Here is a 143,365-nt window from a genome sequence, read left to right on the forward strand (position 1 = left end):
CACCTGGAGATGCAGGCCACAAAACTTACTGCTGTGGATTAGAGAGTAGAGGACATGTAGATGGAGGAAGAAAAAGAGATCTACCTATATATATAAATGTATATGTATATGTATACATAGCTCTCTGTCTGTCTGTCTGTCTGTCTGTCTGTCTGTAGATATAAAACTTGTTCATTGTTGTGTTGTTTCCTGACTCACTTTCTGTTTCTCTGTATTTTAATGGGATATTTATCGCAGTTAGCACAATAAGAAAATTATAGTTCTTGACAAAGTAAAGGCCTTGTGAAAATGTGAAGATCCCAGAACATGTGACTATTAACCCTATGACCCCCAAATGAAGTGCTGCAGCCACAATTACCACATCTGTTGCTGTGCAAACTGCAGCACTGCACAAAATAAAAGGAATAGTTTAACATTTTGGGAGATCTGTCTAGTTGCTTTCTTGTTCATGTTAAGAAATAACAGAGGTGCTGTTAGGAGGAGTTTGTAGCCTTTTGACAGAGCCAGGCTAGCTGTTGCCTCCATTTCCAGTCTTTGTGCTAAGCTAAGCTAAGCTAAGTGCTGCTTGTTGTAGCAGCAGTAGATTGGTACTGATCGTCTCCTAAACCCATTTCTTGATATCAGTTTTAAAAAGTCAAAAGCTGTTTGAGGTAACTGTGACGCCTTCTCCAGCACACTGCAGTACTTCCGTTCAATGCTTACTGTGCGTTTCTGGATATCTGAGGATCTGTTTGATCCACGTCTCTGTTTGCCTCTGTGGTCTTGACTTCGGGTTCATGGCAGCGCAGCCTGAATGTGTTTGCACATGTTCCTTTGTAGTACGAGTGAACTGCTCTCAAACCATGATATCCTCTTTTCTCAACCCGTTGATACGTGTGTGTCTCCAGACGTAGACCCGCCGCTGTGGATATAGAGGTAGAAGACGCATCAGAAGGTGATAAGAGACCGCTGAGAACCCATGACCTCCTGTGGGAGGTAAAGTTACAGAGTTACAGACTGGTGCTGAGTTTAATCTGTTCGCAAAATCACGAGCTGTAAAGATATAATCTAATATCTTCCGTTTAACACTGGAAAATCACACAGCAGGGGTTTAGCTTTCTTCTGAAGGACTGACTCATGCTGCTACTGTTACTAGAAATGATTATATGTCTGACGGTTAATAAAGAAAAAAGCTGATCCCATTCACAGGCGCCGTGCAAGTCTGTTGTGTGAATGGAGGAGAGACCTGTGCTCGTGCAACTGTTAGCATTTAAAGTTGGGTGAATTAACCCTCCAGCCCCTCAGGCTGTATTCCTCCATAATTACATGGTTTCACATTTTCCCTTACTCATATTTAGCCATGTAATGGTTTACTCCTGCAAATATTTTGGTCCAGCTGGCGCTATAGTGTAACTGTAGACGGGGAACGCTGTAGTGCAGGGTGTTCTCATGAATGGACTGTGCAACATTTGACAGAAATCCAGGCAGACATAATAAAGTCAAAGAGAGGACATGTCAGAGACAGAGAGAAAAACATGTCACATTTAACAAGAAAGAGACATAGCAAATTTATTTTTGGGTGTTGACTTTTAAACAAACTCTTTTTCATTGTCGTCTTTGATGCAATGCAAGACTCTGATCGAGGGCTGTATTTCACAGTTTGGTTTATCCACTTTCCTCGTCTCCCTTCTCCCGTTTCCACACAATACCTTTTGATATCTTCAGGAGAAGGATGTCTAAACTTCATTTGTGCAGAAACACACAGTGACAATACAGCAAGAGTAAAATAGCAAGCTCTCTGTGGACGTCACACCCTTAATGCAGCACGTTTTCTGGCTCCATTGGTTTATTGTAGCTCCAGTGGACACTTTTCCACTTCTGTGTCATCTACAGTAGATTTATGGCTTTATGACTGTTAGATGTTTGTGCAATGTTTATTTTTTTGCTCATGAAAAAAAAGGATTGAAAATCTATTTGATTCTGCACAGAAGGAAGCTGTTACTGCTGATATTTCAGGACATTAAGCTCTTTCTCTTGATGAGCCGGACATCTACAGAGGTAGAAAGAATAGCGCACTGAGTTTCTCATTACCATAAACAGTAACCAAAGCTCTCTACCTTGTTATTTATCAGTGTGTTAACCCTTCCATTGCATTTATAAACTTTACAGTCCTGACCAGCAGCGCTTCACAGGCTCTCTCCCCTCAGGAACAACCGGTCAGTTTCGTGGTCCAGATCTAATGAGGCAGACATTATTGTTGGCCCGGAGACTCGTGTGTCGGTCTGACCCTTCGTGCCAAGATGCCAGTCTGAATCCTCTGCTGCTGCTTTCCATCTGACTGCCACTCTGGCTGCTCCACACCCGTGTGACGCCCACCTGTCCATCACTGTTTGTTTGCCTGTCTTCTGAGCTATCTGCTGGTGGGCCAAACCACACCACCATCTGCCCTCTGCCTGGCTCCTGTCCTCTGAGACATGGCTCATCAAAATGTTATTCCAGTGTAAACCTCAGCAGAACTACTGGAACCCCGGCGCTCTGGCACACTCCTGTATTGTCTCTGAGACGTGAGGAGGGAAAGTTTGAAGGAAACTCGACTGTAAGAGAGATTCCCTCCCCGGGAGTCCTGAAGGCTTCAGAGCGAGCGGGACGTCAGGTCAGATGGTCCAGATTCAACACGTGGTCGGACACCACAACCCCTTACACCACCTGCTGTGGCTGCAACGTTCATTACTGGTTCTTAGTTTGACCTGTTTGACATGTTTTTCACTCATAGCTGCTGCTTTTATTACATGTGTTTTTTACATCTTGCATTTTGTGACCCTTTATCTTTAACAAACTACATTTCCAACATCACTTTTCCTGTGCACATTTATGATATTGCTTCTGTGCTTTCTGAAGCTGCTTGTGCATAGCCAAACTCAGTATATGGTACACACACACACACACACACGCACACGCACACACACACACACGTAAAGTATGTGTGTATCTAGCATACCTGTGTCCATGCTCACACTTCAATTCACCCACTTAAAATAAGGTAAATCAATTAACATAAAGTAACAAAATTCACTGACTTTAGTGCATAAAAAAGTCAAATTTTCCAAGAATTAAAATGTCAACGTAAATGCACACTGTGGTCAGAGGGGACCCTCACAGATGACACTGTCTGGCCAGTATCACTCTGATTAACAATCTGATTAATCAGTGTAACCATAGTGCTGACAGAAAAGCTATATTCTATTCACTGAGGAACATCTCTGACCCTTTTTAACCTAAAACCTCTCCATCACCCTCTTTTCACACACTTCTTTTTTTGCAGTGTCTGTGCTCTTCTCCTCTCTCCACTCTTGTCTTTCTTTGAAAACAGCTTTCAATTTCCTGGGTAGCTGCCTTCAAAGGGAGCGGGCGGGGGGCAAGAGGCCGAGTAGGATGCCAGAGGCACAGTGACAGCTGGGAGGCAGGAGACTCCGAGAGCGAGATCAGAGGGTTCGAGTTTCTGCCCGCCACAGACACGCTGTCATTCTCTGAGCTCCTGCCCCTGCTGCTTTCATACACACACACACACACACACACACACACACACACACACACACAAGTATAGCTAATGGCAAACACAACTATGTGCAAAAATATACATACTGTTACACACACACGCAAGCATGTGCACTTACAAATGCATACACTCAGCATGGACACAGCACATACTGCATATATCTAACACACACATACTGTTAAACAACCATGTACGCTGTTTAACCAAGAGGCAGACACACACATGAAAACACACATGCAGAGTACAGAAAATAAGTGCATCTAAACATACAGTCAATTGTTCACATGGGGCAAAATTAACGTCACTGCAAGCTTTCCCAGAGGCACCTGCTCTTCATTCCAGCACCAGAGGTCTTCTGAGGCTGCAGCGCGTGTTGCAACACCAAGCTTTTATTCCCAGGTGATGATGTAAGTGTTGAGGGAAGAGCGAAAATAATCTTATTCAATTTACATAATGTGTTGACTTTGGAACTGATACCATTCTGCTGGAAGGAACGCGGGACCTTTTCATTGGCAGCCCTCTCGCTCAACACATTTTAGTGATTAATGCAGTCAAACCGACTTGAAACATCTGTCCTGCTTTCTCATCTAACTGTCTTTTGGCGCTGCAGTTGGCTCGGGCCTCGATATGGGTTTCAGCGTGTCTGCTGTGCGGTGGCTCGGTCGGCCTTTAAAGCCAGGCCAGGTAACGGCACTTTGGCATTTGTGATGTTGCCACAAGCTCACATCTATGAGGAGCTTTGAAGATGCTGGCGCCACAATACAACAGTGTCTCTTTACCTTTTAATCATACCTTTCTAGTGGCCTGGAGAGCGCACTGTAAAGGGAGACTAATTACCTCCTGATAGCATTGGGTAAAGTGATGCCAGGCTGTTTTGTTGCTGCCTGACGTGCGGCCTGGCAACCCCGTCCAACCCCTGGAGTAAAGTGACATCAGCAACCACAAAGCTCCCGTTTGCACATGAGCAGGGAGCGGGGATAAACAGAGAATCTGTTTGGAGAGGCTCAGTGATGCTTTCCTAAGTCTCACCTCAAAAACCAGAGTGTTGACTGCTCTCGTATTCCCAGTGCATCTTGCACTCTGAAGGAAAAATATGCAGGAGTGGCGAAGGAAAGCCTGAGATCGAGTATGAAAGAGAGAGTGGAAGAAAATGAGACAGTAGGGACTCCAGCAAGGGGGGAGGGAGAAAAAGGGGAGGGTGAGAGAGGGAGTGAGAGTGAGGGGGGAGAAGAAGGGGGAATGGTCTTTGTTAATCCCTCCACATCTGGCTTCTATTAGGATGTGGGGGCCGCTAAAATAATGTTTTTCACCCTACAAGCCTTTCTGTGCTATAAATTACCCACCAGCCACTGTGCCTTCCTGACTGAAACTCTTTCAGTGAGCCAGTTTTCGTTTCTCAGGCGGTCGACTCAAGCCCCCCCTTTCTAGCTCTTGTCCTCTCTGCTTTCTCCATTTCCAACCCCCCTCTTAGCGCCGGCGCAGTAAAATCAGGCCTTTCTTCCTGTCAGCCGTCCACACTTCCTGTCTGTACTCTCTTTAAAACGTTGTCGATCTCGTACGCTTGGACATCTTCCTCTCCTCTCTCACGACGGCACGGTGACTCATGTACGGGCGAACGCAGCAGCGTAAGGCTGTGTTTAGATCGATGATAGTTCAATGTCCATAAATGCAGCCTCTTGGCCATTTCAGTGCCACCGCAGTGTGTTCTGGCACAAAAAGCCCCATCTGTGACCTCAGCGCTCACGTGCCACTCTGTGATTTGGTCACATAGCTGTCCCAACCCAAACCTTTCACTGTGCTGAGTCTCCCAGGAACAACTGAAAGCACATGTCCACTTCTCTTCTTCTTCTCTGGACATATATTACATCCTCTGCCCTCGATGATGGCAGGCTGGAGCAGTCCTAGTAGTGTCGAGCTTGTAGAGGTAAAAGTAGTACGATCAGCACATTGATAAGGTTAATAGCTCAGCATCAGCTATTTGTGATGCATATCATATTACGCTTCATTACTGCTGTGGCTTTTAATGTAGGTGTAATGTATCACAGCACTCTCAGTCACCCGTGTGGATCTCTGCTGCAAAAAGCTAACGATGCTGTCGTGATTCAGTGTAGTCAGTTCTGTGTTAACGATCATCTATGTACTGAACACCTGATGAAGGCACGAGTGGATCCACGTTTGTAGTTCTGTCACTGGAAAACCTGGAAGAGCTTCTGGAAACATCAGATTTCTCTGGGCAAAATTTATCACTCTGGACAGACTTTGAGTCATAAAAATATTTCTGAAGATGCAACGGGTTATGTCGGGAACGCTATGTGAGTAATGTACGGAGTTCACTGATGCGGCTAATCCTAGCTCAGCTTTTGCAGCGGTGGCGTCAAACATAATCAAATGTGCATACCAGGGAGAATATCTTATATCTTGTAGTGTTTTGCATTGTGTTGATTCTGCTGCTGAGACATAGGAGCATGTTATTTCTGCCATGATAACTGCTCACAGTTGTACAACTCGGCCTCAAAGCAGTATGAACCGCTGCAGTGTCTCAGCATGTGACAAGCTGTCAAACTCTACTTCCTGGTTTTTATTGTGTTATATTTTATTTTCATTTTGAACATGGCTCGACGTCCAGATCCTACTTCAGCCAGACAAGTCTGATCCGTCAGAGGCTGATCATCACCAGGGGTTAAGCAGAGTTCAGAGTGCAGAGGTGCGTTAAAGTAGTGAGCTTGCATGTATGGAGCTGGAGACATGAGGTCTCATGGCCGGTGAGACGGCCAGGGCAGGGCCTTGTGGAGGAGGAGGAGGGAGGCTGGTGGAATGGGTGAAGGGCGGCAGGTCAGTGCCTCTTCACCAGTAACACCAATTAGATAAATAAGAGCTGACAGCCTGGAGGATGAAAGGGAGAGGATTGGCTAATGCGTGAATTCAAGTGGTAACGATGAACTGGTCGAACCTGATTTTATAGCCATTAGGCACCTGTTTTAGGAGGGCAGCTCGTCCCGTCAGGAGGCCGAGGCTTCCCCAGGTGATCCCCGATACCCGGGCACATCTGCTCTGAAACCAGAGCCACGCGGGCTGTAGCACCCTCCTGCTTTGATGACAGCCTGTCGCTAGAGAGATGCTTTGAAACCAAGTAGAGTAAACCTGAAATTCTGCACATTGTCAGTGGCTTGAACTCTTTTACTGATGATGATCTAATCACTAGACCTTAGGTTAGATTCAGGTGATGACCTGAAGTGTGGAAGATTTCTGGTCTGGTTCTCAGTTTGCACAGATCAAATCCAGATTAGACTTGAAAGAGCTCTCACCCTCTGAAGCTGGCACCTCACAGGTACTCTGTGGGGATCACCAAGAGAGAATAATGGAGGTTTCATATATCTATTAGGCATGATTTATGTGCTTTAATGTGGCGGCGTTTGGCGTGGTCAACTCAGCTTTCGATTGTTTGAAGTCATCCCGAGAAACAACAGGATCGTGTGAGCCTGGCGAGGGGAATGTACGGACGCATTTCAGCGCGGCGTAATTCAAGCTGGTCACGGCCTATCATCTGGATGGAGTGGATGTCATCCCTGTGCGGGTACCCATTGTATCAACGGGCCCTTTGCCACATACTTCGGTGTGCCCCCTGTCTCTTCTGTCTGTCTCTCCATTACTCCATCCCATAATTACCTTCTGCACTTCACTCAGTGAACCCAATCCTTCCTTTGCTTGTCTGCCAATTCCTCAGATGTTCAGAAAGAGCCATGTCATTAGCCTGCTGAGATGGGCTGGCCCGAGGATTGACTGTCTGGACCGTTCTTACAGAGCCGTCTGGTTCAGTCCCACAGTCTGCCCGTCTGTTTTCACAAATAAACTGCAACACTGGCCTTCAGAACAACTCGGGATCTTAAGGTCTGATTTATTATGCACGAGTTACATTTCTGTGGTCCGATTATCTCGCATTGGAAAACTGCTGTTGCTGTGTCTATCTGCTCGCACGACGCCTGCGTATCCTCAAGCTGTCAGAGTTTATCTCAGCTCAGAGCGAGAACGTCTAGATAAGAGATGGGTAACGAGATAGACAGTTTGAGCGCCGTCTCACCGGGCGAGGCCCACGAATTCCACCATGGGAATATCCCAATTCACCCAGTGGAAGGTAAGGAAAGAAAGGGCACAAACAACCTTTCAAAGAGCAATGTATATGTACGTCAACCGTGCTCAGGATACTAAAGCCCACATCATTTTTCTGTCATGATCCATGGGATTATTTGTATGGAGGTGGGGTGTGTGTGGGGGTATGAACAGGGGAGGCTATTCCTCCACGCAGGGGTCTAAGATATCAAAGCCAGAAGGCTGTGGGGAGGATGGAGAGGGTGGATGCAGCGGGAGGGTTTCGTGGTGGAGGGGGCTGGCTTTTGTTCCGACCCCTCCACCAGGATCCCCTGAAAAGATCACCGAGCAGGCCGATTTGACACGGCTCCGAGCTCTTCCCTGTGATTGGTTACGGCGGCCGAGCAGATGTTGGAGCTGCAGCAGGGGGTTCGGATGAGTCCAGCTCCTCGCTCTCACACCGCGGGATGATCTCAAAGCACCAGCAGCTTTCACACACAACCTGCTGAAGCAGGGGCCCATGGGCTCACAGCACACAAACCACTCGGGTGACCCTCAAAGACAGACGCACACTTAGCGCCGCTTCCTTCCATCAAAGATGAACATGCTTCCCCCTAAACTATGTTTGTCTGAAAAGTATTATGGGTGTTAACCGACCGTGTGCCAATCCACTTTAAGGTGCTATTGACAAACCAAACATCTTGTCATGGGGTCACAGCTTCATTCCACATTGATAGTAGGTTACAAAACGCACATGGAGCTGCTGCTCTCAATATGATCGCAGTTCATTTTCATTGAAATGACTGACATGCAGTATATAACATTCATCATAATTTCTACTGATTTGAGACAGTTCCTCTCTCGATAATGAAGAGGACACTGCTCTCAATTAGTCTGAACTCCTCACTTACAATATTTCTGTTGTTACAAGGCTCCTGCAAGCTGCTACTAACAGTTACTTGAACAGAAAATGAGCTAAAGCTTCTTCTGCTTGTTATCATTTAAGTTAAAAAGAATTGAGAGCTGCCAAAAACAAAACAGTTTATTTGCTTCCACAGAAGTGAAGGATTTCTTTCGCAGGGTGCTGGATGTATGCTGGACAAGTCACTGCTGAAGTCTCTCGGCACATTTACATCATCCAAACAAATTAGATGTGACGTACGTTCGCTTTAGAAACTTCTTAAGTCACATACAGAATAACAGAGATGTGATTTGATTCTACTCTTTTCATGTTCAGGTATTGCTAACTGCCCAAAGATAAAAGGAAAAGGATGCCTCGCGGCTAATATTCAGACCTAACCTCCCTTTGACTGAACTAATTAGTGTGATTAGTGTAGAGATTACTTGTCTGTGTGTCATTTGAGAGGCCGTCTTTCCCGTCCTGTAGCTCTGTAGCTCTTTATCCATATCTTTAGCTTCTCTGCTCCAGCAGATAAGAGTACATAGTAGTCTTGTGATGCAGTCTAACCCACTGAAGCCTCAGCTTGGAGACGCAATGAGTTCTGCAATTTGGGCAGGAATAGTAATTGCTCTGGTTTGCATCAACAGACTGATGCTCGCTGAAAGGTCTGGGTCCCACACAAACCCTCTCTGGCAGAGTTAAGAGGCAGATATGCTATCTGGAAAAATCTGCAGGCTGTGGAGCTGAAAACAGTTCCCATACTGTCCCTCCTCAGCTTGGCGAAAGCTGCAGAGTAAATGGCCATTTGGACCGTCTTCTGGTTTTCTCTTTCTCTTCCTGACATGTGTTTTTATACACAACAACAACAAACGCATACATAAATAAGGAAATATAAAAATGGGGACGTAGGCAAATAAGCAATGAAAACAAGACCTCCAACAATTCATTTTGTGATACAGTGACCCGAAAGAAGTCAAGCCGTAGGTTAAATCAGGACATGACTGATAAATCTCCACGAGGAACTTTTTATTTCTAATTTCTAATGGAAGAATATAGAGTTTTAGCTTCTGGTTTCGTCTTGCTGGGACTTGCATTTACAGATCTGGCAGGAGGTCATAAGTAAAAGTGTGCGTGTAAATGTACACGCAGTTCACACACAACACAAATCACACCATTTGGAAAGCCAACAGACGCTGTTTAAATGAGCATCTCCAGAGATTTATGGGTCAATTTAGAGCGCTGCATATTCTTATATAGAAACAAAACAGATGTAAGGCTATCATGATAGCAAAGGTTTTATTGACAATCAGGCCCCGCAAGCTGAAAACCTTTTGGCCCGAGCCTGGATAACTGCCACCAAAAATGAAGAGCAGCAGCGCAGTTTGGCAGGACATTTCTCATGACTCCAGTAGGTATGTTCATCAGAACCATACAGAGCAGACCCCAGGCCCTTGGAGCCGGGGCCAATGTTTAAGGTTCGTTTAAGATTATTCCAGTTGTTTCCAGCGTCATCAAAAATATCTGTGTGTTTTTTCCACATTGCGTAGCACGCTTTTGATTTTCCTGCAGTTCTGAATCATGCAGAGACAAGCAGCTAATGCTGAGTGACTTAAAGCAGGAGGCGCACACGGGAAGGAATTTCTGATTGATTGAAATAATGAACAGTTCAGTTTGTCAACCTTAAAGTCAAAGGGTCAAAGGGCAATGCTTCTCCGAGAACAGACAGGAGTCATCTTATCCACTAAAAATCAGCCAGCTGTGGCTCTGTTGCGTGTGCTAGTTCGCTCTCTTTGAAGCGCGGCGCTCCCGTAGGTATAGCATGGCGTGACTCGAGCCGAACAGGGTGAGGAGACCTACGAGGGGAGATGTTCTGGTTGTGGTTATCGGCGCGCTATGCTGGCATCCAGGCAGCACAGCATGTTGGAGAGATAACAGGCCTTCGGGAGGGAGAGCGGGGGAGAGAGAGTCAGACCATCCACCTTTTTAATACAATGTGACCAAGCCTACACCCATGTTGCGGACAATTGAAGTCTGAGCCAGTTATGCACATCTGTGCCTTATTTTATTGCTGTTCAATTTTGCTTTGGTATGCGTAGAGGGCAACAAACAAAGCACAGTTCCACCTTGTTCCTATATACCCGACTGAAACTTCCCTGCCTCCCCCTCTCTACCTTCCTCTCTCCCCCCGTGTGGAGACCCATTCGGATACACATAGCATGCATTACGGAGAATGCAAAGGTACAGATCTTATATTGAAGCAGCATTCCAGCGTAGCCCCCACAGGGTAGATGACAGGGTTTTACTTAAAAGAAAAAAGGCATGCAGGGGGAGACTTCAAGTCTGAAGAGGATATTAGAAAAATACATTGAAAAAGGTCCCCTCTGGCACTTTTTTTTTTCACTTTCAGGAACAATTTTATACCTTTCCTTCGGAGGGAAAAGTGTGTTCAGTGGAGAGGGGCAGGAGGAGGGAGGGATGCTGTTTTTTTTGTGTAGGTCTGAAGTGCAAAGGACGTAATGAAAACCAACTGGCAGGCCGTCACTATCTATCTATCCTGGTGCAGGAATGCATTGACATGAGAGGAAAAACAGGCCCTCTCCTAATCCAGTCAGGCCTGCGCTTCTCTTTTTCTTTCCTTCTTCCCTCTCTCTCTCTTTCTATTTCGTTTTCCAGATAGAAAACAGTTCTCAAACTGAGCTGCTTCCACGAACAGCGACATACAGTCAGACAGATGATGTATAGCTGACGTGTAGCTGCATTGATCTTATAAATGGACTCACAACAACATACAACTAATTTTCCTCCAAGCATCAAGAGCAAGACTTTCATTTTTATCGGTATGAACACAAAACTCCATAAAGATTTTATTTAATTTCATGTGTCTGATTTTTTACTTTGAAATATTAGATCCTGGTTATCTAAATGGGAGAAACTGATCAGATTCCAGAACATAAAATACAAACGAACCAGGTGGGATTTGTTTTCTTTGTGTGTTTGCCATGAAGAGATTCAGGACTACAGACTGACCCCTCAGTTATGTTACATCCCAGCTGGTTGCACAGTGAAAGGGTCTGTGGGTTGACTCTGAAGGTTGTCCTGCAGCGGGGGGTTCAGTCTGCAGGGTGATAACACTCTGAAGAGAGCTCTTTCACACCCACTCTGCTTCCTAATCCAGGCCGCGCCGCCCAAACCACCAAGCCCAATATTAGCTTTCCTGCAGCTGGTAGCGAAAATGAGCATGTCTGTTTGATTGCCTGTGTAGTGGCTCTGTCTACACTCTGATGCACATTTCATATTTGAAAAAGTTTCATTTACTCATTTTTGTTTTTATGTTATGTTTATGTTTTTAGGAACAGCAGACAAAAACACAAATATGTTCATTTTAAAGTGATACCAAACAGAGAAAAGCAGCAAAGATGCCGGAACAAGCAGGTTATGTCAAATATCAAGCATTTATTTTAAACGATCAAAAATATCACTGATTTCTGTCGATCAACTTGTCAATTAGTCACCTGATTACTCAAGGGAAACTACGGACAATGATTTGAGCTGGCCTTTTGTAATAATAATAAAACAATGCAAACTTAGAGCCCCAAGAAATGAGGAAAAACAAGTGAATTGCATTAGTGTGGCTATGACCTCAGTTTTTGTTGCTGCGTTGGAGCTTTTCTCCGTATGACTCAGCCTACAAAGACGCTTCACAGTGAACACCTTCTTTGAATTTCAATGTAAGAGGATTTATTTGTCAGGCTGATAGATAGAGAGACTGCTCGTCCATTAGCAGACGTCTATCAAAGTCGAGCAAACAAAGCCAAAATCCTCAGTGCTGCCGTGGTTCAGTGTGACAATTAAGATCTTAAACACTGTACAAACTCCAGTGACATGATGTCAACATCTGTTTGAGCAAAGCTGAAACTGGTGAAATTGTGATTATGAATGAGACGGGGCAGTTTTCATGCAGTCAGAGGAAGCACTGTGGAGCCTATTGTCGCTTTCCAACATTTATGACCGCTGCTCTGCAGTTAAACGTTTGTTAACACTCCATCTACCCTTTTCCTAATCATCAGTCATTAGTAAAGTCCAACAGGCTCCTCTCATTAACCAGCCGAGGCTGACAGGTAGAGAGAGCCTTTCATTCTCTCCACATTTATTACTGCCTGCTTTAATGAGCACTTAGGACCATCACCTCCATTCTGTGATTTATAGCATTTTTAGCAGAGATCAGAGGCCCCGGCCTGTTGTGCGCTCGTGAAGCCGGCAGCCTTTCCTGACACCCCAGGTCGGCCTGCACGCTGGGGAGACACAGCTGGGCCCAACATGGCGAGAGGTGTGAACTCCTCTGGCTTAATGAGCTGATGGGAGAGGCGGATTACAGAGGGGGTCAGAGGTGATGGGACCCGGGCCGCAGAGCCTGCTCTTAATATCCATGAGCCAGATTAAAACAGAAGAGATTAACTCCATCGATGTGCAGTCTCACAGAATTCCTCAAAACCAAAACGCTCATTCTAGGACAAGTTGACAAGTAACCTGTGTGTGTCCACCTCTGCAGAGTCAGTGTGTGTGTGTGTGTGTGTGTGTGTGTGTGTGTATACTACATAAAAAAGAAGGTGAACGATCAGTGCAGGACGCTGATGGATCGGATGGGATGGATGATGCTGATGATGCTGATCCTCTCACCTTCATGAGCAAAAAGCTAAATCATTTCTCCAGACAAACATGCAGCATAATCAACATCCTCTGCAGCCAACTGATTGCACCGTGGGTCCAAAAGGCAAGTATTTATCTCATCGTCTCCTAAATTTTCCTGCCTTGACAGCTGCCTAATAACAAACAGACCATACAGTAGCAGGCGAGTCTTTCATTAGAGTAAATATATGTGTGCAACCACAGCATAGTCAGTAGAGTTAGTGCAGTTGTGTGGCTATCAAAAGTTTGTATTACGCAGCACAAGTTGTTTGGAGATGTTGACTTGTTACTCGCTGTGCTCTACAGGACAGAACGAACGACGGATCATTTGGGTTGATGAACCTCAGCGGAGTTTCAACACACATTGGATCTAAAGCTCATTTCCAAGTGAGACCTGACGAGACAACAGCAGCACAGTGCAGTTATAAGAAGCCAAAGGCATCACACAGAGATCAGAATGACATGAAATTGAAAGAAGACAACAGAATGGTGCCACGAGTTTCCATTCACACTCATTTTTGCATAACGGCACCACTCCTATCTGTGTGATTAAATGGTTGTTGTGTGTTGAAAAGAGGAAAAAACGGACTTCTTCAAATGGCTTGTTTTTATAGAAGAGCACAGAGCAGAGCAGAAGGAGGCGGGCGGTCGGACCTCTGAGCTCACATGAAGCTTGTTTTGACAATCACGATGGGGGAAAGCGATTCTTCCAGAGGTCAGGGTCGTCTTAGCAATGCTGCTCTGCTGCCCTGACCTGTGGGTACATCTACCCATGAGCACCTGGGGGGAGATCAGTCATGTTCAGACTCAGGAGGCGTACCTGCATCACCATCAGCTGTCCCTCAGTCAGTCCTGATTCCTTCTCCCCCCGACGTCAAACAGTATCACAGAGCTGAACCTGAGCTGCCTCATTGTTCCCTAATGTGCCATCAATCCACCCTGAGTCTCTCCTTCAACCAATTTGTCCTGGCTGCTCAGTTTTCCTTCATAGCTGACACTCAAAACAAAACAAAACATGTCCTCTTGTCCTCTTTCTCATGTTCTCTCTAGAGTTAGAAGATAAGCATGATCATCAGGCCTGTTCTGCAGTGCTTCATTGTAGGTTATAAACCTGCAATTTTTCATGTGTGGATGCTCCAGATTCTCCATTTCACTGCGCTCCATTTCATTTTGAGTACACAGCTCTGCAGTGACCTCAGTCCATCAGGGCACAGAGGAGGAACGAGGGAGGAAGTCCGGCGAGCTCATGCTGGGCCCGGGCATTAACTGTGGGAGCACACAGGCCATGAAATATATGCCTCTTTAGAGAGAGCTTTTTATTCACCTTTAACTGGGCTGTAAACTGCCTTTCAGTGCTCTGATCAGGAGACCACAGGCACGGTGACACCAGCCTCATCAGCCCCTCCAGCGAGCGTTCACACCGCTGGACGAAACGGGATAAAGGAAGTAGCTTTGGGGTCGAGGGGACTTTTGTCCAGCAAGTGTACTTTGAAACAGGAGCCTCTTCAGACAGCTCTATCTGACTCCCACTTGCACTGTCTCTCCAGCTGTCCCGTGGGAGCTGCGATTTATGGAGCGGAGAGGGGAGCGCAGCCCGCGGGATGGAGCAGATTGTTCACGGATCTAGCTTGTCTCTCTGGCATGAGCGGGAGAGTTGGGTGAAATACATGACTTATAGGAGGAGGGAAAAAACAGATCATTATGAAGACATCAGTGTCCTCGCTTCACGTCTGCCCGAGACTTCCCGCAGCTCATCTCGTTTTGGGGGAAAGTCACTCCTCTGGGGTTCGATTGCACCCGCCAAATCTCTTGTGTCGTGTCACTGATTAGATAGCGGCCATCACTGCGATGTGGCTGGAGAGACAAAACATGCGTATGGCTACATGTAAAAACAAACAGACATAGGACAACGCAGACAGCGCACAGGCACACACACAAACATGCTCACACGCTTTCTGTGTTTACTCTTGGTACATTTTCCTGTGGCTCCACAGTGATTATCTGCTGATACTCTGCAGTGATTGTGCGCCCGGCCCCTGGTGGGGGCCGTGAGGCCCCACATCTGAAAAAGCGGAAGAGAGATAGATGGTATCTTCCTGCATGGTGTGTTTGACCAGTGCAATGCACAAACAAAAGTGATACTTCTTTGTTGGGAGCGACCAGCCAAAAAAAGAAAGGAAAGAAGAAGAAAATGAGGACAGGGGTCACACCCTGACAGTCTGTCCTCACATTTGGTTTGTCCAAATCTAATCTGCACCTCAAATCCCTGAAAACAAACAAGCATAATTGCACGGTGAAACATCCCCTCAAGGGTCGTACTGTAACACTCGAGTCCTCTGCTGATTCCGCTCTATTTGTGGATTATTTGAGCACCTGTGAGAATGCAAATAACCTCCAGAGGCCATAATAAGATAAGTTTAAACATCCAAACATTCTGGGCATGCGCTCTCCTCGAGGTTGACAAATGCACTCTGCAAAAGCTGCGTTCAGGAATGCATGCTGACAGCTTCATGGCCTTGTCTAAAACCGAGGCGGCATGACGGATGGTGTCCTTCTTGTCAGTGCCAGCTGGTAGATGTTTGTGTACTTGCGTATTGACATCTATATCCGTGTGTGTGTGTGTGTGTGTGTGTGTGTGTGTCCTTCACTCTGACCTCTTCTCAACAGATTTCTGATGCATTCCCCAGAGCTCAGCACATCCACGCATTTACGCTGGAAATATGTTTTGTCTGTTTGTTTTTCTCATCGACGCCCTGATGAAGACTGCATGAAGTTTAAAGTATGTTCTCCTTGCTGTTGAGAATATTTATGTTTAGTGAGCAGTTTTTCTGTCCTAAACAGCACCTTAAGGATAGATTCACATTTTTTAATTGTATCTGAAAACAATATTCAAATGTCCATATATTTAAAGGGTTATTGGTTTCGGTAATCTTTTCCCCTGCCCATGTCGGCCACATAGAAATCCCCTCTTAAACCGATAGCAGTTTAAGTGGAAGTCTTCCAAAGTTCTGGTCTTTTTGGCTTCGTATTTCTTTCTTTTGGCTGTTCTGAGAGTGACGGTGACACAAAGATAAAACTTTGCTCTAACTTTACAAGATGATTGTGATTTGTCTAAATCAGATTACTGAGGCCTCATATTTGCTTTTGGTGAATTTTGGATTATTTTTTTTGACACAGAATGAGTACCGTGGGTGAAATTGATGCCAGTACTGCAGCCAAACCCCCCGCAAAAAAAAAAAATATTCCCATATGCATATTATATATGTATGTGAGTATTGTTTTGACAGAGATTTGAAAAAAAAAAAAAAAAAATTATGGTCTGTTTAAAGATTAGGAGAAATAAACGTTGAAAATCTACCATTTAGCCTTATTGTAATTATTTTATTTCAAGTCGAATGTACTGGGTACAAACCCAAAAAGAACAAATCTCGACTTCTATATTCATAAGACTATGAATGATGCCCCATAATGCCCTGGATGCTTGCACTATAATGGCAAAAAGAGGAGCGCCACATGCACAGCTTGCATAACAAAACAATGAAGAGAGCTCATTGAAAAGTCAGTCTGGAAGTTACTTGGCAGAGAAAAAACGTGCTGAATGTGGAATCCAGGCTCAGTTTGTGTTATATGACCAGACGGTGTGCGAGTGAAAGAGAGTGTGGTGACCTGTAACAGCTCCATGACTCCAGTCTGGGGCTTTAAAATCCACACGCCGGGGTCCTGGATTGAACCCGCAGCAGACCTCACTTCAGTATAGACAAGGCAGCCCCAATGGGAAACTGATTGTTTATTTAACTACTGTTTTATGGAATACCTAGTGACAGGAAGTCCTTAAAACAGCAGCAGTTACTATTTATATAGTCCCTTTTTGGAGTAAACACACTCGCTCGCCCCTCCTCCCTCCAGCAGACACCCTGCCGTTGAGGAATGCACCCATTCACAAGCTGGTGGCCATCTTGGAAGCTTGCCTCTCACTTCCTGTTTCCATGGCTACACTCCAGTGCCACGGGAGATGATAAGCGCTAGCAGTCTCCGGTCCTAATCCTCTTCATCTAGCTCATTTTCTACATCACTTCATGCCATTCAAAGTCAGCTGCAGAAGCCAGTTCGCCACAACGAGCGTCACGTTTTTACGCACATAATCCCCGAAGTCAGGAGCAGAGACACACAGAGGAAAAATAAATGTGTGTCCGTTTGTTTGGTTTCACAGCTGGGAAACATTCAGTGTGAGGCTGATTGATTTGAGTGCAGACCAAGACTACCAGCGAGTACATATGAGCGTTAAGGTTATGCATGAGTCTGGTTTACACGTGTTTGTGTGCATCCATGGGGCAGCTGTATCCTGAGCTGCTCCTCCTGCTCTGCACCATAAATCACAGGGTCACCATGAGCCTGTGGGACCAGAGGAAACATCACTGTTAAACAAGAATGATATTTCACTTCAGCCTCTTCCTGCTCCTCTACTCCCCAGACACCCACTACAGCCGACTCCTGAACGCTTTATCATGACAGCTTCACATCACTGCTGATTCGGTTGTTGGGGGTGAAACCGGAACAACACGTCTGTGCGATTTGGGAGTCCGTTATAAATCTGCGCTGGGCTGAAGTGACGTAGGGCAGCACAGTTTTCATGGCTTCACATCATGAGAAGTTTTTAAAAAATGGACTGTTTGGATTGCTTTTCCTCTTTTAACGACGTAAACGGCTGCATCTTTTTCCACTGTGACAGAGAAAACTGCACACATCACTTTATATTTTATATTTTCTATACACTGTGCACCTCATCTGTTCACTCATACTTCTTACTTTTACTGCACTGCCATTTACTACCTGTTGCATATGTCACCTGTTTACATACCGTGTTGCACATGTTTTTATGGTTTCATAGAAATTACTTGCACTACCTGCACTAACCTCAACTGTTTATACTGCTTATACTTCATGCCACTTGCACTACTCATATGTATTTATATATTTTTTGGGATATTATGAGTATTTGCACTTCTGGATAGATGCTAAACTGCATTTCGTTGACTCTCTAACGATGACAATAAAGTTGAATTGAATCTAATCTAAATCCATATCTTAACATCAGCAAATCAGAGCTGCAAGTCCTACTTTTCTGTCTTTTTACATCAACCTATAATAATGTTTTCTTTTTCTCACATCGCTTAACGACCCTTACCCATTAAATATGACAAAGGGATCTAAAAGAGAGAAATAACAGGTCGTGATTTTGTGTTAAATTTTGGTTAAACTTTGTGTTTAGCTTTGCTCTCTCCATGGTGTGTTTAGTGTCATCCCTGTAGGCAAAGCAGTAGCTGTGAATGAATATATTATATTGCAGAGCTGCGGACACTGTAGGCAAAACAGCGAGTGAAAACTGGAGTCTGGACAGCTTTATGCCCTGTGCAGACAGTAAGCTTTAAAGATGGCCGGAGGATGCACAGGGTCAGCGCAGTGTCAGAGGGGATGCTCAGGACTGTTCTACATGGCGAAGCTCAGGGAGACGTGTGAATAAGTGAGATGTTACACACTGATGAAATTCCCAGAGAGCCTGCGATGGATAATGTGATCCCACCACAGTGATGCAGAAACCAGATGGAGACGGGTGCCTTCAGATTTCTCTTTCTTTCACACATCCCTGAGCACACACACACACAACCGCTCGCTATACCCGAAGAAACTGCACGCACACACACACCTGTCCAAGCCAGGAGATGTACAGCCCTCCAAGGGGAAATCCATTTACTCTGTGTTGTAAAACATTGTGATTTTTCTCACCCTTGTATATATATTTCTTCACCTGCACAAAGTTTTCCTTGTCTTACAAAAAATAGCAAATAAATGTCCTTAGCTTGGTTCATTTAGGGGAAAAAAATTGACTTTCTGTTACATCTTTCACTCCAAATTTTACCCACCACATCTGATTTCTAGCAAAGAACATAAAAGTGGGAGTCAGATCAGATTTTGCTGATGAACCGACAGCCCTGACCGGCTCGTACAGAGGGATGGCACTCCTGTTATCTCAAAGTGCCTTTTAATAGCACTGGGAGTGAGGGGTCCCTCAGGCCCCTGCTGACAGAGTCAACACAACCCAGGGCTGCTTTGCAGGTCATAAACACTCTGTTGACAGTGGTCGGAGGCTTATTATCCTCAGCAAGCTGGAAGTATCAACTGCAAACAATCCCAGCCTTCGGATTTAGAACACAAAGCCCTTGTTAACAAGTCTCCTGCCATTTCACCTCCTTTAAGCGCAATCGCACGAGAAATGTAAGTATTTTAATGCATAAAGTGTAAACCGCCATTTTTAAAGCGTCTGCATGATCATCAACAAGCGACCCTGTATTGGCTCAAAGTCTTCTAATCTACTGATATTTGATCACTGCTGATGTGATTAAGGAAACAAGCTTCATATCAGTTAAATGTGGGCCAGAGGTCACCGCTGCTTTGTGTGCTTAGTGTTTTTGCAGCTTCTGCTCGCAGTGAGCGGCTCGCTGAAGCCGCCGTGGCTCAACAGCGTGGAGCTGGCAGCTCCGCACAGATAAGTGAGTGTATGCCCCAGGGGGCCAGAGACAGCCGAACCCTCAGTGGATGAGAAGTGTCTGTGCTGTCAGCTTTGGTTCCCATCGCGGCCTCTCCTCCTCGGTCGGCCCTCCCGCCCCCACCGAGGTCCCCCCCACCGGCCCTTTGTGTGTGGACCCTGCTCCCTGTGGACTCGCCGCTCTCTGGCCTTTCACATGCGACTGTGTCCAATCACCCCGCTCACCCCCCTCTGAACCCAGAGCCTCCGTCTCCATCTCCAACCAGCTCCTGACCCTGAGAGAGAGACAGAAATGGTTGTCATTGACTTGAAGAAAATGAATGCGTTGTATTAAAGAGTGGGCGCACTGACTCACACTTCAGAAAGAGTTTATGTAACTTATTGACAGTTAATAAGTCATTTATTAACACTTTATAAAGCAGTAATAACATGTGGGTGTCTAGGACTGGATGCAAAAAATCAAGTAATCAATAAATTGTCCATCAAATCTACAGTTTAATAGTTAGTCCATTACTAGAAATGTGAATAGAAATGGCAATCTTATGAATATTTAAAGACCAATGTTATATTTATGACACTGTGTTCCAGCTTATAAAGCTTTTAGACTGAAGAACATCAGAAAGTGGTGCTGATAAGTGACCTGAGAGCATGAAGAGAAAAAAACTTTCATTCGTTCTTCACAGTGACAGAAACCTGGCACCCACAGACAACAAAAGAAGAAAAAAGACAGCAGGTCGATCCAACTCCTGTGAGTGAAAACAGTCGAGGCATCCATCCGTCATCGGTCCTGTCTCCACCACCTCCTCCACGTTGTTTTCCCTCTCCTCCTGTGTCAGAGGTTTGCTGGTTTGTTGGCTTTGGCCCTCGCTGCCTGAAGGCCCGCGCTGGGTCGACCCAGCCTCGGGAGGATTGGATCACACCTTCCATAGGAGTCAGCTGTCAGATGGTGAGCTGCACCTGCTGTCTGAAGCAGGGTGGGCCCGCCGCCGCCACCGCCCAGCCAACGCCGGAGCACATAATTACTGCCTCCGAGATTATTATGCTGTTTACTCATGCCCATACGCACAACAGATGACTGTTTCACACATACAGCTCCGTCTCCCCCGCCTCTCTGTGAAGGCGTTTCACCCAGCGATGAGGAAATAGCTGCAGCCAACCAACATTCAGCCCATCCAACCAACAGGTCTGATGCCAGAAATGACCCGTAGCTATTAGCTGTTCAAACATCCCCCTCCCACATAACTTTAATTCAATTCAATGGGCCCAGTGAGAGCTAAGGCACAGTGTATTGCACTGAATAAAGAGAAGTGCCTTTATGGCTTCGAGGCAGTGTCAGGTTTGAGGCACACAGTCCTGAGGAGAAGCAGATTTACTCACTGTTCATGGAGAATAAACAACACAAGCTTGTGTGGACACTCTGTTTTTATTCTGGTCTGGTTAATAAAAAAAAGGCTTTCTTCCAGCAAACAGAAAAATAACTGTAACACAACCTTAAAGCTGTGTAAATACGTACATTCATGCATGTTATGGATGTAAAATCAAACTCAGCTGCCTTCACTGGTTCATCTTTAGTGTAAAGTTTTTTTTTTACCCTTTTCAGTCTGAGAGTAAATTTCATGACCTGAGTCTTAGCTGGTGTCACTTATGAAGGCTGGAGTTTGTTTAGCTCATTTGTTTACATGGTCGGTGGGTCGTCTTTATTACAGTTTATTGTAGAATACAATAAATAAATAAAAGCCAACAGTTTGTCCCCATTGCTGCCTGTGATGGTTGCTAAAACATACAAATAAAAGTCGAACTGGTGACACATTTCTTGACAACGCTGAACAAACCGAGAAAAAGCAGCTGTGTTTTTGTATTTTGTCATGATATTTATTTTGGGGTTAGTGTGCACTCGTGTAATTGGGGTTTGAAAGATTTTTATTGGGCCTGTATAATTTCATATATTCGTCTGTTTTGGTTGTGATGTAACTGCGCATCATCGGGTTGGTCTTAAAGCGCTCAGGTGGGTTCACCTTTACACACAGGTGAGTTAGTGCAGAGGAGGAAGGAGGAAGTTTTTTTTTTTTCTTTCTTTCTCATAGATTGTAAAACTTGTTAATGCACAGTCTATACGGGTTACACCCCTCCTCCCTCCCTCCCTCCCTCCCCTCTCCGGGAGCCGTATTGAGCTGTGGGGTTGGGACATTCCTGGTTTGACGACCAGCTCCGCCGCTGCCATGATTTGCTGAGCAACTCGACACTGGCTTCAAAGATGCGTGTGTGGAAGAGGCAGCGGTAGAGAGACGGAGACCGAGGACTGAGAAGTTACACTAACGGGTCAGACACACACATACACACACACAGGCGGAGTGTGTGCGCGCACCGGGACGGAACGCTTTTATCCAAACACGCGGACTCCAAACTTCCCCAGAGAAAACTCTCCACCACCTCAGCTCCTCTTTAGACCGGGGGGAGTTGTCGCACCTTGGCCCCGAAGCCTGCGCAGCTCCGCGGGTCTGAAAAGTCTCTTTCCCCTTCCACCTCCGGCTGTTTTCATGTTCCACCCGTCGTCTCGCACTCTGAGCCCGTGTCTAATGGAGGGCCCCGTACGGATTTGCCTCCAGAAGAATGCGTTTTGCTGCTAATTCACCCGACGGCTCGCAGCTTTTGCCCTCCTGCAAGAGAGGTAAGGACGGACGGAGGGGAGGAGGAGAGGGGAGTCCGGGCCGGCTGCGTGCCTGCCTGGCTGGGTCGGAGCGGGTTGGGGGAGGCTTCGGTGTGCTCACCAGGCCGGCTGGGCTTCTCTGGAAACAACGACAGAAAAAAAAAATGAGATTCAGAGAAGCCCAAAGGCGCAGCGTGTCTGTTTAATCAGTTCCCCAAACAGATCCGTGTTTTGTGAACTTTGTGTTGTGGTGAAAGTGGAGAGCAGCGGCGCGGAGCGGCACTGCATGCTCCGTCTGTGCGGCGCTCTGGTGAGCGGGGGCGCCCGCGTACGGACTTTAATATTATGTGTTTATCCACGAATTAACTGTCCACACCATAGATTAAATGTACAAGTGCATGCCCAGTGCATACTCCTATTCCAAATAATTACTTTTGCACGTTGTAGTAGCTCCTTAAGGCGCATTTTCCCTCGTTACAATGAGCACACTGAGTGTTGAAAACTAGTTTATGTTATGCTGTACAATCATTTGGACTTTGTGGACTTCAGGTTACATTTTTCTTAGATTATCACACATGCAGAAGCGTTTTTTTTTTTTTTTTGTGTGAAACCATGCTTTGAGTTTTGCCAAAGACGCTTTCAGATCAGGATTATTATTCAGCACTTATCTGTTCTCTTGCTGCGTTCTGACACAGTTCACCTCTGTTGGCTGTGCGGTGAATGAAATACAAGAAAAGGCAGAAATATTTGTTTGGTAAACAGCTCTGGCAGCTCAGGAAGGCAGCGACACTTCACTTCACATCCCATCTGAAAACAGATGGCCTGCAGGCTGCTTTTCTGCTTTGAAAGATGAAAGAACATTTTTGGCAAATATGTCCCTGGTTGACACATGGGTGTCACAGTCCTGTAAGGTGAGAAAGGACTGAGCACGTGAAACATTGCTGTTTTCTAAAGTTATACTTTTATTCCAAACCTGCTTGAGGAGCCAACTTTCTGCCACACTTCCCACTGTGCAGAAACGCAGTGGCTTAGACTAATATTTGAAGTTGTGCTTGTCTTTCCTCTCTGCACAGACAGAGAGCCTTTATTGTTTTAGATAATCCCCTGAGGGTGTCATAAATGTTGGTTTGTTAAATCCGTGTTGGGAGTAAAATTTGGCCAGCGCACAAATTACTGTGCAGAGCATACAGAAACAGCTGCACCGTCCTGCTTGGATGAAGGTGTCCTTGTTTGCTGATTGGAAACGTGCTCTTTGCTGATTTGTGATTGAGGATGAAGTGTGAGCTTAGTTACATCAGTGATAAACACACCAGAGGCAAAGGGGTAATCTTTACTGGAGAGAGAAACGCTACAGATGTGTGAGCAGTCTGATCAGTATCATCAAACAGCTTTTGCTTTGTTCCTCTTGGCTCAGTTTTACTCTTTTCCTCAGCATCTCGCTCTTCTCTTAATGTGGGAAATGCTCCAAAAACATGAAACGTTTTGGGTTTGTCTATAAAAAGGCCTCACCAGCAGCTCAGGACTGAGCGTGAACGTGTGTGCATGAGCTTATTCTCCTCAGGTCTTGCTGTGTTGTGATGTGCACCGCTGCACATCAGGAACTCTGACGATGACAAACCAGAACGTTACAGTTCTTCACTCAGACTTTTCCTTCGGAGCGTTAATTCACATCGTTGAATTTCTCATTTTTATGACACATAAGTGATGTTAGTTTGTCGCTAAAAGTGTTTTTTTAATCATACCACCACCATAAATATTGAGGATTGTAAATGTCCTATCAGTGATAACGTGAGATGAGTCTTTTCGAGCACAAATAAAAAAGGATGACGGAGTAACAGAGATAGTAACGATGTGTCTGCTGAGACAAGTCCCTCGCTTTTTTTCCCTCAAGTAATTTCCTCTGTCTGCCGTTCACCCCTATCATCGGGGCTTCACAGGGACTTTTGTTACATACGGGTAACTCTCAGAAAACCGAACACTTAAAAGTTATCAAGAACAAAGTCTTGAGTCCCTGTCGAATGCATGACATCCAGCCAGTGGGACACACATGGCTGCCCTCGGATAAAACACTTTCAAGTTCAAACAGTTGCTCGAGCATTGTTGCGGCGGTGGGGGACAAGAAGACACTTCCGATGCCTTTCAGATCCTTTCAGTGCTCCCCAATATTGGGTGAGCTTTTGACAGGGGCAGAGAGAGATTTGCTCTTTGTGTTCAGGCTCGGGCGCTGACGGCGTTCGCTCCGAGGCAGAAATCCTCCCTCAGGTTTTTAATGCTGCGTCTGTTCCAGGCGTTTTTTTCCCTCTGAGGTGTTGTCATTTAATTCTCTGTGGCGACTTTCCTTCAACCTGCCCCATTTTAACTTCATTCACTCCATGATTTCCCACATTTCCTTCACTGCTTCTCTCCGGCGCTGCTGCACTGGCTGCGTTCTGGTCAGCTCGTGGAGAAACTGGTTGTCCATTGTTGCTGGAAACATTTCAACATTGAGTTTTTGAAACAGAAAATAAAAAACGTTACTCTTTCAAATGCAGAATAGATGCAGAAATCCAAGCTTCATGAGCAAGAGCTGCTGGGTTTCAAGCTGAACAGAAGGAGTATTTTCACTCTAACTGACCATGTTGTCATTGTGTGGGATTTTCCCTGCAGTAACGACGTGTCGGATATGTGACTGAATCAGACGACAGAGCCTCTAAATCATTTCTTTTTTGTTTTCATAGCGTGTTTTGTGACTTGTAGGGAGATTAATAAACCATTAATGGCCTGGCTCTTATCAGACAGGCCTGAACAAAGCCCAGCTATGCCATTAAGCGAGTTTAAATAATGTTGAGCCATTAGGGTGCTCGCTAATGATAAACACATGTTGCTGTAGGAGAACTATGTTAAGTGGGCAATTTGAATGTAAGCATGTGTAATGATACCAGCCCCTGCTCTCATAATGGCTCTCTTGATTTTTCTGATCTATTATAATCACACAAGCACATACGCTCCAGCAAGGACAAGTGATTGTTGAGTAGTAGCAGTTGAACATTTGGGTTTGAGGTTTCATTGAAGCTAAAATGATGAAGTGAGCTTGTATGAGAGTTAAAATCTCTTAGTTATGGCATCAAAATGAAGAAACTCTTTGTTAGTTCTGATAGAGTAGTCGATAAGTTACTTGATTAATCAATGACTAAGCAACGCTCGACGTTCTCCGGTTTCAGCCTCTGAAACGAGCAGGTTTCTTTCTGTTAATATCCTAATTAGAAATGTAATATTTTCAGCTTCTGAAATGAACCAAACATGCAGTTTAAAGGCTTTGTGATTGGCCTTTTTCACTCATTCGTCCCAGTCAACATGAATTGAAGTTAAAGAAATGGTGACAGATGAAAATACTTCCAGCTGTTGAAGAGTTTCAGTGGATGAATGTCTATCAGAGGTGAGTGTGGTGGGAGAGGGTGTGTCTAAATGGGTGACTAAAGTATATTTTGGGCACCTCCCACACTCCCCTGTTTTCTAGGCCGTACAGTTTTGAGGCCAGGCAGCAAACCTCAGCTCTGGCCCTAAAGCCAATGGAAGTGAATTGAAAACCTAAATCACAATGTGGTGTGGTTGTTTATTTGGTTTGACGCTGTGATCTGTCATTTTATTGCTCCAAAGGATCAACCTTTGGCTGAGGAAAATTGTTTTGAGAGTCATAAAACAGGAGAAAAATCAGAATTATGAGCAGCCACCTTATTTTTCATCACCATCACAATATTTTGACAGCTAGAATTAAGTCGTACCCGTTTTCTAAATCTCTAATGGCTAATCCATTTCAGCTTCTTAGTATAATAAAGTAGAATTTGGTGAACTGTTGTATGGTTGACATTTGACCCTCCAGGCAACGATTCCCAAACTAAAACCTGGCTTGTTTTGAACTTGTGACACATGGCCCTCCTTTTACTCTCATTGCACAGGGATTGTGTCATACTGCAGCATTTTTCCCATTTTCTAACGCTGGCCTTTACTCTGCGAGCTTCAGCTCCCATTCGTCAAGGACAGACCCAGAGCTCGGGCCTCATTAGATGGACAGAGGGGAGTTTTAGGCAGCGTGCCAAAGAGCGTCCATGTTCAAGGAGCCGGCGGGTGCTGATTGACAACACCCAGCAGCCATGAGCAGGAGCTTGATGGGAAAGATGGGCAGGTCAGAGAAGGAGTTTGAGTTCTTGTCACTGCTGGTTTGGTGAGTGCACCCTGCAGCTGCGGCGCCAACAAAAATGACTTTCCAACCTCCGTCTCACTCACTAAATTTATTCAAGGGAGAAACTATGAGTAGGACTGGATGAACTGAAGCAGCCACGAAGGCAAACGCAGTAGCCGAAGGTGTCACACGTGTTTATACGAAGCTGTCATTAGTAGCACTTCTTATCTGCTCTGAGCTCAGACTCCGTCATTATTTTACGTACACAACGCATACGTCTCTCAGTGGGACCCCCTCCCCGTTTCTTCCATGTCCCCCTGCTCTGACAGATGATCCAAACAGCCCGGCACTGACTCGCTTTACTATGCAAGCATGTTACTCCAGCAGGTTACAGATAGGCTGCGTGCTTCCTCCGCCACAGCTCCTCTGAAATGTCAAAGGTGAGCCGACTGTAGCCTGATGTATACACCAGCTTTCAACAGATGGTCGCGTTGAGTTTCTAAAAATTCAGAACCTTGAAAGACCTGAAACTGGATAATGACTTTCGAGCGATTTAAGAAATGAAATGAGAAACATCAGGGCCTAATTGTCAAGACAAACAAACAGTTTTTGGAGCAGCAGAAACAGATGTTCCAGCCAGCCACCGAAATGCTGCGGGACGAAGCCGTGCAGGCTGGAGATAGGCAGGGTGGGGAGGTCTGCTTCTTCTCCCTGGACGGTTTGTTTTCTGTTAATGCAATGGAAATACAGGCCTCAGCTAAATATATATATATGTCTGTGTTCTCGATACGATAAGGGGATGGAAACCAATCCCACACACGACGCTTTGAGGAAGAACACGCTGTCCAGGCAGGTCCAGTTCATGAAAATACCTCTGCAGCAGATGAGAGAGCAGCTTGTGGGACACACTTTGATAGAGACCATGATTTCTACTGTCGGAAAAAAATCTGCTCTATTATGAGTCGGCTTGATGAAAAGACCAAAAGACCTTTGACAGACTGCAAAATACTTTGTCGGTCCTGAGCTGTTAGAAGCTCACTACAAAGTGTCTCACTTCCTGTAGATGCCTTTTATAATGTGCTCATAATTATTTGAAGGAGTGCTTTTTGGCTTGCGTATAATATATCGTATGTGCCTTTAACATGATGCAGAACGCCACATGCATGAGGGAGAACAAAGAGTTCCCCAGCAGGGCTCGACGTGGCATTTTACACGCCTCACCTCTGCCAGTAACAACAATTTTTCTCATAATTGTCAAGCAAATACACGATGAGACCCATTGTTCCGCAGCCTTGTCTTGTGTAGTTTCCTTAACGATTCCTCAGCCCGAGGGAAGATTTCAGGGAGTGAACTTCTGAACCGAACCCTTGCTGACAGCTCTCACAGAAACAGTATTTCAGAACATGCGAGGGGAATTTTTTTTTGCATCCTCAGCGTCTTCCTGTTTGCAAGATTCATTTCTTTTTCCCTTCCTGAAACTGACCCTACTAAATATGCCTGACTTAGTCCGTCGCCTGAGCGCGGGCCCCAACAGTTAGAGCCTTCTCGAAACTGTGAGCAACCACAGCTTTCTATTTCAAATGTTGAACCAATAAGTCACATCTGACATGGGTTTTCTGCGAACCAGAATGTGCGCGCTGTTGAAAAGCCAGCGCAAGGATCAGCAAGACTATATTAAGGCAAAACTAGTGGCTGGCACTCCCCTCGGGCTGACAAACAGGCTACTTGTTTGAAGGGCTGTTTTTCTCCCAGATCAGAGTGTGAGGCAGTGTGGGTACTGCTGCTGCCTGCCTCCAGGCCTGTGGTTGTGGGTGCCATTTTGGGCCTTCCCTGCTCCAAGATGTAGCCCCTTAGGGAGCAATGCAACCCCTCATTTATCAAAGATATTCAAAGTGAGCGGAGGGATTTCAGTCAGGAGGGTAAAACATATGGCTGGTGCAGCCTTCTGCATTGTTCTGTTTTGAGAGCAGATACTCGCCATGCTGCGGGATGTGTTCTTGCCTTGCGACAGATGCAAACACATCTCTGCTTTGACTGACGTTAATCAAGTAAAGTAAATCACCGTCATGTCTTTGTGGCGCTCTTACACAGTAGCCAACGTACACAAAGGATGCAGTGAGCTAGCATACGCCACGGTTTCTGTATTATTGCTCTGTTTTGCTGTTGTCATGAGGTTGTGTTTCTCTTGGCGCCATCAGAGCACTACGTCATCTGCAAAAAGCTCTTCACCTCCAGCGCTGCAGCAACGAGCAGCCTGGACCCTAAATATGCTGGAGAGGTTTTTACGACTTGACGCCGTGCCAAAAGTGGAAACTCAGATGATCTGTGTGTTGATGTATCACCACCAAGTTTGTTTTGTGATCACTCGATTGCCGTACAACAAGCGTGGAGTGTTACAAGGCGGGACGGATAAACATTTAGACAAACTAAATAAAGCCTTTACACGCTCTTTTTGGGACTGTATATTTATCTTTGGGTCCTCGAACTTGTTCGTACAGGGGAGCTGGTTTGTTTACTTGGTTTTTTTTTGCAAGAGATCTGTGGAATTGGTGAAGGAGACTAATTATATTTTAACCGTTTTACATGTGTTTGTTTTTGTTCTGCCGGCTGGCTGTGAAGTTCAGCCCCCCACCAGCCCGCGCTGTGCACGGCCATCGCTCCGTTACATTTGCAGAGTCAATTTGTCATCCTGAGAAATGAAAATACTCCGTGTGTACTTTTCTTTCTCACGCCTCTCAAATGACAAACAAAGAAGAGGCAAACACCGTGAAAGCGGTTTTATTTCTGGTTGCTTTTGACTTTGCAGAACTGTGTTTCTTCCTCGCATCTATTTGGACACCTTGTCATTTTGTTTTTGTTGCGCATGTTTGAAGTAACAGTATTTCATATATGTTTTAGTTTGAAAGTAGTTTTGGTCGACAGCCAGGGACCTATCGGGAGGAGACAGAGCAGAAACTGTTGTGTGCGTCTTTGCTGCTTGTTGCTGTAGAGACGCAGGCAGTGATGGAATCCAGGAGAGCCGGGGAGGGACGAGGGACTGCGCTGAGGGGAGAAGGGGTGGGGACAGCTGGATCAGATCACTGCATGCCCATATTTCACAGCCCACACAACGGCATTTAAAAGCACTGATAGTGTCTCGACTCCCCCGGAGAAGGTGGACATTTTCAAGGCATTTGGCAAACTTGATCATTTTTCCCTCCCCTGCATGTTTTCCCATCATCTCTCTAATCAAGGCTGATATTGAGGAATGTGAATCTGTGGCCTCCTCTGCCTCGGTGCCACGGCTGCACAATCCCGGCTCCCCTCTCGCCGGGTGTGATGAATCAGACTCTTGGCACATGTTGGAGATCAGTGTTATAACACACCCTGCGGGCAAGACGGCCCTCTTGTGCATTCCTCCTTTCCATCAGAATTACCTTTTCGTCAGAGCAGACGTTCCCTCGTGGGCTGAAAGGCCTGTGAAATCAGCCGGAAGGGCCCAGAGAGCTCTGACAATGGAGAAGGGTTGTTAGTTACATGCGCTTTGCAAAAGGTCTCGAGGTGGCCTTGTATGGTGGCGATACCCGGGGATCTGTTTCCAGTGTCCGAGGCCGCTATTGAGTTTCGCTCCTGTGGTTAATCCCGCTGTTCAGGACCTTGGGAACAGCCGTACCTCCCCCTCCCCCTCGCAGATTCCCAGGAAAAAACAAGACATTGCAGAACAATCTCCAATTAAGATGGGTCTTACATACTGTACCATTCAGTCCCCACTCTCCCCTCTGCCTCAGCCTCTCCGTCTCCCTCCCTCTCTCTCCCCTCTCAGCTCTCTGTTTGTGTCCTCGGCCAACAAGCCTGGGGGTAGAATTAGCGCTGTCTCCCAGGTCCCGGCCCTGGCACTTCGGGAGGGTCAGGCTTTGGTGAACGGGGATGCTGGGGGGGGAGGAGGTGAAGGGAGGGTGTGTGTCTGTCCTCGGTAAACAGGGCTTTGTGGGATGTGACTGTCTGATCCCCGGGGGCCTCTCCTTTCATTCCTGCTCTCGTCTGATCCCACGGCACAGCGTTGCCGTCGGGGGCCGCGGCGTCTCAGCGTTCCGGGACCCGCTCGGCCCCGCCGTCACCCTGCGCCTCCCGGAGCGCTCGTGCTCTGTCCTCAAGCAGCAGAGAGTCTGAACAGCAGACTGTCCTTGAACATGTATCTCATTTGTCTTCTGCAGTCTCACTCACTTTAAATGATTTATTAAGGAGACTTACATTAACTTTCTGCAGGATGTCAAGTTCAGACAAGGGCAGTCATTTTGTATTATTGATCGACTAAACCCCTCCAATGTGATTTTCTCCTTCAGGCCCCTCTTCTTTCCCTCCTAATTCCCTTATTTGATTCCAAATCATGTCTCTCTTTTTCTCTCTTTCTTTAGCTCACTCCCCTTTTCTAAGCCTGTCCCACTTTTAATAACGTCTCAGTCTTTAATCAGGCAGAGTTGGGCCATACCAGAGGCCCAGTGTTTCCACTCATTAGTTTCCTCTGTGGCCCCGGGCTGCCTCAGCGGGCTCACCCAGACCAATAGAAGAAGCCCATAATGGTCCCCTAGAGTCTCTTCTCTCGGGAGGCTCTTCCCAAGTTTCTGGGCCGAGCTGAATGCAGTTAGGCTGAATCATCAGTCAGTTTTGGCAGACGTGGGTGCGCGCTCAGCCATTATCTGTACGTCTCTATCTCCGAGCCAAAAAAAGAGGGAGGAGAAATGAGCGGGGCTCGGCAACTTTTCACCTCCCGCTGAATGTTTCACCTCTTTCTACCCCCGGCTCCTTTTACTCCTCTCTCAGACACTCTGTTTTCTCTCATATGCCCCCCCCCCTCCTCCATCGCCTCTCATGTTCTTGTTTTGAATTTATCTACCATCTCCTCTGTGTGTGTGTGTGTGTGTGTGTGTGTGTGTGTTTCACTGTCTCTTTCGATGTATCCGTCGCTGAGGAATGTGTGCTGCAGATCCTCTGTCCGTGAGATGTGGGGCGAGTGCAGACAGGTTTGGGGTATAGCATGTGAACCAGCTTCAGCGCACAGGTCAGATTAGACCATCATACCAGAGAAGACTTGCTCTTTCTCTTACACCCCACTGCTCCCTTACCCTCAACGTCTTTATCTTGAACTCTGAGCTTCATTCAGCTCCAGGCGTTTCTTACTATTCTCTCTTTTTTTAAGCGAACCTTTTGTGGTTTATCATACTGCACCGCTGGTATTAATTGCCAAACCAGTCACGATTGGCCCCTGCTATCGAATCAGCGCTCGAGCTGCCTCGTGATATTTGCTGTTGGTTTTTATTCAGCTGTGCAGTCTTATGAAGTGGAGAGACCAGGCCCCCGCCTCAGTCAACAGCACCAGTTGTGACCTGTTCTCCCTCTGCCCTCCAGGTCTTTGATGCTCCGCCGCGTTGCTTTTGTCCCTGTTTACCCAATATGACAGGGATATGGGCCAGCCCCACATGCGGGCAGATGGGGCTTTGAGCAGTTCCTGCAGGGAGGAGGCCAAAAAGAAGTGCAGGTGCTAACCCTGACATGTTTTGCCCCCCCCCCACACCCTGGAAGTCGAACCCCTTTCCCTTCCCTGAGGGCAGCCTGTCAGTGTGTTTATTTTCTCCTGTGTCATCACCAGGGATCCCTCTTGTCCTGCTAGGGGATATATGGTGCTATTCCTGTGTCTGAGTTTTGTGTTACTTCCATGATGGATAAATAAAGGTGCTGCCTCCCAACAGTATGTGGATTCCTCTGGAAGAGACTTTGACAGATAGAAGACAAGAAATACAAAATAAGTGAGTTTCAAAGGGCCACAAGCTGTCAAAGAGGACTGCTGTTTTTTCGTGCTTTCACACACTTAAGCTGTCTGTCAGTCAAACATCTCCCAAACCTGCACGGGTCAACCCCCACACCCCCAAAAAAGAGGAACTTTTCCACTTGAACTCACTGACACTAACCTCATTTATTTTCATAAACTGTCTCTCAGTGTCTGTATATCAGCTTTCAACAGCAGAGAGTCTGTTTTCTGGGCAGGATGTCTCTTCAATTTATAGCTGCTTGATCCCGTCTTGAGAGCGGCCACGCATATACAACCTAAGTGCAAAAACAGAGAGTAACAGAAGATCAGATTTGGGATAGAAGGAGGAAATCTGGAACGCAGGATTTTTTTCCTTGAAGCAGTCTGGAGAAGCAGAAGGAGAGCGGTGGAGTGAGGGAGAGGGCTGGCCACAGATCGACGCCGGACCAGAGGAGACGGCTCTCAGGCCGATCAGGCTTCATTTGACGGGGACTTCCTCTTTGTCAAAGGGCCACTCTGGCTTTTGTCTGGGCGTCTGCTCGGGAGGAAGCGGGACTTGCCTTTCCACGCAGCCGGTGCTGCCAGCATCAGGATGGCTCTCTGTGATGAGGGATACACGATATCCTCACAGTGTCTGTCTCCACTGAGGCGGCTTCATGGTGGCGGATGTCAGAGGAAAGCCAAACAGATAAGAAGCAGGAATGATGCCCCTGTGTTTCCTATCGATGGGCCAGATAGGCAGCCGTGTGTGTGTGTTTACACAAGGGCAACCGGTCGGAGCTGTAGGGCCCAACTGCTACGCCCACTTGGAGGAAGTAATTGGTTAAAAAAAAGAAGGAGAAACAAAGGTGGATACAGAGATAGAGTTACAGAATCGGCTCCAGTTTCTCAGCGTACCGTGTGCCAATGTGCCCGCGCTTGGCTGTGCGTTTTTATAGCGCTGTTGTTATTATTGTAATTATATATCATTATTCCGGCAGAGAGAGAGAAAGATAGTTTCCACTGATGACATGGGGGCAGTGTGCAGAGCCTGTTGCAACTCGTGGGATGGAGAAACGCTAGCCTGCAAGATGTGGGTTCGATCTGCCTGAATGAGCATGCACACGCTTAAACTGGAGCCTGAGATGCAGCGTGTACACGACATACATAATGAAGTACGATCAGTCCTGAAGTCATGACGGCACAAAGTGTTCACTGCTCCTCAGTTCAGTCAGAATCAAGCAGATTCGAACATTGAACATTTTCCAGTTTTCAATGTTTCTTTGAAGCACTTTTACTCTTGTTTTGTGTGAAACGTCTGGTCGTGTGTGTGTGTGTGTGTGTGTGTGTGTGTGTGTGTGTGTGTGTGTGACAGAGAGAGAGCTGGAGGTGACCTCTGGGGGCTGGTCCAGGGCCACCAGACACCCGCTGGTTCACCCTCTCTCTCTGCTCTTCTCTGACCTTTGACCTCGGGGTGAGAAGGGGGCGTGAGCCAGGAGCTGGGAGAGTTTATTATTTCCTGCTTCTTCTTCTTCTCCTCTCCTCCTCCTCCTCATCTCAAGAGAGAGAGTGTGATGAAGAAAGTGAGAATGAGTACACCGATAAAGCATCTGTGTCTCATCGTCCCTGAAAGAGTTAGTCTACAGAAATCAATCAACCAGTCGTGTTTATTGTTGATTCATAGTTCATATCATTTATCAAGCACATTTGCAGAACATTGCCTTTTTCTAGATGTTCAAATGCGAAGATTTGCTGCATTTATCCTTTTCATACAGGTGTAAATTTTGTTAGTAACAGGTGGACGACGAAACAACATCAATTTGAAGAGGTCACCTTGGAATCTAAGAAACTGTGATGAGCAGTTTTAACCATTTCTTTGAGAATTAATCAGCAGATTAATTGATAATGAAAATAACTGTTTACTGCTGAAACTGTCAACACCAGCTTGTCATTTTCTAGCCATGCTACAGCCTTGAGAGGAGGCTAAACAAATTGACCTGCTAGAGTGTCGAACAATGTTTAGGTTCGAGAGTGAGGGTTAGAAACCTGTTCAGCTTCAGCGATCCCACCCAGACATCATCCTTTTAATTTGACCCACCCTTCAGCCCCGGTCGGCCCTTCCGCTAACGTCTGCGAGCCACCGAAGCGCTAGTGTGAATATCACAGCTGGACGGCCATTGTCCCTCCGGCCTCAGGCTCAAACCCTGGTTACCAAACCAGGAACCTGGGATCAAAGCTTGCCCGGATTACTCTTAGAAAAAGGAGGAGGAGGTGCCGCAGTCGGAGGGGGTCGAGTTGAAAAGGATAGAGGAATGCTCCTAATTACGTGCCCTCCAGTGTGTCTGGGCCTGCACTTCAGGCTACAGTGAACCTATGAGGAAGCAACACAGTGTGACAAGAGAGTGATATTAAGAGTGAGGCGACAGTCTCTCCACAGCCACTCCATTAGCGGGAGATCTCAGCGGCGCAGTGGGAGAGAGAGGCAGGGGGGCAGAGAGGCTGGACATTCCAGCCTCCGTGGAGACCCTGAAGTGGGCGAGAAGAGGGGTCAGAGGAGAGGGTGGGACGTGGAGATCAAGGAGTGTGTAAAGAGGATGTGTCATGAAGATTAGAGGGATTGGCGTACAGGATTCATTTGGAAGCTAATAGATTATTTTTCCCACTCAGATCCACCTCTGAAATCCTCCTCCGGCTTCTTTTGTCTTTTATTTCTGTCTGACCTCTTCTTTTGCTCATGCACACGCTGTCATGTTTCCATGCAGAGCTCTGGTTTGATGTGTTTTTCCTCCCTTCTGTGTGTTGCAGGTTTGCTGAACCGACCAGAGTGTGCGCGCTGGGCAACACGACTGCTGGCAGGGGTCAAAGTGCACCATGGACAGTGGCCTAAGGGTCCTCCTGTCCACTGTGCTGTGTCTCAGCCAGTCCCTGATTATCAGCTGCTCATGTAAGCTGTTGTCCTCCTCTCACCTCTGCACGGGTGGAGGTGGTCAGAAACCACAAACCACTGTTTTTGCATGAACAACGGAGTGAATGATTATGTAATGTGAAAAGTGTCCCTCATGGTGATGACTGCGCAAAGATTTCCAACTCTGCAGCTCTAAGTGGCTTTAATGAGCAGCTGTTCTGAGCAGAAAAGCTAATGTGCACTACCTGCCCAGCACCAAACGGCAGACAGATTAGCTGGTGAAGAAAGTGCTAAAGAGCCAGATTTTTTTGTTTGGAGATGTTGGAGACCAGAACAGAGCAAAAATGGGGGTTAAATATTATATAACTTTAACATGACTCAGAATTAAGGCCGCTGTAGCTGTGGCTGCTAGGATGAGTTAGCCTGATGTGTTTCAGCTTGTCGTTGAGTTTCCTGCTCCCAACTGTCCAAGAAGATTAATTATTGCAACTTTCAAGTAATAATTTGGGACTCCCTAAACACTCTTTTTGGTTTGAAACATCTGCTAATGGGGTTACAGAAACAGCACAGCAGGCAGCGCAAACTCAGTCAGGGAAAAGGATGAAGACGTCAGCGCTCGTCACGTGGACGCGCTGAAAATGGATCCCAGATAAACCTCAGAGCCATGCAGATAGTTTCTAGTCCAGGAGATGTTTGTTTTGTTCTGGTTGCAGGCAAAAATGTATTTGCATGAGAGTGTGTTTTTCTGTTTTGTAATAATAACCACCCATAACAAAATCAGTGATTTGGAATGCTGAACCTGTTGTCCTCTGCTCCTGTCTCCTCACCAGCTCAGTATCCCTTTTTCCGCTCTGAGCCTGCCTCCCTGGTTCAGAGTCGAGGCTCCGTTGCTCGTCTGCTCTGCTTAGTAAGTCCTCCGTCAGCGGTGGTTTCCTGGCGCTTCAGAGGCCGTCCCCTGGACCAGGACACCCTTCCTGGTGTGGAGCTCAACGAGGGCTCCCTCACCATCTCCTCCCTTAAGCCCAGCCATGTTGGCGTCTATCAGTGTGTGGCACACTTAGACCGTGGGCTGGCCATCGCCAGCCGCCTTGCACGCGTGGCCATAGCAGGTACGGATACAGACAATTACCCCTCTGTGCACACTTCTACTCACTTCAAGGCGGGGGGCTTAAGAAAAAGAGGAAGTTGCCTTGAGAAAGGGAAGGCCATTTTGTGAGTGTTGAACACTTAGAAAGAATGCCTGTCCTCGGCGGCCTGCTGCTGAGTGGCGGAGGGGAAGGAAGCAGTAGGAGTTTTTACCCGGGCGCCCTTCCAGATGCCTCTTGACCGGTATCCTTAATGAGCCTTGGGCTTTCCTGTGTAGTGTGTTATGTTCCTGCTGGGATGCTGCTTGCTGTTGGACACTACACTAAGCGGTTGACCCTGATCTGGAACTGTATCAGGCATGAATAGAATCACTCACTGCAACAATAAACAAACCCAGTGATCCAACACAAACAGCTCAGCTCAAGTAGCGCTGTTCAGTCCTTCGTTCTTGACTGTGATATTCTGCACACACTGGAGTGACTTTAACTTCTTGTTCTCTGTCACTGCAGAAATCTCAGAATATGGCGATGGCAGACGGCGGTCGCTATCAGTGCAGGAAGGCAGCACTGTTCTTATAGAGTGTCCTCTGCCGCACAGCGTCCCCCCGGCTCTTCCCAGACTAAGAGTACGAGGGGAGCGGATAGAAGTGTCCACAGGTTTGTTCTAAACCACCAGCCATTTTGAATAATGCCTTTCATTATATTGATATCACCATATAAAATCTCACACACCATGACGCAAGAATTCGTTCATTTGTCCCCTGCTGCTGTTACTGAAGCTGCCGTTTCCTTCTCTTTTCAGGCGACTATTTAGTTCTTCCATCTGGAAATCTTCAGATTATCTCTGTGTCAGCCCAGCACCAGGGCATGTATAAATGTGGTGCGTTCAACCCTGTTACAGGGGAAACCGTCATGCAGCCTCATGGTACTAAACTATCAGTGAAACGTAAGTCTGGTGACACTTGATGTAAGATTCAGATTTTTTTTTTGTCTGTGTGTCCGCTGTGTTATCTAATGTGGTTCCCTCGTTTGTTTAGACTCAGACTCCTCGGCCCCAGTGCGGATAGTTTATCCCACCTCCCCAGTGACTGTTCCGGTGCAGCAGTCGCACCCGCTGATATTGGAGTGTGCCGTGTCCGGCAGTCCTGCACCGGCAGCCAGGTGGTTTAAGAACGGTAAAGAGGTCACACCGGGGCCTTCTCACCAACGACAGCACAACAACCTGGCCTTTGCTGCTGTGACGAGGGACGATGAAGGGAGTTACACCTGTGCTGCTGAGAGCGAGCAGGGGACCGTGACCTCCGCTAACTATACTGTGAATGTTCTTGGTAAGTTAAGGACAAGAGTGGCTGTTGGGGGTGTGGGGACAACCTGCAGCAGACCTCATGGTGATGGTAACCTTTCATCCTCTCCTCCACAGAGCCTGTGTCAATCACAGAGGGCCTGACCAACCAGCACGTCTCTCCTGGCGCCTCTGCTCGTTTTACCTGCGCAGCGAAAGGAAACCCTTCCCCAAACATCACCTGGCTGTTCAACGCCATCCCCATCACCCCGTCGCATCGCTTTCAGATCTCTGGATCCTCACTTGTTATTACAGACGTGACGCCGCAGGACGAGGGCGCGTTTCAGTGTCTGCTGGACAACGGGATTGGCTCTGCACAGTCATATGGGATTCTTACAACGCAGTCAGGTGTGTGTCAGTTAAACTAACATGTTACTTGACCTTAATATGGAGATATGTCAACACAGCGTGTATGAGTAAATATCTGAATGGCTCAAACCCTTTTCAAATGTCCCGGTATTTATTGGTTATAGTTTGGGGTATTTTTGCCTCTGTTTGAAAGTGACAGGTGAAGAGGCAGACAGGAGATGGGAGACTGAGGTCTGTGCACTGTGCACCACTCCAAATGTTCAGTTTTATCCCACCAATAGAACAAAATCCAAAGATATTCAAATTACAGTGATATAAAACTCAGAAAAGCAGCAAATCCTCACATTTGAGCTGCCAAAACCAGAGAATATTTGGCTTTTTTGCTTGATAAAATAAATTATTCATCCCTACTGTTGCCAGCATTTCCTTTTATTTCGCCTTTCAGAACACTTGAAGCGAGATAAAACTTGGGTCTAGTGCTGCACTGCCTCTGTGCAACACTTTGAGATCATGACTAACCTAACAACACGAGATTGTGCGCTGACTCTGGAGGGCTTGCAGAGCTCCAGAGTTTGTGGACCCAAAAGGGAGCAGTTTGAGAAATGCCACATTGCTGCAGACTGTTGCTGGTGTTGGAAAGGGCAAAGGCATCTTACCAGGCGGGGTCTCTGAGGGCCTGCACGTACAGTATCTGCAGGGAGTCCTCGCTCAGAGTGTGAATGTGTGTGTGTGTTTTTCTGAGGCCTGGTAGGAGAGGCTTAGCCAAGGCCGCCCTCCTCCTGAGCCTTGAACTGAGCTTGAGCGTGAGAGTGAGCTTTGTGCACGCCGTCGGGGATAAGCCCCCGGACGCTGGAATGTAAGGAGTAGCCGCGGAGGGTTATGACGAGGACCAGACCACCCAGCTGTCAACATCATACACAACTGCCTTTTATTTATTAACACATCACAACCCTCCCCCTCCTCCACCAGTCTGCCCCAGGCCTCCCCTCTTCTCCCTCCCCGGCGGCTGTACGCCGCGGCCCCATTCCTCAGCTCGCCCCTCTATATCTGTAGAATGATTAATACAGCGCCGTTCGGTACACAGGGAGTACAAATCAGACAGGATCAGGAGAGTTCACTGCGAAACGTTTGCTCTCCTTCCACACGCCACAGGAAGAAGAATGAGATTTAATATCTGTTGCTGCAGAACACATTTCCACACAGAACATAATGATAAGACGAGGAGCGGGATATGCCCAGCAGAGGTAAACACCCCGAGGTCAGTTTGTGCTCGGCTGTTGTTTAGGTACCAGGAACGGGAGCTTATCGAGCCTCCTGCCTTCAGAGTAAACAGTGTCATTGATGTGTGTAGACTGCTGTTGTAATTCATGGCAGAGAGCAATCTGAAATGTGTTTTGCTTTTCTGTTTGGTATCATTGTTTGCATCGCACCTGCTTTCATCTGTTAAGGTGGATGTACCGCACGGGAGATGTGGTGTCCTTAGTCTGTAATGCGGTTGGTTGTCTCCTCCCTGTCGTTCCTACGCCCAAAGGACAAAGTTAGCCGAGATGATTGACAGAAAACAAATAAAGATTAATTGTGATAACCGTTAGTATGTTATTTAAGGAGCAAGACATTACCTAAATAATCATTAGCTGCAGCCCTACCCAAAACCACCACATCAGGAAGGAGCTATTGTGACGTCAAGGCAGTCACTTAGGATTATAAAAAGACGTTCACTTGTCCTCCAATAAGCTGGGCTCTGTCCAAACTGAGGCTGTCGTCTCTGCTGGTAATCCTTTGTGATTTACTGTCACATTTACTCCCAGGTGTTCGTCCATCCATCTAATGGATCGACCTTTTTCTGGGAAGGCCCTGGCAGCGGGTCTCTGTCCAGGTGTGGGAGCACTTACTGAAGATATATCACTGACTCCTCTCCGGCAGGATGGTGAGGCCGCCGTGGCCTGAATTGCCTCGTCCTGTATGAGCGTGTCGGAGGAGGAGCCGCGGCTGTGGTTAAACTCTGAGTCAGAGCTGTGGAGAGCGGTGAAGGGCAGAGGGAGGGAAGGAGCAGGAGAGTGAGGAGGACTGGATGTAGTGCCGGGGTCTGATTCTCTCCGGTATTTTAATGGTTGGCGTGTGGAATGTGTGGCAGCTGGCCGCAGTCCCAGGATCAGGTCTAGTGTTACCAGCTCTGGGTCTGTTTGTTTTACAAAATGACCCGGTGCCGCACACGAAACAGCCCGAAACTGGACCCAAGACACTGCAGCGTGCCCCTGTGGCAAGCCTCGCTGCTTTAACCCCCCCCCATCCACTTGTTTAGGTTTTAATATTCAGTTATGGAGCTCTTTGACCTCAGCGGTGTGGCTCCGAGTCGAGCGGTTCCTGCTCTTGTGGGCTGTGCCCAGTGTCCTCCAAATGTCTGTGAAAAATTCCACCCGGGCTCTGCCAAGCTGGTGTCAACCATAATAAGGCTCCCAGCTTGCATGATTTGTCCAGGTGGACCGCTCTGGCGCGGGCGAATTTAATGAAAAAAAACAAACAAAGCGTGATTGTGTGCTGCTGCAGAGGTCCAGGTCCTTCTTGTTATTTTATGTAGATTAAAAGGCTTGTTCCAAATGTAGAACTTTCCAGCACTGCTTGTCCTCTGTGGACACCTCTGTTGGCCACTGACTGCCAGTGTTGCCATTGCTTCAGCTTTTATTAGGTCGTGCTTTCTGCAGTGACGGGTGTCCAAAACTCTGCACGAGTCCAGGCTCTAATTAAGAAACTACACATTCACCATAAAGTGTACCAATGCATACCGTAATCTTACACAGGAAATAGAGTATGTTAGAGGGTTATTATTCTTGCAAATTGATTGCAGTATTAGCTAAATCTGATTGATTGTGACTCCCAAAAGGCCGTATGTCTCGATTGCATAATCCCAAAAATGAAATGGCTCTCTGAAAATGGTGGAGTTGAAGTTTAATAAAAAAAGGTCGTATCTTATTTCAGAATTACTGATTTAATTTTCTCTCCATGACAGATCCTCAGCTGGGCTCCACTGCTGGTGTGCTGCTGGAGGCCTCACCATCGCTCAACCCCATGCAGAGCGACGAGGGCCACGAGCGCTTCCTGACCGAAGACGAAGGCGACACCGTCAACCTGCCGGCCGACAGAGGTCCCGACCGTCCGACTCCAGAGGCGCCGATCATCATCAGCCCGCCTCAGACTCACAAACCTGACGTGTATGACCTCGAGTGGAGGGCCGGTCGTGATGGAGGGAGTCCGATCAACGCCTATTTTGTTAAATACCGTAAGGTGAGGCGTGGTTCACTTCTCTCTTAAAGGCAGATAGTTCTTTCCTTTAAGCGTTTTGCCTAAACCAGCTGAGAATGGGTGAATTTAATGTGTTGAATAAATAGAGAAGGTAAGGCCCGGACCTGAACTCTCTCGGAGGTTGGTGATTTTCCTGTGTTTGCTTCAGTAAAAAGCTCACTCTGTCTATAAAACTGCAGCGATACCAGTTAAGACTGTTGGCAGCAGGATTCAGTTTTGAGCTGGAAACTGTGACAGAAATCTCTCAGGGATCGTTTCCGAGGCCGTTCCCTGTCGTCAGTCTGCACTACGAAGGATAGTAGACAGACAGATGATTCTGTTTTTCTCTCCGTCATCCTTAGTCATGTGTTTGTATTTGTCTGTGTGTGTGGCCGTCCGCCTGTGTCTGTTTGTGCGTCAGGTCGATGAAATGGGAACAGTGGTGGGGAGCTGGCATACCGTCCGTGTCCCTGGCAGTGAGAAGACCCTGAGGCTGTCGGAGCTGGAGTCCTCCAGTCTCTACGAGGTGCTGATGGTGGCTCGAAGTTCAGCGGGGGAGGGCCAGCCGGCCATGCTCACCTTCCGCACCGGCAAGGGTCAGTGCAACCACGGCCTATTAACACAAAACACTGCTAACGACTGTTACTAGCAGTGCGCCTTCTATTCCCGTGTGTATTATGCTGTCTAGTGTTTCTTGTCGTATTTCTGGGAGGAACTGACCACTGGAACACATCACTTTGCCCCATTTTGCAACAGCAAGAATAGAAACATTTTCAGCTGCCGAAAGCATCAACAGTAAATGTCAGGTTTTGGTGTCAGCTCCTCTGAGTTAAAGAGCATCTGGTTGTTTCTGGACTCGAGATTTTTGCTCTGACATTCAACAGACGTTCAGGAAGAAGAGGCAGAAACATGCTTCTCCTTCTCCGTCGTCTCATGAGGGCAGAAAAGTACACAGAGCACATTGTGTTTTCGGGTTGGGGGTGTAAGAAAATGCACTGTAGCTTTTTGTGGTGGTATTTGTGTTTCTACCTTCAGAACAAACCCGCCTAATCACATTATGTTTGATATTTCCAACCGAGCAAAGTTTTGGCTCGAGCAGAATTAAATGAGTTCAGCTTGTGTGGGTTGTGTGGGATTAATAACTGAAGTAAAAGCAGACGAGACCGGCCGAGGATAAGTAAATACACCAAAACACAAAGTGATGACGCCTCATTGAACCGCTGGATGATTAAAAATGTATTATGCACAGCCATTCACTCTCCTGAGGGTAGATTATTGCTTTAAATGACTGCTTCCACCACATGGTACAATTATAATCCAACGTACAATCATAATGATCAGTATCATAATCATAGTGAATGACTGTGAGCATGTTTTTTGGGGTTTTGAGACAAATAAAAATAAGAACAACCGCAACTGTTCCAAAAACTAACAATAATGCTGGACCACAGCAGGGTTGACAAAATGTTCCCTGGTCAGAAATATGTGAAATACTGCCAAAACCCACACAAATGACTGTATCCAAAGGGTGGTTCCTTCGCAAAATGATCCCCGACCAAAAAATGCCAACTTATGTGCCAACTTATGTCCAGCTAAAGTCCCGAACTCACCAAAACATGGCCACCTCCCTGAGAAATATTTCACTTCCTGTCAATGTCTGGGAGTTTTCTTACTTTTTCATTTAACTGTTCAGTTATATTTGAATAAACTGTAAACGTACCTCCTTTACACACAGGAAGTCCAAAAGATATCAAAACCAGCTTTTAAAAACCATCAGATGTATAGAAATAAATACGTCAAATAACCTGAAAGACATAAAAAAGTCCTCAGCGACGGCTACGTCCCTCTTTAGAAATATATAATCTACAAAATGACTGTTCTTTTATCCTTACGTATGATTCAGTTTAATGTAATTAGCATGAGGTTTCGTCTGAGCAGCACACCCAGGATGAACGTGCTGCTCAGTGTCACTGCGGACTTGTCAAGTGGAAACCTGAAACCTGCCCTGATAAAACCCGGAACAGCTCCGGAAACCAGGAGGAAATTTTAGATTTCAGAGCCAACATCCGGAGCGGCTCTGCATGGTTTTGGTGGAACTGATAGCCCTGAAGACCTGCTGCACCTTGTTTTTCTCATTCCCAGCCTTTCTTTGTCCTCCCTCAGAGAAGAGCACCACCTCCAACAAGAATCCGTCCAAGCCTCCCGTCATCTCCGTGCCCCCGAAGGCTCCGGAGGACAAAACCCCCAACACGCACTTTGGCGTCGTCATACACGACAGAGGTAGGCGTAGACGCAACCGTCGGCTGCAGCTGCTGCGCAGGCAGCGATGGCGGCATGTTATGGAAGCTGTGAGGCTTTCTGTCGTGGAGATGGTTACTGTGGAGTTCATGACCGCACTGTGTTGAATAGATCTCAGAGCTTAGTGTTTAGATGTGGTCTGCTTTGCTTCTTTCTGCCTTGAAGTACAAACAGTGAAACGATAGTTGACACCCTGTAATGACTCTCTGGATGAAGAATGCTGTAAGCAGAAAACTGTGAGATTGCACACGGCTTCAGGGTCAGACCTGAGCGTGTGTGTGTGTGTGTGTGTGTGTGTGCGCGCGCATGTTTTACTTGCATTACAAGCAGGCCTACTCACACTGGTCTTTTTACTAACCCTCTTTTGTCTCTCTCACTCTCCCCTGCCCTCTCTAACTCTGTGGCTAAGAGCCCCAGCAGTAAGTACACATTACACCATGGCATGCTGCTCCTCTGTGATGTGTATTCTTTGCGTTCCCTGTGAACTTGTTCCACCCTCACATCGGTTGGGATGCAGTGATGACTGGTTCTCTCTGTTTGTTTGCACGCATCAAAGTGTATTTCCTTGTTTGTTTCTGTCGCAGTCCCCGAGGCTCCCGATCGTCCCACCATCTCCATGGCGACTGAAAGTTCGGTGTACGTCACATGGATCCCGAGAGCCAACGGCGGCTCTCCGATCACGGCCTTCCGCGTGGAGTACAGGCGCGGCCGCAGCGCAGAGTGGGTCGTAGCTGCGGATAATATCTCGCCTCTCAAGCTGTCGGTGGAAGTCCGCAATCTGGAGCCTGGTGAGCTTTGACACAGTTCAAAACTCTTCTCCTCAGTCCACTGAAGCGTAACGTGATCCCTCTGCTCAGATAAGGCTTCCAGATCCTCCCCTAGTATGAGAAAAACACTGCTTATTGCTTATTTGTCTAAACAGAGTTTTAGTTTGTTTCTTTTATTATTTATGAGTGACAGACTGCGATTGGTCAAACAATAATAATCTTTTGCAGCTTGGTTGTTACTGAATCATAATATTTGACAAAAATACATAACATATAGAATGAAATTAGGCTGTTTCATAAAGAGGAATAAAAAAATCAGGCTGGGTGTCACCATAGCTGGATATGACTGCTGCTCGGCGCCACTGTGCTGTAACATCGCATTTCTTTCTCAGGCTCCACCTACAAGTTTCGCGTCGTAGCCATGAACATGTACGGCGAGAGTCCTCACAGCATCCCATCGAAGCTGTACCAGGTGCCCCAGGCCAGCCCGCGCATCGCAGACCGCCCTGTGGTCGGACCTCACATCTCGTCCACAGACGCCATCAGCGACACGCAGATCATGCTGCGCTGGACTGTGAGTACGCCGCTGACGTTCGTACGGCACATCCTCTCCTCAAGAGGAGCAGTCAGACTTATTTAGAAAAGGACAAAAAACTGTCTCGCAGTTGTTTGCACACAGTTTTCTTGTGCAGCTGGTTCACCTGTGTTTAAGCCGCTGGTGGTTGTTTGGCAGCTTGAGACTCAATCAGCCCTTTAATTGAGCGGCTGTGCTGATTGGAGCTCTGCTGTATCAGAGATTAAGAGGCCCTGTCCTTTTACGTTTTGATTCAGCGCTCTTCAAAGCCGTTTCTCCTCCTCGGAGCAGTTTGGGCTTCAGATGGACGCCGATAGTTCCCCACATTTACTTCACCTCAGACAGGCTCATTATTTCCTGAACTTCAGACAGACAGTGCAATCACAGTCCTGCTTCCAGTCCTGTACATCTGCTGATAACAAGCCCTGCCATTAGTTGCTGGAAAATTTCCTCTCTTTGTATAATAATTGCCCACCAGATTGCTGCTAACGTAACCTTTTTCCACCCCCATCCAGTACAGTCCCTCGAGTAACAACAACACTCCGATCCAAGGCTTCTACATTTACTACCGGCCCACAGACAGCGACAATGACAGCGACTACAAAAGAGATGTGGTCGAAGGTGAGAGGAAATGCAGATTTTAACGTTTGTGCGTGTGTGTTTCCACTGCAGATTGAGTGTGTAGCTGGTGTAGATTGTTTGTCGACAGCCCCGGACGTTAAGATCACGCTCTGCAGATAAACTAGGATCCGGGAGGGTAATGGATACGCAGTGTCAAGAGAGGGCTGTAGTGAAGAGGGACATTTCTGCTCTTTGATTTATAGAGAGTGCCGTCCCTGGGCAGCAGGGCTTTCTGAAATCTGTTTTTAATAAATGGTTGCCAGAGCTGAAATACGAGCCCGGCCAGCGGAGAGCGGCTCAGGTTGCTGGGTGGAATGCTAACAGTGGAGCCTGGTACAGGAAGGGAAGGAGGGACGTCCTCTCACTCCGCCCAGCTCTTAAACATCCGAGCATCTAGATTTCCACAAACTCCTCGGTGTGAGGGACACATGTCTGCAGAGCCGGGGAGCACTGAGTTGGAGGTCAAAGATGTCAAAGTGCATCTTAGTTAAAAATGATTGTATTTCAATGTGTATTTATGACTTCACCATCTTGATACCTGCGTGTTTAAACACTCAGACATCTAAAAATGAGTCCAGTGTCAAAACCACTTTGCAAAAACATTAATACCATTATCTCATTTTTCCACTAAAACGTACGATTTGACGTTAATTTGAAAGACGTCCAGATGCTTTTCTTTAACCTGCAAATCACCAAATCTTTTGAAAGCATTCGTGCCAATATGGTTGCCAAGATTCACTACCGACACCATGCTTTTTGAATGCCCTACCTTTTTGTTCATGTACTATAGATGAAAGTTTCCAAACGCATCAGAATCTATTGTCTTAACAGATTCTCAGTGCTTCGTTCACATTTGGATCAGTAGTCAGTACATCCAGAGGTTCAGTACCTGCCCTTCGTGATTTGTTTAAAACTGTATATTTGAAATCTATGATTGAGCACAAACTCTTATTTTTTTTTTTTATTTGCACTTTAAACTTCTGAATTAGGGCAGTGTGTGAATTTAACTTCAGCAGCATCTTTCTTACAGTTAAAGTCTCCCGAGCACACGTGCAGTGATTCATGATACTTCATACTGAACTAAACACAGCAAGAGCAGCAGCTTCTTTCAGCCTCATTTGTTGGAAATGTAGCATTTCCATGTCGTAGATTGTCGTCTCATCTGTGATTTCAGAGCACGTAGCGGTGTGAGTGTGTGTGGTAGTGTGGCAGTGGTGTGTGTGTGTGTGTGTGTGTGTGTGTGTGTGAATACTGGAGGCAAGCCAGGACAAACATGAAGCTGCCATATATGGAGCTCGTCTAGAGTAAAGCAACTGTCTGGAGCCTCGTGGGACTGGCGGAGTAAGAGAGGAGGGTTGGGGGTGGGCTGAAGCAAAGGGGGGGGGGTGAATGAGAGAGCGAGCATGAAGGAACATGACCTCCATGAAAGTGTGAGACATGAAGAGAAGGAGGAGAAGAGGAGAAGAGAGTTTACACAGGATTTGCAGCAATGTGAGTCAACACCGGCTCTGAGAGGAAGTGATTTCTCACCTTTGTCCCGCCTTTTTTCCCCTCCTCCCTCCTCTCTGGCGTTTCCAGGTGTGAAACACTGGCACATGATTGGACATCTCCAGCCTGAGACCTCCTATGATATCAAGATGCAGTGCTTTAATGATGGAGGGGAGAGTGAATACAGCAACGTCATGATCTGTGAGACCAGAGGTAAGAAAACACAAACTGTACTGCACAAGAAATGACTCATGCGTCAGGCCAACCTTTATCAGGAGTCTGGGCATGTTTCTGCCGAGGCTGCAGCTTTAATGACGGGTATGATGGCCATAATTACTGACTTTTATGAGACCAACAACAATGCAAAATTGTAGTTTGGGACTGTGTTATTTTTCTTTGTTGCTAGCGAGTAAAAAGCTGTTTCCTCCTCCCTCCGCTGTAGCACGTCAGTCCCCGGGGTCGCCCAGCCAGCACCCCATCACCCCGCCTGGCCCCCACCCGCAGGAGCCGCAAAGCCCACCTGGAGGACTGCTCTACCTGATTGTGGGCTGCGTTTTGGGAGTGATGGTGCTCATCCTGCTGGCTTTTATCGCCATGTGTCTGTGGAGGAATCGGCAGCAGAACAACATGCACAGTGAGTTTAGCTGATCCCAAAGCTAGCATAAAGAAGAAGTGTAGTTGCTGTGAGATTTGGGATAAGGTGTTTAAAAAAACCATCTATCATATCGTGCATGCTGTCTTTGCACCAAGTTTTAGCACTGACACACACACAAAGAGTTAACTCCACTTAAGCTGTCTCATATTTAAAGCTAGCTGGCCCCAAGACGGCGTGTGCAGCATATTCCAAGTGCTCAAAGTGCACACATGGATCCCACAACCTTTGCAAAAGTGTTTGTTGGACGGACTCTATAGCAGAGCTTTGGATCTGTAAATAGTTGGAGGTTTTATAGCTTAAAGATTTTGTGGAAAAGCTGATCGAGTCGCAGGTGCGAACTGTCTGTGTGATAATTCACCAGCAGCAGAGTGATTGTCTTTTTTCTGCAATATGTCACCTGAGTTTCAGTACTGACACCAAAATTCTGACATATAGTTGACACTAGATATCTGATAAAGATCAAATAAAACATATGAAAAAGATTAAGTTGTTTCAGTGCCAAATCTCAGCACTTGATACTTGGTGTTATGATGGAAAAAAGGCGCTGACAAATAGTGAAAGTGGCTCCTCAGATGCACAAAAGAAATATATTTATATTACCCCTTTTCCAAAAGGTTAAGAAGTATGGGGGAAAGAACATTGTCAGCTAAGTTTACCACTTAATTCTGTGTCTAAAGTAAGTTTGTTAACATTGTTAATTTGGTGGATGTGGGTCTGTACTGAAGACATATTAAGGTTTAAAAACTATTAGTCCCCATTTTTTCTTGTTGTGATGAATTATTCCTACCTTCTTCCCAACCTGCCTCTCCATCACCTCCTCTGTGTCTGTCTCCTCCGCAGAGTATGACCCTCCTGGCTACCTGTACCAGCCAGCAGAGATGAACGGCCACGTTCTGGAGTACACCACGCTGCCTGGCTCCAGCCGCATTAACGGCGGCGTCCACGGGGGCTACGGGCACAGCGGCCCCATCTTACCCCAAGGATGCCATCACCTCCATCACAAACTCCCCAACGGCTTGGCGCTGCTCAACGGCACCGGCGGCCTGTTCTCGCCCGGACACCCACACAGCCACGATGGCACCCTGCCGCATGGCGCCCGGGACTGCGAGCACTCGCACCCTCACCACCACCATAACGTGAGTCCTGCAGCTCAAACGCCACAATGTACTGGAAAACCTACACTGGACGCCTTATTCACAGCCATGATGTACAACTACTAAATGAGCAGGTGTGTTGTTTTATATCAGCAGGTGAAATTCAGTTTGGTTTGGCTGAATGTGGTGTTTGTGCTCTCTCGTCAGGGTGGAGGCATGTACACAGCTCTGCCCCAAACAGACTCCTCTGACTGTATGAGCTGTCAGAACCTCTGCAACAACAACAGGTAAGAGGAGACAATGATTCAGCGTTGTGCTTACAGACGTCTTTTATGACATTTGTTTAGTCATTAGTGTCTTCCTGGAGAAGGAAGCACAACAAGTTTTAGGTAACAGAAACTCAGCCTGCTCCTCTTCAAAAAATCTGTATTTTTTTGGTGAAAATACTGAAAAACGTGAGCCTTATGGATATCACGAGGAGATGCACATTATTCTCATTTCATAAGAAGCAGCTGAGGAAAACACACACACACACACACACACACACACACACACACACACACACACACACACATTCCCCCTCCTGCTGGTCCTGTTTATGTACTTAAGGGTCTCCAGCATCACAGTTTACCCTGTGTGCACCCAGCCAGCAGACCTAATGAGCCCTGTGTTTATTTACCTCCGGCTGCTGGGAAGAGAGGGGGCGTGGTCACAATCCAATCATGTACCAATAGAGGGAAGCTGAGTTCAGGGAAACATGGAGAAGCTCGCTACATGCAACTGTCTGCGTTTGGGAGCTTGACTGCAGAGAAAAACCACAATGTGTCAGTGTTACTTAGAGGCAGCGAGACCGGACCTTTTATCTCCAGTTCAACGGTTGAAAACGCTTTTTGCAGCTGTGCGAGCGGCCTCCAGTTGTGTTAGAGCTGTCATTGTTTTGTACACTGTCAGGAGTATTAAGACAAGGGTTTTCTGTGTCTGGTGGAAAACCCACAGATATCTGCAGAGAGGAAGAAGCGGCGTGGTATGTGGAGCGCTGCTGAGGGTTGTCAGTGGGTGAGTGCTCAGCAGCGTACGGGCACCTTGTAAATGAATGCGTCTCGCTTTCCTTTCCATCTCCTTCTGTCTCTGAGCAGATGTTACAACAAGACCAATGGCACTTTCTCCAGCGGCACTCTGCCTCTAATGCATCGTGTGGCGCCCTGCCAGCAGGACGGGCTGGAGATGGTGCCTCTGGGCCAGGTTTCATCCCAGTGCCACGGCCTCGACAGCCAGATGCACTCTGGTGACCAGGGGGCCGACGCGGGGTACCAGCCAGACGAGCACAAGGAGTCCTCGCCCTCACAGCATTCCTGCTGTCTGGTCGGGAACAATGAAAACTGTCCAGCAGACAACACTGGTGAGACACATTTTTATACCGAATGCCCACAAAATCTTTCCAAGTATTTTCCACTTCTTCCTCCTCTCTCTTTCTGTTGTTCTGTCACTTCTCCGTACACAGAACCGGTTGATAACATAATCAACATTAGATTCTGCCAGTTTAAATTGCCTCAAAGGACTGCAGCCTAGTTAGGCCTTTGAATTGACTACTGGCCTCTGCAAGTATGACTGTTTGCTTGAGATGATAAGAGTGATACCGTGCTCATCTGTCGGGCAAATATAAGGCTACAACCAGCAAGTGCTTAGCATAAAGACTGCAAAAGTCTTAAAGAACTTCCTGAAGTTTTGTCGTCACTCGAGGGTGCCGGGCGGCCAGCTGAGACTCCAGGAAGCCAAGAAAAAGTCTGGCACACGGCCCTGAAAACTGTGATCAGCCATTTTTAAACTTTAAACTAGCTGTTTCTGCCTGTTTCCAGTCTCTGTGCTAAGCTAAGCTAAGCTAACCTGCCCCGGGCTATTACCTTCGTATGTCCAGCACCGCACAGCATCGACCTTTCCAGGAAAGCGAATAATTGTATTTTCCCAGAATGTCAAACTCTACCTTTAAGAGCTATAAAACAAAATCCCAGAGAATAAGTGAATGTATTCACATACAGACCCTGATGGTTAAAAATGATTGTGAACTCCAGCTCTGACAGTTCTTCGTACTTGTAAGTTTTTATATCATTACCAATCCTCGTGTTGTATGCAGACAAACTATGCAGCGTCACCACAAATTACACCGTGGGCCTCTCCAGAATCTGTTCTTGTCTTTTTTAATATGAAATATAACCCAAAGTCTCTCCCCCTGCTCTCCCCGTGCAGCTGAGGAGGAGCTGGAGTGCGTGGACACGGAGGGGCCTGTGGTGTGCTGGGAGAGCCTCGGCCTGCCAGACTTGGACTGTGACGAAAAGCCTGGGTGGATCTCCAGCAGCAGCCTGGCAGGAGAGCTGATCCAGCCCGGCCCACAGGAGGTCTGAACGCAGCCCACACACAAACAGACTCTCCTGCAGCTCGGAGGGCTTCGGGAAACGAGGAGACTGGATGAGAGACCGGTGGAGATATCGCGGAGGAAGGAAGAGGTCCGGCGACGGGATAGTCAGAGACACTGCAAGCTACGGTGACGAGGACACAAAACTTTGGACGGACTGAGTGGAGACGTGGGAAAAGAGAGCGACCGCAGGAGATTGAGAGCAAAGCCAGATGGAGAGAAACACAAAGGGCAAAGGAAACGTTGCTCAAAGACAGAAGCTATATCCCACTGGAGGGAAGACTCTTGTAAAAGATCAAAAACTCTTTAGATGACTTATTTATTTTTTGTAGTAGTAAAATATTATTTCATATGAATGTATCTGTTTTTAAAGGAAAAAGTTTGTCTTTTATATTATTTATGCCTTTTGGATGAGAAATACTTTTTATTTTTTGTTGCTTTGTCCCTTAGCAATTGTCAGTGTAAAGTTTTGTAATAATATAAAGAGAAGATATGGAAGAGTAAACAGCGGTCTATTTTCAATGTCTCTCCTGCCCTCCAATGAGTGATCGCCATCGTGAATTTCCCAGCTCCGGTCCAAACCCGTCGATATTTCTGGCAGGCCTTTGATGTGGCTCTGTGATGGGCTGCTGCACTGCAGTGACCCCTGAACGGGTGAACACTCCCTGCACTGTTCAGATTAAGGCTGCTGCTCTTTGCTTCAGTGAATACTTGATAGCTCGGCGCTTTACGCAGAATGCGCTGTTGCTTCGAGAGCACTGTTGACCTACTGGCCCCAATCTGTTAAAGAAGTGGAGTAGTTACATGGAAACCAAACTGTTAAGTGTGAGCAGCCCTCACCCAAATCTTTGCATAATCAACCTCCTCTGCTGCTTGTAACTGAACGCTTCCTCATTTTGAGACCACACGGACGCATCTGACCAGGTGAAATTCAGGTGTCAGGTTCAAATCTGCAGTCACAGGAAGTCTGAATCTAAAACTGTGCCATTATTAGCAACAAATACTTAATCCTCTCTCATCAATATGATATGGTAAATAAGGGTTAGATTGCCCAAGTTCTAAAAACACGTTTTTCACTTAAACCTGATAAAGCAGATTGTTTCATTTGATTGTAACAACAATAAGAGTGAAGGGACATCGTTTATGGAGAGACACAAGGCTGTTTCATGCAGTAAAGACACAAAACTGGGGGCAGAAATCTCAGAAACTCAAAACTTAAACCCATGAAACCAAAACTGGAAAGCTGGGTACCACTGGGACCAAGAGCCAAAAGATCTTATTGTGTGATGTGCGTGAATTGACCCTTTTAAATTGGGGAAGTTGGTAAAAGTTGTCCCATTTAATGATGTTACAATCCATGATTTCTGGGAAGTGAGGGTTAAATTGCCAGTTGGAGCTGCTAACATGCAAAGATGTCTGGTGTAGTTTAATATCTCATTGTACAGAGCAAAATGGAAAGAAGAACATCAGAAATCGAAGTGAAAATGAGTAATTCTGTCATCAGGAGTTGATGCTCCTGATGTGTGAGCATTCTGCTGATAACTCCGCTGTGAAACACTTGTCATGTACTCATCTCAGGTTTCGGTCTTTGTTTGCCAAACCCTTTTTCTGAAGGCTTAAACCCTCCATTGGTTTTAAAATAATCTCTGTGGTGCGCTGGCTGATTGGAGTTGATAGGATTGCAGTGGGCAGATGACAGGGCTGGCTGTGCTTCACTGAGGATGACTGTGGTGCAGGCTTTCCATGCCTGGTGCCTGTCTGCCTGTGTTTGTGCCAGAGCCGGCTGCCAGTCCTCAGGCCCCGGCTCGCCTGGCATCTCTCCTCCCCCTGATGGTATACGGGATATTCCTGGCACCCAGATTTACTCGCCTGCTGCTGAGGCGTGGCGTAGCCTCTTCCGGCTGTTATTTTTAGTCTGGATGGAGACCGGCGGCATTCGTTCAGTTGACTTGACTTAAACTCGCTTCTTTTCCAGGAATAGCCTGCCTGTGTTTCTCAGCCTTGAAACGCTCAAGTGTTTTAGATGTACTCTGATTTTGTTTCTGATGTGTGGATCCAAAACAAAAAGTGACTGACTGCAGAGTAATTGGAAGAAGGGGCCGTTCTCTGCACGATCTGCAGCAGCTCATTCGAGTGTCTGCTGTGATTCCCTCGCTGCCGTTAGGAAGAGAAAGGAGCGAAACAATGGGGAGGAAATGAAGCTGGAAACGAAAGAGAAATGGTCCGGGGAGGGAGAGGGGATGCTGACAGATGCAGGCTGGGCTGATGAGGAGAAGATAAGGGCAGGGTTGTCTCCAAATGAGCTGCTTCTCCATCTCCCACGTCTATCAGTCGGCACTCTCCCTCAGCCCTGCCCTGCACCCTCTACCCACGCAGCTACACCCCTTCATTAAGGAGCCCATGGGAACAAGAAAGCTCATTGTCCGCCCTGGAATTTCTGCCCCTTGCTGCAGAGCCGACCTGTTAACGCCAGTCCCTCTCCCCTCCGCCCACCATTCTTCCTCTCTCTCCCCTCTCCAGCACACCCTGAATGAATGCAATTCTTATGAATCGGGCAGTGTGTTGTTAACTCGGTTGATTCAGCCCCCGGTGGTTTTATCCTTGAGATGTCACAAACCACAAGTGAAGCACGTTTTGGTTGGATGAACTCCAGCAGAATTCCAGTGGGAACCTGCAAAAGATGAGCTCATACGACTAATAATCTATATGTTCTCTCAAGTGTATGCTCTATTTATTTATTATCAGGCTCAAGTCTTGATGTATGAAGATGTCACACAGCAAACCTTCAGCTTTCAGGTTTTCATGCTGATGTAACCATAATATTTGTACACTGCACCTGTTGGATATAATCAAGGGAAAAACAGAAACAATGTCTGGTCTTTAAACCAGCTGCATCCATTTAACTGCCCCTTTTTCTCCCTGTCAACAGGACCAAACCTTCAGACAGAAGTTATTGGTATTCACATGAGTCAGGAGAAATTGTGAGAGCCACACTTGCTGAAAAATAAATCAGCTATGCAGTCGTTTTTATTCGCCAACCACTCTCAGATATCAGTGCTCAGATATGAGTAATGTTTATTTTATTTGGATGAATTTCTTAAGGGAACATTTGTGTCATGTATGATGATTTCTGTCAGGGTATCTGTCAGCTCAAAGGAGCTGAAATGTTCCCGAGAAATGATTCAGGAATGAGAGCTTGTGGTCTCCAGCGATGTGCTTTAAGATGTAGAGATGTGCCAGTCTTTTCTGGGTGTGCCACAGTCTCTCTGTGCGTCGAAAGTGACAACACACAGTAGTTCAATAACGAGTGCAGTCTAATGCACTTAAAGAAAAAAAAACAACACAGCAGGGCGGCCATTAGAATTAAACCGAAACAGTAATGAACAGTATATTTCAAGAAAAACAAACAAAAAATACTCTTGTCTAATGAAGCGGCTACCCAGATGGCTTTAATAATCAACACAACACAAGGCTGGTTAGGTATTTGAAATGGAAACCACAACCTCAGGTCTGCATGGTGTCACGCTTCATAAGTTTATATGACTGCAAAGATCGTAGGACACAACAGCCATCTTTCATTGATCAAAGTGTTTCAGTGAGCATTACAGTCCAGTCTGCTGCTTAAGACTCTGCTCAACCAAATGACCGCTTGACTCTTCTGGTATTTAGCCTGGTGATTTGGGGTTCATTAGCCCAGGCTGTGAGTGACCTGTGACCTGAGATTTCTGCCTCCATTCCAACGCAATGGAGGTGAGTGGAACTGTGTGATGCTTCCAGAATAAAAAGAAATACTTTTAGGAAATAATCAGCAAGGTGCCAATCAAGAAACAGCCTCTCTGTTACATAATAAAAATGCACGGAGCAGGACTTTGTCGCTAAATTCAGCTTTGTGTTGGACTCCCAGCAAAGTTGGTGGACTCACAAGAGACCAATTCAGCAGAGGCTGAAATAGGCCTGTTTTTAGTCCCTTGTGTGGGCCAAACTGCCAGAAATGCTTGATCCTACACTTCCCATAATGCAACTCAATAGCTTTTTTGGTAAACACCACCATTTTTCAAGAGTTAATCCCTAATGACAACAGTCAGACTGTTTCTGACTCGACAAAGCTCCCTTCAGGCGTATGTGAAACAGCTGTCTCAGTTGAATTTCCATTAACTTTCATCATATCGCGATGACAGACACAGATATCTCAAATCAAGACCAAACAGATCTGCATGGTTGGATACTTTTAGAGATAAGTTTGAGAAGTTGTTTTTTGTATGAACCAATTCTCTAAAGCAGACAGTTTGAAGATGCACGCAGTGGTTATGGATCGTAAAAGTAGACACGAATGCAGCACACGATGAGACTGAAGGTTGTCATCAGTCCTCCACGTCCAGCCGGGTGAAGTAGAAAGTTATCCTGGCTCCATCGTCTGTATCATACAAAGCCTGGCAGGTGAACATCCCCTCTGCCTCCCTCTGGAGCTCCTCTATGACTAAAGCAGAGGTGTTGACGGGGACCTGCATGTGGCCCAGGCTGCTGGACTGAGACTGCACCTTTGGGCCCTGTCCGTAATTGTAAGCCACTGCTACATTATTATCAGTTCCTGGTTTGGTGAAGCCCCAGATGAAGATGGTGGGCATGGTGGAACCACAGTCCAAGGTCACTGAGCCTCCCACTGTCACTGCAGCATGGGAGCGAATGTACTCCACCTCCTCAGGGTCAAGTATCTCCAGACCTGTAACACAAGACAGCCGGAGTCGGTTGTTATTACTGCAGGGAGAGAAAAGCTCTTGTATTGTTTTCTACACAGCGAGTATTGACTGATGTTTGTTAATAAATGTCTTCGGAAAAGTTTTATAAGACCTCACAGTTGTTTGGGAATGGACCGCGTCAGCTCTTCACAATGAACAACATATAATTACACACACTCGTAGTTTATCTTCCTCTGACCTATTTGATAGATCAGATTTTATGGACCCACCTCTGGCTCTGCTTAGCAATTTGACATAATAATGACAGCAGTTTGTGATGAAGAGAGCGTCGACTCGCCCCAACTTGTCTCCAGCACAACATGTTTGTTGTTAAAGTTAAGCTAAAGTGCAATGAGTCTTTACCTTGAAGAGGGAGAGCCAGCCAGCAGAAGAGCAAGCAGAAATAAGGAGTCATCCTCAGACTCCCTGCGGTGCCACAGAGCTTCAGCCAGAAATCTCAAGTCAAGAGGCTATTTAAAGCCTGTACAGCGGTGAGAGCGTGTCTCCTCTCCAGTCCACAGGGCTGTACACAGTGAGAGTGACTGAGCGAGGCTGGACGACTGACAGGGAGAATTCTTTCAAACTACACTGGAGTCACTTTGAATTATTCATCGATGCTTCCACCTCCCCAGTGTCGCTCCATTTTGCCTGCCTCTCCAGCTCTCCGCTCATGACTGGGCTAATGGCTGGACCTGAGAATGAAAGGTGTAGGATGTCAGGATGATGCCATCGCTTCATATATTATTGAATCAACCGGTGGAGACAGCCTTTTTAGAAATTCCATCACTTCCAATGCGAAATGAAAACCGGGGCCCGGCAAGGTCGGAAAATCGGCACGGCAGCTCCCACACAAACACCTGCAGGTTATTATTTATCCTATGAGAGGCATGCAGCCTGAATGAGATGAGCTGGTTCATGTCATCTACTGATAACCAGTTTTCCCATGACTCAGTGGACAGCATTGTGCCAGTGTGACTCATGGAAGCAGTGCACACAGACACTTAAAAATGCATGGGCTCCCGCATAATTCATGTATAGATATCAGTCCCAAAATCCTTAAATGCTTGTTGAAGTAGGACACTCAGACAAGTTTCTCTGTTGTAACGAAAAAAGGCTCTGTTTAGACTAGATTAAGGAGGAGACAAACAGTGAGCATCATTAGTGGTGCCACGCAGCAGCTGCCAGTAAAAAGTTTGTTTCCCAGAGCCTCTGGCTGATATTTGGGCCTGCACACTGCAGCAGAAGAGGCTGAAGCTGAGCAGGGCTGCCCTGCAAGCAGCCCATAAACCTGCTCTTACTGGAGGCAGCCTCAGACTGAGGAGAAGGCTCTAATTAGTAAGGACTTAGTGTTCAGCTCTTCTGGGGGGGAGAGAGGTAGGCTATATTTAGAAGGCTGCTGGAAGACAGACAGACGTAATAAAAATGCAGCATAAAACAACATGGTTTCTGAGGGCAGAGTGGACTGGCAGATGAAGTTCAAAGATGTGTCAGAGAAACACTGACAAGCCAGTAAACACATTACGCAACAATGTTTCTGAAAAAAGTGCCAAGAAATAGACTGTAATTGGAAAATATTGACCCGAGGACCAAAATGTTTGCAAGTGAGCGCAGAAGACAGAAGAGAGGGAGACTGTCAGGAGGTTAAGAGCGGTGTGTAGCACTGCGGTCGTCCAATCGGTGTGCAGCAAAACATAGCAAAGAAAGACAACAAGTTTATGAGGAGTTACAAATTTACTTGGTGTTTTCTTTTGGAAAGAGCTGCCATCTTGTTGGAAGGCAGTTTAAGTTATTGGTACTCCAGCTGTCAGAACTCCACGATATTTAATAGGCATGGCTCAAAATACAAGCATTAACTGTCAAGGGCTGCATTGGGCCAGAAATCCATCAGAAATGCTTGCAAAGAATAATAATTTGTCTCTCCCTTATAACTTGAAAACAGTACAAAAGTAATATTATAATATTTTTGAACTGACGTAACGATGGGACTATGTTTAAACCACAACCATCATGTGTCCGAGGTCACGTGACTGCACCTGCAGAAGTCTCATTCGCTGAAGGGGGCTATGAAATATGATCGAAAGCTCTGGGAACAGCTAAGTAAGTTGACACTGCATTATGGACAGACACTGCCACTTCAGCAAAGTGAGTCAGTGTTGCATCTGATCTGAATTAGGCCTTAAAGCAATTTAATTGTCCTCAATATAATCCATTCATTTTGTGCACAGTAAGAATGAGAGCCCGTGCCAGTGCAACTCTGCTGGAGACACAGCCATGAGACAACCGTCCTGCAGCTGCTCCACAAGCCGTAATGTCCAAGCTAAAGAGAGACGGAGCGTGATTTGTCCTTAATGGGACCAGTAAGTCCTGTTCTGTTGGAGTAAGAACTGACCAAATTCTTTACTGGTGAAGCACATCCTTTCTAAGCACTGCAGTCCTGCACACAAGGGCCTGCCACATCTGCTGGCTGCCTGCCTGATTTGCTGCCTGGCTGCTTGCAATGTTAAAAAAAAAAAATTGGGAAGGAAGAAGACCAGGCGACTGGAAAATGTGAGTTGTTTTGGATTGTGGTCAATGTGAGGGAGAGTTAGCGACAAAGGGAAGGTTGCATCTTATCTGGACCCTCTTAGCCCTGTAAAAGCTTGCAGGTGCAGTGCCCCATTGAGCAGATCCGGCCGGGCCAAGCTTGAGCAACTTTTTTTGTTCTTGGCAGCAGATGAAAGAACAGAATCAGACCCAGATAGCTAGGACTATATGGGGATCTGGGTAACACATTACTGCCACCCCAACATGTGCCACCCGCCCAGACAGAGCACTTGGCAACGCTGCACTTTATGTGAGAGTAAAGCTGGCAAAACAGGTGGGTTTCCGTGAGCGTGCCCTATGATTAGATCAGTCATTACCACTGGCATTGTTGAAAGCAAAGCTAACCTCTCATTTCAGAGGACCACCTGTATTGGAATGTGTTACTAAAGCTAAACAGCAGATGATTCAGTCTCTGGATGAGAAAAATAGTATGTGTTGGCATACAGTGAGGATGTGTGTTTTCACTTATCATCTAATGAGATTCTGATTTTCCTTTATTTTCCTTCATTTTTTACAGTGCTCCACAGCCACTGCGTCTTTTTATTCTCAGGTTTCATCCGAGTTGTTCAGACTCCAGCATTGTTGACTTCTTTTTATGTGCTGTTGTCCTCTGTGCCCTGGCATCCACAGATTTGAGTCCCTTACATCCCAAGCTGGCTGCAGCTGGGAGGTTTCCTCCTCCTCCTCCTCCTCCTCCTCCTCCCCCTCCTCCCTGCTTTTTCTTCAGTTGACAGTTGTGTCAGGGACCACACATTGAGGAGGTGGAGCGAGGCTGTTGTGCTATTCTGGTAGACAGGCTAACATATATTAGCCAGCCTACCGTATATTTCTGCTCTATCATCATTTATCTGCCAGGCAGGCAGAACGGAGGTAAGCTAGGCTGTGCAGAGGCTTGTGCTCGTAAAGCAGTGAGGCCCACCCGCATGACCTCCGTTTCCCTCCTGACGCACTCATCTCATAGCCTCAGACCTCACCATGCTGGCCCCCACAGCCACAGATGACTGGCCTTGGGACAAGGGCAGCAGGATGGGGCCCCTGTCCTCAACTGAGCCCCAGGAGGACACAGCCACAAAATGTTTTTTTTTTTTTAGAAAAGCTACAGAAAACCTTTGCAGTGCTACAGCCGTGCACAAATTGTTGTCCTACTCATGTACAGTGTAGGTTTTGTGTGGTACTGTGTGTGGAAGCAAGCACCAAAGTAAAGCATCACACTCCCATACGCTTAAATAATAGTTAAACATTTGGGAAACACACTTAATCACTTCTTTGCAGAGACTTTGATGAGAAGACTGATTCCACTCTCATATCTGTCAGCAGCCGGTTGTCTTAGCTTAGCATAAACACTGGAAATGGGGGGGACAGCTAGCCTGGCCTAATCTAGTGGTAGAAAAATCGACCGACCAGCACCTCTAAAGATCAAAGCTGTTGTTCTGGACAATGTTGTGACATTGTTGTATCTGATTACTTCCTGGCTTATATATTTACCATGCAGGCCTTTAGATTTAGGCTTCAGATGGAGACAAACATTCTGTATGGAAATAATCTCTTCAAAGGCCCATAGATACATTTACTAGAGTGAACGTGATGATGACAAAACATTACATTATAACAAGTCTTTTAGTTTCATATTTAATGTTGCCATCTTGTTTTTCTCAAAACCAGAAGGAAAACCTGACAGTGGTGCAAGATTATTTAACTTGTTCCCAATTAAAATCAACTCGTGTAAACAATTTACATGAATCGAGTGCTGTTCTCTTGAGACTAGTGGAAAGATCTGCTTATTCTGCCTTGTTTCAAGATGTTTACACTCACAAGTCCTGTAACAAGAGAACCCACACCAGATCGAACAGGAGCTCACTCCACTGACAGACGTTTTATGTTGGTTTCAGAGGGATGCGATGTTCAGGCTCAGTGTAATGCTTAACAGGGTCTGACTGTGGTCATTTTTTTCTGTGTGCTGGTCTGAGAGGAGCTTGCGACATGCTAGGTCGGGTATGTAAACCACAGGAGTGCTGAGGGCCTGGCACTCTCCCCTCGTGTGAAGCAGAAAGCAGGTCCATGTCAGGGAACGTGTGTGAAGTCCTGGACGAACTGACCTGGAAAGAACCAGATGGGGATTGGGGTTTAAGCACCGTAGAGGCCTTCTGCAAACAACATATGGAAAGGCTTTGGTGGCTAATGTAGCATGAAGTATTTATGTACTGAGTGCAGACTTGACCACTGTCCATCAGGATCCGGGAAGCAGATATGCCACATACAGCCACCAGCTTTGCAACCACTTCCACAAGACCACCTCGTCTGGACCAGCCTACCCGACCCCGCCCCCTTCTCCAGCCTTTCTCCCCACGGGACCCTCACACTGCTCCTGGTTCAGCTGTTTAGTGTACAGTAGCTCATACCCACAATCCTCTCTGAGCAGGTGGTCTGTCATAGGCCTCTTTGTTTTCCAGAGTCTCCCCATGGCAGCTGAGGGCAGAGAACAAGAGGGACAAGCAATAATCCAGCACTTTAGACCTTTCTGGCTCTGCTTTCTCTGGTTTGATTTACTTCATCACAATATCATCGTATCGGGGTGGGAGAGTGAGGTTGACACGGTGGTTTGCTCAATAAATATTTCATCTGGCGCTTTTACATACATACCATTTTATGAAGCCTTAGCTCTGCTTCACTACCACGAAATCAAGCCTGAATTTTTGTAAAGTGGTACAACACAATTGATTGAAACACATTCCTCTTGATCTCTACGATCTTTTGTCTTTTCATGAACTCTTGTCATTTTAGGGTTGGTGTGGTTCTGAGGTCAAAAAACTCTTAATTATGTCTCAGAAACCAAGATGCTAAAGAATCACATGAATGTGATTTAGATATTTACCTTTCAGTTTATAGTATTTATTATGTTTATTTATAGTAAAGCACCTTGATGCTGAATCTTCTTAAGACAGGTGGGCACAGGATCATTTAAAGGACCGTACCAGTGTTGTTGGAAAGTTAAAAGTCTTTGTATATTGATTTTCACTGTGCTCTGATGTGAATGAAATGTACACTTTCAAAACTGATTAGCAGTGATGTTAAGTGTGTGTATGCGGGGCTAAAACATGCAGAAACTCAGGTGTTTAAATGGCTTTGGGCAGATGCTAACTGTGTTTTGTTGACCCTTGTTTTCAAACTGCAGCATTTGGGGAACACTTTGTATTATCCAATTTATGACCAGATGTGCGACAGTAAATTATCTTAATCTCTCAACAGAAGCCAGCACTGTGGCATGTCGACAATTTAAATGTTGAGACGTTTCCCTAAAACCAGAAATTAGCTTCAAAAATGCTTCAGACATGACAGTGAAATTACTATTTTGTTTCCACTGGTGTAATGGAGTTGTCAAACATGGTTTAACTCCTTCGACTTGGAGAAAAAAAAACATCTCCTGTGTGTAATTTACGAGCGTCACTAGTTTGTGCGAGCGGGGGTGTGACTGTGCATGATGCTGGTTGGCACTCGCTGAGTCAAAAGTGGCAGAGATGGCAGGAAGCCTCATAAGTCTTTCCAGCAGTTTCTCAGCCTTGATCAGGATCAGTGAAGATCATTGAAAACTTTTTCCATGCTCTTAAAAGGAGTGAGCAGAATTGAAATTCACAGGACAACTTAACACTAATTGTGGGTTCATGTGAATTTCTGGACCTATTAGCATGTATTCAGGCCAGCAAGTGCTGAACCTTCAGAGGAATAAACACGTCCATAATCTGAAGTGACTTCTTGGAACCAACTATGATCTCAGCTAACATGGAGTCAGTTCACAGCTTCCACGCTGCTCGCTGCTAATCTGAATTACCATGTATCACCTGTCTGCTGGCTCCAGTCTCAGCCACTGCAACTGCTGTCATATTCATGAAGGGCAGCCGATGAAATTGCTTTTCTGGAGCAGAGGGGACAAAAGAAATGGATCTTTACCATTCAGGCGTCATAGTCACTTCCAATGAGCAGTGAAAGCACGGTTAGGAACACACACCTTGTCTGGAAACAGGGGATCAGGAGATCGTGGTCCACTGATTTCACATCAAACTGATTCGTAATGTGCCTTTATTTCTACTGCTGTTGCTGATTGTACCATTTAATCAATGATTCAAATGTTAATTTTTACATTATAGTCATATTTTTGATAAATATTTCTCCCTGATTTTCACTGTTACTCTTACTCCTGTGAATAATAATTGAAGTTTGCATTACAAAAAGTTCTTTATACCTTTAAAAATGCTAAACAACAAACTTTATTGCGAACTTTTATGACATGGCCCGACAGTTTCTTGTAATCTCAAACACTCCGGCGTAACATGTGACAGATGTTTCCAGGTAAGACGAAGGTAAAACCAACCTCCAGCATGAGGCTAATTCTTCCCGTCTTTCTGTTCCCTTCAGCCACTTTACAAGCTACTAAAATGGATACTCGCTCATTCCAAAGTGCTCTCCGCCATTTATGTGAAGGAGGTCACGAGAGCTTTTTAAGTGGGAAAGGTGACTGTAAAGAGTCTGTAATTTTGTCCAAGTAACTGTTGCTTTTGTTCCTCCTCTCATTATTTGGACCCTATGAATATTATGAGTAGAAGGAGACTTGTGTTGGCACAGTTGGAAAATAAGCCGAGCGTATTATTTCTTTTGAAGAGTGAACTTTGAAATGGTTAGTTTCTTTTTTGTTAAACATTAGGGAAATCTAGAGATAGCATCAGTGTTTGACAGTGTGGATTACATGGAGATGAAGTGTTAAATTAAGAATGATGGAGTTAAAATCCAGCATGGCAGAACAATAAATACAGACATGCAAACTGGAGGACTGGACTGAAAAAGTGCCCTAAAGATGAAATATGAAAGGAAATCTTAATTAAAATCAGCAGCTCCGGGTTGCACACACATGACAGCATGAAGCTATGCTCAGGAAATCTGCGCATTTCCTCAAGCTCGTACTGTGATTGCATCCACACAAGCGGCAGCCATGTAAACAAACAGCGACACAGGCAAACAACAAACTATCTGCATGCATGGCCTCTGAATGGGACATCAGTCTGTATCACTCTCGCGTCGGTTTCCTCTCATGCTGCATGGTTTTTGTAAGGTAAAGACATTAAAGCATTACATTTTTTTCAAAAACAAACTTGAACCCTGGAGTGCCTTCCCCATCTGGAAGCAGTAGAGGGCTTGTCTAAAAGATAAAAACGATATGAGTCGCTGCTGGCAACTCGAATGTCCAGTCTGGGATCAATTACATAGACAGGATTCGGGGGGGGGGGGGGGGGGGGGGGCACACATTCTATATCATGGTCTGGTCCAGCATAGGCATATAGCCCACATATATACACACACACACACACACACACACACACACAAACACACACACTAAACAAACTGCTCTGTGACCTGCAGCTTGTGTGCACAGTTCCCAGTGTCTGCTTATGGATTGGCTGAGACCGCATGCTGCCATGTTCCCGCCCCGCTCGCACACTGCATTTAACAAGCGACTGATGGCAGTTCCAGATGAGGCCACGCTCAGACAGCTGCTCTGTCATGTGGGCTGGGGCAAGGATTTCTCCGAGGATCAATAGAATGTGCTGGTTGTCTCATTTACGTCTTTGTGTACTTTTATAGTCTAAAAAATCTCAAAAAACACGTTAATTACTTACATTTTTAGGATTATTTCCAAGCTTTATGTTCAATGTCCAAGTTTGTCGAACGTTTCTGTACCCAGAATTCATATGGCTCAGCACCGTGAAAACATCTGCCCAGCAGCCTCGACGAAATGCATTGTGGGATGCTTAAGAAAGAGGGGAGGAGGGTCGCAGCGCAATGAATATGAATAACACAAAGTAAAAACAGACAGCACAACCAGGAGGGGAGAATGGGAGAAAGACAAAAGGATTTAATAGGATCCAGACTGTTGTGAGCTCTCGCTGTTTCAAAGGGAGAAGCTGCCATATGTACGCACATCTACGCTGGCTGTGTTTGCTGGAGACCTGAGCAGGCAGGGCCGGCCATTCAGAGCTTTACAGAAGGTCACCGCAACACCTCCAGTCCTCATAACCTTTTTAGGGTCAAGCTTCAATTCGCAAATAGTGCAGGACCTCACCTCATGTGGCCCCATTAAACTGCAAAAGCAGGCTCTGCTCCGTGTCTCCCCTTACCCTCACGAATGTAAACACACACAGCTGTCACACATCATTGTACAACGACATTTTACATGATTAGTCAGATTAATCTGACCTGAGTCAAAATGAAACAGTATTTATTAGTGCAATTAGTTAATATAAAACAATAAGACACCACAAGGCAACTATCCAATGTCTGTCAGTACTTCATACTTTTAGCTTTCCTTTCTCTTTCTCTTGATTTCTTTTTGTGTTAACATCAGATATTAATTGAATATTTGTTTTTGTGTTCTAACTGTTAGGTTTAGCCAGAGAGGAGAAATATGTTTAAGCACTAATACAAGACTAAACAACTGTGTGCTGGATTCATTTGCCACCCAAATGGCAGTTTATACCAAACCTGCTTTTGAAAGACATCTGGAGTCTGATGTGAATAATCTTCGCCGATGTTTTTGTCCTCTTCAGCCTTTCAGTGAGTCATACCTGTGTGTGTGCTGAGCACTGGCTGTCACTGACGGAGGGGAATGCTGAATGACTGCGACCATGATTAAAATTCATCAGAGTAACTCTACTGCCATCTACTGTCTGCTCTGCTTTTCCACAATGAGGAACAGTGGGCAAAACTTCTGTAGAAATTTGAACAGGAGGAGAAAACTCAAAGCACCGGTGTGATAAAAGAAGAAGAAGAGCAAAGTTTTCTAAAACGAATTCTTTTAAACTGAGTGTTGAGCTGCTACTTTGGTCCAAGTAGATCTAAAACCAGAAGACACACCTCTCTGAGGACAATATGGTGGGTTTCTAACATCTGGATGGTGTCAACATCCTGTTTTGGACCGCTGTTCTTCTGCTCAGTGTTGAACTCTGGAGTTGCTGCTCAGCATGCTCACCTGCTTGTCTAAAGGATCGTAGGTATTTCGCCATCATGGTGACATGCTACTTTCAGTTAGCAACAGGTTCATGGAGCTAGTCCTGTTTTTTTAAGGGAAAACTTTACCTGAACCAAATGTTTGTGCAGTTTATTTTTGTTGTTTGCATTTGTTTGCATCCCAATCAAAATGTAAATCTTTGTGTTACAGTGTTTTAATGGATGCTCTGCTGTCAGTGTGATGATCACATACTCACTACCCAGCTAAACATTACCCTAATCCACCTCCTACATGGCCCTAATCCAAGAAAACAAGCTGTCCATCCACTGCAGAGAATTGGCCACATGGGCATTTAGGTGTGCCAACAACCCAGATCATAACACAAACAAGGCTGCGGAGATTAGATTGACTTCAACAAGAACCCAGATGCTCATCTCTCCGTGTTCGCCAGCAGCCTTGTGCACACAGTTGAGTCGATTAAATGCATCAAAACCTTCAAATCAGATGAGACCGTTTCAAGTTTGACTGAAAGATGCTCTCCCCATCTCAACACCAGCAGCTCAAACATGTCACAATAAATCCTGGTCCGAATTCTTATCAATGAAGATCTGCTCAGCGTCCATCACCGCCTCCTCCTTTTCTGAGCCGTTTATCATCGCTGTGTCTGCTGGCTGCCCTCCATCAAACACCTGCATGGTTTTAAAGTAAGGGCAAGAGGAAAACATGATTGTTGCTGACTTTGCCCATCTGGGAAACCACCTGTTTGAGATACCAGACCTGTGCATCAGTGCCTGCACCAGCCACCACGGCAACTGCTTCTCTCCAATTAAAATTACTCTCTCACCAAACACACACACACACACACACACACACACACACACACACACACACACACATCACTGTCAGACTGACTGAACAAACAAACAAATCTGCACACGGCTGCTGGTCATTAGATTATTCAAGCTATTTTTCAGCGTCAGCCACTGATGCATCATTACTTTGTTTTGTGCTTCACTGCACACTCAAGTTGTTACTGTTCTGTTTGAGGCACATGACCGATAATGATTAGGATTATTAGTATTGTATGTCAGACTGCTGCTGTGTTTCAATGTAGTGTGTACTTTGAATGAGATTTCATTCTGTCACCTCACTTTTTGTCTGTGTTGCTGCCTTTTATGATATGTTCCATGTACTGTTTGAATAAACTAGTGCACAGCCCTTTCGTCAGCAGCAAATATTCCATTATGGGTGAACTTCAACATAAAAACACATTACACAATTTCATCATATGCCTTATGCACAAATACATGCATTGCATACAAAGACCTAACATTTATGTGAATACAAGGAAAAAAACCTGAGGATTGATACTTTGTGCAAGAGCACACACACACACACACCAGAGCGCCAGCTATTGTCCGCTGAGAACATGGTGTTCTCAGATGTGCTCTGTTTCCACTCTGAAAGCCGTGGTAGAGACTGTAGGTGAAGGACTTGACCTCTCGCTACACACAATGGCAGGGGTAGTGTTTGTCACCAGGGAAACCATCCGTTTCTTGGCAACATTCCTATCATCGCCGGCTGACTCTAAAATCAAACCTAATGATGGGATGGATTCCAGCGGTTGACTGAAAGGAGGATGTTTGCGAGCAAAGTGCCGGCGAAGGCTCCTCTGGCAGCGTGAAAAAGCTCTCAGGTGAAAGGGAAATAACGGGTCTGCACAGGCTTCTTCCTGCTGCAGGCGGGCGGCTCTGAGACAAAAATCAGACATTTGGGCTTGAATCCTGCCATCTGTAATGTTCTTGAATGATGAGCATGAAGAGGGCTAACACGCACCCACATCACTAAACGTGGAGCAGCAGCAGCAGCAGCAGCAGCCGAGCCACAAGTTGTTTACTTGCATTAGTAAGATTCAGACTGACCTCTGCACATCTCAGACTGTTACATTTCTTAATTAGCCATTTTCACCCAACTGTTCAGCCTAAAGAGATGAGGGTGATCCTCCCAGCTGTCCCCATCCAGCAGAGTCTGTACATTAAGCGTCCACACTTAAAGACCCCTGCACCATCATTCCCACTATAAGTTTATTTATTTGCATATAATGTTATGAAGGTCCTCCCTTAAACACATCTCCCTGCTCATTTCTTCCCCGTAGCACCATCACGTTCCCTGAGGGTAAACCAATTTACATTCTTGTTTTGCTCTTCAGATCCATGCCAGTTTCCATGACAACATAGTTTCACTTTCTCATCCTCTCTGTCTCACTCTTTCTATCTCCCTTCTCTCTCTCTCTCTCTCCCCGGTTCTCTCATTCCCCACCGCTCCTTTCTTATGTTCTCTTGACCTTCCTCCAATGTTTCATTTTCCTTCTCTCCAAATAGCGGGCTCCAAATTCCTCCTCTCCTCTCATTTCCTCACCTAATTGAGCTCATTCCTCTGCTTGCCATACACCAGCAGAGAATAATGGACTCAGATAAAGCGTATCTCCGGGGGGATGGTGGGATAGAATTCACAGCATCTTTTTGCATTTTCATCATAAAGTACAAATTCTGCATACTCTGTCTGCAGGCTGTTTTATTCCCTCTTAAATATCCCCGGGCTGGTCTATTTGCCAGGAGTGACGCCTGGAGCCGAAAATTACTGAATCAAAACAATGAGCAGCAGAGTATTCTCCCTTTTGATTAAAACAATATTCCTGCTTGGCAATTAGTGAGTCTACACAATAGCATGCACAACTCAAAGGGGAAAAAGAACAATTAGAAACAACAAGATGCCTCTATCAGATGACCATACATTTCCTTATCCGTTAATTTAGCTGTTCAAACAACAAAGAAAGCTTTCATCCTAAATCACGTCTGAGCTCCGTTCTGATTTGGCACATAACAACAGAATAATGTAGAGTGCAGATCTCTTCCCAATGGCATAATTAAAATCTCAGGCTATTTAATTACTCAGTGATTAAAAATGTCGGATGCCAACAGGTGTGATAGTGCATCCTCGGCTGATTAATGCCAGTCCTTTCTGCCTTGTCTGGAAGGAGAAGGTCATGAGGAAGGCGTTCGGTCTCCTGCACGGCTCGGACCAGTCTGTCGCTCTCTGTCTGCAGGTCAGGGAGTCGCTGCAAATCACCTCTGTGGTTTGTGATTATTTTTACTGCTCCATTCTGACCCGTACCCACTACATTTGTGTTTTATTCCTCTCCCTCTCAGTATAAATCACTGCAGCTCCCTCCTCAAGGATGTAGGACTGTGTATGTCCTTTTTGCCTCATGAAAAATCAGAGTAGGGTTTCTTATTCATCCTTTCACCTTCACTGCGGGTGGTCTAGAAACCTGCATCCTAGAAGTTAAAGAAGCAGCTGCAAATCCTTGCAGCGGTGGAAACATCTGGACAAGGAAGGCATATAAGATGTGCTCTCCTCTTCTTCATTATGGGAATAAGGGCTAAGCACCAGAAAGAAGTCGGTGTGTTGCGTTGCGGCCTAATGTAAGTGTTCTTTACCCTATGAACTGCTGCAGTGACGCAGATGTGCTCTATCAGCTTTTCCCAAGTAACACACTGTGTGAAATATTTGCTGAACTCACATCTCATTTTAAAAACACAGTCAGTACACATGTTCACTTCAGGGTGTGTTGCCAAGCCCTTTTTTCTGCTACCCACACCACCAGAGGGAGTATTCAACTGAAGAAAGAGCAGGTTTACCAGTGCAACAACTGGATCTTCACTCTGAGTAACTTTATAATGGTTCCCCCAAAACCCAAAGAGTGTGAGCTCAGTTTGCAGTGTTTCTGTACTTCCACTGAGAAACTGTCATCATGCATCGCTCTTCTCCCGGATGGTGTCCATTAGAAACATGATCTGAGATGGAAAAGGTGATTTGCTGGATCAGATAGGCCTAATCAGATGGTAACAAAACACGGAATATCTATTTGATTGATTGACTCTCGCCTGTTCCAGGAAAGGCACCCACGGTGTATTTACAGTCTGACAAGATTTGATTTCAACGTGTTGCCGTCAGCGTTAATTGAAATTATAAATACGACCATAATAATTTTAAAGAGAGTGTAAAAACCCGACTCTGCCTGCACAGAAGTCCAGTATGACATATCAGCACAGTGACATACGGATGCCCGTGTGGCCACACTAATTATTGTCAGCGGCTGGGAGTGATATGGACTCGCAGAGAAATGCAACGTCCTGCCCTTCTACATCTTGAATAGTGGGAGTCATGAACCGCTGCAAGGTGACGCGTCCTCTGATTTCAGCCGAAACTTCAGCCTAGACACGCCGTGTTATTTATCACCATCTGGACGTCCGTCAAACTGCACCGAGCCCCTTTCTTATCAAACATCGGGATCGGGACCATCTTGCGCAGTGGTACGGCGAGCGGAGCAAGCGGTGGCGGCGGCCACTCCGGGGAATGTCGACTGGCCGTCAGTCCTGACATCGGCCTCTTCTGATCTCAGACACCAGGTACAGTACACGGCATTTCAAAACACTGTCACCGCCGAGGCATGCTAGCTGTTCGCCTATTTCGGAGCCGTCTTCCTTACGTGTGGACTCGAGTAACTTTCCCCTCTTTTTACGAAGTCTTCGGGTCGCTAGCAAGCCAATAACAAAGTTCAAATCCCGTTAGCTAGCAGTGGTTCGCCTGCAGATGTGTGCTACGGCGGCGTCACTTTACAAGCAAGTAGCCTAGCGAAGACATGAATTAGCATGCTAAGTTAGCCCGCGGACCTGGCTGGCGCAGCAAGTCTCCACTCATGAGCGCTGGGGTTCACACCAGGGGCATGTGTCCTTAAATTCTCCTAACGAGAATGCGGTGCTTGCTCCACTTTTGTGCTTTCGCGTTCACACACTGCCGACGAGGACGTTTTCAATCCAGATGTGTAAATTACTAATATTAGCTTGTCAGCAGGCTAATCTGAGCCAAAGCAGCATTTGAATGGTTTTGTGCTAAGCGGCTAAACCGTGTTGAGGAGGTGACAGACGTAACGATACCTGTCACTTCAGCACGGAGCGGGCATGTGGAGCCCGAGACGAAGCTAATGCTGCCGCTGCTTAACACTGTCTGCCACTTTACTGCCACCGTGGTCAACGTTGCCTTAAAAAAACACATCTGTCATTTCAACATGTGTCATTTTAACTCTCGTTTCCTGCCCAGCTCTGATTCACTCACACTGAAGTCACTGTAGCTGGACGTTGAGCTACAGGTCAGGCTCACACCTGGCAGGTAAAATCTCAAAATGACATGATGATGCCACTGACACTTTGTTCCAGTCTTACAGTTATATTTATCCTAATTTTATAGCTAAAGGCTGTCATACAGCTTGTGTTCTCTTCTGTCACACACCCATTTTCTCTCTTTCTGGATGTATGTATATACGTGTGTGTCTCTGTGTGTGTGTGTGTGGGGTCTCAGTCAAGCAAACTTATGACGACCCATGACCCTGCCCCGGTCCAGCCTGTTGAATATGGTGTGATAATGCTGCACTTGAACCTGCTCACAGACAGAGATACTCCAGCTTTCCTCTTTCCGTGTGTGTGCACAGGCGCTTCATGCTGTTTGTGTATCTACAATATCCTGGTGAGCTATATATAGCACCCAACAGAGTCTGCAACTTGATCCGAATTGTCTTTCAGAGCCACAGCACACTGCGCGTTGCTTTCAGCTGGACGTGAAATGTCTCCTCGTTCAGAGCATCTTTTTCTTTTCTGACTTTTACGCGCAGGCCTTTGTGCAAGCCTGTTTTATTTGTCACTTTTGTCTTTGTGTGTGTTTTGTCCCTGTAGATGAGGTTGTGAGACAGTTACTCTGGCATGTCAAGGCTTGATAGACCAAATGTTTTCTGGTTTTTAGTCCATCCAGTGCTCATCACTTTGCAAACTGCATGGCCAGTTTATTAAACATTAGATAGACAATTTATTCTAATCTATAAGAGGAAATTTGTTTCCACAGCCTCTAAACACACTTTGCTGGGCTAAAACAAGCGTCAAACCAGGTGATGTTGAGTCAGTCTTCCTGTCACAGTAAGACGGCCCGTGTACCTAAAAGTGTACACTAAGTTCCTGCCTTTTGTTTGGTGCACAGTTGATTTGAATGAATAAGCAGGTGGCAGCCAGTGCATTTCCACACACACTGCTCCGCTGCAAGCAGAGACAGATTTGGTGAGCTGCTGACAAAGTGTTTCTTATCTGGTTAGGTGATCTGAGAACTTTGGGGTGAGTTACAGGGAGCACTGCTAAGGTGAGCTATGAAAGAATAATGTGATATTGAGAACGTTTCCACGCGACAGAATATACTAAGACACGTAAGTAGTGGACTCTGAAGGCCTAGAGACAAAAAAACCAAGGCCCCAGTCTAATCCCTGAATAGAAAGTACTTGCATTATGGTTCTGTACCTTTCTGTATGCTTATCCTTTGCATATTTTTGCATGCAGTTTTGGTCAGTAGAAGTGCTCTGTACACACTGCTGCTGCTCCTCAACCTGTAGTCTCACCAGGCGTAGTCAGAGCAGCGTATTCGGGCACGTTAACTTCAGTTTGTTCCATCACGTGAGAATGGTACCATTTGAACTCAGGTGTGCATCAGATAACCACACTGACACCATGTGAGCACGCAGGTCTTGGTCCATTTACAAGCACGCTGTGGCGTTGCTTGCTTGGATTTAACCCTCAGATACTAAACACAGTTTCCTGGGTGCCAGAGGCCAGATGTTCATCTCTTATTTTCAGCATTTACTTATGCTCGAAAGACGAGTCTCAGTGGAGGCTTTTGTTAAGATATTTTTTTGAACTTGTTCAAAACTAATGTGAACACAAGACAATATATGATTTACTAAAGAGCACGGCCAGGTGTACAGACTGTATGAGAGAAGTGGACGTCGCCTCCTGGGTCTGAAGAGTGAAGCCAGTGCAGAAATACTTCACCCTTTCTAATGGCCCGAGGGGCGCTCCAATTGTTGCAATAAGAAGTCGGATTGTATAGAAGTCTATTAGAAAATGACCCCACTTCTCACTTGATTTACATTTTCCTAATGAGTTTATGCTCTCAGTCGCTATTTTCGAGTCTTTTTCAACACATCATGATGTTCATTTTGTAAATTATGCTCCCATTTAGAGTAGAATAGACAATAAAGCAGGGTATGCTTAAGAGTGTGGCTACCTTGTGATTGAAAAGTTGCAACCATGTCAGGTGGGTTGCCGGTATTGGTGGGCACGTATTGTGTCCTCTGGTTGATGTGCGTGAAGATTCTCCGTCATATGGGTCATAGTTAACCAAGAAGGGTTGAATCAAGGGCAACTGGGCTCTGGAAACATCCAGGAGGTGTCTTCAGGTCTACCGGCCCGGTGGGGAGTCCCAGGTATTTAACCTCTGTGGGGTCATTATTAAGACCACCTGGGCTGTAAGTGCTCTTGGCTGTGTGATGGCAGACGTTAGTCACTGGAGTCACCTGAGGCTACACGACAGTCTTTGGAGTTGTCATATGAGGCCAACTGTGAGTTGTTTTGAAATCTCCTGGGAGAAGCTCCAAGGACGGCATGGGGGATAAGTGGTGTTGTAGAACTCCTCCTCTGTTCGGGGACACTTTCTCTCTTTTTGTGTAGGTAGCCTCCCTCACTCCTCTTTCAAACCATCTGTCCTCCGTATCCAAACTATGACATTATTGTCCTCGAAGAGTGTCCCTTATTGGGTCTTGACCTGAGGAGTTGGCCTTCCTGCGTTGAGCCATGCGTTTGTTTAATGGTTGTTTAGTTTCCCTGATGTACATTAGACTGCATACACTGGATTTCTTGTCTTGTGTTTGGGTGTGAGGTTTTCTGGGTGGAACAGTTTCTGTGTTAGTGTGTTACTGGGTTTTAAAAGCACAGGGATGCTGTGTCTATTGAAAATCCTCCTGACTTTCTCAGATACTCCAGCCATGTATGGAGTGACGATGTTGCATTTGTTCTGCTTCTCTTCATCATCTGCAGTGTTGGTGTTCCTGCTGAATCTTGTGGCTGTTTTCACAAAGGTCCACAAGCTTTAAGTGCATCCCTCAGATGTCTGTGCTCCTTCTATTGGGCCTGGACACTTGTTGGTACACTATCAGCTCATTGTTGCTGGATTCTGATAACTCCTAACTTAAGCTCCAGTGGGTGTTGAGATTCAAAAAGTAAGTTTTGGCCTGTGTTTGGGTTTCCTGTATTCTCCAATGCTGAGGCGCCTGTCCTCTTCAGTGTGTATGGCACAGTTCAAAAAGGCCAAGCTGTTGTTCCTGACGTCCTCTCCTGTGAGCTTGATGTTACTGGGTTTTGATTTTGACTCATGTGTCGTCCACATATCTAAACCTGTGGCTCGGTGCTGTCACTGTGAAGGAGTTCAGGGCTCTTTCTTCTAGGTCTTCCATGTACAGGCTGGCCAAAATGGGAGATACTGGTGGGGCTCAGCAGTATCACCAGTATGGGTTCACCAAGGTGGGCCATGGGCTCTCCGTGGGTTCTTTGTCAGACAGATATTTTACAATACATCAGACAGCTTTGAACAGAGAAAGTGACAGTGCTGTTCACTCTGTGTGACCCTCAGCAAGTGGACTGCAGAAAATCACTGTTACTTCTTGGTATGTGAATGCTGAACTCTTCCCAAACTGATAGATGCTTGTTTGACTTGTACTGTCTGCTGTATGAATGCACAACAGTAGTTTATCTTTGTACTGGTCTCATGGAGCTCTGTGTGGCTTTCACAGTGTATTCCATTATTCCCTCTACGCGGTGTGTATTGCAAAATGCACAAACAAAAAGGCTCCAACTGGGATTCGACATCCGGATGGCACATCTGTCATCACCTCTATCCTCTTAAGCTTTCTTGTCCTATGCTTTGTAATCATATCATTACTTGCAGTTGATATGTAATATTGTCAAACCCTCTTGCTGTTGTTAAGGCTGGTTAGTTTACACTGTCTGTACAGAGTATACTGCAAATTAGCAAGCAAAGGCCAAACGTGTGCAAACATTTTGATGATGTTTCCCATCCAGTTTATATCCGTTGCAATAATTGCAAGTATGCTTATTCAGTCCAAGATTTCTCCTCTTTCTTTGGTTTTCTTTCATCTCTTTTCCGTCCTAAGATTCTCACAGCTTACATCTTTTCTTCAGGTTAGGACACCTACATTTCCACATCTGCCTTGACCACTTTGTCTTCACTTATGACCAGTTAAAGCTCATACTGGGGTCAGGTTGGGTTGTGGGTTGTAGCGCTTCTGTCCTTCACTTTGGCTAATGTTAGGGTAAGTTATTTTAGGTACGGTCAGGTTATGTTTAGGCTGGTTACTGGTGATGGTTTAGCGTTGTTTTGAGATTGATGATGATCTCTGACCTTTCGGAAAACCCAAGACGCCGTATCTGATTGGACAGACCGGTCCTCCTCTCGTGAGCAGACTGGTAGGTGTGCATCCAGTTTGACATTGAAAGACTTCTGTCCATCAGCCTTCTGTTTCCAACTGCTTCTGTGCTGTAATGCCTCCCTTCTGTCTGTACCGAGGCAGCAGTTTGGTCTTTTTCCTTGCTCTAGTTGGCTTTCTTCCCAGAATGTGTTGGAAAGGATACAACCCTTGACCCTCTGTACAAAATGAGCCCAGTACTTCCCTGTCCCTGAGCCGAGGCTGAACCATGGACTAGGTGCCGACAGTCTTCTCCATTTTCAGTCTGTTGAGATGTTTATCAGTGTCTGTATGCCAACAGATCTCGTGTAAATTGCCTGTCCAGCCTGTCCAGAACACATATGATGCATACATGCACAATTTTTACCATTTTGTAACAAGCACATATGAATAGGAGCTGGTTCTGGCTTCACTGAATTAGTAAATATTTTAGCTAAAATATCACGTTTCCTCCTCTGCTTCACCCTCTACTTCTTGTACAGGTCATAGTGTTTTCCCCCGGTGTGAAAAGGAAGGTACATCTTGGTCATCTCTTTTGTCGTCACCGTTCAGTGAGGCCTGTTACATCAAAAGACAGCAATGCTTTGAGATCCTCACAAAAGTCTCACTTTTCGTTTTTTCTGTGGCCTTTCCTGTGTTGCAGGCCCTTCTCTCTGCACATCGCCTACTGGTTCGCCTATTTACTCAGCCCCATGACATGTTTTGTTGCCACAGCAACCTGCCACAACCCCCCTAGTGTGCTGATTTTTTTGTTGGCTGTCACCTGTGTGCTGTCCCATAATGCACTGCAGTTTACCTCCAACCAGTACTACTGGATGAGCAGAGTGAGCATTGAGAGGGCAGCTATGCAGATCACAGACAGAGTTTGTTGATTATCTTTTCCCTCCTTATCAAAAGTGTAACATTGGACCAACTTTAGATTTAGATGTTTGTTCAAACAGATGCTGAATTGCAATAAGCTCTCTTCATGCTCATAGACTGATTCTTTCCTACGACACAAGGCTGCAGAAAAACAAAGTGCATGTTGAGAGAAGAGAACCAGTGTGTGATTGAAGGAAAGGGGAAGGAAATAAAAACATGTTATGGCCAAGACTGTAAAAATCAAGAAATAGATATGGCTATAGGGCTGAATGTGGTCAATAATCCATGAGCAGGGTTTCCCCGCCTGTTACACTCTTAGCAGGCTGACTTGAGTGCTCTGACCAAAAATGCCAAACACGCATTATATATATACATATATATATATATATATTTTTTTTTTTTTACTCCTGCAAGACTTTTGAACAAGTTCCAGTTGTGTCCTTTCCCTGCCTCCAGCCTCTGACAGCATACAAATATAGTCTCCTCTCTACTTAAAAGTTACGAGTTTTCAATGTGCAGGAAACATTCACATTGGCTGCATCAACACCAAAAGATTTCTCCACCACGGAGGGCAGTTTCTCACTTCATATTCGCTGTGTTATCAGACATGGATGGTTGAAGTGACCTTTCACCGGTCACATTGTTGAGAGAGACATGAGGGAAATGTTGTTTATTCACCCTTCGATTTTGTTTGATTGCTACAGAAGCCTGCGAAATCTGAAGTTTCATTCATCAGCGAGCGTCTAAAGGCTGTAACTCACTGGGCGCTGCCACCAATAATCACTCCAAATGTGCCGATGGCCATCACTTGGAAGCGCTTTCGCATTTTTGTCCTCAGCTGGTTTTCCATGAGTGAAGTTTGGCAGGGCCCTGATAGCTGACTCGACTTCTTAAAACCCAGCAGAGCGCGCCCGTCTTCATCCTTGTTGGTTTTTCTGGAAGCTTCATGGCTGCAAACAGTGCAGTCGTTGACAGAAGAAACATTGTGTTTGCCTTAAATTTCAGCTTTGTGTTTTTGCTTTGAAACAACTCACACACACTTCAAACAGAGTCAGTAGTGATGTCTGAAATTTATCTCTGTGTGCAGACACTTCTCACTGAGCTGAGGGGTTTTTTTAATATAGCATTTAATAGTGTTATGTACCACTCGAGCACATGTAATTAAAAACTCCCTGTTCTAACAAGAGGTTAAACTTTGTTTTCTGTGTTGCAGCAGAGAAGCAGAGTCCTTTTCTCAGTTTCAGTTGTGTCATCGAGCTGCTTCTTCTGAGGAAGTTGTTCGCTGTATGTGATCAAGGATTGTTTGTATGTGTTCAGCTGCATGGTGGCTGCACACTGTAGCTCTGCTCATTTCAGAAGTGCAGCAGCACAATCAGTGACTAAAACGCATATTTATGTTCACAAGATGTGACGCCACTCATTGCTTTTCTTCCTAATTTAATCACAGTGCGATCATGGAGGTGCATGGTTATTTTGAATTTATTGGAGGAGGCCCACAGGTGGATTCACCAGCAGAAACTCGGTGAAATACACAAAAATATGCTGAAATTTCTGGGTGATAAGTGGTGAAAAGGGTGACAGTTTTGGGATTGTTTGCATCCTTTGTGTGTGTGCACATGAAGGGAGTCATTACGCCAGCCACATAACCCACATGACATGTGTAACATAAAAACAGGCGAGGAAGGCGTCAGACGTGTGTTGTGTTGTGTGTTTGAGCAGGTCGTGACAAACCAGAACTGTACGCTGACTTTTTAGTGAGCATTGTGTAATGCAGCGAAAAGGATGTTTACATTAATGCTTTCTTTCAGAAAAGAAAAAATAGTTTGTACATTCGAATTGATTTCATTTGTCAGTAACGCACTGACGAGTGAGAAGCAGCGTTCTTCAGTGATTAACGTGTTCAGCAGTGATGAGTACATTTCGTTGGACTCTTGGACGATGACGATGTTTGTGTAAAACTGAGCTTTCTTTAAGTCCTTTTTTAGAAAGTTACTCAGAATCAGGAACTTTAAAAACAACTAGTTTGCTGTTTCCTGCGGCGCATATCCGGCGCAGGCTTCTTTAATGATACTTGTCAGAGTACGTGTATACGCAGTCCTTCTGGAGGATGCTGCTTAGACGTTCACATGAAGCGTGGAAATATGTTGATCATGATGTGGTTGAGTGGAAACTCTGGTGGTGGGAGCCCATTTGGGGTGAAGATGTGGAAACACATATGGAAACAATATGAATGCGAGAGAGTTCAAATGAGAACACTTGCATGCTTACCTGGAAACATTTGATACGATAGGAGTAGTTTTTAGAAACATCAGTGCTGCCTCTTATCGGTCATACTGTCCACTGGCCTCATCACAGCGTAATATTCTTATGCTGGGCTTCTTCCAGCCCATGATTTGGTCACATGAAAGACTTCCTGCCTGTTTGATACTAAAGCAGTTGAAGCTGCTAACTCACTCACTGTCATATATTTTGGATGATCTTGAAGGTCCAAGCTCCTCCAGCCTTTAGACAGATACACACAGCCTGGACCTCCAGCTCAACCAAACAGATGTCCTGCGGTGAACCTGACATGAGTGTCGATGGTTGTCCTGTTACTTTGCTATAATAATTGATACGAACTGTAGAAGAACTTGGACGTCCCTGCAGGGACTTGTTTAAACTCAGAAAAGTCCTTCACACAGGATTTATTTTGCTAACAGTCATACATGTTTTGTTAACCGTGGCCTTGTCCTAAATTAGAGTACAGAGTGGCCAAGCACATTTAACTTATTTGCCTTATTTCTCTGAGCCTTCATTTCGACTGGCGCCATGCGCAAATGCAGTTTGTCAAGCAGCTGATGTCAAAAAAGGTTTCAACTGTGCGTCTCTGTGTGGCTGCGCGCTCCTGCGTCATACACATTATTCATTCATCAGTACTGTTAAACACTTTGGCCTCAGTGTTTGCTGGTGTCGGTCCACAGAGCAGCACTGTGGCATCTGTGTTTTGGACTTGGCTCAGTATGTTGTTCTCACTGTTGGCCCTGACTTCCCAGGGCTCTCTGGGTCTATTAATACCAGCTCGCTCTAAAAATACAGAGTACTGTGTGACCCACTGGGACTAAATAGGAGCTCGACCTCTTACCGTAGGCATACTGACATACACACACACACACCACAACTATAAATCCTGATTTCCTTAGAATACGACATTCCCCTGTTGTTCAGCTGAAATAAAACAAATAGGACGGCAGTGTTTTCCACACTTAAAGGCAAATACCTTTTGGCAAATTCACTGGACTCATTCATCAAACCCTCAGGCCGAAGTGAGAACAGCGATGTTTGTTTCCACCGATGTGAAGGAATGTAGGAGCGTGCGCTTGTGTGTGTTTGCCTGCTTTGTGTGTAGATGTACTCATCATCACGGCCGTAAGCGAATTGGCGTTGTACGTAAAGAGCACATGCTATGGATACTCAAACTCATTAAATCATTTCCCTAATTTGTTTGGAGCAGTGATTGGATGCATCTGGACCAGGTCCAACGGTTAAATTGAATTTGTTTCCCAAACAATTTGCAGAAATGTCAGATGAGGAAAGGGAGACGGACAACATTTTATGTCCAAACACATCTGTTGATTGGCCAACAGCTCGACTTCGACCAGCTGATGTCTGCTTTAAAGGGAGCGACTCCAGAAACGTGTTTGATTAAGGGTTTAATAAGTATCTCACATGCTTCAAAGAAGGCAGTGAGACGAAGCCCTGCGCATCAGGGCATGAACATAATGCTGCTGTCCCTCGTATTTTTGTGTTTTCTCTGCTGGCTCTCTGTCTCACGGGCACACGCTGATTTGTTTCTGAGTGCGTTCAAATAAACGGCAGAGAAACCACCAGTTGGATCACTTCTTTGAACCAATAAAGCCATCAGAGTGTGAATGCACATCGGGGCATCTTGGCGTAATTAACAGTTGTTAGTTGGACTGGATTCTCTCGGCTGCATGATTCTTCTTGGTAACTCGATAGATAATGTGCACGTCGCGAACAGTGGCAGTAATAAAGTGACTTTAGTGTTGCCTGCCTGTCTCTTTTAACTGTCCACGCCTTGCTTTGTAAGGTGTAAGTCAAAACCTTTTTGTTGCAAGCAAAGGCAGCAGCCTGTCTAATCCCAGCAAACAGTGATTATCTCTCCTGCCTCGGTTGCAGACATTTTTTTTTTTTTTTTTTTAGATTGGCTCCACTTTGGCATAAAAATGTTGAACAATGCTTAATTCACTGGTGGTGCGAGACGTCTGAAACTCTTTTCTGCATTTCTTCAGGCTGCTGTGGGAGATACAGGTGTGACTTTAAAGGCCTTGAAAACTTTTGTTTTGCAAGCAGCTTTAAACTCTCTAGGATTTGGTCCTACATGAGCTCCACATATTTCTGCCAAAGTTAGGAGAGTTTTGAGTTTTTCAGTCCAGAGTTTTCTGTATTTGTGTTTCTGTCTGAACGATTCATGTTGGCTTGAAGTCCATGTTGGGAAAAGGTGATGTAACGTGCATCTGAGCTTTAGTCAGGGTTTAGCCTGTCAACCAGATCTGATCAGTCCAATCAACCCTCATAGCCCTGCTGAGTTTTTACTGTTAAACTCTTAATTGATGATACTTAAGGATGTATTTACTCAGAATTTAACCTTTATTTTCGCATATTTGGATTCAAGGTCGTGTTTAAGATTTGAAACCAAGTTTTAACATTAAATATACGACACAAAGCTATTGATGCTGTTCGGCTAAACACTGAGATCTGACACTGACTTGTCTGGATAATTTGGCTGTACAGACGTAGGTATTGTGGGAAACATTTTTTGATTGTGTGCACATTTTTCCCCTTAAATTACCATAATCTTTTGTACCTGTTATTATTTTTATGTATATTCATTTTATCAAATGAATACCATCGAGGTTTCCAGCAGATGCAGCTGAAGTTCCAGGCTGTTGTGGGTAATCTGGACAGTCAGTGAGGAGCAACCAGTTAGCAGCAAGCTAGCCACTGTGTTTTAGTGGGCTGATGCCTTCAGATGACTTTTTTTATTACTGCCTGGCTTTATTTCATTCACTACATTTGCCTTTTCCCTTTGACACTCTTTCTCTGGAGAGTTCAGTTCTACATCGTTGCTCTTTGTTTGCCACTGAATAATGCAGTGCAGAGGCAGTGAAAGTTGTCAAGTTGGACAGTTGAAATCGGTTTAATACAGTCTTATTTACTGGATATATTTGAGCTGTTAAGCAGCTCTTATTTCTGACATCCCTGAAATCTATTTTACAGGATGCAGACTGTTTCTGTTCTGTTAATTAAAGCACATAAATCGTTAATTGAAGGCCAAACATGACTCATTTTTGTGCATATTTTGCTACTAGAATCGGTTTTCTGCAGTTCATCTGCCAGATTTGATGGGATCCAGATAACTCATACTATGTTTACATTAAGCCATTTAAATTTTAAAACACATTTCGGTGTGAAAGCATTTTTTTTTTTTTTTGTAGTTTTTATAAATGATCAAATCTCTTCTTAACCCACTTTTGAGTTGGCAACCAATGGAGCTGTGCATCACAGCCAACATCTGATAAGGAGTGGGAAAGACAGCCCAGCTGATGAAATCATTATTTCATGCTTTATTAACATAAATATAGCATAATGACAACAGCTGTGCTGTATTATTGGCTGCATCTACATTTGAAATGCGTGATTACAGAAAAAGTTGTCTTCTTATCTTTGCTGCCACACAGCTGGTTTCTCTGCCTCCACCTCCTTCACTGTCCTCCTGCTCTCTGTGTTTCAGTACAGCTGAATTCACAACATGGTTGTTCTCATTTCCATGATTTTCTGCATGTTGTCAGTGAGTATGAAATATTTCAGACTTTCACCACATGAGTGTCTTTGTTGGTTCTGGTCTTGAGGACCATGGAGGCGTCATTTAGCATCTCATCACACATGTTGCCGTGCTGTGGGCGGGCTCTGCTGCTCCTTAAATCTTGGCTCTACCACTGTTGTTACCTGAAGCCAGGGCATAAGCCATTTAAACAGGCTCAGCATCTATGACCTTTATCATGAAATAGGTATGAAACACAGCTTAAACCTGAGTATTTAATCAGCTTGAATAGCACAGCAGACGTTCATAAAGGGACCTGCCAGGATCTATTCATGAATTATTGGTGACAGCTAAGCCTATCGACTCCAACACAGGGCTATTTTCTCACACTTGTTGCTATAAACCAATAAGGAACTTGGCAGCCCTGCACCCATCTGGTTGCACCTTATTATAAATTATGTGCTTACTTCCATCTCGCTGCTGTGAGCTCGCAGGTTAACATGTTACCTGCTGATCAGCGTACGTACAAGCAAATCCAGGAGTCAAATGTCTTTGCTGTATTTCTTATTTAAGCTCTGAACAGTGTGAGGAATGATTAAAACAGTGTGTGTGTGTGTGTGTGTGTGTGTGTGTGTGTGTGTGTGTGTGTGTGTGTGGCTAGCCATAGGAGCCAGTGCCCTCTACATAACAAGCTAAACTGGGATTTGTACATTTCCAAACTGTGTCAGCACGCTCTTCTGCACCATAAGACTTGGATCTTAATCAGGTTCCCTCCATCCATTCCTCCATCCATCCATTCCTCCATCCATCCATCCATCCATCCATCCATCCATCCATCCAGTATCTCTTGCTGTTTATCCTTTTCCAGGTTGCGGGGGCCTGAAGCGTATTCCCAGCTCAACTTGGGTGAGAATCTCTTTCACATTTGGTGTCAGATGTTGGTCATTTTACCTCTGTTCCCATCTATCTTATCTGTAGGATAAAGGTCTTAAATGGTTTGGTGCAATTAGCATTTTGGACCCGCAGAAACAAATATATGAGAGCAGATTTTCTTGCCATTGAGAAGTTGTAAAACCATGAGATGAGAACTACGAGAGACCCTGTTTGAGAAGGAAAGCTGCAGCCTGTGAGGCCAGATGGAGAGCTGCAAACTTGTCAACATGAACACAAACGTAGACTGAAAGTGAACGTTCAGCCGTGTTTGGCAGAAAGTGTTTGACCGGATAAGGGGGAGGGAAAGGGAGAACACCTCCCTTAAGGGACATTAACTTTGATTTTACAACCTTGGTTTTATTGCAGATTAATTGCATAGCAGCTAGGCTGATTTGATTTAATTCCCTCATTCAAATGCCACCATAATTAAGTACCAATCATGTCTCAAGCTTCGTTGTTAAATGTCTTGTTATGCTGGTCGAGGTCAGGATGTAATGAATGCAGATGACGCCAATTAAGTTTAGTGTTAGTGCCGAAGGTTTGTCTGATTAGTCGACGCCTTTTTATAAACAATAATGAGAGCTGATAGCAGAACATGCAAGTCAGATTTGCTTGTATCTGTACTGCTGCTCGACATGCGGCACAGATACAGTACACAGAAAAAGTGTTGAGCCCCTTCACATATTTCTGTTTCATAGCATTGAATCAAAGTGAACGTGGTTGGCTTTGTTATGCCTCCATGCTGGTGACAGCTGAGGCCAGAGGCGTTATGCTGCCCGTCCATCCGTCCGCCCGTCCATCCCACCAAGAGATCTGAGCAGCGCTGTGAGGGAATCTCTTCAAATTTGGCACAAAAGTTCACTTGGACCCGATTGTTAACTGATTTGATCTTGGTGGTCAGAGGTCACTGTGACCACACACAACACACCATATCTGAAGAAGTAATGTGCTAATTCTGATAAAGTTTCACACAAATGTCTCAGAGGATAAAATGATGACGTCATGACATTTTAAGCATTTGAACATTTGATGAGATAGTCTTTGGCATCACCTTGAAACTGTGCTCATTGTAAAGATCTTCTATGCTGCCGGGTTGAAGATGCGTGTGAAGCATCAACATTTTACAATTTGTAGCTTCTTTGCACTGAGATCCATCTTTGAAGCGTTGTTGTCCACCACAAGCTCATTGACTTGCATGATGAAGCTTTTTCTCAGTCCTCTGGAAAAACATTATCGCAAAAAATTCACTTAATACCTTTTGTTGAATTCCTTCTTCACTACATATATTTAATCTCTGGACAGACGTGCATGTAAACTTGGCTGGTTGGTGTAAAACCGAGGCGGTAATTCTACTTCACACTGGTCAAAAGAAAAGAAATCCTCAGCTGCTGTCAACCAGTTGTTTTGAGAAGTTGCATAATAAGTTGAAAGGGAATCACCTGTGTGTAATCAAGGTGTGACAAAGGAATTGTAGATTAATAGGCCTCAAATTGATAACCTGTATCCTCGTATTACTCACTAATTTGTGTACTTAAGTTAATTTGTAGTTTAATTTGTGAATCTTAAGCAAAACCTTCTTTGTGATCTAAAATAAACTGTTCAAAGCGTAATGGTTTTAATTGTCCTCTCCTGTCTGCAGCGCACTGCAGCACTTTTCTCCAGATGTTGCAACAGAAACTGGCTCTTGAGACTCTTCCAAACAAACTGATTTTTGAAGCCTGTAAACAGCACTGTACAAACACACTTTCTTGGCTCGAATAGGGAAACCTGCTTTGTTTGAGAGATGTGACTGCACAACAGCTCAGTTAAACATTAATGTGCTAACCAAAAATCTCTAGTCACACCAGCACCTCGTCTAGCTACTATTCCAGAAGGTCAAGGAACAACATTCATTACATACCATAATATTCATGAAGGCGAGATTGCTTTGAATGGTTGTAATCATTTGCATACACTGGTGTGTTACTTCATTGACCTAAAAACCACTCGAAACCCTCTCAAGTAAAGACTCATCCAGCCTGAAAAAGCTCCTCTAAAGACACTGTAATGTTCCTTGTGGCTGATTACTTAAATATAGGTTCATTCACGTGGCAAGGAGTGGGGATAATGGTAGTGCAAGGCCTAACTCCAGGTTTACAAAGTGTTCAGATGAGACTCAACATTTACATTTACACTTCGATGTCTTGTAAGTTCTTTCACAGCTCAAACTGCAGTCAGTGTGACTTCTGCAGGCTTTTCCCTTGTTGATCATATCAGCTACAGAAATGACTGGGTGTCTACGAGACTGCTTTTCACTTCAGATAGGCCTATCTTCTCTTAACTGTCCACTTGAAGGTCAGAAACTCACCATATGATTAGTCCGCCTCTGCTTTGTGTTACACAAAGCAAGTGAGTCACACTTTGTCAACAGGAGTGACGTCTGACTGTCCCAGTCTGAGTTAATGAGTGATGGAGTCCTCAGCCGGCGAACAAGGCGCCTTTCTGTGCTGACTTGAGCTCGTGTTGGTTAATGACTAATTACAGCATTGTGTTTACCATTACCTGTCAAGGTGAGTGAGCCGTGCAGATGGTTCTGCTACAGCGGGACAGCTGACCTGCCTGGCTGTGCTGTGCGCAGCGGTGGGATTGTGTCATCGGCCAAAAATGTAAACCAGTGGAAGTGTTTACATGAGATCTGCAGTATGTCTGCCAAATATCTCGGCTAGCTGTTTTTGAACAGGCCGTGTTGACTGTTTTGACCAACTATTGTTCACCAGCAACAGGTGTGGAAGGGCCTTGTTGAGACCTGCAAGTACTGAAGAACTGTTTAAAGCTCTGTGCATACGCGCTTTTGTGGGGTAGACAGCAGGAGAACTTGTGCACAGTTAGATCGTAGACTGCACACAAATTCTTCGACGTACATGCGAGTTATGAGCGTGAACGTCAGAAGTTCGGGGTTATGGACACAGGCAGGTGGTGGTGTCAAGAGGGCGTCAGCTCGCAGCTATGGACTTGAACCCAGACAAAGCCTCATGTACTTAACGTTGAGCTTGAATCCTGCTGAGTTTAAGGTTGTTTGTATTCCTTAACATTGCCAGTAAAGCTGGAAGTAGATATCTGAGAGCTGGAGGCACAGGCCTTGTCACCCGGGCTCTCAGGTCACACTAAAATAGATTAAAAACAACACATCAAACCCTTGAGGTCTAAGTTAAAGTCTGTAATGAGCAGGTAATCAGTTTTTGCCAGTTAGTGCTTAAACTCAATCTGCAAAGCTGAGAGAGTGAGGGAGGGAGGGAGAGACAGGTATTGCTGCAGACAGTGTTGTGGAATGTGTGGTGGAGTTTTTGTGGTTTGCACAGTGTTTGGTGGAGGGAGGGACCTAAAACGCCGCTGAGCTACTTTTGAGCTACAGGTTCCTCCCCCAGCTCAAACTCAGTCTTTGCTCTCTTTCCCTTAAAGGAACAGTCACTCCTCGATGTATCTTCGGCCTTGGTCTCTTATCAATCTTTTGGCATCTTCTCTCTCTTTTCCGTCTTTGCTCATGAAGTCGATGTTGACCCACAGGCTGACTGCGCACACACTGACAGATAGCACTGACTGTAAAGGCTGCTATCTGGCAGTACTGATGATATTACTCTCTTGGTGTCCCCCAGGTCCCTGTGTGGTCAGTGAAGTGTCCTGGAGAACAGCATGGCAGTGTATCAGTCGAGCGTCTGGGTGAGATGAGGTGAGTGAGCAGGCTGTTTGCTTTAAAGGCTTGACCCAGAACCAGAGTGTGCTGCTAATCATCCACTCAGTATATCCTCAATATAGGGTTTCTTTTTTGAATAAGTTATAATAAACTAGTGAAGCTCTGTACCTATAAACTCTGCCCAGAAGCAACATTCAGTTTAATTAACATTTGCAAGGCCTTGTAGAGAAATGATCTGAATTTGTCTTACAACTCAAGAACTCAACAGATTTTCAGTCTGAGTTACTGACGATCGGGATTTTTCTTTTCTCCATCAGTGTCTCCTGTTAGCAATGTGAGCTCCACTGACAAACCGGCACAGCTATTCTCCATACCAGACCTCCACTTCAATCACCAGCCAATCAAATGCACCCGGACAATAAACTGGCCAATCATGGCAAGCAGGTCACCACTGACAGCCGGTCCCAAATACCCAGTATAAACCAGCAGGCTCAGCAGCAGCAAGGAGCTGCCGGCCACCTGGGTCCAAAAGGCGTCAGTGCCGGGAGCCATGGAGTCAAAACCAACCAGATTTCCCCCGGTAACCCTGGACTGAAGGCCGTCAGCCAATCAGTGAGCAGCGTCGCAGGTATGCTGAAAACCAAATCCAAGCGGGAGCGGAGCATCTCTGTGGACTCTGGTGAATCGAGAAATGCCGTTCCTCCTGCCCTGGAGACAGATGCCAAAGGAGGTAAGGAGTGCATGCCGGGATGTACAGACGGTGTGTTTCTGTTCGAAGTATGCAGAAGTTCACTTCCTTTAACCTCCTATCAGCCAAATCTTAACCCAAAATACCAGATTACGTGCATTCACCTCCTCCACAGCAGGAAGTGAATGTAAGGACTGAGAGGACAGAAGAACTTGTTTTCTCTCTTGATGAAAAGCCCTGACCTTTCAGTGAAGCGTCAGAATTTCCCCCTGGCTTTTGATAGTTTGCGCCGTGCCTGCGCTGCAGTGACGTGTCCCAGATGAAAAAGCATCTGGGCTTTCTGTAGAGCTCAGAGAGAGAGAGACGGGTCATGAGGTTGCGAAAACTTCGTATGCATAAAGAGGTTGTTATTAAAGCAGGAGACAGTTAGTGGGCGGGAAGACTTCAAGGCCTTTTTGTGAGTGTCAGTAATCATTTGTGTTGATGTGGTTCAGTTCAAAGTGTTTGATGTGCATTTGTTTGCTGTTGCTTATTTAAGTGTTCGCGTGGTCACGTGAGCGTTTGACTGCAGAGGACAATGTGATTTTGTGAAACTCATCTAGGCTTCCTGTACATGACTCGAACCTCCTCTTTAAACACACACATGCTCTCTCTCTCTCTCTCTCTCTCTCTCTCTCTCTCTCACACACACACACACACACACACACACACACACACACACACACACACACACCTTGATGCACTCAGAGGCAGAGGTGTGGCTCCAACACAAAGAGCGACGGAGGCTGAAAGAGGGAGAGAATGAAAGATAGGGTGGATCATTTGAAGGGAAATCTCTTCTGGTTCCATTTGACCTCCCTGCTCCTCACACACACACACACACACACACACACACACACACACACACACACTCACACACTCTCAGTCTCGTTGCCTGTGATCTGCATGTGAAAAAACAAAATGAAACACAAGCCTCCCTCCTCTTCACTCCACCACCAAACTGACAAAACCTTGTCAGTGACAAATCGTCTGAACACGGTAGCGGACGTGGCTAAACAGCTGACTTTGTTGTTAAGATAAATCAACTGCTGGTAAAAAAAACATCCACAGAAGACAAGAGGTCAGCTCTTTCTTACTGCCTCTCTGTATCGAGGTAGCAGCCCTCCCTCTGCTGTCCTTTTCTCTGAACTGTCACTGTGCACTTCCTTCCTGACTGTACATTCAGCCTTAAGTCTGTGGTTACCCGAGCACATCTGGTGTGCTTATTGGAAGATAGTTTTCTGCCAAGAAGTAAGATGTCGAGTAATGAAAAATCTTCACTGATTTGTTTATAGAGCTTCTCTAAATATGTGACAGTAATCAGGGATATTGCCAGTAAAAGAGTACTTTTCCTCCCTGTCACCATTTAGAGTTAAACCAACCGTTGTATTTGCTGTCAGAAGTTGGTTCTGCCTCTTCCACTGCAGGTTACCATATGGAAATGTGAAAGCTGCGACATATTTCTTGCAGCTTTTTGCACCCGCTGGTGCACAGCGGCTTGTGCATACACAAATTCGTAATTACACCATGTGACAAGCACATGCTTCTGAAAACACTGCATCTCTGATGTGAGGAGCATGCATGGCGTATTGTTGTGAAAAGAAACCAATACGGAGACGAGCAGAACTGCAAATGATTGCGGTGCTTAATTTTGACTTTGAATTTTATTATTTTTTTGATTAATTTTTGTTAATTGAAGAGAATTAAATTATAAGTTCAGTTTGTTTCTGCATTTATTAATCTATGACTTTTTGCTCAGGTAAAAAGAGCAGCTTTCTGTTTTATAGTTTTATAGCAGCTTCTTCCATGACAGTGCAAGAATAAAACTGCAGAAAGTATAAGCATACATTCTGATGACAAAGGCAGGAGCATGTCTACAGAGGTGATGGTTCAAGCATGGGTGCATGAACCAGAGTTTCACCTTATAGGCCTCGAATGTTTTCACTATTGGGCTCACAGAGACATACTTCAGCTCTGGTTAAGATAATCTGTAATTTTAAATGATATGACAGGGTACCTTTCACTGAAATTACTTCATGATGAAGTCCATTTGATGATTGATTTAAAATGATACTGCCATTGGACATCCTTATCAGATTTAAGGTCATGTGTTACATTTATCAAGGCAGCTGTAAGCTGGGATCCTATAAATCCCAGCAGGTAAGGCGAACTGCATTAGGACAGTTATACATTTGCCTCTGGCTCTGGAAAATACAGTGATGAGTTTAGATTAGTGAATTCTTTATTATTTAATCATTAGCGGTGAATAATAAAAGCAAAATAACTTTGGTAATGGCCTTTGAAGGGACAATACTATGACAGTTCTTATCCATGTATTGATGTGTGTGTATTATCCTCTAGAGGGTGTTATGCGCAGTAAGCGGCGCTGTGTTCTGGAGAAGAAACAGCCATATAGTGGAGATGAATGGTGCTCTGGACCTGACACAGAGGAAGATGAAGACAAACCACACACGGCGACCCACCGTGAGTCTGTCTACCTCCACAGAGGGGGAAACACATTGCAAGTTGCTGTTGTAGCAACAGTCCTCACTAACGTTTGTGTCATTGTGACCACAGCTGTGAAGGCCACATGAATTACATGCAGAAATCCCCTGCTGCATCTCAGTTTTATTTTCTGACAACAGCAGGTTAAAGCTGTAAATCATCCATAGCTGTTTTCAGATCTTGCACACACATACACACACACACACACACACACACACTGAAAGGAGGACGTCAGCCTGGCGTGCTACGGCTATCCCTTTTACTTTACATGTGTTTTAGCTCCATCTAGTGTTTAGATGCTGTAGCCCAAAGGATGCACTGACAGTACAATTCTAAACAGCTGTAAACCAATTATAAACCAATGAAATCTGTGTGTTTCTGTTTTCTTTAAGGAGAGCGTGGGCTGGCAGTTCCTATCCAGGGGCTCTCTGATCGCCTGTCTGCAGGGCCCCAGTCTGAACCTGGGGGTCCTGTAATGGGATGTGGAGTGGGACCAGGGCTAAAGGCAGAGCCACCTCAGCCTTCACAGCAAATGGTGTATGTTTTCACAACCAGCCTAGCCAACAGGTGAGGACTTACTAGCCTAACATGATCCATTCTGGCACATCAGAAGAGATGTCTAGGTTTTCTTTATCAACAGCCTTAGTTTGTTTTTTAGATTGTGATTAGATCTCCAGTTCAACACTGATAACTGCACTGATCATTTAAGTTGCAATATTGCTCTGTTTGTTTGACAGTGCTGCAGAGGCAGTGATGAAAGGACAGACAGATTCCATCCTTCTGTTTCACCAGCAAAATGTTCCACGCACCAAGTTGGAGCAGGTCAGACATCCACAGCTCAGCAGCAATGTCAAGTTTGTGTTAAAACTGTTAAACCGTGAGAAAGTAAAAGTGTTTACCACAATAGAGACCACAGGTGTAAAGTATGTGGGAAGTTAAATTTGTTTAGCTATTTTGATCTCAGATACCTCTTTGTTCCTGTTTCTGCACCTCTGTGAATATTTGTGTTCTGAGACAGTAAAATTCACTGTGTTGTTTTGGCAAATTAACAAATAGACAGTATATTATAAAGTATCATAACAGCAAATAAACAGTAACACCTATACTACTACAACTAAAAATAATAAAAATGTATTTGTTGGCATAAAAATAGCATTTTAATAGCCCAATAACTTTTGTCTGCCACAGGGTCACCCATCAGGGAAGCTCCCTAACCTGTCTGAGAAGATAAACTCCAGCAGCTCTCCACCCACAGGCACCCCAAAATCTCAAAGTGGAACACCACGGCCAGCCTCTGCAGGAGTTGGAGGCCCATTGCATCCTATAGGGACACCGTCATCAGTAGGACACTCTGATAATGAATCCTCTCAGACCAGACCTGGCGGAGCCTCCAGCAATAACAGCATCATCGCCCATAGGTCAGAGGGAGGGAGCACTGCCACACCTGCAGGCCCAGTCCCTGGAGCTGGAGATGGGGAGGTTGCAGGGGGTATGAGTCTTCCTGATGCTACTGTTTCTCCCTCAGAGAGTCCCTCCATCCTATCTGCACACCTACAGAGTGATACAGGCCAGCGGAGTGGCCCAGGGAAGTCAGATGGTCTTTCCAAAGAGCAGCTGGAACACAGGGAACGCTCTTTGCAGACACTGAGAGATATAGAGAGGCTGCTTCTGCGCAGCGGGACAAGTGGAGGCCCTGGAGACACAGGAGCCTCCAATAATAATGCTAATAATAACTCCTCCAACCTAAATAATAACAACAATACTGAAAGGGGTGCTATTCTTGAGGACAGTGACAATGGTACTAATAACTCTGGAAATTGCAGTAGTGGTAATATGCTGTCATCAGCCTTGGCTCCGATTGGGTTGAAGAGATATGAAGAACCCCTCCAGTCCATCATTTCGCAAACACAGTCCCTTGGTGGACCTGCCCTTGACAGCCCTCAAATGGACTCTCACCATAACCTACCACAGCACCCCCATCACCAGCTGTCTTCACCTGGGGTCGACATGGGTCCCTTACTTGGACCAGAAGGGCTGACACCAGAGCAAATGGCGTGGAGGAAACTGCAAGAAGAATACTACCTAGAGAAGAGACGGCAACAGGAAGTGCAACCCCCCACACATCCCCAGCACTTTAGAATGATGACCGAGATGGGCATGCATGGAGGTCCTATGATGATGAGAGGACCCCCTCCTCCCTACCACAGCAAGCCCGGAGACCAGCAGTGGGGTCCTGGCAATATGATGGGAGGAGGAATGGTTGGAAATGCACGGATGATAGACATGCACCAAGATGGACCCCGTGGCCCAAGGTTCCTGGGACAAATGCAAAGAGGTCCACCTGGGGGAGGTGGTTTTCCAGGTAGTACAGGGGGAGTTTTATCAGTGGAGGGTCTTGGACCCCAAAGGCCCACCAGGCCTGGGATGATTTGGCTAGATGATATGCCTAACAACATAGGTGGTGGAGGTCCCTTTCATGGCTGCTACCCTTCTGGACCTCCTCAGCACTTGCAAGGTGACCCAGAGCATTCATTAACGCATGAGGAAATGTTTCGCATCATGGAGAAACGGCAGATGCAGGGGATTCCCAGGTTTGAGCTTGACAGAATAGCTAAACAGCAGCAGCAGGGCAACCTTGGCTCAAGAATTATGGACAATGCTGGGGGCCCAGACTTTCCTAATTTGGGAATGGGCCGGGGTCCACTCTCCACTCGAGCTGACCCTATGGACTTTCCTGGCTCACGGGAGATTATAGGCTCTCCTGGAGGAGGTCCTCAGATGAGAGACTTGGTAGATTCTCCTCTGGGGAGCAACCTCACAATGAACATGAACCCACAGATGAATGTTCAGCAACAACAGCAGATGATGCTATCTCAGAAGCTCAGAGGAGGTCCTGCAGGAGGGGGGCTTTTAGGTGAAATGTTTAGCCCTGGAGAGATTTCACGAATCAGAGCTTCACACAATGGAAGAGGGGGAAATAAGGGGATAATCCCAGGACCTGATGGCCCCTTCCAGTTTCCCAATCAAGGTCCCTTTTCTGGAGGACAGGTGGAAGGGCCCTATCTTCAACAGTCTGGCCCTGACATGTTTGGGCCTGACCAGCAAGGTCCGAATCAAATGGGAAGTACATCGCGGCTTAGTCATATGCCAATGACTGGAGGCCTCAGGGGAGCGGACCTCAGTCCTAGGCACCCCTCTGACCTATCAATCAATGTTAACCCGATGATCTCTCCTTCAGTGCCTCCTCCTCATCAGCTCAAGTCTCCATCCCTCAACCAAGAGGCATCTCCTCTCCTACCTTCTCCTTCTGCTCCAGGACTGAAGTCACCCTCACAGATCTCCTCTGCAGGACATCACCCCCCTCTTCCCCCTGCGTCTGGTGCTGGGACTCCTTCCTCTTCTTCCATGAAGTCTCCCCAGGTAATGGGGTCTTCCAGCCTTGTGTTGCACTCTCCGTCTGCTTCTCCTGGACGACTCAAGTCCCCAGCCATGGCTGTGGCTTCTCCAGGGTGGGCATCTCCTAAAACAGCTCTTCCAAGTCCAGGTGGTCCAACCAGTGGTAAGATAGTGGGAAACGGAGGAAGTAGTTCCACTGAGACAGGTACATTCAAAGTCAAAAGTGATTGCAGTTTGTCATTAATGCTGTTCCTTGTATTGCTGTGAAATAAATACATATGTGCTTCTTGTTCTTTGCAGGCCAATCCCTTCCCCCCAGGAGTTCCAACTCTACCCCAATTAGCCAGCCAGGATCTATGAATCCTAGTATGCCATTTACTTCCTCTCCCAATGCCCTTCCATCTCAGAATCCTTTAACTCTTATCATGTCTCAGATGTCCAAGTATGCCATGCCCAGTTCTACCCCTCTCTATCATGATGCAATCAAAACAATTGCCACTTCCGATGATGAGATTCTGCCAGATCGACCTCTTCTATCTGGTGTCAGCATTGGAGGTAGGAAAACAAGGACATTGTTACACGGACAAAAAACCCATTACACAGTTTGGCAGTATGCAGAGAGGAAGCAGTAGAATGGGCCGTGTTCAGTGTGTCATTTGTAGATTTTGTCATGCCATCAGAAAAAGATCAAATGCATGCAAGTGTGTTAATTCATAGATGTTTTTTTATAAGCAAAGCAACACTGATCTCTCAGCCTATAGTAGTGCTGTTTGGAAATAAGAGTAGACCTCTATTTAATATTTCAGAAGTCTAATGTGTGAAAATTGCAATCTATTTTCAAATGTTAATAGTGTGATTTTCTTTTTTCACATGCTGGCCATGTTTTATCACCAGGAAACATGGGGAACCCCCAGGCATCTCAGATACTTGTCTCCCAGGGCTCCATTGGTCCTCACAGTGATCCACAAAGCCCCATGGGTATTGTAAGCCAAGGTCAGCAGCACCTGTCTCATGATGCCTCAGGGCCTGTGCTTTCTTCCCCGAACCACATGGGCATGCCTACCATGAATTCTGCCATGATGGGAGGGGGCCCGCCTGACGGAATGGGGCCCTGCAACGATTCACCAATATCTCAGAACCAGATGGCAGGTTTTCCTCGCATCCAGCAGCCTCCTCATGGGCCCATGCACTCTCCTATTGGAGGAATGTCACAGAATTTCTCTCAGTCCAATGAAGATATTCTACCACCTCAGCAGTTACACCTGCTTAGCAAAGGTCATCCCCTCCAACGCCCCTCTCACCCCTCAGACTCATTTGCCTCTTTGCCCATGGGGGATGGCCCGGATCTAAGTGAAGTCATAAGACCCACTCATACAGGGATCCCTGAGTTTGATCTCTCCCGCATCATTCCTTCTGATAAGCCCAGTAGCACTCTTCAGTATTTCCCAAAGAGTGAGCCACATCAAAATCCACATCAGGGGCCACCATCCCATCAACCTACTCCACAGCAGCTCCTCAAACAGCTGTCTTCTTCTGGCCCTCCACACAGTAGTGGCCCTTCATCCAACCCACACTTGGCAAACCTGCAGAATATGATGGCTGAACAGCAGCTGCCACCTCACCCCTCACATGGTGGAATACGCCAAAGCATGGGCATTCCTCAGGGGGGCTCAAGGGGTATGGTTTCTGGTGGGGGCATGGGCCCCATGTGCCCCCCTGGACATATGATGGGAAGGACTGGCATGGTGCCCCAGCAGCAACTCCAGCAACAGCAAGCCATGATGGCGAACAGCCTTCTCCACCATTCTTCCAATCCGTACGCTGGCATGATGTCCTCTCAGCAGCACCCACACAATCTGATGGCACAGCAGAACATTATGATGATGCAGGCCAAGCAGCGAAGCATGTCAATTCCAGGGGATCCTTTTGGCCCCCAGGGTCCTCTAATGTCACCTCAGGGTCCCATGATGGCTCCTTCCCATCCACATTCTGGTATGATGGGCCCCCAGTCTCTCAGACAGCGTGGAATGTCTCTGGACAGTCCCATTGGCTATGGCCCCGGAGGTATGGCCAATATGCCATTCTGATCCAGCTCACTGTAAAAAAAACGAAGCAAAGCGTGTGTCTGCTAGGTTACCTTCCCATTGTGTCCAAGTTTTTTCATTAATGTTGTTGTTGCAGATGTTTCAAAAGAGGAACTGTATAAACAATAAATCAGTGATACTCTTCAAATTTTGGATTACAACTAATTTAAAATATTGAATATTTAAAAGCACTGTAACACAGTTCAATAACAAATCTGAAGCCATTTTTTAAAATACTGTAAAATATGTATATTTCAAAGATGTGTGTATTTGTTGTGGGAACAGAGTGGCAGTCAAGAGAGGAGTGCCTCAAATTTCTATTTGTTTTAATATCATTGATTTATTTTCTCCAACTACCAAACTGTTGTGCAAATGAATTATCTATATATCTGTCTATCTCTCTATATATATCTATATAGAGAGATAGATATATATACTTGCTGTAAATATAAGATGCAATTTGTGATTGTTTGCAGTTGTTCTGTATAACTGTGTTTTAATAGAAGTCTAAAAATAGAATAATACTGATCTCTAAGGTGATTTTAGTTTTGGTTATTGTGTTGTCAATTCTTGTTGTTTGATAACACTGACACGGGGACACAGTGGCTGTATATATGAAATTTTTATTGAATTTAATTAGTAGTTGCTAAATACAAGAAAAAAGGCAGATTTCTGACAACAATAACATTTTTTTCTTGACTGGGTAAATAAAACATCTTTTAAATGCAATCACAGAAATGGGTACTATATTTTCAGAACGTTTGATAATATTCTAACATTTTCCAGCATTACATACAAATTACTGCAGAACAGAAGCATTTTAGTTACAGCTGACAATGTAGAGGAGTTTGTTACATGAGGATGCTGCTGGTGGTTGTTATTCCATCAGAACTGGGTGGTCGACTGTGACCCGGAGCTCTGATGAAACGCATACAAACACGTGTGCAGCCCATCTTACAAAGTAAGTGTAGTAGCTCATTGCGAAACCGCACGCCAACAAAGGCGTATAAGAAAGGGTTCAGACAACAGTGTGCGAAGCCCATGCTCTCCGTCACAATGAGGGCTTGTTGCAGTTGGGCATAGGATGTACAGGTTTCATACAGGATAATCTCCAGGTCATCCATAGTTTGTATCACTAAGGTGATGTTATATGGTAGCCAACAGACACAAAAAACGAGAGTGATGAGTAAAGCCAGTCGAATTGCTCCTTTCTTGGCTTGGTTTTTCTGACTCTTGAACAAAGTAACTACCACTGCTGTGTAACAGTAGCTCATTACAGCCAGGGGCAGGAAAAAGCACACATGATGTAAGACTCTGATGGTCATAACCCAGTTGCTTGCATGGATACCATAATCATGAAAGAAGCAGGAGAGCTGAGATGAGTTTGTGTCTTCCTGAGTCACGTTAAGAAAAACGACATTGGGCATTGATAAAGCCAAGCAGACCAGCCACAATAGAGAACAAGTTAGGTGCACTGTCCTCTTGCGTCGACTTTGCATACTAGTGACAGCATGAACAATCGCCAAATACCGATCAAACCCAATGCAAGCAAGAAGGAAACTCCCACAGAGGAGGTTCAGATGTTTCAGCAGGCCCATTGTCTTGCAGAGAAAGTTGCCTAACAGCCAACCAGTGGTATTCTCAACTAGAGTGAAAGGAAATGTAAAAAGGAGCATGAGGTCTGCGAGGGCGAGGTGCAGCAGGTAGATCTCAGTGATGCGCAGGAGGCGCCGACGTCTCAAGAGGACAGTTATCATCAGGCCATTCCCTGCCACGCCCAGCAGAAAGATCAAGCTGTACAGCACTGTGTGGAGCACGGCGTGAAAGGTCTGCGGGCTCATCTCATAATCGCACTCGTAATCCGGCTCGTCTGTCGGATAAACGTAGTCTGTCCCATTATATTCTGTGCTCTCTGCCAGCTGTAAAAAATAAAGGGGAGATAAAGTTCATTTTAATCACCTCATCACAGAGAATCACTTTGTGCGCCGTGGACTAATACACAGTTGTAGGGAATCATGACATAAGCTTGAAGAGCTTTCAAATCTCTACCTTGATTGTATTCTTTGTTCCCTGCAGTCTTCTCATTCAAATTGTTCGGCAGGAAACACACACAAAAAAATCTGACATTTTTCACTTCCCCATTACAGTAACAAGGGGAATTTCTGGGGCAAAAACATCCTGCTGTGCCTGCACAGCCTATCAATGAATGAATACAAATGACTTTTTTCCCAATCAGCAACGAAATTAATATCATATCTGGTGAAGAAATCAGTGGTTAAAGCCTGAATCATGGCGAGTTGGCACAAAAATTACTTTTCCTGGCGCAATGTCCTCTAGAATAGCTAAAAAAAAATCTACCTATAATTTTACCTTTGACAACACTGAATGCATGCAATTTCTTGCATTCCAGTACAGTATTATTAGCAGAATGTGCTTTGTGTCACAGTTACTGCTACTGCTTTCTTCTATATCAGTTACCCTTCATACAAAGGGAAAATTATGCTCCATGAAGCAAAACTTTAAAGCTGAAATCTACTTAAACCAATGAGAATTTACACGTAATGTAATGTAATGTAATGTAATGTTATTATTGAGCTTGAAGTTCAGTATGACTGCCGCATTGGAAATTGTTCTTGTATCACAATAGATTTTTCATGATGTAATTTTGTCTAAAATCATCATTTTTATATTTATGATTCATATTACAATCGATGGAGATCATCAGACAGATAATAAGATGTGCTGAACAACTGATTTGAAATTAGAAGTAAGCACATACATAACTGCATTCGTTTTCTGTTAAATTATATTATTTTACGTCTACATCAGAAAAATGGAATTTACCTCCCTGCAGTGCTTTCATGACAAACCACACACAGCATCATCTATGAAAGTGATTTTCTTCCTTGCTTATTTTCCTACTGACTCAACAGGAAAGCAGCGGTACACCCACTGTACCTCACGTCTACTGAACTGTGTGTTTTTTCCAGTTCAGTAATTCAAGCTACTGTACTTGAATATATGTTTCTCAGCTTACTGTCACAATTTAAAAATCTTGTAGTTGACTCTTAATGGCTGGAAGCTGCTTCGTGTTGCTTGTAACCTTACGATCTCTTTCTTTAAATGCCAGATGTTTTAGCTGAAGCTTAGAAATGTTTTAAGAGTTCTGCAGCACTGTCTTAAACAGCGGATTGTATTGAAAGGTGTCCATTAGCAGTTAAATGACAGAATAAATCACAGTAAGACTTAGCCCGTTGCTCACCATGACACCAAATCTTTTTAGGTACAAATTTAACAAACACACACAAACGCCACATTTGCACATCTAAAATTACATTTAGAGCAGAACAGACCTGCAATATGTGCCAGAATAACTAAGACTTTCAAGAGACAATAGTTCTGCAGAGCCTCTACAGCAGTTTACCACTGGCTTCAATCATTTTTAATTATGTCTTACCTCAGAGGCCGTAAAGGTGATTATTGCAGCCATGGGAATAAATCTTGGTCTCTTGAATGTATAGCTTACGCCGTCGGAGTGAAATGTGCTTGTACTTCCTGTTTTGGCAAGTTCTTCTGTATCTGCTTTGCTGATTTCTTTGTTGGGGGGGTGCGTTTTGTAGACACATGAAGTCAAAACAGACAAAAGCTTTAAAGTAAGTGTGTGGGAGAATGTGGGTGGATCAGTAACTTCACAGCAATCACTTCAGCGTGTCGGGTCGGGACACTATTCGGTGTTCAGGTGAGAGATGAAAAAGGGGATGCAGAATCCAGGTGTTTCTTCAAGGATGCATAGAAGTCCAAAACAGTTATACAGAGTCACACTGACGGAGTCCAGCAGGGTTGTGTAGATGTTTGTGTGTGCGGTGCGGCAACATAATACAGAATACAGGCAGATTAGAATTCAAGTCAACTTCTAACAAACAACTATGTGAAACTGAGCTGAAGAGAAATGTAGACATTGACATAGAATTAAAGACTAAAAATGATGTCTATACAGCTGGCAATAAACACAGAATGAGTAGTCAAACTGCATCATTATGCAAACAAGTCGCTGTAAAAATCTGTAGACAACAGCTATACAGGGTACACTGCATGAACAACACAAAAATGACACTCAAATACACACAGCAGTTAAACTACAGTAAAACAACTATCACAAACTAGCTGCTAGCTCTAAATGACGGCATGTAAACAACTTAAAAACAACTTTTAACTTAGGAATACACACTCATTGTTAACTATAATGAGTGTAACAAGCATCACAAGAGACTGGCTGTTATTGTTGACGCTCATATGAAGAGAAATCGCCGTGGGGCGTCACCGCTGTCCGAGAGATGAGACCTGCCGTCATCTGTTTGGTTTCAGCAAGGTGCGTTCGAGGACACGCGCGGTGAAGGAAATCACCGCTGTCCGAGAGAGATGAGACCTGCCGTCATCTGTTTGCGTTCACGGGGGTGCGTTCGAGGGCTAGCGCGGTGCAGGAAATCTCAGTCACATGCGGTGCAGGAAATCTCAGTTACATGCGCTGCCTGAGTCCTTTTTATTTTGGCCATATCACCCTAGTTTTGGTATGATATGGGGTCGAGTGAAGGTTACTTAATTGTAAGAAAATTAACCTGTTATTAGTCTATTAAAATAGCTAAAAAAAAGAAATAATAATAGAACATACAGGTGATGGAAACAATCTTGCAGCAATGGTCCAACAAGTAGAGCATTCCCCATCCATCCTAGGGTGGAGGTGCTGCAACTGTGAGCTGTTTCCTGTGGGTTTGAAAACTGTCTATCACCTTAAGCTCTTCACATTTTCACATCTAATTTTAGTGGAAAAAGAAATAGTGGGCATGTACAGTTCGTGTAGTTTTGGTAATGTGAATGTGGAAGTACTCTGCTTTGAAACAGACAGATGGCAGGATGTTCCTCCGCATGAGTGATCAGAGTCAGAGCGAGTATTTTCACTCTTGACAGTCAGTCAAAATAATTTTTTTCTGCTTTTAGTCCTTAGCCATGGCGTTCATCCCGAATAGGGGGTTTGTACTAATGTTCAGAAGGTAAATCCTTGATTTGAAATGAAATCAGCTGATTAGATGGATGGGGGCGGGTTCAAATACGAGTGGAAGCCATCTTGAACAGTTGGTTGACAAGACTCTTTCGTAGTCAGCTAAAAATTGAGTACACCTTGCAAACACCGCATAGGAAACCGGTTATTTCAGGTATTCAAGGTAAATGCTTGTACGTCTAAACGATTTCTACGAATGGATAGTTCTTAACCAGATCCAGTATTTCGTGGTGACTCTTATAATTATCGTTAACTTTTATTTCATCGTTAGCCAGGTTGTGTTAGCATGCTAGCAGACGTAGCACGGCAGTGGCTTCGACTGAGCTATTGCTCACGTTTGCTAGTAATCGTTGATTGTAGATAAGTAAGTTAGGTTTGTTTGTAAGTGAACATTGGAAAACTTATGGAGTTATTATTCACGCCAGCGTTATAATTACCAACTAGTTAAAACGTTTAAAATCCGGTGTCGTAACGTTGACTACCCAAACAGCACAACATTAGCATGTAGCTAAAGCTTCAGGCGCTAGTTAGCCAGATGTCGGTGGCTAGTAGAAGGGTAGTTAGCTTAGTTCCCTTTTAGTTAATTTGATTAAAGTGAGAGAAAATCCTCTTGGTCAGTCGTTTATTCAGGTATTTTTCATCTAATTTAGACTTCTTGGGCAGCACAGTCTGAGGTAACTCCAGATAATCTATTGCCATTGATGGGTTTGACTATGTCAACGCTGTTTTCACATTGTTAGCTAGCAGGGGTTATCAAAGTAATATCACCATCAACCCGTATGTCGGCTAACTTTTGACGTTAGGCCAGCTGCTACGGTCAGTTTCTTTAATGATGACTTAGTAGGTCTGACTACCCTCGTAATACAGTCTATTGCGTTTTGCTACACAGCGGCATCCAATTGTTATGCCGTTTTGCGTTGGGCAGGCCGTGTCTTAACATTTTGTCTCCTATGTTTCAGGGTTGGAAAACACTGAGGAAGGACGCAGCGGCTCAGCTATGCTACACGGGATGGCTAGCTAAACAGTCGGCCAATACTTGAAAGCTAGCTTAGCCCGCCTGGTGTATGATTTTCCAGATAACGATGGCAGAATGCATCTATGCTAAGCCCTGATTTACAAAATAAATTTATGCTCATAGGTTTTCTTTAAAAAAAAAAAAAAAACTGAAAGGAGGATTTTTTTTTTAATTTGAGAATTGATGTCCCCACAATCAACAGTATTGTTGAGGAACCTGCTGAGACAAAACATTTGAACAATTTGCATTCGGATAATTATTATTTAAGTCTCAAGAGGGAAGGACAATCTTAAGTTCTGAGTGGTCCCAGCAGAGTGGACTCACTTAATCCAGAGACTGTTTGAGATTTCATTGAACAGAAAAGTCAAGCTAAGTAAAAATGAGTACCACCAGGACAGAGAACCCAGTGATTTTGGGCTTGTCCAACCAGAATGGACAGATCAGGGGCTCTGTGAAGCCTGCTGGAGCACCAGGAGGAGGTGGAGGAGGAGGAAGCTCCCAACAACAGCAGCTTAATCAGATGAAAGGTGCCATCAACAATGGTAATTCCCAGCTGGCCCCAACGACTAACGCTGTCATCAAGTAAGATATTTGATTCTAGATAATGAATAATTTGCACTTGGTGTTTTCTGTATGTTGGCACAGTTATTACTGCCAATTCTTTATGATGCGTATTGAAAGAAATTTACCCCCCACAGGCCTGGAGATGACTGGAAGAAAAATTTGAAATTGCCCCCAAAAGACATGAGGATGAAAACTTCGGTTGGTACAACATAGTTTTCCTTTTATTGATCTGAAAGTTATTCAATACTACTTTTACTGTTTTACTTACCTGACAGGTCCTTTTGCTAGTTATGTTGGTTATTGAGTCTTTTTTAAACTGTTTTCATTAAGCATTTCTTCACAATGTGAAGCCAGCGTTGCATTGATTTTGGTCACCTTCATTTCATGCATATATATTACTGTTAAATATTTTTATGAAGAGTAGGATGTCATCATACTATTACCATAAACAATATGTTGACTGATCAAACCTTTGCCTTTGGTCTGTGTTTTTCATTTTAAAAAAGTGCCTTACAGTATACTGTACATGCATTGTTAACTGTTATGTAGTAACTCTGTGTTTGCTGTTGTGCTTGAGAAGGCATTCTGTACTATGATGTTGGCTCCTTAATTGTGCTATGCAGAAGTTATGAACCATATACTTGCAGAATAGTCATAAGAGTTCTGTATGATGTTGTACTCACTTGTGGTAATAACAACTTTCAAGTTTTCGTCATTAAAACGTGTAGTGGTCCGATTTGTCGGTTAGTTTGAGGCAAAGCACTTGTTTTCATTGGCATTTTTTTTACGCGAATTGATTTCTCAAATCTGAAGCACTTAAGTGGATTTACCATTGCCAGTGGGACATACTCAGTCGGTTTACAACCAATCTGGTTACATGAACCAAATGCTAATTAATCTGTAATTTTGATGATGATTACAGGATGTGACTGCAACTAAAGGCAACGAGTTTGAGGATTATTGCCTAAAGAGGGAGCTGCTCATGGGAATCTTTGAGATGGGCTGGGAAAAGCCATCTCCAATCCAGGTACGTACAGACACTACTGATGCTTTTTGACAGCAGGACAACAGTGTGTTTTTGTTTTTAAGGAAGTGCATGTTTTGATAACTCTAGAGTTTTTGGTGTATTTGAAAAATTCTGACAGCCATTCTAAGACCTTGACTTTGACACAGCATGAAAATTTTCATTGACACCTTTGCTAAATTAAAATATGAAATACTCCTTTTATAATGAAATCACCTTAATGGCTTATGTCAGCGTTGGGTTTGATCTTAAGTCAGACTCTGGGGTGATGCAGCATATAAGAACGGTCCCCAGCATATGAATTGTAATCACTGTTGTGACACCTGACTTCATCAGCTCAAAATGTAATTTTTGTGCAGTACTTTGGCTTATGACCAAATGTATGCATTTGTACAAATTATTAAATGTTGGCATGCTACCATTTGGTGAAAATGGTCAACATGACCTGCTCAGCATCAACTTGGTAGCTTGCTAGCATTAAGCATCCAGCGTCATGTTTGACCTGTGTCACTGAGCAGCTTATTGGAGAGCTGATGAACAAAGACTATGAAAATTAATATTCTGTTTTTCATCCAATCTCTCCACATGGTGCTTTAAAATACGTTGACTGCAACCAGCCATAAAATGTGGTATTGTGTATTAATCTTTTGATACTGCTTTTTGCTCAGGAGGAAAGTATTCCCATTGCACTGTCAGGAAGGGATATCTTGGCAAGAGCCAAGAATGGCACGGGAAAGAGTGGAGCCTACCTCATTCCCTTACTTGAACGCATTGACCTGAAGAGGGACTGCATACAAGGTAAGAACGTTAGTGCCCAGTAAATCTCAGAAAGTTGACACGTGACTCTTAATCTCAGTCCAAATCACTGGATGGGGATGAAAGCAGGATGGAATATAAAGCAAATGATGAAACGAGAATAATATTAATACACCTACCACTGCTTAGCATTCAGTCATTTTTGTGTTACTTTTCAACAATTCAAGCAAAAAACGTCAATGTTAATTGGTTTTCTAGGCCTCCTGTGATAGGAAATTGTGTGTGAATGGGTGAATGTGGCATGTGTTTTAAAGCACTTTGAGTGGTCGGTTGACCAGAAAAGCACCATGTGAATGCAGATGATTAATCGATAATGAAAATATTAGTGGCAGTCTTGATTGTATGATTATATTCAAATGGAGTAATTGAACATTGATTGAATGATGAATGGAAAAAAAATCTTTTTAGGTTTATAAATATTTGAGTATCAAAAAGTGTTTGTGTTTTTCCAGCTTTGGTCATAGTGCCCACCAGAGAACTGGCTCTGCAAGTAAGCCAAATATGTATCCAGGTCAGCAAACACATGGGTGGAGTAAAGGTAATGGCGACCACAGGTGGAACCAACCTGCGTGATGACATCATGAGACTTGATGAAACAGGTGAACTTCACAGTTTTATCACATGGTTTCCCTGATGTTGAGAAATACCAAAAATACAAAAAGTGTGCACAAAGCCGAGCTAACAGTCAGGATCAGACGTTGCTCAATTCTTAAGTTGCCTCTCGATGAGTTGCATGTAGATGTATGAGAATTGACATAGCAATGCATGTACAGTGTCAGATCTCAGGTACGGGTTAATGTACCATATATGGTTATATATGAAGATGATGGATGTTAGTCTGGCTCATGCATTCGCTCCAGTGTCCAGAAAGTCTGCATCTGATCTCAGTATCTATCTCTGACAGTGAAGGACTCATCTTCTTTGGTTGGATATTGGCTGTCGACTCTCTGAGAAGGCGATCTATTTATAACTTAATGGCCACATCACAAATCCTCAGCTTGAGGTGGATGTTCATTTGTTCCTTTTTAAGGCCGTAATTATCGACTACACTGTTTGTTTTTAGTATGGGATACGAGGAAATGTGTCCTGATGACCAGCTAATGTATGACATCAGTTTTGTTTTTTCTAATACCTTTGGAGGTTGTAATGCTAAATTATTGGCAGGCAAGCAGTGTCGATGATTGAAATGTGGCAGCCGCTCAAAACATGCTCTGCGGCTGACTGGATACTGCCAAGTACATTCTCCCGAAAGTACTGGATACAGCTTTCATTACTGCATTCATCTGTGGCTGAATATTGCCAATGTGATAGACATGGTCTTTCACATAGTATGTAATGTGAAGCTTTTGCATAATACTGCACTAAAAGCTGAACATGTAACTCCTCTGTGCCATTCTTTAGTGCTAATCCTGTGTATCTTGATGTATAACCAGTGTTGTATTTATTTGACAGTACATGTGGTCATTGCCACTCCTGGGAGGATTTTAGACCTCATCAAGAAAGGAGTGGCCAAAGTTAATCAAGTGCAGATGATTGTTCTGGATGAAGTGAGTATTTTTCATTGTGTTTGACCCAAATTGTTTTTCCTCAATAAACCAGAGGGACATATGTTTGGGAGAGCTGTCAGTGAATCTTTCCTTCACGTCTCTCTGCTCAACAGGCTGACAAACTTCTGTCTCAGGACTTTGTGGTAATGATGGAAGAGATACTGGGCTTCCTGGCCAAACAGAGGCAGATCCTGCTTTATTCTGCTACCTTCCCTCTCAGTGTGCAGAAGTTTATGGTACATTTCTTTCTCATTTATTAGCTGATAAACAAACCAGCCTTCATAATCTGCAGTGCAGCTGGAATTTAACAAGTCCTTCCTTCACCTGCTTTGTAGACTGCACACTTGCAGAAACCCTATGAGATCAACCTGATGGAGGAGCTTACACTGAAGGGTGTGACTCAGTATTACGCTTATGTAACTGAAAGGCAAAAGGTCCATTGCCTTAACACTTTGTTCTCCAGGGTAAGTGTTGCCTCTCTGCACTTCATGATCATGTTTTAATAAGCTTCAGCTGTGTCATGAAAAGTAAAAGGCCAAACTGACTGCAGGCTTTTCAAGTGAATGATTGCATTGCAAACTCTGAGCAAGGATGTGTCTTAAATACTGTATAAATAGTACTTGTATGATTTGATATGTTTTTTGGTTTTTTTTGTATTGCTGTTTGTATAAGAAATGTATTATTGGATGCTTGGAACAAATGCCTGGAAACCTCACTGTCGGCGCTCTTTTTTCCAGCTCCAGATCAACCAGTCCATAATCTTTTGCAACTCCTCTCAGAGAGTGGAGCTCCTTGCCAAGAAGATTTCCCAGCTTGGTTATTCATGTTTCTACATTCATGCCAAGATGAGACAGGTCAGCTCAAAGTAGTGCCTCAGAAATATCAGCTATACAACCAAAGTACACTGGTGGCGATGGATGCATGTACCTCTACTTGATGTGCTGCCACAGTTCACACCAGTGCTCTATTTCTGGTGTTGTTGGTTTGTTTTCCCCTTGCAAAACTGTACATGTTGTCCCGTTACCCAGATGTCATGTTATTTGTCAACTACTGTGATGTGTTGTGCTGCAGAATCTGCTTCATATTAGAGTTACATAACATCCTGTTTTCTACGCTCTCTATGTAAAATATATGCGAATGAATGTGGCGTCTAAATATTTTCACGTTTCTCTTTCCTGTTCTCCAGGAGCATCGCAACCGTGTGTTCCACGATTTCAGAAACGGCCTCTGCAGGAACCTTGTCTGCACTGGTAGGTGGCGGAACCATGTGCAAGTGCATCTGCTGTATTGTACAAGCAGAATTGTGAACAGTGTAAAAGCAGGTTTGTTGCATCCAGAAGCTTCTGTGAGGCTGTCTGCACATCACCACCTGACCTGCTCTGGCCCAGCGTCAGCCATTATTTTCTATGCAAAGACTGGTAATACACACTGCTCAGATTTTGAAGTATCACACAGATATCACACAGTTCAACCACAATGCACCCATGTTTCCTGTAGAACACAATCAGTGCTGTTCGGAGTGCGCTGTTATTTGTTTTGGTTATGGCAGCGCTCCGCTACCATGATAGGATGCTGACAGTTTAAAGGAAGTGAAACTCATAGTCTTCAGAAATGTGCCGGCACATGCACGCATACTTTTGGCTCGCCCTGTTTTGGATGTGGTGTTGTTATGGTGGTAGTAAACAGAACCGTGTTATTGTTAACATCTTATCATGTCAGTTTGTCGTGGCTGGGTTAGAATAAACTGCTGCTTGTTTTCAAGTTCACATTCAGCCGATACTGAGCGCTTTGGTCCAGCTGAACGACATGTTGGTGTTGTAGGTTTTGATTTCTTGCTTTTTTTTCCCCCCTGTAGACCTCTTCACAAGAGGAATTGACATTCAAGCTGTGAATGTTGTGATCAATTTTGACTTTCCCAAGCTGGGAGAAACATACCTACACCGCATTGGGAGATCTGGTAAGAGCCTGTGTGGGTCATGTTGGTTTCCGACTGCAGCGTCTTGTGCAAAGATTTATTTTAGGTCAAACAATAAAACGGTCATTTAAACCCTCACGTCCTTATTATCCAGGCCGCTTTGGACACTTGGGTCTAGCCATCAACCTCATCACTTACGATGATCGCTTCAACCTGAAGGGGATTGAGGAGCAGCTTGGAACAGAGATCAAGCCCATCCCTGGCATCATTGACAAGAGCTTATATGTGGCAGAGTACCACAGCGAGAGTGGTGAAGAAGTCAAGCCATGAGCCAGTAAGTACACACAGACGGCTAATACCCACAAATACTTTTTTCAGGGTAATTTCTCTGCTTCTGTTTTTCCATTTTGCCTTTTTGATGTCGGTGTGACTACTCCACACACAGGCCAGGATGAAAGAGATTTCTAATTGGACTGATCAGTGACAGGCATTACATTCTGCTGTGCCAAAGCTCTGCCATTGGCCGTGCTGTGTCACTGGTATGGCTTACTGGCACAGCTGATTGTAATTTACCCACTATTACTGTCATCACTGAGATGGTGGTTTTCCTGCTGTGCCAAGTAAAAATGTTCCCCGTGAGAAAGGTCTGGTACATTTTTAAATATAAGAAAGGAGATCTTCAGTGCTGTTAGACAGCAAAGACGTCGGAAAACAAGAACCAAGTCCAGTTGCTCTTAAAGCGGCCTTTGATGCGGTTGTTGCAGAGATGAGGCTGCGGTTTTTCAACTAGAAAAATTGTGTTCGAGCCCTACAAAAGTTTGTCTGACCTCAAGCGTCCTTGAGCCAGACGCACATTCTCCCAGCTGCAGGAGCGATATCCTTTGTGACATTTACAGGAGCTTTCTGTTGAAAATTCAAAGGAATCGCATATGAGAGGGAAATGCTCGCGCTGTAGGCTGTGGTGAAGGCGAGCAGCAGTGTAACACGAGCACGCAGAGGCAAACAAAATGAGTACAGTAAAGAGAGGATCAGTGGATACTGATCCATGTAAATATGCCCCGTCACATCTGAAATGTAGTTTGAAGCTGAGAAAGGCGTTCATTTGAGCACTTAACAATCAGCCTGGACTGTTCTGTAATAACTAATTAATGTAAACGGGGCTTGAACTTCATGGTTACTTGAATAAAATCTGGTCTAATTGAGTTTTACTCTTCTCTCTCCAGATCAGTCCATCCTCCATTCCCCTTTGTACCTTTTTTCATCCCCCTCTGTCTTGGAGTTCTTTTTTTTTTTTTTTTTTTTTTTTTTAATGTACAGTTTGTCTGTCTTCCTTTTTTGGATGCCACCATAAGGAATGTGTATTTTGATGGACGCGTTTCGGAAGAACTCATTTGCCCTTCGCAGGGCTCAGTGCTGCACCACCAACACCCTGAAGACGGAAGCACCGCGAGGAAAGCGTGGGACCAAGTCGAAAACGCATCACTTCACATTGTGACGATTCATATCCACCAATGACACGAAGCCAGCACCGACGGATCGCTATACGACACCCTCCATTCTCCACCTTTTATTTTAGAAGTTTTAACCAATTTGTATCAAGTGCCTTAACAAGCAGTTCAACTCGTTCAAAAGTAATAACCCTTCATTAGCTGCCATCTCGCTCACATCACACCGCACACACTCACGTTCACCTGATTGAAAATACGTCACGCTAATTTAATGTCCGACCACAAAGGTGAATTCATAACTGTTTTTGGTTGCCTCATCCGTTTGAAAGGAATGGACACGATGAGGAGTGAGGCTGGTCTCAATTATCTCTCTGCTGGCTTAGCTGCACTTCTGTCTGGCTGACGAATCAGGACAAACTTGGATTTTTCCATGGACAGAGATGCTGGATTTTTTCCAAGAGACAGCCAGACTGACCAGTCGCTTGTGTGGAAGCTTGTGCTTCTAAAAGACCCAGACCCTTTCCTCTGTCTTCAGCATCAAAACACTAAAAACGAAGAAGCAGCCGCTCAACACCATGAGTCATGAGGATTCCTGTTTCGGTGGAGTTTAATTGTAGGGAACGCTTTTTTTTTCTTTTACGTCCTGTGTTTCACTTTCCTATGGATGGCCATAATTAATTCTGCGAGAAGTGCAGCCGACATGTGAGTTGCACCTTACACCTTGTGTATATACCTTCATTTTAAGATTGTTTTAACAAGTTCAAAAGGCTGGCTGACAAACTGAAAAACGTTTTCCCCCCTTCTCTCTTGTTAGCACTGGAAACTTTCCTTATTGCCAGTTTGTTTGATCTGCAATATCGGCCTGTGAATTTATTTATAATTTTAGAAATTGCAGAATTTATTAAAATCTAAAACATTAAAATGACTTTGTACATGAGACGTTTTGGAGGCAGAGTTCATCACTTATAATCTTTTAGCCCCTCCAAATTTGATGGCGAGTGCAATTCTTCGCAGAGATTGTTTAAATTGTTGCCCGTGTTCTCCTGCGACCAGTGTTAACAAGTGCTCAGTGGAGACAGGTGGCTTTGTTAAGCTTGTGCATTTGATGAATTCTTTGTTGTCACCAGCCTTAACTTGTGAAACTGACTCTTGAGACACTCGAAGATCTCCAGTTACAGTGAGTGTTGTTGGAAGAGAAAATAATATTCTGTCATGTAGTAGTACTACTCGCTGCAGTGCAGCTGAATTGGCAGAGAATTTGTTTTCTGGGGGAGGTATTAGCTGTTACGTTGATCTGTGTGCTCTTTAAGCACAGCTACATTATTTCACAAATGTTAGGAGGAAGCTGTGGATTTTCTTTCCCCCCTTTAGAAGAATGTCGGCCGAATGCATCAAAATGACCTAAAATGTAGCAGGAATTCATTCTCTGTGCATTGCAAGTTGGCTGGCTTTGCTAGCTAGCAAAAGATGCCTCACTAAAAAACAACCTGAGCAGGTTGGGCTGCACTTAAAACACAGAGAGGTGAGTTCATGCAATAACACTGACTGCACTGCTTTTTGTACACGTGATGCCCAGATGAGAGAGAAGAGTGTGGTGGTGCAGAACATTCAGAAAGAAATTTGGCACGGAGGGGAAATGGGCATGAAGGATTACAAATTGGTCGGACTGCTTGTTTAAAAAATAACTTGAGCACCTCAGACTGCTGAGTTTATGGCTTATTTCTCTGCCCTTTATTGCTTTGATATTTTGGGTTTGGGTTACAGTTGCTTTTTTTTAATTTTTATGCAACCTGACAGCCTCGTTCTGCATCAAGGCCTGCTGACCGCTTGCTGTTCAGCTCAAACCTTTGTGCAGACGAGGCTCCCTTTGTTATGGTGAGATGCTCTCCTGACGGTTGTAATCAATGAGAATTGTTACTGCACATTTAATTTAAGCTCTTTTTAAAAGGTACGGCGTGACGGCATTGATCAGTTGAAGATAGCCCTTTTATTTCTCATTGGTTAGGACTGTGATCCCTGTTCTCCCACTTCTGCCGTCGTCCCCTGAATACTTGCATATCCGATTTGGCTATTTTGGCTCATTGTTTGGGTGGGTGGGTGGGGGGGGGGCTGTGTTTCTTTAAAATACCCAAATTAAAGTAAGCATTAGTTGAGAGAACAGGGATCTAACCATGCAGGCACTTGGCAGCTGCCTGTTTCTTGTCAGCCCACTGGCAGTAAACGCCACATCGGATGCTTTTGAGGCTAAAGTCAACGGTCCTTGAAGGTGACGTGTTTTGCGACCTGTGAGGGGATGCTACTTTACTGCCAGTGGCTGCCATGTTGAGAACCTTAAAGACTGAGACAAGAGCATCTCGCCCTGGATTGGGTGACTAATTGGAAAGTTTGTGTCAATAAATTGTCTCATTCTTAAAGGTCTTTTTAAATTTCGGGGGGTTAATTCGAGCTCTTGCTGCCCTGATGCACACGTTAATCCTCTCTGCAGCGCCGACACATTTATGATAACACAGCTTCTGTGTACGATTTGGCCGTCCTATCAGGTTTCTGTGGAGGAGGATGTGAGAGGACCCCGTTTAGGATTCCTCTCAAAACTGATGCATCAGTAAAATAATTGGGGGGGGGCCCTTTGGGCTTTACAGAAACAGGATGATCTAAAGATCCAGTTACGGTAATGGGTATAAAATGTTTGGAAAAAGTTGCCCTTAAATTTGGAATTTTTTTTTCCTCAAATGTAATGTTCATGTGGACTAAATCTTATTTAAAAAGTCTCCAAATTTAAGTGAAGAATTTAAAGCCTGAGTTCATTATTATTGTTTTTTTTTTTTAATTTGATGGAAATTTGGTCGTTATTGAATTTGCAGATTTTTCAGTGAAGCTAATTTTACAATGAGCTTAAGTTGAAAGGATGTCTATTATTGGATCCCATTTGAAGGTTTTGTTGAAAATAAAGCTCACTGAAGTTTATTGTGTGTGTGAAGTGTTTGTTTTCCTCGGCCGCCGCCGCAGTGTGGCGTTAATCTGCGCTCTTGAAGCCAGGTGTCGGCGTGCTGCTGCTGCGCTCGGACGTCGTGTCTCGTAGTGAACTGTGACCTCAGACTGACTCGCTCTCGGTGTCGCTGCAGCTTATCGCTCAACATGCAGAACTTGGTGGCGTTTTGCTTTTTGTCACTGTTGCTTTTCACCTGTGTAAAGACCGCTTTTCCACCTCCATGTGACAGGTGAGATAAATGCCTCGAGTATTTTTCCAAAGATTGTTCTTATAAAAGAGACTTTTTAGAGACGCCTCCTGTTCTTGAACCTCTGTCTGCTGTGAAGGAAAGTTCTGCTTTGTTTTTGTCTGTAAAACTGAGCTGTTAATCAAAAACATGTTTCTGACTCTGATCATAACCTTTAAGTCTTTTAATCTGTTTGCCACCAGAAATAATCCATGTTTAGTTTAAAGCTGTAATTCTTTTATTCTGGACTGCCTCCGTTTTGCCGAATGCCTCATGATTTTCTGCCTTCATATAGAAGGCACTACATTTGCCGTCTGAATCTTTGAGCTCTTTTGCTCGTTTAGCTAAACGTTTGTATGAGAACATCGACTTCCTGCTGCTCAATCCTCTTCTTCCTCTTTTTTGATGTTATAAATATTGACTCCTGCCTTCTGCAGCCAGCAAACAGATTATTTGTAATATTCGTTCCTTCCTCCTGAAGTCGTCAGCAGACCTTTGCCCTCGCCTGCTCCTTCAGTGGCAGTGATCGGGGTTTTTATTGCTTCTTGCAGAACTCTAACCAGATGCTGGTCTGCTGTCCTAAAACACGTGACCTTTATCGGGTCTGTTTAATAATTGATGGCTATAAATGAATTTCAGTGACATATACTGCACTGGGCCCGTCTTGCATCAGGTACAGGAGGCCAAACTCTTTGACGATGACAAGTACTTTGTTGACATGAAGCTGAGGGAACGTCCCGGTAAGTCAACGTCAGTGAGTGATCTTTTGTTCATGACGTCCAGTTTGTGGCTGCTCTTTCTTCTTTTTCCTCTTTCCTGCAGATGTTGTTTTGTCGGATTTTCGCAACCTTTCAGATGGATCACCAAACAAGACCGTCCCGCCTGGCAGGCTGCAGGAGTTCCTCAGGACCCACTTTGAGGAACCAGGGACAGAGTTTGAGACGTGGACACCACCAGACTGGCATGACAAGTGAGATCCACTCATTAGAAGACCTGGACTCAGACACCACTCAGCCTTTTTAATGTGCCTGCCTGACATGAGTTGATTTGATCTAGGCCAAAGTTCCTGGAGGGAATAGCGGACCAAGAACTGCGTATTTGGGCTGAAAAGATCCATCATCTGTGGAAGTCTCTCGGCAGAAAGGTGAAGATGAGCAAAGCCGATGAGTTAAATGGTTGAATCATTGATCACCCCGACTATTTGGTCATTTTGCAGAAGTCAAAATGCAGAAAATTCACTGGTTTTAGTTTCTGTAATGTGAGTTTTTGCCGGTTATCTTTGTCTTCAGTGATAGTAAATTGAATATCTGTTATTTTGTTCAGTTTGGATAAAAACAATTTATGACATTAGGCTTCACGGTGCACATTATTCACTGCACTAGCTAATAACGAGCTTCCTGTTGCAGCATGTATTTCTAAGCACCGCGTCCGTGTATCCTGAGTCTAAAGATGATTTCTCCTCCAGATCCGTGCTGCTGTTAAAGATCACCCGGAGCTCTACTCACAGATATACACCCCACATCCTGTCGTCGTGCCGGGAGGGCGCTTCAGGGAGCTGTACTATTGGTGAGCGACTGTCTCTCAGCTGTCTGAAGTTAGTGTCGAGCGAGGTCAGAGCGAGATCACAGTCAGACCCAGCCAGGGGTGTCGGGTGAGAGCCCACCTCGGCGCCTCGTGCAGACAGTGACGTGAGCCTCTCTGTGCCCGACAGGGACTCCTACTGGGTCATCAACGGGCTCCTGCTGTCAGAGATGACAGACACAGCCTCTGGGATGATTCAGAACTTCCTCTACCTTGTCAACAGGTGAGGCTCAAAGCACCTTTCATCTCTCGTGGCACTTAAAGTCCGTCTTGCCGCAGGTAGTTCAGCAGGCTCGTTTCAGATTTAGCAGTCTCCGTCATATGGATATGGAGATCTCGGGGAGGATTTCAAGATTTGCCGCATAACATTTTTTTCCCATCACTCCTGCAGATATGGCTTCGTTCCAAATGGTGGGCGGATTTACTATGAAAGGCGCAGTCAGCCTCCATTCCTCACTCTGATGGTGGAGAGCTATTATCAAGCAACCAAGGATAAAGAGTTCCTCAGGTGATACTTAGGCCCGAGCTGATGTCCTGCCAGACACATTATCATTCTTTAGCTGCCTCGTGTCTCTTCCAGGACGGGAAAAAAAGACATTTAACGTTGAAACCTCAGTGCTTGTGTCTCTCTGTGCCTCCGGTGTTTTGAGTTTCCTAACATGCTTAATTAGAATGTGACACCTCAATGTTGGTGTGCATATTAAGGACTGAGAAAAGCAGCCCGAATTAAGACGTTACTCTCTGTGCAAATTTGAATGGTTTAGAGCAGCTTTACCAGCTCTGGAGCAGGAGTACCGATTCTGGATGCAGAACCGATCCGTGGCTGTGAAAGTAAATGGAGCAGAGCATGTTCTGAACCGGTATCACGTGCAGGTGGGCTTACCCAGGTACGTCGGACAGGGTCTCGTGATTAATGAAAACACATTTAAGCTCTGTTGGTATTCTAGCAGGTGTGTTCATCTAAGCTAACCGTGTCTTTGCAGGCCTGAATCCTACACAGATGATCTGGAATTAGCTGAAGGACTCACTGATGGTAATGATTTGAGTGTTTATCATCAGAAATATTTCCCTGCTGTGGTCATTTTATTCCGTGAGAGAGAAGAAATGAATGTACTGCAGATTATGATGGATTCAAAGATCATCTCTGCAAAACAGTTTTGCTCTGGAAACACCTGAGAACCACGCTGTGATGAATATTTAATGTTACACATTCTTTCACATCGCCGCTCAACAATTCGACTACGACTGGCTCTCATTTCTGAATGTTTTCTCTTTTATGTAAGAATACATTTTTAATTAAATAGTCAAGGTTATTAAGTTATTTTCCTCCTTGGAAAAAACATTTTTTTGTCTTTGAAGCCAAAAATGGTGCAAAACCCAAACATTCATGTTATTCAGAGGCTTTTTCTTTTTTCCACATCCATTTAACAAACGAGACACGCATGAATAAACACCAGCTTTTAGATACTGATTTGTTGTGGCTCAGCAACTGAATTCATGTTGTTTGTCTTGCCCGCAGACGGTAAGGAGCAGCTGTGGATGGATCTGAAAGCGGGAGCGGAGTCTGGTTGGGACTTTACGTCCCGCTGGTATATAGACGGTGACGGCCACAACAAAGGCGGCCTCAGAGAGACCCGGACCAGTCAGATCCTGCCGACCGACCTCAACGCTCTGCTGTGCCGCAACGAGAAGACGCTCGCTACGTTTCACAGGATACTGGGTGAGCACGCGAGCAGCCTTTGACCTTGGAGCTCACTTTGGTCTGCACGCTGCTTTTAGCTCCTAACTGGTGTTACATAACGGTGATGTGCTGTTCCCTGACAGGTGATGGTGACTCAGCTGCTCTGTATGAACGGGCTGCAGCCGGCAGACTGGAGGCGATGGAGTCTGTGCTGTGGGATGCTGAGAGGGGAGCCTGGTTTGACTACAACCTGGTGACGCACTCCAGACACGTCGACTTTTACCCCTCCAACCTGGCACCTGTTTGGGCTCAGTGCTATTCTCGGCCCGAGATGGGAGAGAAGGCAGTACAGTACCTGAAGGTTGGTGGGCATTCCAGGCTTCAGTGTGGTCTCAATTCACAAACTAATGTGGAGGAATGCATCACTTTGTCTCTTTAAAAGGAGGATGTATTGATTCGCTTACTGTACCTCTAATGGCATGTGTCTATGCAGATGCTGAAGGTTTACTGAAATGATCCAAGCAGTGAAAAAATGCACTGCCAACAGGGACTATTTTTTAAGTGTGAAGTACTTCCAATGAAAAAGCCAAAACAGCCAAATTACCAATTACCCTTCACCCAGCAGCAGAATGTCACAGACAGATATTTAAAACCTGGACTGTGTGGCCAGATAACATTAGGGGTAAGTGAGACAATGCATTCATCGACCACTTTATTAGATTCACCTGCACAGTTCAGTGCAGCAGCTCTGCAAGAAATTCTGCCTTTACAAAATTATACTGGTCAGTTTTTGTTGAGTGTCAGAAATGTGTAAATTCACTTGGATCTTCACTGATATAATAGTTAAAGGTGGTGTTGTGTAGGGCTGCATTAATACTGAGAGGTGTTTACAGCTTTCTGTCCTCTCTGTTTACAACCATGAGGGTGGCACAACACTAGAAACACCAGAGTTTAATACAAGAGAGTACAACATCCCCAACTATGACCTCAGTGTTAAAACAGGTAACTGAATTAATACCTCTGACAGCGTGAAGAGACTGAAGCTTACAGGCATCACGACCATCCGTTAGATTAAAGTGACCACTGCGTGTACATACTGTATTAACGCCATTTGTGTGAAAGAGCCCTTAAACCTGCATTTATCCGGTTGAACGAGCATTCAGGATTTCAACACAGCTGCACACAGCTGCCCAGCATGACCCACAGCTCCACTCTAACAGTTTCAGCTTGAAAGTCAAACTGAAATTACAAACATATGTTCTCTTCAAATCACTTGTCCTGTTTTGTCCCTTGAGAGAAAATCTGAAACCAAAAAGGAAGAAATTTGCAAACCACCAAACCAGCATTTGCTGCAGAGAAGTTTGCTGCTGACATCAGCTGCAGCTCGTTACACAGCAGGGAAACGTGCCTGCGAATGTCACTTTGGTCCACTGAGAAGCTGCGTGGTCTTTACTCTTCAGCACGAGTAACAGCAGGCCGTCTTCCCACAACATGTCGGCTGCAACACAGGTGTCTTCACTTCGTCTCTCGTCCCTTTTTAAGAATAAAGAAGTTTCAACAACACATTTTAAAAACATTATTTGTGACTGTGAAAAGGAGATAGCTGAGTGTGGGTTCACGTATTTTGCTGAAGTGCTTCTTGGCAGTGTTGTTCTCCGTCTGAATCCCACCTTGCAGGATGTTGCACCTGCTTTATGAACTGTGCTCATTTGCTCCAGCAGATGGCGGACACATGCTTTCGTCTGTGCATGCTCTGATTGTTGCTCTCGCTGTACAGGAGAGTGGTGCTCTGGAATTTCCCAATGGAGTCCCAACCTCGCTGAGAGAGACGGGGCAGCAGTGGGACTACCCGAACGCGTGGCCTCCTCTGCAGCACATGCTCATCCAGGGTAGGGGGCGAGACGTTGATCGGCCTGTTAAGCCATGAATTGTTCAACATGTTTGTATGATAAGCGCTGGAAATGCTTAATGGTTGAAGGGTTGTGGTTTTACTGATCGTTGCTGCATGATTAGGACCATCTGCTGGACTGGGAGACCCAGTTTTAGGCATTATTACCAGCAATCACACTCTAAATGGCCTTATCAAATATACTTAAGGCTCAGAGTTATTTAGTTTCAAATCCAGTCAGCTGGAGTTCGAGCCAACACAATTAAAAAACACGTCGCTTTCACTTAGAGCAGCCTCATGTTCGAAAGGTTGACGTTTTTGTAACGATTGAAATCTTCTTGTTTCCAGGTTTGTCCAAACTTCCTTCAGAGGATGCTAAACGGCTCGCGTTTGATTTGGCCCAGCGTTGGATCAAGACCAACTGGCTGGCGTACATGAAGTATGACGCCATGTTTGAGAAGGTGAGTCTTCGGAGCTCTCAGTATTTCACAGTTTGTGCTGCGCAGCAATAAGGCAGCTGGCTCACAATGTGAATTTTCTTCCTCCTGACAGTATGACGTGAACGGAGACGGCAAACCTGGCGGTGGAGGGGAATATGAAGTTCAGGTATTCCCTTTCATGTGCGAGTGGTTAAAAACTAACGTGCTTATAGTCACACGAGTCTTTCTCATTTCACGCAGAGCGCTGTCGGTTCTTCCTGCCTCACGTCGGCTTCTTAGCTTGAACACATTTGCATGCTCACCTACACGTATGCTCTCACTACCATCCCTGACGCTCAGCTGTGTTGCCCCCTCTGTAGCTGGGCTTTGGTTGGACCAATGGCGTGGTCCTGCAGCTCCTGGACCAGTATGGGGCGACTCTCACCTCAGGAAGCTCATGTCTGTCTTCGCTTCTCCTCCTCCTGCCTGGGGTCATCTCAGCCACTCTCATGCTCCAGTGAATCAGAGGTGACAAAAGAGCCTGACTGGAGGTTGAATTTTATTATTTCCTGGTTTCACTCTGCTGAATCACCCCACTGACAGGCTTCAAACTCAAAGTGACATTAAAAATGAGACTAAATTGTGGCTGTTGTAAAAAAGGTTTGATATCTTTCTGTACGATCAGGATCATTTACTTGCAGAAGGAGCAGGATTTGACTTATCGTCACTAAGAATTCCTTCTATGAATAGTTTAGTGTTTATCCTCAGACATAAATGATCTCTGGCGATATCAGAAGATCCGGATCACGCAGGCACTTCTGGACTCTCTCCAGTAATGCAGGCTGTTAGCGCTCGCTGCTGCTTGGCTCGTAGCGTTAACTTGCCCCAGATATTGAACTGACATTACAGACAGTTATTCACCTAATTCAATTATAAAGTTTATTGCTGAACTGTAGCTTAACTCCCTGCGAGGTCTTCTATTTGCATGCAAACTGAAGTTGAAATGTAAACGAGCTCATGTGAGAAATAAAAAGTCAAGTGAATGCATTAACAGTGTTTGAGACACGGCGGTCTGACTCCTCCAGACGGTTTTATTCAATTTTTACATGCTAGTCAAGGACGTTTAGATGACAGTGCTGGTATAATATCACATGTTAAATGTAGTGATGAACTCCGGCACGCTGTCAGCACCAAGTCTATTAAATATGCAAAATATAATGTAAATGCACCTCTACCAAGTGCACATTAGACAACATTCAGCATAACACTGCATGTTAAAATGACCTTTATTCATTCTGAAGAGCACAGGTGTGTTCACATCACATACGTACACGCTGTTTTCTGCGGCTGCTTCTGCCAGTTGAAAGCTTTTAATGTAAAGTAGGATGTTTGGTTCGAATTAGTGGCCAATTTAAAGAGAGCGAGCAAACTGGGGCTGAAATCAATGAGGTAAAATGATGCTGGAATACATGCACGCACTGGTTTCCTGTGAAAGTAATGTGAATGCAGGGTGGGAATGGCCACTGATAATGAAAACGACTGTATAGAGATAAGATATGACTTCATTAATCCCCTGCTGGGGAAATTAGGGAGTTACAGACTGCAGCAGTGGTAGCAGGAATTAAAAAAAAGGAGATGTAGAGGAGAATAAAAAATCAAAATCAATTATATGTATGTACATTCTGTACAAAAAGGGGGTTTAAAATAATATTGCTTATGGGGAAAAAAAATTGAAAATTGCACATTGTAAGGTATGGACCATTAAGTACAGTGTTTTTTACACTTGCACAGTAGATAAATATATACGTAACGCAGCAGAAAACATATAGATGCATTGACTAAAATGTGATGTTGCCCAGACATATTACATGGATGGAATAGCAAGACATTAAACACAGTAATGCAAACAGTAACAGAGGTGTGGATTGAATGACTACTGCAGAAAATAAATGCAACAATTTTGACAAAGGTGGTGTTTACCCACATTTTCCTGTTTGCAAAATGCTGCGTTTAGCCCCTAAAGGCCACCATAGGTACAGTTTAACCCCTCTGACATTATGGGATACTGCGTTTAGATCACTGATCTCATTTTACTCCAGTTTGAACTCCGAGTACAAGAATTCAGAGGGCTTGAAAACGTCATGAAGGCACGTTTGATTGTCTCCCACAAACAAAGCAATTTAAAATGAAACAAAGACAAAATGACTTTTTTTTTTTTTTTTTTTTGCCATTTCTGAATGTTCTAAGCAAGTCATTCCGTCTTTGCCATTTCTGCTTACATCCTCGGTGAAATGCAGGTCAAGCATGAAATTAAGTCCATACAGATATTCAAATGGTTGTCAAAAAAAAGTAATAAGAAATTTGCTTCTTAAAGACGAAACTGCATCCCTCTTGGCTGTGGAGATATGAGGCCCGGGCGGGGATTTCACTGCATCTCAGTCTCTCTTTAGCATGAGTGCACACAACAGATTGACTGTGCAACTTAAATGGGCAAAAGAGCAATAGGTGCAGCCGCCCGTGCAAACCCTAAGATCACACTGGAGTAATGTGCTATTGTGAGCCTCCATCTACAAGTCATATCGCCGCCTTTTTTGTCTTTTTTTATTTATCACCGTGCCTAGCTGTGACACCCGTGCCGTAGCAGAAGCCGCGTGTATTATGCTGTGTTTAGAGAGGTTTAAGCAGCAGGCGGCAGTCATTATGTTTTCAGTCCTCGCTGACAGCAGTAACTCAAGTAGAACCTGCTCCTTTTGATAACCCCTACATTACCGTGCTGTTTTAGCAGAAATGTGCTGTGTTCGGTTAATGAGCTCGAGCTCTAAAGTGTGGGAGAAGCGGTCCGGCAGTTAAGTGGCGATGAGGTGAAACAACAACGTGTTTGTGTTTGTGCGTGCACGCGCGTGCGCCGTCTAATTACACGAAGCTGAGGACGTTATTCTGAGAGGCACGTTCCATGAGCGGTCCATGAATTGTAAAGCAGCAGTGACAAGTGCTTTACATGTTGTTGTGGAAGTAAAGGTCAGGGTGTCTTGTCCTCACCAGTCATCCAGTCTCTGCCGCTGCATACAAACCAGCACGCACGCACGCACACACAAGCGTGTTTGTTTAGAAAGTGCTTCATGTTTTTTGACCAAATCCAGAATCTCAAGATTTACTGGACAGTTTACAGAGAAGATGTGTCTGAAGTAAAGTAGTTTAAAGACAGGAGAGTCTTTTTATGGCTCCGCGCCGGCGACAGTTTGTCCGTCTCTGTCCTGTGAATGTGAGATCTCTGGAGCTTTCCCTTGATTGAATTTCTTCAAAATTGGCACAAACGTCTCAGACTTTGGTGGTTTAAGGTCACTGTGACCTCACAAAACCCGTTTTTGGCCATAATTCAAGAATTCATACGTTAATTATGCCAAAATTTCACACTAATGTCTGATAGGATAAAATCAACAAGTGATGAGGGTTTCTCACTGGAATCATGTCAATATAATGATAAACTTTGCCTAAATACACCCTTAATACCTTTTCATTAAATTCCTTCACTTGGTGCATGTAATGAGTGTGGACAGACGTGGATGTTGACTGAAACTTGACTGATCGTTGGAGGCAAACACCTGCAAGGCTGAAACTGTAGTTCATTCGTGCCTTTGGATCTGAATGTGCTGCTCATACTACAGAGGCCAAAACAGTCTTGGACTTCCACAGTGAGATTGAGATGTAGGATGATGTGTGAAATCTTATCAAGCTGCTGCCAAAGTGAAAAAAGTGGGTGCGGAGGCCGGCCGAGGTGGATTCATGCCTCTGAATGTGTGTGTGGCTTCAGACCGGACGCCTGTGCTTCAGTACTGCTCTCTGGCTCAGCCCCTGCAGCACACATCACAAAGACTGCTCATTATCCACTGAGTCCTCGCGGTGCCGCTGAGACCCGCAGAACCCTGCCCTGCGCTGCCAGGATAATCCCCTCCCCGCCCACACACACCCCCGCAGTCTGTGAAGACCCTCGACGGGCTGCTGTCCTCTGATGGCGAACCAGAGAGCCAGAGACGGCTCCTCGGCTCTCACTCCCATTCAATCGCCTCTCATCAATAACTCATTGAGGGACCATGCTTGTCCTCCCATCTAATGTATTTCCCTAATCATGACCACCAAAAATTGGTTTGTCTCCGGCTTAGCGGCTAAATTGTTCGGCGATTTATGCTGCTCCGTGACCTCTAAACTGGAAGGCTTGGCTAACTGGAGGTATTATACAGATAGATATGAGATAGCTTACTATTATTGATTCTGTGCTGTCCAGAGATATCAGACTTTTTATAATCAATAGCTCTCGAGGAATCGGTCATATAGAATTTCTCCTGCTCGAGGAGATTTTAAAATCCAATCTAATGCAGGGAAGAGCCATCAGTGAGAGAAAATGTAATATTGTCTCAGCTGATCTGCACGTTCGAACTTGAGACTGCAGGACCCGAAAAAAGAAAACGCCATCAACAGCAGTTCCTTGTATCTGCAGCTACAACTAAAACAGAAATGGTGTTAGCTGAAAGACCCTGAAAAGGTAAAGAATTCCTCTAATACATTAAATATTCCTGACTAAATGTGCAACACTGACAGTTTTAAGAGGATTGTATGGTTTTGATTCAAGGCTGAACTCTGATTGGTGCACAGGAGGTTGAGCCTCCTCCAAACCAGCGAGAAAAGCACAAACAAACAAAAAGGTTTCTAGTGTAACATAAACAAAAGTTTTCTAACTTTGACACATAAAATAGTAGTTCTCTGTAGTTCTTGTTGTATCATGTCACTGATTGAGGAAATAAGTTTTCAGGACCTTTTAAGGTATGTGAAAAAATCCCTTTGTTTTTATGTAAATAATTGAATATGCCTTTAAGATAAGAAACTTGAATTATTAGGGCAGCAATGCTGAAAGTCTCAGTTACTGGAAGGGCCTGACAAACCCTTTGTGCTCAGCTCCAGTGACTGTGTTTCAACTGTTTCCTCTGGTTCGAAAGGGAATTGCTTGTCAGACACTTTCTGTTGAAATTTTCCAGACATCTCAGAAGGATGAACACACAGTTTTACTGTTTGATGTCCCTCCTCTCATCCAGAACATTTAGGACTGTTGCCCAGAAGTGCCACAGTGAGGCGGTAGAGCTCTTTGCTGCGTTGCATGAAGCCTGTTCTTCCCCTCTCATGCCATTTCACTCTTGTGGGCACACAATCAATACGGACACCACGAAAGCTTCTCACCATTTGCAGTGCGGCACAGTGTCCTTGCCTGCTGATGGAAGGCTTTTATGCACTTTAGACACTTTACATGCTAAAGAAAAAACTAATCAGAGTCTCAGAGTTTGTCTTCAAAGGCCTTTTTGGTTGTGTTTGAGCCATAAGCCAAGAGAATCACACACAATATTTCACTGAGATTTTTCCATTATCCAGCTGAGTGGGATGTCACTGCGATGACGGGCGCAGATCAATAGCATGCTGCTGGTGAGGACCTGGATTGTTAGATCGAGGGCTGCACCCTCTTCACTACGAGAGGGAGATGCTTTTGTTTTATTGGAGTAATTGAGAGTGATAATGCATCTCGTACATGCCACAGAGAGAGCTTGCGTAAGGTTATCGCTTTTACGCTTGCGGCATGCTTTCACCGAAAGATGAAAGCCGGCTGGGCTCGCTGCGTAATGGCTGGACGTAATGTGTGACAAAAGCGTCTGAGCCGTATCTGCACACAGAGAGTCTGACTGCATGGCGGCTCCACCGTGGGATGCAAACAAACCAGTCAAACAGCCTTGCAGGGGAGGCCGTGCCTGGTGAGAGGGATGAGCCGGAATCAGGAGGGAAGAGAAAGCGGGGGAGTGAAAGAGGGCACACAAGGAGTCTTGTTTATTACAGCTGCACAGATGGTGCAGCAGATGAGATGGGAGGGATAGATGGATAGATAAGGAGCGAGAGTAAGACAGGGAAAGAGAGAAATGGCATGAGAGCACGTGTTTGACAGTGTACATAAGGAGCGCTGGATTGGAGAACTTCCAAAGGAAACACTTTAATATTTATTGTTCTGTGGCTGGTCGGAAACTTTCTTTCCTCCTCCAATTCGTCAGCAAGAAAAATGGCCGAGGAGCCGCCTGTGAAATATTAATTCCATTGCAGAGAAGCGGGATGCTGAAGGTAGGAGGGATAGGACAGCATATGGTGGGAGATCCTGAGGGAAAGAACACCGGGACAGAAGAGTCCACGCACGAGAGAGGGTCGTAGTAGTGAGGAGGAGGAGGAGGAGTGCAGGAAAAGGAGGAGGGGAATTAAAATACTGGGCGGAGGATTCAGTGGAGCTCATGAGTCTGCATTTGCAAGGGAGCAATATTTGAATAGCCCAGACTTTGTGCTTTGTAAGCTGTCATTACAGACATGGTCCATATTCATCTTCCACCAGTGATGAATACAGAGGTAATAAGAGGAAGATGACATTTCTCATTTGTATTTAAAAAAAAAAAAGGCAACTCAGCCGACACAGAAGCCTCCAATGTGATGGCCGACATTCACATTCAGACATTCAGACCCTGCAGCGTTTGGATGAGTGATATCTGTGACAGATTCTAGATAAACAGGAAAGAAAAGTGTGAGCGTGAGCATACGGCGATGTGTGATGGCGTGTTTGACATTCATGCAGAGACGTAAAGAGAGACTGCTCAGTGATTAGACCCAATCCTGAGTTAATGATCCCACTGGAATCTGCACACTGGAGGTTGTGGTTAAGAAAATCTGAGCATATGGCTTCTGCTGGTGTACCTACTGTCTGATTCCCTCAGCGCATTTTTCTTTTCAGACTGAAAATGTGTTCCCTCAGCTTACAGTACAAAGAGCCACAACACACAGACATCTGGTGTACAGTATCTTTAAAAATGTATAGTTTTACAGTAGATATTCTGCAAATAATACTTTACACAAATGCAAAGAGCGTAAACCATGGAGAGTTTAGTGTTAGTTTAGCTAATGTTTAGTGGTACATAAAGGATGATACTCATGAATAAGTGGCTGATATTTCCACTAAGTTCATTGAAAAGCCAAGTGGTATCAAATACACCACGTTATGTTTGAAATCGTTAGGTCAACCATTTCACCTTGTTATATTAGAATAAAAAAAAATAAAATAAAATAAAAAAATCATGCACAATTCCAAAATCCCATTACACCTAAACGTGACCAGATTTAAAACACCACTAAAACCTAACGATGTCAGCCTCCCTCCCAGCAATTGCTCATTATTGTTAATTAACACAGGCAATAAAATCATTATTAAAGCTCTTGCTGATAGAATTGAAACCATTACACCATTTATGATACATCATGACAAAGCTGGATTTGTTAAAGGATGACCAGAAGACACCACGAAGAAACAACTGACTCAGAAAAGACATTTCAGTCCAGCAGACAAGTCAAAGCCACGACTCTCAAATCACCACGATGGAGCTAATCACCACGATTTACATTACACAGGAAGGTGAGGCCCACTTCAAACTCCTTGCTGCAGGTGAGAGCTGGATTAATCACATAATTAGAGCACAGAATACCAATATACACACAAAGTAAGTTTATATGCAGACGATGTGCTACTGTGTCTACAGCACCCACAGAACTCATTAGAAGAATCTATTTGATGCCTTCTCAAAAGCCTCAGTCTACTCTAACTGTCCTGAATGCACAAAGTTAGCCACAGTCCACCTACAAGCTGTGTTACCATCCCATATTTACTCGTCTCAGAGCCGGCCTGTGTCTAAACAGACGTCTCCAAACAGGAAATGATAGCTTGTGTCACTATCTCAGCAGCTCCCACTCCACCCAATATTAGCTGCATTTCTCAGTCATTCCAATGCAACCACCCTTCTCCCAGGTCGACCCCATTAAAACAAAACATTTATTTTATTTGAATAATAAAAAATGAAGCGCCAAATGAATCACTGAGGACAAACAGAAAACATGGTGGCTATCAGTGTTGTCACCTTTGAGATCTCAGCAACTACACTGTGAGCACACTGTTGCAGCCAAATAACCAGGCGTTTGCAGCAATCAATCAAAAACGACGACAAAGAAAATAACACAGGTGTGCAGAATGTTCCAGTATTGACATTCTGTTGGGTTACTGGGTTGAGGGAACACGAGGACGACCTGGCGGTGACCGAAGATGCTCCTCCTGGTGCTGATCTCCAACTGAATGGCTGGATAAACCTGGAGCAGGACTTCCTGACGAGCATGCTGAACAGCACCTGGAGCTCTGTTCCACTCGGGCTCAGGATGAAGGCGGGAGGTGGTGGAGGTGAGTCATGTAACTGCAGCCCAGAGGTTGAGAGCGAATAACAGGAATACCAAGAGAAATCAGGAGAGAGTAATTGCATAGAATTTATATGCATAGACATGAAGAAGCATGTACAGTGTAAGAAAAATGGTCCTCCTGATTGAACATTGGCCGAATTTGATTTCTTGCTATTGATTGTATTTCAACACATCTGAGATTGCAGCCTGCCTCCACGTAGAGCAAATTCTCTGCCCCTATCCTTTATATTACAGGGAGAGGAATAAATCAATGTTCGTTATAAGACAAATCATTTCTGTTCCAATCGGGGTAATCAATATGTAATCAGTGTTCTGCTTCTTGTGTGTCCGTTTATGAATGTTTGGATTTCTGCGTTTAAGCACAGGCCGCATCATCCTGTAACAAACACAAACAAACGTGTATTTGACGAGGAAGCTCATTCATTCTCTCTGCAGAAAGACTGATTGCTGTCACTCGCCCACATTGTTTCATGGCCCTCATTAGGAATGCACAACATCCGAATATTTACGAAGGTCAGGTCAAGACCATCTCTGTCCACTGAGGACCTGTTGTGTCCCCCTGGAATAGAATAATGAAGAAACCAATTTCCTCTTTTGTCAGAGCTATGTGAACCATGTAATCAGCAAATCCTGCCAAAACACCCTTCAAGAGGAGAGAAAGGGAGATTTCATTTTAAGGAAATATTGGAGCTTCACAGCTTTTATTGCCTTTGATTGTCATCTATTCTAAATGAAAATTTGCTTGGTCTTTTGACATATTATATCCCAGCATGTTATTCATTGCTGCACCTTTTGTGATTTTCTCATTGGCCACAAGGAAATAGCTCCCCTTTCATCCACTTTAATATCAGAACTCACATAAAAGAAGCAAAAACGGCCATTTTTTCTTATCAGATGTCACTTTTACTCTTCACCTCTGGAAGACAGAGAGAAGGAGGTGCATGAAAACGAATTTTAATGATTAACAGCTCGTGATGGCGGATGGATTCTTTATTAGCGTTGCAGGGTGAGAGTTTCCCTCCTGGTGAGGGCCTGGGAATAAGTGAATACGCTCTCCCAGGTGTTGCTCCACCAGATGGGCTTGGGATGCGATGATAATGTATTCCCACAGCGTTGGCTCTGCCTTTGAAAAATGCTGGTGCTGGGGGAAGATGGCCTTGCACTGTTTGAAAGGCGAGCCGCAGGGGGGACAGATGCTCTGATATTCCAGCAGGGGTATAGCTGCGGGGCCTCGTGGCCGTTCTGTGCCTAGCAGGGGGAAGTTCTGTTGAGTCACGCCTCCGCAGCTCAGCAGGAGAAGCCTGGAAATGGCAGGCAACGAGCAGCGGCGTGCTCCTCTGGTCGTTTTGCCGCATTTACCAACGAGGCCAAGAGGGAAGATGTGATCAGACTGCACTAATTTACAGACTGTCAGGGAGGCGGTGCACATAGACGCTAAAGAGCAAAAGCTTTTGACCCTTGCAAAACAACAACAAGCTGTAATCAGTTTTATGAGAGGGGGCTGATCGTCTCCAGACATGAAAGAGGAAGAATCCAAGCTGCAAATCCAAAGTTCATTCATTACTGTGCCATTGCTGAAGTCCAACTGGTGAGTCTGCGATTGCTCCTGAAGGCAAGATTGTCACTCGATAAATATTTTAAATAATCCTTATTATAGACAAAGCAGATAGCACCACTGTGGGAAAAGTGCCTATCAAGTGTGAGCTTTTCTCACATCACATCATTACACTAAGATAAAAGAGATTTCAAAGTCTCTTTCTCTGTAACGGTTACATCAGATTGGTCCCAGTCCATCCTTTTGTCTCGTCTGAAGCATCACGTTACTTTTCCATTATGTTGGAATAGATGAGCCAAGTTTTGCAAAGTACAAAAGGAGAAGAAGAAAATGCTAAAATGTGACCGTAAGTAGCGTCAGATCATTGAGCTCTGTTTTAGCCCACTGATGGGTTTTTAGAGTCTGGTGTCACTCAGCAGCTTCTTTTGGCCTGTAAATCTTGGACTTGTGACTAATCGCAGTTATGGACTTTCTAACAGCTGCTTCGTCAGGACACGGGCCAGAGAGAGAGAGACAGCACCTAAATACAGAGCGAAGACACGATGTACGTCACAGGTGAGTCAGATTTATTGATACGCTGATGTGAGATTTTGAAACGCACGTCGAGCAGACTGGACAGCTGTCTGTTGCTTCTTGGTTGCATTTGGCTTTTGTGGCACCAGAGGCAGATTACCATTCAGTGGTTAGCCAAACGGTGAAAAGGTGCATCTGTGTGGCCAGGCTGCACTTACAGTCTGTATGTGTTAGCTGCTAGCCGGCTTGTTGATGGTATCCAGAAATGTTCACTTTTCTTTATGCACTTTTTGCATTTTTGGCTCCCTGCAGCTCCCTTCATCTCTGCTGAGCTTTATAGCGTCTTTCAGCTAACAGTTTCGGTTTTATGGCCAGCGACCACTCTCATAGCGCTGTTGGCGCCTGCAGCTGTTTTCAGTGAAAAAGCTCTAAAAGCCCCTGCACACTACCTGCTCAGTAAGTTAGTGACAAGTGAACATAATGGAGCATTTAGCAGCTAAAAATCCAGATATTCCCCGAGGAGTTGGCGAACAGTAAACTTAGATTTCCCTGGTGGCTGGAAACAACACTCCAAATGAGTGTTAATGTTGCTCGGTGTGTGTAAATAGGCAGCTGCACACTAACAAGTTTCTCATATCAACCTAAAATATGCTTGGTGTTGGTGTTGTGTTCACAGCTCATTTTCCACTGTTATTTCAGGCTTAACTTTGTTTCAGATGTTAATGTCATGAAGTGTGAGAGCGCCAAGAGCGATGCACTCTCCAGTAAATGAATATACACATATACATAGAATGAGAGCACATTGAAGCGTAGTTAATACATGTAGAAATGACGAGTCCAAATTGGGCTTCAAAGGGGCCAAATCACATCAGCATAGCAAAGGGAGCTGTTGCAAAGATCATGACAGGATGTGCCAAACACAGACAAACTGCACCATCAAAGCGGAGCTCCCAAGTTGAACTTAACCACGAGGGACACGACGTGTCACACGGCCACGTAGAACATGCAGGGCAGTGACAAATGCTGCTGTCGCTGGCGTCCAGCCTAATATGACCCGTACAGCAGCAGCGTTTCTAATGGTGATTAAGTTGCTTCAGTTTTAGTGCTACATTATTTAGTGCACCCTCTGGAAATGGCCACTGGAGGCAAAACATTTCCCCAAAACACTCCGACTGCGCTGTAAGTCCTTGAATTTGGAGAAAGCTATTGTTCCATTCAGTTCAAGGTGAAAGGCTGGAGATTACAGTGACGCTGGTTTGGTTTGCAGGAGTAAATAGCAGCAGTTCCTTCCCGACCTCGCTGGATTGTGGAGAGGCCTTGGATGCAACGGCTGAGTTTATCACTCTTAATGAGAGACTCTGCAGTAGGCCACACTCCATTACGCACGAGCCAGATGATAAATTACATCGCCTTCCATGACTTACTGACCCCAAGGGATGTTTAATTAATCAGAGGCTGGACATGGCCGCCATTAGTCGAAGGAACAGTGGCCAGGGCTGCCCTGGACACATTCACACTCCCACACATCATTATTCGGCTATCTTTCCAGCTCCTTCACCTTGGCCGCCAGGTGTGAATGTATAGAATCAGAACAGAGGGAGAGAGAGGGGGAGAGAGGGAGAGAGAGACATCTTCACGACCTCACGGGGGCTGTTACCAACACTAACTGCTATTTGAATGTGAAACAACCTCAGCTCTTAATCAGTCTAGAATATGAATAATTGAGTCACAGATTAGCTGAGAGGAGGGGGCTTGAGGTGGAGGTGCAAGTGTTGCAGCACAGGTGGAGCAGCTGTTTCCAAAGTGGGAGCTAGGGACCCCCAGGGGGGATTCTGGAGGGGGATCCAGGACAAAATTAGGACTAGTTTCAGATGAAATTCAATTCACTGTAAATTAACACAATGAGCGCAACGTACTGGAAGGACGACTCTAATGACACTTCATTCTCACCACTGCTGCTTCCCCATTGAGATGACAAAAGTTAATTCAGGCTTAAAAGAACAACATTAAATACTTCAGATCCCAAAACAGTTTATTCATCCACCCAACCATCGATTAAAGCCATGAATGTAAAGTATCTGAGGCTGCAAATCATGAGTACTCTCATTATTGATATTTTAACTGATTGATTTTAGTCTTGGTGAAAAAGCTCATCGTTTCCAGAGTGTCTCCAAACAGTCAAAACCCCAAAGATTCACTTTACACTGACGAGACACAGAAAAGCAGCATCTGTTACCAAATTAGTTGCAAATTTATTTTCTTTCAATTGAATAATCAATTAAGCTGCTCATCACTTCAGCGCTAAAGGAGCTCTTTCTAAAGCTTTGTCTCTCGACACAAAGTTGTCCAGTTGTTCTCCAGCAGGTGACGACATTTGAAAGACCAGCGCAAGTTTTAGCTTCTTAGCTGCAAACTGTCTAGTTTATATAACTGTAGTCCATTTTGCAAACCACGCTCCTGACGCATCCTTAAACTTGAGATGACTTGTGAATATCTAAAGCTTCAGGAGGCTTGAATTTAGCAATAGTCAAAGTGACAGTGACCGAATTTATGGGAAGTGTGCCAGGTTGAAATATACCTTTTAATATTTCCTTTAAGCATAGACTGGTATTCACCGTGTCACCTCGCGATAATGTGAGAAATGAATGCACACCTGACGTTGCGCTGGATTTTACAGGTCGAGCAGCTTTCCGATTGATTTTCAGGCCATATGGAAATGAATAGAAAACAAGTGCAGCCTCAGAAGGAATTCAAAGCTCTGCAGCAGGGTTTAGAAAATGGTTAGCAATAATATAAAGTATAAGTTATCTGTAATAAATGGGCTAAATGACTGGCTTGGTCCATTAACCTCCGTGGAATACTACTAGATTATCTCTGTGACCCTGTAGAGGATCTGAGACTGTGTTTTAACCACTGCAGCACAATTTCACACAAACACTTGGCTGTGCTGCTTGTGACAAAAATCCTGTTATTTACTGTGGAGATGGAAAGCTCATTCAGCCTTCCATCTCCTTCCAAGTGCAGCTTAGGGCTCCGAGTGCTTTAAGATACTGGGTAGGTTTATGATAAAGTTGTCCTTGGCTCCGGCAATGATTCTAAGGACTGGAGCTCCATGACTGTCTGGCAGATCAAGGTCTCTCTTTATCCATCTTTTGATGCATTTTTGATGAATACAGAATGCTAATTTGTGGCGGAGAAAAGTATTGCTTCGACTAATTGTCAAGATATTTCTCCACACTTTTCTTTGTAGGAATCAAAACGACACTTTCTATTACATGAAGATTGGGACCTGCCAAGCTTCAGCACAGCACAAAAAATTCATCAGATCCAAACAACGTGAGTGACATGTTTTCCTCTGTCTGCCTGCAGACCCTCAGTATCTCCTGATGCTGTTGTTTGAGCTTGCCCATCTCTACTCTTCTCCCTGTGCTGTGCATTTGTCTGCGCCAAAAGCTGCCTTGTATTCCCATGACTCAGTAACACTCTGCTGTGATTTGACACTGATGGGGGCAAATGGCTGCATGCGTATTCCTCCGTCCCATTTCTATTCTAAGTGCAGAATTGTGGGAAAGGTGTGGGGAAAAGAGCCGGCTGTGAATCTGGCCTCAGAATTCCACTTTGAAAGGGGAGACTTGCCTATTATTGAAATTTAAATGTAAATTCTGCCATAAAAGGTCGCAAAGACACAACTGAAGAATGTGAGCTGCAGGCTGCCGGGCGGCGCCGCCTTTCAGATGGGGCGCCATTAAAGCTAAGTTACATACTGACTGAGCTCATATCAGCGTTGAAACCAGACGAAGGTGACAGACATTTTCTGCAGAGCTGCATTTTACCGTTTCAAAGAAATCCCTTTTCAGCTCAGATGTGTGATGGCTGCATATTATCCATGTAGGTATTAAATGGGAAGCTAATGTGTGAGTGACACAGAAATAGAGTGGAAATTGCAGTGACCACAGGTTTGTTTGGCTGTGGGCGGCGGCTGAGGTACGAGTTACAGCCTCTGTGTGGCACTGTGTGCTCGCAGTGCCACTGTCAGACAGTTCAGGCTTATCCAGCTCTGCACAAACAGCCCTCCTGGCTCCTCTGGTTTGTCTCATCTGCTCTCTGCGTGCTGAGCATCTTCCAATCTGGCCGCGAGCGATGGAGCGACTGGCGCTCTTGGTGTCAACTCTCCTCAGGATTGTCAGAAGTCCTCTGTCAAATCCCCCTACCGGCTGGCCCTGCAGGCTCCAAGGAAATTAACCAGGAGGGGAGACCGGGGAGGGGCTGACACTGGCAGAACTTTCTTTTTTTGCTGTTTATGCTGCAACAGTATTACTCTTTCAAGAAAGACATCCTCTGTGATCCCTGCCAGTGGTCATTTAATTTTGCTGCAGTGTGAGGGGCAGCTGATGAATGCAACAAACGAGACAGACTTCACTGTGTGGCTGTCTGGCAGCTGACCAGCAGGTCTCTGTGCTTCTTCATCTTATTTCCTGCTGCAGAGTAACTCAACTTGAACCCTCCATGACTCATCTGCACAAATATATGAGCATTCACATCAGGCACAAAATTAACATTTTTGCTCACGGGCCACAAGGGCTTCCAGATTCCCAAATTCACCAGCAATGTTTGACCTTTTGGATTAAAAATAACCTCCATACCAGCGCTGGACACCTGCTAAAGTGGCTGTGAGGTAAATAAAATTCAGCAAGCCAGACTTCATCCTCTGCACTGATTAACAGCAAAACAACCTCCTGAATAAAACAGCAAATGGATCTTGGAAGAAATAATGATTACAGAAAATGCACTTCTCACGTATTTTGGTTCAGTGTGCTTTCTGAGTCGCAGATGTTGAATCAGAATAAGCAGGATGGAGTGCTGAAACACAGGAGTTGTTTAAAAAGCAAATATGGACAGCGCTCGACAGCAGCATCACGCCCAGTGAAGGAAGATTCCCGTCATCAGATCCAGAATGATGCTGAACGTACGTTTACCTTTTATTTTGCTTTATGAGGAAATGCAGGCGATGTGCCAATGAAGGAGCGGAACATTTTTGCATTAATCTGATGAAGCCGCTTAATGTTTCAGCTATTTAATTCATTCGTTTAGCCAAAACCATAAACAGTTTCCCCACTGAGTGAGTGCTATACACACTCAGTTGCCAGTTTATTAGGTACACTTACCTTAATACAGCAGTCCTGCAGTAAATCCGCCATCTTGACTTGATCTTGCTCTTGATCATATTGACATTTATAGTAGTGAGGGGAGGTGAAGTCACAGAAACACCTCTCTGCCAACAACAACAGGCAGATGTAGAGAGACTTCAAACTACAGGAACAGATTGGGAAATACACGTATATGCTTTCTTGCAGAGTTAGATTGAGAAGTTTGATGCCCCTCTGCTATTAAATATGAAGCTACAGCCAGCAGCTGGTTATCTTGGCTGCACATGAAAACTGGGAACTGAGGGAAATGTAACACAATCCGCCTGCACCAGCACATCTACAGCTCACTAATTAACCTGTTATATCTTGTTTGTTTGATCTGTACCAAAACCAAAGTGTACTAAGCTCAAATTTTGTTTTTGTAAGGAATTACGTGCTGGACTGGCCGGGAGCTGTGACTTCCTGGAGTCTTGACGTTCCGGAGGTTTCCAGTTTTCCATGCTAAGGTAACTGGCTGCCGGCTGTAGCATTATCTTTAATGGACACATAGCAGAGTGGTATCAGTGTTCTCATCTAAATCTTGGCTAGAAAGCAAATATGCGGATTTCCCAATATGTTGGACTGTTCCTTTCCCAATGGAAAAACAGCCCAAAACCAAAATCGCACTAGCGCCTGTTGATGTACTTTTGAACATGTAGTGGAAATTTGATTCTGCATATTTCAAAGTAAAGATACAGAAACACAAACGCACACCAAATAGTCTTAGATGCACAAGTGGATCTGCAGGGACATAATAACTAAATGCATTAGAAGGTTGTTTGAGCGTGTTCTCACCCTGCTGGATGAGCTGCAGGAGGTGAATGTACATGCTCTTTAAAAGGAGAAAAGCATCATTTCATCTCCTCATTCCTCTCCTAATATTAGCTTTATTGCTCCCATAATATGGAAGACATGCGTTCTAACACTATTGCAATTTCCCTCAAATTGCTTGACATTTGTGGAGTACATCGGAAAGGAGTAACAAAGCAAAAAAACGACACTGTGGTGGTAAAAAGCCACTGACAGGGATTCTCTTAAAGATAATTACAGTGACAGCGTAAGATCTATGATAACAAGTCTTTTCTACTAGACTACATCTTAACAAAAGCAGTAGCTAATGCATTTGCACAAGAGATTCTCTCGCTGGAAAATAGGCAGAATTTCAATGTGCAGATAAAAGTGAATCATTGCCTGCCAGTGTGTATTCTTTATTTTCCGCCGTGGCCCCCTGTGACTTCAGAATTAATTCTGAATAGAAGTTTGTCCGTATGCTGCTTAACGCGTCACTCTTATTTCCAGCTGTTAAGAGGCTCTTTCTCACTGATTATAATGAGGAGAAATTTTGATAAGGAAGATGAGGAGAGGCGAGAGAGATGGAGGAGAAATGGGTTTGATCTTGAAGTGGGGAAAGGGCGTAGGAGTCCTCGGGGCCCCAGCTTCTTAAAAGGTGCTTGTAGCCTCCAGGGAAGATGCTCGCTCTCTTCCTCTCTTCTCCGACTCTCTTCATCCTCGTCTCCCACCATCCCCGCTACTCAAGATCAATTATGATTGACAAGCGCTCTGGTTCAGAACTCGTTTAAGTTGCTTGATCTGTGGGTAGATATCCCCCTCCCCCCAATCTGCAACACACCTACCCCCGTCCTCCTCCTTTCTTACTCCTACGTCCCATTGTTAGCCCAGGCTGGGATCATGGATCATGCAGAGTACCCACCTGAGGGATCAATGCTTTCAGTGAAGCCCTTGCAGCATGTGAAGCACTGTTATCTCAAGAGGACTTTCAATGACTTGTGCACTGTTTGCCAGTTCAAGTGAGGGTGCTATGTTAGCTTGAGAAAAGAGGAAAAGAGATTTTTCACATTGCTGTGCAGTTCTTCATGGTGTTTTATGCAGAGCTGTATCTTGAGCTTAAAGAATTAGTTCAGGCTTGTCCATTTGTTGTAATGTTTTCAGAAATCTGCCAGAAAATGGATTATCCCCACCATCTCCCTTTGGCTAGTGCAGCAGATAACAAGTGCAACATAACATCTCAATTATTATTCATTATAAACAACCGTCTGGGCCTGGAGTTTGCCTAAGCTACTCCAAATGAGCATGATGATGAGATCTGTGTGCAGCACGATGTGCAAACCTTCAGGTCTCACACGATGGCATCCAGGCTGGATCCCCGTCAAATCAAAGGCGGCTGATTCGCTTGTTGCACAGACACGGACTCAGACACAGAATTAAAAAGCTCAAGTCCAAATAAGCAGCAGAGGGACTGACTGTCACTGAGGACCATGTTTGAGAGCCAAGCTGGTGGCATCCTTTTGGTTCAGACTGAATATTCATGGCCCCCAGAGGATGAATAGTAATAATGACTGTGTACATCTCCCAACTTTTCCTGTAGGGCTTACATTAGTTGTTTTAAGTGAAATGTTTAGACAGTTATTGGTTGGATTGCTGTGAAATCTGGGACAGATATTCAAGCTCCTCAGAGGATAATGACTTTCGAGTTTCCATGTAGCGCCATCTGCTGGTCAGAATTTCAGTTTGCCTAATAGTTTATGACCAAAAACCTGCAAACTTACGAAATTGGAGAAATATCTGAATAGCAAATGCTAACATGCTAAACTAAGATGGTATCATAGTATGTATTAACCCATAAACATAAACGTTAGCATTGTCACTTGTGAGGATGTTAGCATACTAGCATCCGCAGCCCCACAGGGCCACTACCATGGCTGCTCTCTCTCTCTCTCGCTCTCTGCAGACTTTGTCTTGTCAAAAGAAGGCTTACATTCTTCTGAGTGACCAACAAAACAACTTGATTGCACATTTATTTGAAGTTCTAAAAATCCCACAGCACAAAGAAGTACACAAAGCGTGATAGCACCCCTGACTAACTCTTGTTAGCCACATAGCCATCGCTAATGACGCTGAATATTAAAGTGGAGACTTCTTTTGGCAGCAGTTGTTTTTTAATCGATTCAAACGAACTACCCTTGACAAATACATTTTCAATTTAAATTACATGCCTTTTCAACTCGGTCCGCAGATTCCCTTATCGGTGACTCTTCCCAACTGTGCTTACGTTATTCCATTTAAAGTAATTCCAAATTGCCTTTTTGTATAATAGGCTGTTAAGCTCCAACTAAGCAGAATTGCTTACAGTCATTGTTCTCATCTGTAAACAAACTCTCTGTCTTCCACACAACACACCGTAATGAGACACATATTGACCATCACGCCATTTAAGCCATGCAGACTTTTCTCTGAACTGATCACTGTGAAATTAACTGCGATAAGCACTGCTAAGACCGCATTTTGAAGCCCCGGTGACTGGCTTTCTGTCCATACACCTCATTATTTCCCCTCCTCACCGCTTTGAATGTGTGCTCATGTTACTGGAAGGGATTTCATGGGGAAATAAGCCTGAGAACTCCCAAATTAGGCCAAACAAAAGCACAAAGCTCACCATTGGGGATACAGTTAAAAGTGCTGACAATTTAGTTCTTTCTGAGATGAGACTCATCACAGCTGTTTCAATGAGAAGATTCCACCCACAGCTTTGCAATTAGGGTACGTCTTGGTCTACAGAGGATCTGGATACTTTCTACATGAAATTCACAGATTTGAAGAATACTGACACTGAAGTTCAAAGTTTTGAGCATCTGCAGAGATATGTGTTTATTCGGCTTCACATTACCCATCAGCCTTTTCGTGGCTAATAACCATGTTTGTAAAATAGCTAATCCATCGAGCTTAAACAGTTGAAAAATCAGTGCAGTTGCAACTTGCCACATAGCGTCAGACCCGAAAAGGACAGTGCATTTGTTAATACAAATATCAATATTCCTCACAATCTTTGTGGAGCTGTGAGTGTGAATTGAGGGCTGGCTGATTGGTTTTCATTCTTAACAAGGGCTGTGGAGAGGCAATTTAATTTCATCTCCTCCCTACCTCCTGGGAGACTATTTTTTTTATTTTATTTTTGTGCTTTCCTCTCCAAAAAATGTCAACACGACTTTGTCAGCACTAAGCACATTCCCTGCTGTGACAGATATCACCTGACCCCAATTTACAAAAGGCATGGAAGAGACGCATCCCCGTAGCACAATATGAATATATTATCGTCCCGAAATGTCCTGTATTCAGCATTTGAGAATAATATTGAAGGATGTGCCGGGAATCCAAGCAGCCTTCACTTAAATAAGACAAAAGCACTCTATTTGGATGCAAAAAAGGGGCTCATGAATACTCTTTACAGGCGGTTGTCCCTCAGTGTGGTTACAGAAACTGTGATGTGACTGTCAAGCTTAGATCAAACCAAAATATCAATCAAGAGGTGCATCCAAAAAAAAAAAAAAAAAAAAAAAGCTTCTATTTCCAGACAGCTGAACTGTGAGATCCCATCTCCCTGCCGCGGATCCTGACACGTCTATATGGAGTTCCTGTCTCTCTTTTTCAACACAACAGCCTGCCCTGAGCTCAAATGCAGCCTATCGTCTGGATAGTTCAGTGTCATCAAGGCACTGATATTAGCTGTGAGGAGGGATCTCTGCCTTTCTCAGCTGAGCACGCCAAACAGCAGCTACAGAGCAACCTTCCTTCTCCCTCTAATGGTGTTTTCTGCGACTAAGAGAGAAGTGCCAGGGTAATGCTTATTGAATTCCATTCTCAACAACAGCCATGAAAGCAGGGCAACACCGGTTGTGGACTGAACCCTCGACTAGGCAAATCTATACGTTACATAAACACACTGCAGACGCACACGAATGAAGACGTGCACACAGAAAACATCTGAGGCATCTGCAACGGTTTGACTGCATGTGTATACATGTGCATGCATACGAGCACACACACACAAACAAATTGCATTCAAAAGACATCTTCCATCATGTGACCATGAGGCATTCAGATGCTACTCTCCAATGAATATAAAGTATAAACACTCCTCCAAATTCTCCACCCCTGGCCTCTATTTCATGCCATTATCTTGGCATAATAAACACATTAGCTTCTCCCTACCCAATTCTGCTCCTAAGATGAATCTTTCCCCACTATATAAAATAATTTGCCAACATTATATGTGCTGATGAATTATTCATGAAGGTTCATGGAGAGTTTCAGCCCTATCTGAGTCCTGGAGGAAGCAGAGCTGACAGACACCCAGGTTCTACAGTTGGACTGGCTCTCAGGGAAGAAAGTGGAAACTTACTGAAAAATTCTTCCCTTGAAAATGATATACAGCCCCCTATATTCATTCTGAAGGGTACTTATTCACAGAGGCATGAGGGCAGTTCAAATGAAGATGCAGGATCATTTGATCTCTATTGAATTGTCATAATTGGTTCGAGTGAAATGATTTCTAAGCTGCTGTGTCTGGACTTGTGTTTCCTGTATCCCATAAATATACTGCAGACTTCACTGGTGCTAAACTTTGGGAAAAATAGAAATAATACAAAAAGAAATTCAACTGTGTAATGGATGTAAGCTTACTGTATAATGCTTCAGTTTGGGTGTCAGCAGGGGGAAATGGGAACGCACCCCAAATGAGTTGTGAGAGTCAGATTTTCAGGGGGAACAGAGGAGCAGAGAAACCTTCCTTCACTGGATTAATCCTCTCAAACTGCACCCGACAAGACATAGTACCTTAATAATAAACTCGGTTGTTGTCAGTACTTTTGAAAATGACCTACATGAATGTTCCTTAAAGGGCGACGCCCCCTGAAAAGTCTTGTCTTTGCTGACCTCCAGTGGTTTGACTTTTCATGTCGCGGTATTGACGAGCGGCTGTGCTCAGAGACCCGGTGACGTCGCTGTGGGCTTCAGTTCAACAGAGCACATCTGATGGTGTGTCGTTCACGAATGACACATTCAAAAGAACAAATCTTTTGGGTGAACGAGCTGAACTGAAATGATGCTTTCATTTCTCCGTCAGCTGTTAGCGAACCTGCAGGAATGCACTCGCTCACGGAGGGTCATCCGTTTGTTCTAGCAGCTTTCGGTTTACAAACGATATCTTTATCCATCTAAATTCTCAGCTCACTGGTTTATCCTTCATGAATGACCGTCCTCAGTTCACTCGAAATCATCCTTTCCATGCAGAAAAGCCTTTAGTGTCGTTCTTTGCTCTTCTTTTAGTGCAGAGATACTCTGCAGTTCTGATATAAGTTATTCTACGGCAGCATCTGTGCTAACCTCGCTCAGAGCCGCCATTGTTGTTTTCAAACAGTAGCTTCTGTCGCTGTTGTCACACCTAAATCGCTCCCGTAGCTGCCTGTACTTCTGCAGTGGACGGTGATTGGTCTGAAACGACTGTGGTGTTTTATTATAAACAGACAAAAGTTATGTTTACGTTACTACTCACAAACACATTTTGTGTATCCTTGAGGTCTAATTAATGTGTCCAGCACATTTCCTGACTCATCACACATTTGCAAACCTGATTTAAGTATTTTAAATCGAGCATTGTTTACATCCACGTTTACTATCTTCTTCTTCTCTGCCTTCGTAGCATCTCTGACTGTGTTACCGCCACCTGTTGATCATCCTCATTCAGTCATTCAAATCTTGAATCATTCTTGCCTTCATTTTCAATGATGTTGAGAGTACAGTAAAAACAGAGTGAATACAAAGAAAAATAACTGCATGCATATGCGTTTTGCATGCACATAATGCTTCATGCATTATGTCTGTATATCAGGACACCTCCTGCTGCATTATTGCTTAAATGAACTATTATCATTTAATTTTTGGTGTACCTGCGTTTTATACTTCTGATAAGTTGATTTCCAGTTTTCCTCTGTAAGCTGCTCAGCAACCACCAGAAATGAAGAGCTTTATTTATGTGCTTGGTCTAAAAATAGCCCTTTCCCCTTGAAGTGTTTGTGTTCTGTGTTGCAGATGCAAAAGAATGAATTTATCTGTACAGAAAATTGAATTTCCTTTCTTATATTCTTTGTGGTTAGACGTGGATTTTTTCTTTCAGTGAGAATGTTAGTGTGCAGCCAGAGCCGGCCTAATGCAAGTAAACGCCTGCTTAGAGCCCCCGTGGCCACCAGAGGGCTGCCAAGAGCACTTGAACTGTCTCACAAGTGAGTTTTACAAAAATATTATTTTAACGGGCTGGCGAGCTCATCCTACCAGTTCAATCAATTCCTGCCGCCTCTGTCAGAGCTCATGCCACAATCACACACACTGTAACAGACATAAACTGCATTTCGATGCCGGCACAGTCAGTAAGACCAACGTCAGGTTACAGTCCTGTGGATCGACCATGTCAAGCCAATCAATATCTCTCTGGCCAGGGCGTCTCAGTCAATGGGCAGATCATGTCAGTGGATGGATTTGATTGGCACAAGTACTGCAGCAAACGTCCAATCAATCATTATGCTGCCAAAGTACAATGTGATGGTTTATAAAAAAATGGTGGTGCCTCCAAGCCCAAACATTCCAAGAAAAATGAAGAAAACGACGGCAGAGAGCAGAGGTCAGAATTCAGGAAAGTGCCGAATTTACAAGACCTGACAAATAATTAACAATTTGCCGTAGACAGCGTTTCAGAAAGTTGATAAAGTTTCCCCCAACTCGACAACTCAAATCGGCTGCTTATCTCGGCAGATAAAACAGTCTGAGCCTCTAGCTGTCACAGCAACACGCCGGGACAAACCGAGACATTATTTTTTACACAAGCAAAGGAATAACTTCTATTCACAATAATGTGTTACTTAGCTGAATTCACAAGAGGGAACAAATGATTAAGAATTCGACATAGACTGCATTTTAAGTTCGTCAAGTCGGCCCAACTCAACAACTCACAAAACAAGTCCATTTTTTGAAGGGACTTTCTCCCCGGGTGGCTGCAGTTACAGTACTCTTTACAGTACTCTTTTGTGATAAACATCTATTGAATAAAGGCATGTTTACTACGAGTGAGTGTTTTTTATGTTGTGTCATGCAGGGATTATGCCCACTCCATTATGCCCAATGCATAAACTGGTTTTGCACACATTGTGGCACAATATCAAACGGTTGTCATGTTGTCCTCGTTAAACAAATAATAGTTTTATTTGATTAGATTAGACAGCTTTATTAATCCTCAGTGGGAAGACAACAATACATGCACTGCATTCACAGTACACAACAAACACTTAACGCCATAAAAGCCGTTTCAGACATGATGAAAAGGTGACGTGCATCTAGACAACATCTAAAAATGTTCATTAAAACATCTCAGCGCTGCTCGAAGTCGTTCAGTAGAACACTGAGGCATCACTAGTCGCTCACTGAATGAGCCTCTGAGTTCATTAAAAACACTATGATGGACCATCTTCAAAATACTGAACCATTTATAGTTTGGCCCTTGTTCTCTTCTCTACAGTGACCTCAAGTGAGTTTCTGATCATCTTATTGACCCTGTTTTTGTCCTCCACAGTGATGCTGCCCCCCACAGCATGAAAGAGTACACTAGCAAAGACTCCCTGATAGAAAAAATAATATAGTTCTTGTGGACATAGTTTTATATGCTGTATAGTTGTTTCATTTCATAGTTTTTGGCTCCAGGCAAAGTAAGGAAGGCCCCCTGTTGTCTGGAGCTGGCTTGGTTACAGCTTTTGGTTTTGTAGCATGACAGAATGGAGCTTCATGCCACAGTGTGTTTGGATTTATTTTCAAGTTTACAATAACCAGATGTCAAAACTGCACGGACAGAGCACTTCACTGTGCGAGCTCTGCAGACTCATGCAAGATTCTATATGAACCCCAATTTATTAAATATTCATCCCATCTGAGCACATCCCCTAACAGCTGCTGAACACCGCTCGCTCTTATTGCGTACTGATTGAATAAATATGTCAGCTTTAACCCACTTTGGTGTTTTGTAAGCCTCAGGCATGCTCTCTCGTAAAGAATGGCAATAAACTGAGAGGGTGTTAAATTCCAAGGGATCTCATGCAACAAATGGATGTAAACAAGATGTCTTCACTTAGTCTGGTATTTACAAAATACAAATCTGACACGTGAGCCCCTCTGCAACAGTTAAATTTGAAGCGTTAAGCTCTGCTGTGTGCTTTGATGCCTCTAATTTAAAGATCCACATGTATGTGTCACAGCAGGTCTGTGTAGGTGGTTGTAAAGTGGCTTTGCACCATAAATCTAGAAATCTATTACATGTAGGGTTATTCTCTGTACCTATGGCAACACCTCAATCAGTCTCATTCAAACTGTACTGCAGCAAATAATGACTTTGACCAGAAACTGTATTTTTAGGTATTGTCCCCAGAGACGCCTTTGATGGTAAAAGTGGTATTTTCGCCGTGCTAGCAGCGTGGCTCTCGGGTCTGAAATATCTTAGCAACTACAGGATGGATTGCTATGATTCGTTCTACATTTATGGCTCTCACACAATGTAGGTACTGACTTTGTTCACTCCCTAATCTTTTCTCTAGCGCAACCATTAGTTTGACATTTGTGTTATTGAGTGAAATCTCTCAACACTATCAAATGGATTGAAAATCTGCAGTTGCGGGTCAAAACTCTATTTAAAACAAAGCATCAGTGTACATTGCATGAGGTGCTAATTACCAAATGTTAGCATGTTGGCATGCTAAGCTGAAATCGTGAAGTGGCTGAAGAACAGCATCTTAGCATGGTGATGTTAGCATGGCTGCAGACTCTAAATGACACTAATTTTCTGTCTTTTTTTCATCAGAACAAAGAACATTTTGAGTTCAGTTGCCTCAAATATGTGCTGTCTTACTGTTGCTCTCGGCCAGGATGTGTTTTAAACCGTCAGTGCACACAAAATGTGAGAAAATGCACATGAATAAATGCACTTCATGCCTCCTATCTGAACGGAGGACGCGAGTAATGGTGCCAGAAAAGGAAGAATGTGTAAATTTTGTAATACCTTTGTTTTCAGTGGTGGAGAAGAGAAGTGAAGTGCACTTCTGACCAGAAGGTCGTAGGTTCAATTCCCTGGACCAGAGAGAAAAAGAGAATATAGTAAACAACAAATAGAACAAAATGCAGAGACTGTGCTGATATTATGGATGGTTGAATCCATGAAAGATTCATCACTGTCAAAACTTTATTCATACATTATTAGGCTGTACACGAGTCAAACCTCAATGTCTTAGATAATTGTAGACACAGACAGAGGGATGTAGACAAAGACTAAAAGCAAAGCTCTCTACAAGCCTTCGAAGGGCAAACTTCACTCTCTTCAGATTCACTGATTTGCTGTTTCTGCCTCAGTAGCAATAACCTCCAGGTCAACCTCTTCGTCCTTCATGTCAGCATGACACCGTGCTACCCTCATCATTACCTCCACAGAATTCAATACAGATGCTTTTTAATGATCTAAGTTCTGCTTACACAAAATGATAAAAACAAAGATAATCTGTGGATTCTGCACAGCCAGCATCAACTCTGGACATCTGGTGGACAGAAAGTGGGCATAAACACGGACCACAATCAACCCCCAACACTACAACTGAACAACAGGTTTGAACAGTCAGCTCTGTGTGTTAAAACAAACCAGCTAGCTAACGGTTTGGAGATGCTGGGATAGAGATGCATGCATGAAAGAAAACCCACTTTCCTTGTCGTAAGGAGAAAACCCTAACCTTTTCAAGTACATCAAGACATTAATCAGAGCTGCACGTAAAGGGGAATATTAGTGGACTATCCATGTAAACATCTTAGTCTTTCTTGGAATGAGGGCAAAAAACGGAAGATTTTGTGCATGTAAATGTAGCCAGAGATAAAAGTGGT

The 143,365-nt window shown here is 44.7% G+C and overlaps 5 protein-coding genes across 5 annotated transcripts; 4 read left to right on the forward strand and 1 right to left on the reverse strand.

The window, feature by feature from the left end:
• Positions 1-22,010: 22,010 nt before the first annotated feature.
• cdon (cell adhesion associated, oncogene regulated) lies at positions 22,011-51,651 on the forward strand. The gene is made up of 19 exons (XM_076736094.1): positions 22,011-22,420; positions 35,128-35,266; positions 36,058-36,336; positions 36,823-36,969; positions 37,115-37,258; positions 37,350-37,640; positions 37,733-38,002; positions 40,971-41,245; positions 41,664-41,838; positions 43,406-43,522; positions 44,125-44,328; positions 44,700-44,881; positions 45,397-45,502; positions 47,081-47,203; positions 47,433-47,624; positions 48,486-48,781; positions 48,947-49,026; positions 49,876-50,138; positions 50,984-51,651. Exons 2-19 carry the CDS (start codon positions 35,194-35,196, stop codon positions 51,136-51,138), a joined length of 3,372 nt encoding a protein of 1,123 aa, XP_076592209.1. The 5' UTR covers positions 22,011-22,420; positions 35,128-35,193; the 3' UTR covers positions 51,139-51,651.
• A 17,978-nt stretch (positions 51,652-69,629) lies between these two features.
• bcl9l (bcl9 like) lies at positions 69,630-95,606 on the forward strand. The gene is made up of 9 exons (XM_076735336.1): positions 69,630-69,934; positions 86,128-86,201; positions 86,483-86,895; positions 89,254-89,376; positions 89,790-89,964; positions 90,135-90,219; positions 90,586-92,998; positions 93,094-93,348; positions 93,688-95,606. The coding sequence occupies exons 3-9, from the start codon at positions 86,571-86,573 to the stop codon at positions 94,878-94,880; spliced, it is 4,569 nt and encodes a 1,522-aa protein (XP_076591451.1). The 5' UTR covers positions 69,630-69,934; positions 86,128-86,201; positions 86,483-86,570; the 3' UTR covers positions 94,881-95,606.
• Positions 95,607-95,622: 16 nt separating this feature from the next.
• On the reverse strand, positions 95,623-98,419 carry cxcr5 (chemokine (C-X-C motif) receptor 5). The gene is made up of 2 exons (XM_076735338.1): positions 98,335-98,419; positions 95,623-96,796 (listed from the first exon to the last, which is right to left on the reverse strand). Exons 1-2 carry the CDS (start codon positions 98,365-98,367, stop codon positions 95,729-95,731), a joined length of 1,101 nt encoding a protein of 366 aa, XP_076591453.1. The 5' UTR covers positions 98,368-98,419; the 3' UTR covers positions 95,623-95,728.
• A 1,570-nt stretch (positions 98,420-99,989) lies between these two features.
• ddx6 (DEAD (Asp-Glu-Ala-Asp) box helicase 6) lies at positions 99,990-111,226 on the forward strand. The gene is made up of 14 exons (XM_076734756.1): positions 99,990-100,096; positions 100,893-101,530; positions 101,647-101,710; positions 102,435-102,539; positions 103,205-103,334; positions 103,805-103,951; positions 104,805-104,899; positions 105,013-105,135; positions 105,235-105,363; positions 105,637-105,753; positions 106,086-106,149; positions 106,755-106,856; positions 106,969-107,148; positions 108,038-111,226. Exons 2-13 carry the CDS (start codon positions 101,328-101,330, stop codon positions 107,142-107,144), a joined length of 1,455 nt encoding a protein of 484 aa, XP_076590871.1. The 5' UTR covers positions 99,990-100,096; positions 100,893-101,327; the 3' UTR covers positions 107,145-107,148; positions 108,038-111,226.
• Positions 111,227-111,480: 254 nt separating this feature from the next.
• treh (trehalase (brush-border membrane glycoprotein)) lies at positions 111,481-118,738 on the forward strand. Its single transcript, XM_076734755.1, has 14 exons — positions 111,481-112,217; positions 112,300-112,447; positions 112,534-112,621; positions 112,943-113,043; positions 113,189-113,281; positions 113,450-113,566; positions 113,823-113,945; positions 114,042-114,091; positions 114,578-114,778; positions 114,883-115,100; positions 116,517-116,628; positions 116,976-117,088; positions 117,180-117,233; positions 117,427-118,738. Exons 1-14 carry the CDS (start codon positions 112,106-112,108, stop codon positions 117,565-117,567), a joined length of 1,671 nt encoding a protein of 556 aa, XP_076590870.1. The 5' UTR covers positions 111,481-112,105; the 3' UTR covers positions 117,568-118,738.
• Positions 118,739-143,365: the final 24,627 nt, after the last annotated feature.

The sequence above is a fragment of the Chaetodon auriga genome, chromosome 7, assembly GCF_051107435.1.
Source record: "Chaetodon auriga isolate fChaAug3 chromosome 7, fChaAug3.hap1, whole genome shotgun sequence".
NCBI lineage: Eukaryota > Metazoa > Chordata > Actinopteri > Chaetodontiformes > Chaetodontidae > Chaetodon > Chaetodon auriga.

Coding starts and splice junctions, on each gene's coding strand:
- cxcr5 (XM_076735338.1), bottom strand. CDS start 98,367: ATGGCTGCAATAATCACCTTTACGGCCTCTGAG. Junction 96,797..98,334: donor TCACCTTTACGGCCTCTGAG/GTAAGACATAAT, acceptor TATTTTTTACAG/CTGGCAGAGAGCACAGAATA.
- bcl9l (XM_076735336.1), top strand. CDS start 86,571: ATGCACCCGGACAATAAACTGGCCAATCATGGCAAGCAGGTCACCACT. Junction 89,377..89,789: donor ACCACACACGGCGACCCACC/GTGAGTCTGTCT, acceptor GTTTTCTTTAAG/GAGAGCGTGGGCTGGCAGTT. Junction 90,220..90,585: donor CACGCACCAAGTTGGAGCAG/GTCAGACATCCA, acceptor TGTCTGCCACAG/GGTCACCCATCAGGGAAGCT.
- cdon (XM_076736094.1), top strand. CDS start 35,194: ATGGACAGTGGCCTAAGGGTCCTCCTGTCCACTGTGCTGTGTCTCAGC. Junction 36,970..37,114: donor GCGGATAGAAGTGTCCACAG/GTTTGTTCTAAA, acceptor TTCTCTTTTCAG/GCGACTATTTAGTTCTTCCA. Junction 47,625..48,485: donor GCAGCAGAACAACATGCACA/GTGAGTTTAGCT, acceptor TCTCCTCCGCAG/AGTATGACCCTCCTGGCTAC.
- ddx6 (XM_076734756.1), top strand. CDS start 101,328: ATGAGTACCACCAGGACAGAGAACCCAGTGATTTTGGGCTTGTCCAAC. Junction 102,540..103,204: donor AAAAGCCATCTCCAATCCAG/GTACGTACAGAC, acceptor CTTTTTGCTCAG/GAGGAAAGTATTCCCATTGC. Junction 103,335..103,804: donor GAAGAGGGACTGCATACAAG/GTAAGAACGTTA, acceptor GTGTTTTTCCAG/CTTTGGTCATAGTGCCCACC.
- treh (XM_076734755.1), top strand. CDS start 112,106: ATGAATTTCAGTGACATATACTGCACTGGGCCCGTCTTGCATCAGGTA. Junction 113,282..113,449: donor TTCCTCTACCTTGTCAACAG/GTGAGGCTCAAA, acceptor TCACTCCTGCAG/ATATGGCTTCGTTCCAAATG. Junction 116,629..116,975: donor GCAGCACATGCTCATCCAGG/GTAGGGGGCGAG, acceptor TCTTGTTTCCAG/GTTTGTCCAAACTTCCTTCA.